Source organism: Pleurodeles waltl, chromosome 3_1 (genome assembly GCF_031143425.1).
Source record: "Pleurodeles waltl isolate 20211129_DDA chromosome 3_1, aPleWal1.hap1.20221129, whole genome shotgun sequence".
Taxonomy (NCBI): domain Eukaryota; kingdom Metazoa; phylum Chordata; class Amphibia; order Caudata; family Salamandridae; genus Pleurodeles; species Pleurodeles waltl.
The window spans coordinates 1,579,436,133-1,579,580,311 of record NC_090440.1 but is presented as its reverse complement, the minus strand read 5'-3'; positions in this window follow the sequence as shown (position 1 = coordinate 1,579,580,311).

Genomic DNA, 144,179 nt, shown 5'->3' with positions numbered 1-144,179 from the left:
CCAAGGACGTAATGGTTACGTCCTTGGCACCTGAGCGCCACAGCCAAGGGCCTAACTGTTATGTCTTTGGCTGCCAATGGCTTAAAATGTGTTTTTCTGGTTTACGCTAACTAGGCTTCAGTTAGACCTCAATGCTATCTTGCTAAAAATGGATGCTGAATCACAATGTTTTTCTGTGTTTATATTTCTTGTCTGACACTAGTGCAGCAAGTTGTTTATTCTTGTATGACACGGTTCTTGAAGCGCTCCTACAGGAGCCCTTTTATTGTAAATATTGAAGGTCCTTCATCCTGCACACTGTATTGCATTCATTCACAATGAATTTCCGTTATACAGGTAACTAGTTTGTTTTAACACCTCTGGATAAAATTAGGTCAGAAGGAGCAAATAAATATTCACATAGTGGGATAGAGCTAAGGTGATAGGCCTATGTGACGCTTTAGAATGTAATAATATGATTTGTTTTAATGCATTGATCATACCATGCTGCTTTTGCAGGTTTTGTAGTATTCCTATGCAACCATGGTTTTGAACTTTTTTGGAATCTTTTCCTGAGCCTCTAGTGATGCTACCCGATTTTTCACTAATTTTACTGCACTCTTGAGGCTTAGAATATTTTTCATGATTCTTTAGCTCTTTGCATTTTTGTAACAGTGGCTGTTATAACAATTGCCTTTCTGATTATTATTGCAACTGAATTTTCCTGATTTTGTAATCCATCTAAACGCTTAGTAGACCTAAATTTCTTATCTTGTGCTCCCTTTTAGAGTTAGGGCTTCATTGAGAGTTTGGCCGAGGGGTTTAATCCATCACAAACATGATGGATATCCTGGTTGACGCATTACAATCCGGTTATAACCTATGGGAATCATAATACAGCTTACAGAATATCCGTCACATTTGTGACAGAGAAACCCATCTGCCAAACACTAAATCAGGCCCTTAGGGCCATATTTATACTTTTTGACGCACAACTGCGCCAACGCAGTTGTGCGTCAAAAATTTTAATGCCGGCTAACGCCATTCCAAAGCACCATGCGGGCGCCTTATTTATGGAATGACGTTAGCCGGCGCAGCTGACTGGTGGGCGTCAAATAAAATGACCCACACCAGGCAGTGCCGGCGTAGGGGAAAATGGAGCGTGGGCGTCAAAAAATGGGGCAAGTCAGGGCTGAGGCAAAATATTGGCCTCAACCCGATTTGCGCCATTTTTTTTGACTCCCAACCCCCATTGAAAATGACTCCTGTCTTAGCACAGACAGGAGTCATGCCCCCTTCCCAATGGCCAAGCCCAGGGGACTTATGTCCCATGGGCATGGTCATTGGGCATAGTGGCATGTAGGGGGGCACAAATCAGGCCCCTCTATGCCACAAAAAAATAAAAAAAACATTACTTACCTGAACTTACCTTAAGTTCCCTGGGATGGGTCCCTCCATCCTTGGGCGTCCTCCTGGGGTGGGCAAGGGTGGCAGGGAGTGTCCCTGGGGGCATGGGAGGGCACCTCTTGGCTCCTTCAGAGCCCACAGGTCCCTTAACGCCTGCCCTGACCAGGCGTTAAAAAATGACGCAAAAGCGGCTGGACGTCATTTTTTTTGACCCGCCCACCCCCGTGCGCCTTTTTTGCGCGGGAGTTTAAATAAGGCGCACATGCCTTGGAGTCATTTTTTAGACGGGAACGCCTACCTTGCATATCATTAACGCAAGGTAGGTGTCCACGCTAAAAAATGACGCTAACTCCAAGATCTTTGGCGCTAGACGGGTCTAACGCCAAAGTATAAATATGAAGTTAGCTTTGCGTCGGATTTGCGTAAAAAAAAACGACGCAATTCCGGCGCAAACAGAGTATAAATATGCCCCTTAGTCTTTATTATTGAGTACATGTTGGAAATGCTTTTCTGACATATCTCTAGGGACGCATTGCCTTAACGTTGAGGGTAACACCATCCCTGATCGACCCAATTTTTAGGTGCGCCACTGACATATAGATTTCAAAAGGGCCCTGAATGCCCACACAGGCTTGCTGCAGTTTAAGGGACCACATTCATCCGTTATCATCCTGGAGCAGGCAGGTCACAGAGGGCTTGTCAGACCATACCTTGTCTAAACTTGTCTCAGAACTTGGGTCACAATGCGTTCTAATTTTTATCTTTTCTAGAGGAGTTGTTAGTCTGCTCTTCAATCTCCATGTCTCTGGGAGCTCGTCAACTAGTGAAGGGTCTTCCCGTAATATGTTGTATCTTGGTCATCTATTGCTCAGATCCTGATTTTTTCTTCTCTGCCATCTGGAATGTTTGGGCTCAGTGTAGACACGTGGCGCATCGTTCAATAAACACGCATGGACCTGCTCTGTTACTATCACACTCGGAACTGCGTCACCGCAGTTCCTTTCTTTATTTATAGACGGCTGCTCCGTGCCCCTCCCGGACACGTCGAGCACGTTACTGAAACACGGAGAGCCCGCATGGCTCTCCGTTCACACTTTACATCTCCCCCATGTTTTACTCCACATGGACAGGGATTAACCAAAGGAACTTAAACAAATGATCAAACGTTTTCATATGAAAAGCTTCAATATAATATTGAAATAATTCTCTCTTTGATAACAAATAACTGAAAACACCACAAATTTGTTTCTTAACACCCTGAACCCTAGTATCGCTCACAGAGTCCCTTTTAGACGGCTGGGGGTCGTTGCACACCTGGAAAGGTGCGACGGGTGCTACTGCACCCGTCGCGTATTTCACTGTCTGCTATGCAGACAGTGAAATACATTTTTGGGCCCTCTTACGGGGGCCCCTGAAGTGCCCATGCCGTTGGCATGGGCACTGCAGGGGCCCCCAGGGGCCCCGCGACTCCCCCTCCCGCCATCCGGTTCCCGGCGGGAGAACCGCCAGGAACTGGATGGCGGGAGGGGGAGTCGGAATCCCCAAGCCGGCGCAGCAAGCTGTGCCGGCTTGGAGGATTCCTTGGGGGCAGCGGGAAACCGGCGGGAGACCGCCGGTTTCCCTTCTCTGACCGCGGCTAAGCCGCCGCGGTCAGAATGCCCCGCGGGGCACCGCCGGCCTGTCGGCGGTGCCACCGCGTCCCGCGGCCCTGGCGGAAGTAATCCGCCAGGGTCGTAATGACCACCAAAGTCTTTTAGCCGACTGTTCTGCACAGGATTAGGGCGTAAGTCATATCTCGCACTTCTGGTACTACCTCTTCCCTGTTCAAAAACCAAACCAGGCCGGGTTTGTTCGACCCTCGTTGGCTCCATAACATCCTTACTTTCTTCAGCCAGTATTGGTGAATCATAGGAGATGTCCTCTATCTCTCCATCTTCACTGGCCAACTTTCTTAGACCAGCCCTCTTAAAATGTGATACGTTTCGTGTTACTCTTTGTCTCCCTCTTGCTGCCGTTATCATGGATCCTTTTATGCCAATCACTTCCCACACATCAGGCTCAAACGGCGTTTGGAACTTCCCTCCTCCTCGCCGACATCTCACAACCACTCGATCTCCTTCCTGGAATCCTCGATACTTCGCTCGTCGTTGGATACTCGCCCTCTGGTTAGTGGCTTCTCGCCTGCTTTGAGTGGCCTTTACATCCAATACAGGAGGTTTCCATTTAGGACTGGAGGGAATACAATCACGTGGAGACACTTTGAACATCAAAGAGGAGGGAGCACAACCAGTGGTGCTATGAGGTGTTTGACGATAAGCACTTAAAAATTGATACAGACATTGTTCACTATTCTCATTTTGCTCCACTCCGATCCTGAGAGCCCTGTTCAAAGTTCGCATGAACCTTTCCACGTCCCCATTTGCCTGAGGCCAGTAAGGCATTATCTTACAATGACGAATCGCCAGACCATTAAGGTATGACCTAAACTCTTGTCCATGGAAAGGAGGACCATTATCAGTTCGGATTTCATCAGGCAAACCAAACAAAGCAAATGTCTTTTGTAGAATTGGCCTTACATTTTCAAACGATGTTGACGCCACAACTTCCACCACAGGGAATTTGGTATAAGAATCAATTAAAACCACAGTCAATCTCCCATCTGAGAAACTCCCAAAGTCCATGCTCACTTTGGCCCAGGGTTTCAGAGTGGCCGGTTCAGTTACCACTGGGCAGCTCGGGGACTCTATTGACGTGATGATGCAAGAATGACATCTTCCTACCATTTCATCAACCTGAGTATCCATACCCGGGAACCAGACTTTAGCCCGTAGTCTTGCTTTGGTTTTAGCAGCCCCTTGATGCCCTTGATGAGCCAACTCGATCACCCTTGACCAGAGACATTGTGGAAGCACGATTCGCCTTCCTCTCAGAACCAAACCATCACAATCTGTAGATAGCTCATCACGCACCTTTCAGATACTCTGCATAGCTACTTTTTGATCAGGACAGGACATGTGGGTCTTCTCTAGAAAATATTTCCACTTTTTGTGACTCAACGCCTCTTTGACGTTATTCAACATCGCATCTTCCTGGGTAGCGTTCACAATGTCGGTTACGAGGAGAGCATTAGGACATGCCGACTGCACAACCATGCTAACAAAAACTTCAGTATCTTCTTCATCCTGTTCTTGATGAATATCAAACACCTTTGGAGACGGGTGTTGAGAAAGATAATCTGCAGGATTATTCGCACCAGCCCGATATACCACCGTGAATCTATAAGGTTGAAGTAGGACAGTCCATCGTTCAATTCTCGGAGGTGCAAGACGCGGACTACCTGTAAACAAAGGGACCAAAGGCTTGTGGTCAGTCACTACTTGAAACTCGTGTCCATACAAATACAGGTGGAAATGGCGGCACGCCCATCGAATGGCTAGAGCCTCACGCTCTATCTGCGCATACCGGGTTTCAACCGCCGACAACGCCCGACTGGCGTATGCAACCGGGATCCACTCTTGATGCCTCTGTTCCTGTAAGAGCACCGCTCCAAGCCCAACGGGGCTCGCATCCACCACCACTTCAGTTTTCCTACCTGGGTTAAAATAAGCCATAGTCGCTTTATCCAGCAATGCACTTTTAATATCTATAAATGCCTGTTGCGCATCTGGAATCCAGTCCCAACGGTGCTGCCCTTTCGTGAGTTGTCGAAGAGGTTCAGACATGGTGGCAAGCTGTGGTATAAACCTTCCACAATATGTGGCCATTCCTAGAAAACTACGAACTTCTGTTGGATTTTGCGGAACAGGGGCTTGACGGATTGCTTCAGCCTTACGTGGGTCTACTTGCAGACCATCTTTTGAAAACACATATCCGAAAAACTCTACCGAGTTTTGATAGAAGGCACACTTCTTCTTATGAAGTGTTAGCCCCGCTTCAGTCAATCTTTTCAATGTCGCCCTTAGGTGACGATGATGCTCTTCTCTAGTCTTAGAGTATATCAAAATGTCATCACTTAAGTTGATTACCCCAGGTAATCCGGACAGCGTTTCTCGAATTGCGTTCTGAAATACTTCGGCGGCTGACGACACTCCAAAACTTAGGGCCTGATTACAACTTTGGAGGACGGTGTTAAACCGTCCCAAAAGTGACGGATATACCACCTACCGTATTACGAGTTCCATAGGAAATAATGGACTCGTAATACGGTAGGTGGTATATCCGCCACTTTTGGGACGGTTTAACACCGTCCTCCAAAGTTGTAATCAGGCCCTTAGGGGGTTATTCTAACTTTGGAGGAGGTGTTAATCCGTCCCAAAAGTGACGGAAAAGTGACGGATTTACCACCAGCCGTATTACGAGTCCATTATATCCTATGGAACTCGTAATACGGCTGGTGGTATATCCGTCACTTTACCGTCACTTTTGGGACGGATTAACACTCCTCCAAAGTTAGAATAACCCCCTTAGTCTCTTGTACCTTCTTAGCCCTACATGTGTCGAGAAGGTAGTAATGTTCCTACTTTCCGGGTCCAGCTCCAGCTGATGATACCCCGCATTAAGATCCAACTTTGAGAACCACTGGGCCCCATTCAGGTCTGCAATGATGTCATCCATAGTAGGGGTTATGTGCCTCTCTCTCTTGATAGCCTTATTCGGCAGGCGCATGTCCACACACAGACGAATCGCTCCCGGCTGTTTAGGTTTTAGTTCAATCACCAACGGTGACACCCATGGCGTAGGCCCATCCACTTTATCAATGACTCCTTGCTCTTCCAACGACAGCAACTCCTTCTCAACAACCGGCCGTAGATGAAAAGGCACCCGACGATGCCGTAAGGCCACAGGAACCACATTATGGTCTATGTGTAACGATGCGTTTTCCTTTCAAACATCCTAGTCCCTCGAACAGCTGTGGGAACTCATGGAGAAGGCGTTCCACTTGAGTGTTATATATTTGACGCGCAAAGAATACTAACTCTAGCTCTTCAGCCGTGTGACATCCTAGCAAGGTGCCACGATCCCCGGCCACGACGTAGAACTTTGCCTCTGTTGATCTGTCTCCACTGCTTACAGCCACTTCTACAGTTCCTTTAAGGGGGAGGGGATCTCTTCCCCCATAATTATATATTTTGGTAGCTGTCAAGGTAAGTGGCGGGGCAGGTACTAACTTTTTGAAAAGGGTTTCGTCCATGACATTGACAGATGCCCCTGTGTCAATGAGTACAGAAACCAGCGTGCCATTGACGAGAACATCACTCATTGGCGGGGGTCTCTTTTTTCCTGGTTTTCCTCCCGTAAAGGATATTACAAAAATGTCTTCTTCTTCATCCTCCTCAAAAACTGGAACGCTTGCTGTCGCCTGGTCCCTTATTTCCTCCGCACTTTTGGATACAGCTCTGACATTCGTGTCTCTTCCTTTCTGTTCTCCTGGCTTATTTCTCCTGGACCTGCACATTTTAGCGAAATGGTTCGGTTTTCCACAGCGGTTGCACGACTGCCCTTTTGCCGGACACCCCGCATTCGGGCGATGTTCATAGCCACAGCTTCCACAGGCTCTATCACTGAGTTTAGTAGGGTTCATCTTGCGAGGCGTTGTCTGACGTGTCTGGACGGCATCCACCTGTTCCTCTTTGACTTGAACTCCACGAGTCGATGACGCAGCAGCCAAAGACTGACCTCTCACTGCCGCCATAGCATCTGCTCGTACCGCCGATAGTTCATGTGACCTCGCCAGAATCAGAATGTCATCCAGGGACATGCCCTGTTGTCGAAGTATCAGCTTTCTTAAAGTATTAGACCGACATCCTTGAATGATCTGTGCTCGGATCTCTTCTTGTTGGTTGAGACCTATGCACGAGCTCACCAGTTTTCTCAATCTGGCATAAAACATATCCATTGACTCGACGTCAGTCTGTTGCGCCTGTCTCAGTTTAAAACGTTCATAATCCGAGTTAAGTTGAGGATCAAAATGCCTGTTCAAAGCAGTCACCGCTGCGTCAAAATCAGACTTGTCCCCTCTATCAGGGAGAGAATCAAAAAGCTCCTGTAGTTCATCTCCACCCATCAACAGCATCACAGATCTACGCACTGCTCCATCCGTCTCACGGGTAGCGCAAAAATAGTTTTCTAGGCGATTCATCCACAGACGCCACCTTGGTGCAGCTGTGGCCGGGCCAATCTGTTGGCTAAACGGTGGTAAAGAGGTAATCGAGGAGTGAATACTATTATTTAGTTGTGCTGGGAGTTGAGGATTCCCTGGTGGTTGAGGAGGATTGGCATTGTTAGCATTGTCTTGTGGTGGGGCACTCATTTTCACACTCCCTCAGTTCAGTGTACTGCAAGGGTTAATACTGTCCTTTTTTTTTTTTTTTTTTATTTATAATTTTTTTTCCTTTTCTTTCACCCCTTCTCTTCTTTATTATTATTTTTTATTTTTATTTTAATTTTCCTGGGGGTCCACCTGCCAGGTTCACCCCCTCCTTCTCTCTGGCGTTGTCAGTTTCTTCTGAGACACGCCTTCCTCTTATTTTATTTAATCGATCCCTCGCCCAGGGAAAACATGTGTCAATTTCCGCTGTCTCAGTCCCGAGACGCTCGTAAACGAAGCGCTCGGCTGAGAAAGCTTGGGTCGTCAGTTTCAGCTGCTTATTAGCAGCGCGTACACGCCCGAAGGCAAAGCTTCTGACGGAGCGATCTCCGCTCCATGTGACGGTCCTCTTCTGGGGCGGGGCCGGGCTCACCTTCTTGGGTTTCCCTGACCGGGAAACCACACGGCACCACCCTCCTTCAACGCAGTGCCGGGAAACCACACGGCACCACCCTCGTCCGAGCCACGCAGCGATCGGCTCCCGCAGTGACTATTATCTCCTCACTGCGGCCGGCACCGCACCACGTGGATTTTTTTCTTCCGACGATCGGCTTAACAGCTTTTCAGATATGTTCTTTCCTCGCTCATACCTTTTTTTTTTATTTATTTAATTATAGCGCGATGTCTCGCATCCCGCTCGTCGCCATTGTAGACACGTGGCGCATCGTTCAATAAACACGCATGGACCTGCTGTGTTACTATCACACTCGGAACTGCGTCACCGCAGTTCCTTTCTTTATTTATAGACGGCTGTTCCGTGCCTCTCCCGGACACGTCGAGCACGTTACTGAAACACGGAGAGCCCGCATGGCTCTCCGTTCACACTTTACACTCAGTACGGCTTGTGACGTTTTTCCTTGTCTAGACAAGGAGTTGAAGCGGGTGGGATCCAATGGGAATGATGTTCCCAATCTCTCTTAATTTTACCGAGACAGTTCTCGTACTTTTTGCTAAAAAAACAAGCATCTTTGGATTGATAATGTTGACCTCTGGGTGCATGCAGCTCAACTGTGAAGGCAAGAGAGAGTCAGACAACAAAAGAAGAAACAAGGCTTTTATCCAGAGTGCCTGTTACCTAAATATATATGAATGTGTGCAATTGGTTAATCAGCTAATCTAAAGGTTGCAGGGGATCCAGTTCGATGTTTTAATTAGTGAGAGTTATTTAAAACTTTGTGGTTACAAAGATGTATTGTTTTTAATGGTCTATTGGTGTTCGCATCTGAATTCTAAAGTGTGTATTTCCAATAGAACGTGAAAACAAATTTTGCTCTAGGTGCAGTCTCATTGCATAATATTGAAAATATATGTTTTTGAAGGCACTTATTTTACCTTAAAAAGTAAGGCCCAGTTTCTCAAACTTTCATGCAACGCAATGTAATAAGACACCCTGCTGCACTGTGCTGTGTGAAGGTGCGGGGTAGAAATTTGCCATATTTAATATTATATTTGTTTTAAATTTAAATTATTGGCACATTCCTGTCCTCTCCTATGGTTTGTGCAAACATAGGCACCATTGCACCATTGAGCAAGGGTGCCTGCATTGTAGGTAGGATTGGTTTTTTTGCAGGAAGGGACACAGTACAGTAAAAAACAATCCACTGAGATGTTTTCCTCTTTCTAAGTGTCCTTTAGAATGCAGTGCACATAGAAAGAGGAAAACATGAGGAGAAATAAATAGGCAAGTGCATTTTCCATCTTATATGCATTACCCTGAACTTGAAAGTCTAACAAATATTTGTAATTTATTGTGTTCTTTTTAGTCACTTCTCTGACATCGCCCCCCCATATTCACTGCCCCTGTCCCCATTACACTCAGGATTGTAGTATTTCTATGCTTTTCAATCACTCATCGAGACATGTTTCCGGGCACGCCTGGTTGGATGGAATCTATCTTGGTATTTTCTGAATTGGAGTTCATTTTCTTTATGGATTTTTATTGCTTATTGCCGCATGTTATTAGTGCGAGAATGTCTCAAGTTGTGGGGCTTTCGTGCTTCTTTTGAGGTGCACTGCTACCCTTTTATCTCAATTCAACCTTATCTACAAACAGCCTGATACTACTTGGGCCACTTGGATGAATGGTCTAGATAGTATTCTAAGTATCCTACTTATTTTGCTATTTGTCTGTCACATATTGTTAAAATTCTCAATTGGAATCTCCTGGACCCATTCATTATGCTATGTGGCTGCACTGGGGCACTGTTTCTCAGTATTCAGTGATCATTTTTACTGGGTGGCTTCTTCAGCTTCTTTCCCTCCTTAAGTCTAATGCTATAGGGCAGTGGTGGCTGGGAAGGACTTTGATGTGTTGACAGTGGTTTCTAATCTTTTGAGATACAGTCTAATCTACTGTGAATTAACTGTCCACCTCATTGTTGGCTCTGGGTGTTTTTCTAGATATTTGTAATAAGTTGCATGGGCTGGCGCTCGAGTCTTGGAGGACTCGGTGCTCGAGCGCACAATGGTTGCTGGGGCAACGGGGAAACACCGGTAAAGGGTGCCGGAGCGTCGGAGAAAACGGATGCGTTTCCTCTGGGGGTCTGAAGTGGATTTTTAACTATTAATAAATACATTGAAACAGATATCCTTTGTGAAGGTTATTACATACCTTCTTTTTGGCGACGAGGATGGGATTTCACAAGAATCCTCACACTCTGAGTTTCCAAGGAACTCTCCTTACACGTAGACTCTTACGCGTTGACGGTACCTGCAATACCGGTTGGTGGAGAGTATTAGAATCCTGTGACCCTGAATTAGTCCTTAACCCATGGTCAATACGGCACTCTTCCAACCCATTCTGAAGTTTAACAACCTTTGACATGTTCCACCATTTGTTTCCTTCAACTTTAACTGCATTCCCTTTCACCAACTTCACTCTTACCGGGTCAGAGAATTTCGGACCCCCTTTTTTGACAAAAGTAGGCAGCTTTATAGACACCCAATCTCCTGTTGAAAAACCAATTCTCTTAACACCTTTCCGTTTGTCAAAATGCATTTTTTGTACAACCTGTTTTTCTTTAACATTCTGTTGGACAATTTTCGCACACTCTTCCAATCGCATACTTTTGAAAAATCTGGACATCGAAACAGGAGCTCTATCTGGAGGTAACAAAGTACGATCTTTCCAATTCTGACTAAACAACTCTTGTGTTATCATTGTAATTCTTGCACCCGAATCCACTAACAGCCGTAAATGTTTATTTCCTACTCTAACGAGGACATACGGATCAATGCAGCACGCAGCATCGTCACTCTTCATCATCTTGTCATCAATCACTAACACCATGGGGGTCATTCTGACCCCGGCGGTCTCAGACCGCCGGGGCCAGGGTCGGCGGGAGCACCGCCGACAGACCGGCGGTGCCCCGCAGGGCATTCTGACCGCGGCGCTTTGGCCGCGGTCAGTGCAGGAAAACCGGCGGTCTCCCGCCGGTTTTCCGCTGCCCGTCAGAATCCTCCAAGGCGGCGCAGCATGCTGCGCCGTCTTGGGGATTCTGACACCCCCTACCGCCATCCTGTTCCTGGCGGTTCGCCCGCCAGGAACAGGATGGCGGTAGGGGGTGTCGCGGGGCCCCTGCCAATGGGCACTGCAGGGGCCCCCGTAAGAGGGCCCTGCTTGTATTTCACTGTCTGCATAGCAGACAGTGAAATACGCGACGGGTGCAGTAGCACCCGTCGCACCTTCCCACTCCGCCGGCTCGATTACGAGCCGGCTTCATGGTGGGAAGGTCGTTTTCCCCCTGGGCTGGCGGGCGGCCTTTTGGAGGCCGCCCGCCAGCCCAGGGGAAAACTCAAAATACCCGCCGCGGTCTTCCGACCGCGGTACGGTATTTTGGCGGCTCCCGCCGGGCGCACGGTGACCGCGCCCGGCGGGAGTCAGAATGACCCCCCATATCTTGAACTTCTCCAATCAAATTTTCAACCAACCCTTCTTCATTCTCAACCACTGACGTTACTGCGTTGTTTCTTGAACGTTCACTCTGACACACTTTCGCAAACTGGCCAATTTTTCCACAATTCCTACATTGAACATTTAAAGCCGGACACGCTCTGGTCCCTTTCACATGTAGAGCATATCCACATCTAAAACAAATATTTTTTTGCCTAAAAAAAAACTCGAATTATTGTCTCTACTATTCTTGTATCCTTGGTTAGAAGGTTGGAAATTCATTGTTTTGTCCAACTTTCCTTTCTCCATTTTAGTTCGGACCACACCAATTCTGTCCCGACTATCCACAGATTTCTCTATTTCCTTAGTCGATTTTATTGATGATTCAATGCTCTTGGCAATTTTGATAGATTCAGCTAGTGTTGGATTGTCCAAAGATAGCAATTTCTGCTTTATGGATCTGTCCAAGCCTTGACAAATGAACTGATCCCTGATCAATTGATCACTCAGTACACCAAACTGGCAGTCAGCTGCCAACAACCTCAGCGCAGAAATGTACGTATCCACATCTTCACCATTTTGCTGAACCCTCTTGAAAAACTTGTGTCTAGACACTACTAAACTTGGCGGAGAATCGAACCTGCTACTCATTTTCTTCACTGTAGATTCATAATCATCCAACTCCTCTTTGTCATTTGGTATATCCGGTAAATGTTTGAAGATAGCTCGACCTTCAAACCCAATAGAATGTAACAGTATGCATTTTTTCCGTTCCGGTCTAAATCTCGCCGCTCCTATTGCCCCCAAATAAGTTTCAAAAGCATCAAACCAATGCCTCCAGGCAATTTGTGGTTCACCTGGACTTTCCAAAAACGGGGGTGGAGGATTAACATCCTGCATAGCGCATAAAGTGGCGAATCCAATACAACGCAATAAACCAAACTATTTTTCTTGTATGTTAACTACAGGTAGTAACTTCCAATGATGTTTATGTACTTCATTGTCCTCTAACACTTAGTAAATCTTTAAAATGCAACATAGTCTTAAAATACTCATCCAAAATGGCTGCCGTATATGCCCATTTGTAATAGTAAGATAGCTTGTCTAGCACAACACTCCAACAGTGCTACTTCCTGTTATGCCTCATTAATCACACCTCCTGCTGAAGAAAACGCCTCACACAAGTAACTCCAAGTCTGCTCTACACTTCGTTGGTTAATTGACTCCAACTCGAACTTCACCAGACTGCAGCAGTGTCTGTAATGGGTTCGTCTCTGAGGGTCTCCTCGTCGCCAAAAAGAAGGTATGTAATAACCTTCACAAAGGATATCTGTTTCAATGTATTTATTAATAGGTAAAATTCCACTTCAGACCCCCAGAGGAAACGCGTCCGTTTTCTCCGACGCTCCGGCACCGTTTACCGGTGTTTCCCCGTTGCCCCAGCAACCATCGTGCGCTCAAGCACCGAGTCCTCCAAGACTCGAGCGCCAGCCCACGCAGCTTATTACAATATTGTTTCCAAAATATGGAGCGGATCATTGGTATTCCTCATAAGAAATGTGTGGGACAAGAATGAGGTTATTAAAGGTAATGACTCTGATTACTTTCTAATAATGCTTATTAATCTCAGTACTATCGCCCTAGTCATTATGACCCATCCATGTTCTTTCGACTGCTCTGGCCTTCTGTTTTGGATCAGTTAAGCCATGAGGAATGCTGGCAAAGCCAGCCCTTTTCTGGTGCTTAACTGGGTTGGCAGGTCTTACATTTCAGCATATTTCTGAAGTTCCTATCGGAACAAGGATGAATTGGACGAAGAGTAAAGAGGATTACCAGTAAGTAATCAGGGCATTACATTAGCCCTACTTCAAAGTCAGGTGCTAGGCCCCCTGTGGAGCAACTACTTCACACAAGCCTGTTCTAGGAAAAGCAATGAGGGGAAAATGATAGCAAGCTTGAGTCATTGAGGGGCATATGTATACTCTGTTTGCACCGGATTGCATAATTTTTTTTATGCAAATCCAGTGCAAACTTAACTCCATATTTATATTTTGACACTAGACCCGTCTAGCATAAAAAATATGGAGTTAACGTCATTTTAAGGATGCGTGAAACTGTCTTGTGTCGATGAGATGCAAGGTAGGCGTTCCTGTCCAAAAAATGACTCAAACACCCTAGCGCCATATTTATCCAATGGGCAAAAATGACGCACGGGTGGGAGGCGGACTCGAAAAATTACGCTAAACCCTATTTGCGTCAAAATGTAATGCCTGGGTCAAACACACCACTACTTAAGGAATACACACACAAGCAACATCACAGACTAACAGGACAACATGGAGGTGCTACTGATGCAGCTTGCAAGACAATGCCAAGCACAGGACCAACGGCAGCATCCACCACCACCCCCACACGGCCCACAAAGGCAACACAGAAGTCAGGAAAGGGTCTTCAGGAACAGGACAACCATCCATGTCCTCAGGGAATAGGACATCATCCGGAGGTATCAACTGAACTGGCAAGCCATACAGCAGCTGTTGCGCCATACTGAGCCACAACTAACAGCTAACTTTCAGACACCAAACAACATAGCACCAGTGACCAAGCTGTTAGCTGTCCTGCATAGGTTGGCAAGAGACACCTTCCAGACAATGGATGCCGTGGTCGTTGGGGTATCACAGCCCTCATTCTCGTCCTTCCTGCCCAAGGTGTTAGATGCCATAATCTCCCTCACACCCCACCACATCAGCCTCCCCAACACCCAGCAGAAGCAGCAGGAGATAAAACAGGGCTTCTACCAAATCCATGGCTTCCCACATGTGCTTGGTGCAATTGACTGTACCCATGGCCGGATCGTCCCACCTGCAGCAACAGAGCACCTATTCCGGAACAGAAAGCACACGTATTTCATCAATTTGCAGGCCATAGATGACCACCAGGAATTGTTCACTAACATCTTGGCCAAGTATCCTGTGAGTGTCCATGATTCATTCATATTTTGCCACAGCAGGATCAATCAGCACTTCCAGGACGGACAACATGGCAATGGTCTTCTTGTCGGTAAGTCAAAAAACCTAGCAATATACACACAGCACAACAACTCTGTAGGACACACAAAACATACACCACTACACTGACAAGTGGGCAGGATGACACTGAGGTGTGACACTGGTAGTTATATTGTACACCCTGACACAATGAGATATACACCTCTGGACAAATGACAGCTGCCACAAACATTAGCTGCCACTTTAGAGCAAATAGGGACCAATGTCAAAGCCAACAGTGACAATGACATGGCCTGCCCTGGAAGTACAACTTGGAAGATGAACAATTTACAATTACATTAGGCCACATAGACAATCTGACACCCTGCCAAGCAGTATGTAGCATGGAAGACATGTGCAATGTGTGTTGCAGCAGGTCTAACACCATGAGACACATAGCATGATGATGCTGACTCACATGTAGATGACACGGAAATACTGAGGCAGTCACAACATCATACATCACTCCTGGGGTGCCGTTGCCAGGTAGCAATAAGGAAGTGGTCTCTGCTATGAACACATATTGAAGTGGCACGAATGAAACTGCACACTGCTGCACATACTGAAAGAGCCAATTGTCCATCAAAATAGCATATTTACAGGGAGATGGCCCTTCCTGCACAGATATATTCACCTCCACAGGCCAGTTAGCCAGGTTCTCTGGAGTAAGTTCAGTAGTGTAGGTGCATGGTTGCACATGAGCTACTGGCAGAGGGACCAACAAAGGTTTGCCTAGAACCAAGAAACACATGGGACAATTGTGCATTGTCAATACTAAACACCTTAGTGCTGCCAGCTTATGGAGATGTGTTGTGCATTGTCACCTAGCCAAATCAAAGGGCCTCACTGTTGCATTTCATCTGCAATAACATATGTCTAAATGGATGGGAGGTCCAGGCCATGTAGCGCAACCATGTTACCACCACATCGGAATCTATTGTGTGTGTGGAAGTATCATGTCCCCTCCAGTGAAAGCACACTAAAACATGTTGGACACTACACAATGCATGGTACATACATACTGACCAACAGTTTGGAAAAAATAAAATCATAGATGCCAGGTCAATGAGCCAAACACAAGTTCTCAAGTCAAACAACCCACAGCAGAAAAAACCTTGCAGAAGCCCAGGATCTCACACAATACCACAAACACATGTGAGTCACAGACGACACAAGATATCAACTGCCATGCTACATGACATTCCTATTGCAAGCACTAACAAAATACTCACTCCTATTATCTTTTGCAGTGGATCAGGGTTACGGGATCCAGCCATGGATCATGGCCCATTCCCCAACCCAAGCACAGCAGCAGAGCGTGCCTATAAAGCGGCACATCAGGGAACACGCACCATTGTGGAAAGGACCTTTGGCATCCGGAAGTCCAGATTCAGGTGCCTGGACATCACAGGAGGCAGCCTCCTGTATGCCCCATACATTGTATGTAAAATTATACTTACCTGTGCTATCCAGCACAACATTTGTGTGAGGAGGAACATCCCTCTATATGAGCCAGAGCAAGAACTGCCTGAGAAGGAGGAGGATGGTGGCAGGGAAAATGAGGGGAAACAGCAGAAGACAGCTGCAGGAATGCACCGCAGACAACGAACTGAACAAAACTTTTTCACTCAATAGTCACTCTACACACCTTGCTAAGATATGTAAATAAACACCTTACTTGATCACACAATCCTGCTCTGGTTTCTTCATTCTCCATCACATGTTTCTCAGCAGTGTGAGTAATACCTCAGGGAGCATGTTACAAAGACAAATCTGACTAGTTCTGATGCAACATTGCATGTAAAGCGTATGATTGTACAGCAAACATCACACATATATAAAAAATACTCATCTCTTGAATTTAACATATGAAGAACAAAATCAATGGACCACAGCATATGGCTCACATTCACGTTGCCAACATGGTCTACTGTAGCACATGACACGCAACTATGACATCTCCAATCATAAGGTAAATAAGCGCCCCATACATGAGGCAGTGGATGTGAAATATCAGTGGAAACAGGAATGTATGAACAGACCCCTGACATTAGTAAGTGTGACATTTGCAATCTCTGCAAGGAGCTTGTGTGACAAGGGGGGCATCATTTGTGAAAATGGATGGCATGAGTGTCCCAGGTATGACAAGCAATGTTCACAACACATGGCCTGCGCAGTCCATCCCTGGAAATAAGTCCTGACACTGCCATGTGTTACGTCTCTGCCCTCCCATCTCTAGTGGGCACTGTAAATGGACTATCTGTACCCTGCGAATCATCATTAACATTCACCCAGAGTCCCTTTCTGACTCCTGTTTGCTTCCCTTTTCCATATGGCATGCTATAGAAGAACTACATTAGCTTGCATGGACTTCAGGTCTCATAATACACTGCCTGGTAGACGGTAAGACTTGTAATCTTCTGTCCATTGCTTCCTATGGGAAAAACTGGTTGTCCTTTTATACTGGATTCTCTCCTCCAGGCCTTGTGAGAGACTGAAGCTGCACACACCTGTGACCTCTTTTGTGCAGCCCAGCCATGTGACTCTGCCCTGGCCTTGCTGCTGCCTGGAACTGCTTATAAGCTGCCATTCCCTGAAGCTCCTCATCGTGCATTGGAGTACGATTCCTTTGTGTTCCAGACCCTGTGTTGGATTTTGTTACAGTCCGGATTTGGCCTGAACCTGCTCTCTTTTTACCCAGTCCTATTCCTGCTTGTTCCAGTTAGAGTCTGCTCCCTGTTTCTCAGCCTTGTTCATGTTTATTTCTGCCAGAGCCTGCTTTCTGTTACCCAGATCAGTTCCAGCCTTTGCGTCAGCCTGAGCCTGTTCCCTGTTCCTGGCTTTGCTTCCTAGTTGGTTCCTTCGCTTTCTGTTTCCTCTTGGGTTATTGAGTCTGGTAAGTGTCCTATCAGTCCTCACCTGTGTAGAAGTGTTTTCCTTTGTACTTGGGCTGGCACCTGGTTTCCAGGAGGCAAATCCAGCCCCCATCCTTTGTCTAGTGTTGCATGTAGTATTTAATGCCTAACAGTGACAGTGTGCTGTGGCTGTATTCCAGGAATTCCCACTGTGTCTCCAGCCGGACCCACAAGGGCTAGTCTTGTGTTTGTAAGTACAATCCTTGTTTGTGTCCTAAGGATCCAGACACAGAATCACTTCTGGTGCGTCCTTTCTATGGGGCTTGCGTAGTGACTATCTGTAAGATTGATCTGCACAGAGGCACTGACGTTCCCTGTTGCTATGGAAAGTTCTGAGCCCTACCCTGTGTACAACCTTAGTGATAACCCCAGTGTGTTTGTCCATTACTGACCCGTTCCATATTTGTTCACACTAAGGTTGCTCTGCCTTCACCTTTCTGTTTTCTCTGCCTTACCATAGCTGGCCTTTCCCCTTGTATGCCATTAGCTGCTCTTCTGCTTTGGTACACTACCTCATTGCGAGATACTCTGTGAACTCAAGGGGGGACCCTAACAGAGTCCTGACTAGACCCACCCGAAACGGTGACACCATGGAGCCCAATCCTGACACAGGGTACACATGCCCACACACTTGAACTGGACACTTCTGTGGAATGCACATCTGAAAATGTGAGAACACATTCAGCCAGGGCAACAGGTACACCACAGCAACACAAGTAACATAGGTAATTGTAATGAGTCAAACATATTATGGGTGGAATTAAGGCACAGTGTCTCAAACACAGTACGTATCAAACATGTACACATGTCAGGCATTTGTGTAGTCCACACACAAGTCACCATGAAGTCGTAACCAACAATTAATGGATTATGAGGGGGTAACATATCCTACATATCACTCATCAGCTACCCTCAATCATACCTGAGTTTTGTTTGTCGTGTGAAATGTAATGCCCCCAAAGTCAAAAAACTACACACATCACATGAGTCAACACATATTACAAACACATATCATGACTGTTGTAGATCACTGATTGCCATCAGATGTAGATACTCATTTGAAACACATTCATACATTTGCATGACTTCCAATGTATTACGTACCGTTCCTTCAGAAACACACATATTGTTGTTACAGATCATTCACACCCAAAACACACAGTTGCATGCTCTAACACATGGGGCCCACCACTATACCACACACTGCAGTCCATACCATCCTATCTTCATGTTGATACAGGGTGCATGCATGTTAAATATTAGAAAATCATGCAATCAAAGATTGAGTCAACAATTTTGACGCAAATGCGTCGAAAAATCATGCAAAAGCAAACTAATCATACATGGGTCCTTAGCATGAATTCCACCTGCGCACCACACGCATGCGGATATCCATTGAAATTGAAGTCTACAGGTAATGTGTGGTATTTTGCTGCACATATAGGTTATGCGTCAAAAATATTCACAAAAACATCTCATGCGTCAACAAAATACATGCATGAAGGAAAACGGGCTGCAAAGGGGACAGGAAGTGATGTAATAGGAAATCCTGTTTACAGGCATGGTACAGTGGGTGTACTTTCACTTTCACTTTACAGTCTGTGCTATTTCTTAACTGTGTGGCTATGTCTCGGTGTGACTGGTGTCTCTATTGCATTTATTGTGTCTTGTGGTGTCTCTCTTGTGTCTTTTGTGAATTCTGTTTGTTTATTGTACTTGTGTATGTGATTTTGTGTAGTTTAGTGTCTTTCAGATTGTATTTGTACTGTTGGGTGTCTGTCTGGGACTTAGATTAGTTGGGTTAGTTGGGGTTCTTAGGTTTGGGCTCTACGTTTCCTTTATTTTCCTTTATTTTCCTTTTTTTTTTTACACATCCTCAGTTTTGATTTGTTGTTCACGGACATGTTGGGAAGGGAGAGGCTGACCCGCATGCGGGAGGAGGAGCTTGGGGGCTTCCTTCCCTTGATGCTGGAGATGGGTGGGTGGGTGATACAGGAGTATCACACAGAGGCGAGGCGGCTGAGGTGGGACAAGGTGCTCTACCACCTTAAAAGAGTCTACCATACAAGCAGGAATGAGCACCAGCCGAAGCATCGCTGGGCTGACCTGGTGGCCAGAGAGCAGAATCTGCTGAACCACCTGGGTGTGGTGATGGGTGGCCCTGTTGGTGAGTATCACATTGACAAATGTGTACAGTAGAATGCTCCTGAGTGACAGAAGCAGATGTCTTGACGTGCTGCATGCAATGTTTGTGGCCATGTTGAATGCAAGCTGAACAAAGTGTCAGTGTCCCAGTACTGAGATGGAGTCTGTTAGACCTGACAGCCTTAGGGTGGTCACCCCTAACTTTTTGCCTGCCTCCCTCTACTTTTTAGATACTGTTTTTGTTGGTTTTAAGACTCTGCGCACTTCACCACTGCTAACCAGTGCTAAAGTGCATATGCTCTCCCCCTTTTAACATGGTAACATTGGATCTTACCCAATTGGACTATTTAATTTGCTTATAAGTCCCTAGTAGAGTGCACTATACGTGCCCAGGGCCTGTAAATTAAATGCTACTAGTGGACCTGCAGCACTGATTGTGCCACCCACTTAAGTAGCTCCTTAACCTTGTCTCAGGCATGTCATTGCAAGGCCTGTGTGTGCAGTTTCACTGTCAATTCAACTTGGCATTTAAAAGTACTTGCCAAACCTAAAACTCCCCTTTTTCTACATATAAGACACCCCTAAGGTATGTCCTAGGTAACCCATAGGGCAGGGTGCTGTGTGGGCGAAAGACAGGACATGTACCTATGTAGTTTATATGTCCTGGTAGTGGAAAACTCTTAAATTCCTTTTTACACTGCTGTGAGGCCTGCTCCCTTCATAGGCTAACATTGGGGCTGCCCTCATACATTGTTTGAGTGGTAGCTGCTGGTCTGAAAGGAGTAGGAAGGTCATATTTAGTATGGCCAGAATGGTGATACAAAATCCTGCTGACTGGTGAAATTGGATTTAATATTACTATTTTAGAAATGGCACTTTTAGAAAGTGAGCATTTCTCTGAACTTAAATCTTTCTGTGCCTTACAATCCAGGTCTGGCTGGGTTTAGTTGACAGCTTCTTGTGCATTCACTCAGACAAACCCCAAACACAGGATACTCAGCCTCACTTTGATACATCTGCATTTTAAATGGGTCTTCCTGGTTGGGAGGGTGGAGGGCCTGCCCTCACACAAAGGATTGCCACACCCCCTAATGGGACCCTGGCAGGCAGGATTGAACTGAAAGGAGACCTGGTGTACTTCTAAGCCACTCTTTGAAGTCTCCCCACTTTAAAGGCACATTTGGGTATATAAACAGGGCCTCTGTTCCTACCAACTCAGACACTTCCTGAAGAAGAGACTTGAACCAGAACCTGCATCCTGCCAAGAAGAACTGCCTGGCTGCCCAAAGGACACACCTGTCTGCTTTCTGTGAAGGACTGCTGCCTTGCTGTTGCCCTGCTGCCTTGCTGCTCTCTGGCTGTGGTGAAGAAGTGCTCTCCAATAGCTTGGATAGAGCTTGCCTCCTGTTCCCTGAAGTCTCAGGACCAAAAAGACTTCATCTCTTCAAGAAGGACTCCTTGTGCGGCGAAATTCGACACACAGCTTGCCAGAAATGATGGACAGCCTGCACCGCGGTGAAATTTCACCACACGTCGAACCAGAATGACACAGCACGACTTCGCAACAAGAAGATTGTTGCAGAGCCAGCGTAGCAACCGGAAATTCGATGCACGGCCAACCGAATCAACACACAGCCGAGCCGGAATGACGCAGCCCGACTTCCAGAGAGGAATCAATGCAGCGTCTGCCGTGCGGTAGAAAAGTTGACACAATGCCCACCGGATCGACGCAGCTCCTGTGACTTCATCATTGCCAGTGCAGGAAACCCACACATCGTCCCCGGGGCGTCTGAAAACCCCGCAACCCGAAGAGGATCCACGACTGAGCACTGGAAATCAACGCACAGCCATCCCTGCATGAAAACTAAACAACGCATCGACGTGTGCGGCCCGAGAAATTGATGCACAACCCTTTATTTCCACGCTTCTGCTCCTCTGCGGTTCTTTGTGGAGATTTTTCACGCAAACCAGGTACTCTGTGTTTGAATGAGACTTGTGTATGATTTATTGCACAAATACTTTACACATTGCCTTCTAAGTTAAGCCTGACTGCTCAGTGCCAAGCTACCAGAGAGTGTGCACAGGATAATTTGGATTGTGTGTGACTTACCCTGACTAGAGTGAGGGTCCTTGCTTTGACAGGGGGTAACCTGAGTGCCAACCAACGACCCCATTTCTAACAGAGTCCACATGTCTATACATGTTTACAATGCAGGCCTGAGGTTTGTTGAGTCATGTACGACTATCACTTAGGGCCACGTGTACAAAGCTATTTTTAACTGTCACAAACGGCCTAGTTTTCTGAATTTGTGTGTTTACGTCAAGAAAAAATGTTTATTCTAATGCACATACCCAATTTTGCCATTCTGCAATCACATTGCGAATCACAAAACAGGGTTTGCTAGTGGCATTTAGGAAGGGGCGTTCCGTCCTATTTGCGAGTCGAAGTCCGCTGATTGATTGTTTGGTGACCGCAAATGCCGCCACAAAACAATTGCAGTTACTACCAGTTTCAAGTTGGTGCTAACCCATTCGCAAAAGGGAGGGGGTCCCCATGGGATCCCTTCCCCTTTGTGAATGCATGCCAAAAATTGTTTCAGAGCAGGCAGTGGTCCCACTGACCACTGTCTGCTTAAAAAACAAAAAAGGTCATAATATTTTTTTTTACATGCTTTCTGTTTATCCTTAATATAATAAAGCTGCATTTAAAAAAAAGAAAATACATCTTTATTTCAAAGCAGTCACAGACATGGTGGTCTGCTGAGCCCAACAGGCCAGCATCTGTGTGAGTGCTGCCATTCCCAAGGGGTTTGCAAAATGAGACCTACCTCATTAATATTCATGAGGTAGGTCATTTGCAACCCCATTTGTGATTTTCAAACAGTGTCATTAACAGTGTTGTACATCAGATTATCCTACTCGCAAATTGCAAGTTGTTAAGTCTCACAATGTGCGACTCACAAAACCTGATCTTCGTAAATGTGGCCCTTACTTACACATTTCATGTGCAATGGCAACACCTGTGCCCATGCATTCTGTCTATGATGATCAGGTAAGACACTGTCAGTATACCACATGTCACTGTATCAGGACAGCAAAGTGGGCAATCCATGTTTAGCGCTACATTGTCATCATTACACACACATGATCCCTGACATTATGTTGGCAAAGGGGGCATACACGGCTTAGGGGACACTGCCAATGCGGCATTTGTTACCTACATACAACTGTGCCACATCTGTCATGGACCACTGAATGCATGATAATTGTAGACTGAAAATTGAGCCACATGTCCATCACACAGTAACTCAGTGTCCCTTGATGCTCAAGCCACAATACCTGAGTCACTTGTATTGCAGTGCACCAAGGAAGTGCCATTGAAATTGTCACCAAAATACAAATCATGCCATGTTGTACCATCTGAAATTGATTAGCCACAAATGGTTGTAGTAGGGTTTAGCACCACAAGATTGTTAGGCCCAGTGCATGTGTGCAGATGTGTGTCTATCACTCACTGGAGTGTCAGTGTCAATGTGAGTTTGCAGTGGTATGTCTGTTGTACTGTCTACATGCAGGATCACCAGCTCACTAATGTAAAATGTTATGCGCTGTGATATGTTGTGCACACGTTTGTACAGTGATGTGACATTGAGCATATATTTCCTTTCCATGTCTTACAGGTGGACCTGACCCCATACCATCAGGGAAGTGGCTCAATTTCAGGACCCAGACGCATCCAATAAGTGTGATAATGTTTGCCATCTGTACTGATTACAGCTGTTGTGTGAGTGTGTTGCACTCATTGCAAGAATGATGAGCTGGCACGTGATCTGATATCTTACTCGGTTAGATGTTGACATAGTGTTCCATGCAAGGGTTACACATTCACAGGCAGGGAGTCATATCTTGGGAGTCTTGTGCTGCGCAATAGGCAGCAGCGTGTGAACAAAGTGATTACTGCCACATGTAAGCCCACATGTGACTTTGAAGTGCTCCAGTGTCAGTATATAGGCACAGGGTCATACCCTCATTCTCACAACATAGTGATGCATCAGTTTTCCACACAAAAGTGTGCATCCCTGTATTGTAATGTACATGTAGGACTGTATGGGTAACTGCTCCCCATCATCTAGCCCCATAAGTTGTACTCAATTTACGTGACACTTATGTGGTATGTAATAGGTGTGCATGCAGGTCAAGGCCAGACGTGTGCTGGCATCAATGTGGGTGTTTTGGGAATTGTGTTGGCAGATCATGTGTTGATAGTTGTCCACAACTGGACACATAAATGTAGATGTGAATGACCTATGGATACCTTATTTCTAGGTGGCATCCCTCCTCACGTGTTCCACTCACTAAATCCATTAAAAAGTGGACATGTCTTCATGGTTGTGCTTGACAGTTTTGATGATGTATTCCATGCCCATCACCCCTGAGGCACAGGGGTCGGGGAACAACATATATGTAGGTAGATGTGATGGTCACAGTGTAGATGACAGTCATTTCATTCAAGCATGCATGTGTCCCAAACAACACTGACCCCTTATGATAACCAACTGCATACCAACCTGCCAATTACATCTACAAGTCACTGGTCTTGTGTGCTTTGAAGTTGACTCAGATGATAAAGGTTAGTTGGCCTGGCACATGTCAAGTAGTTGCTGCCTTTGCATTGTGACACATTGCACTACATCAATGCACAGATCACTTTATTTAGTCCAACTATGGTTGTGCTTTGCTGTGGTGTAAAAGACATGATGGGTAGGCAGCGTTGACATTACATTCACCAGGGACATTGTATTATCTGGACTGTGATTTGGACTGCATTATCATCTGTACATGCATCAGAAAATGATGACACTGATGGTTGCCTGTCTCATTTTTACAGCTGCCAAAACGGATGTTGCCGAAATCAGGGCTTTCCAGAAGCGGGCAGTGCGATACTGATACACCTTGGATGTCGGGTCTGGGTACCGAAAGATGGCATGACACTATCAAAGAGAGTGAGCCACAGGGGAATGGCGGGCTTTCAGCCAAGGGGGACAGGCATTGACCACAAAGGTTGTAGCCATCACCACAACTACACACAGTACCACAGCGGCCACCGTCACATCTGCCCCACCTGCTGCAGCCTTAACCTCTGCACAACAGACCACCACACCTGCTGCACCATCAAAATCTGCACCACAGACCACCACATCTTCAGCAATGGACATGTCCGCAATAGGGGAGCTCGAGAGGGACATGAAGAAGGTGCTAAAAAGCTGGATAGCATTCAGAAGGATGTGGACAAAAACACAAGGAGACTGAAGGCAATCAAAAAGACACTGAGGAGGGCCAACCTGTGAACTCTTGCCTCCCCTCACCTCTACTTCAGTCCCTTCCCTCCTCATTCCTCACTGTGTTTTGTAGTGGGTTTAAGGGGTTTAGTGATAGGTTAGAGTAGGGTAGTTTTTTAGATAGGATAATAGGTTTGGGGGTGTTTTATATTATTACATGTTAGTTTGTGGGTGGCTGGGAGTCACTGTTGGGGCTTTTGTGAATTTAAAGAAAAATAATAATATTATTAAAAAAATATATATATTTGTTGAGTATTGGGTAGTATATTTTTAGGTTACTATGGGGGTCATTACGACCCTGGCGGAAGTCGGAGAACCGGCGGTAAGACCGCCAACAGGCTGGCGGTCTTACCTTGTGGGATTATGACCATGGCGGTTACCACCATGGTCATCCGCTGGTTCTCCGTTCCGCCAGCCAGGGCGGAGACGACCGCCGGGCTGGAGACCTGGGTCTCCAGCCCGGCAGTCATCACAATACCGCTGGCGGTATTTGGACCCGGCTTACCGCCGTGGATTTCCAGCGGTTTGAACCGCCATGAAATCCATGGCGGTAAGCACTATCAGTGCCAGGGAATTCCTTCCTTGGCACTGATAGGGGTCTCCCCCACCCCCCACCCCGACTCCCTCCCCTACACCCCCCACCACCCCTGCCACCCCCGAAAGGTGGCAGGGCCCCCCTCCCCACTCCGAACCCCAACATCACATAACTCACACACACCCGACACGCATGCAGGCACCACCAACAGACACACGCACACACCCCGACATACATGCCAACATCCACTGACACACTCAGACACGCACACCCACATTCAAACATACACGCACACATCCATACAGACATACCCACAGACATACACGCATCACCCCCACAAGCATACACGCACTCACACCCCCCCCTCTACACACTCAGACGCACACCCCCATGCACGCACACAACACACAACACCCCCCACCCCCTCCCCTAACGGACGATTGACTTACCTGTTCCGTCGATCCTCCGGGAGGGGACGGGAGCCATGGGGGCAGCTCCGCCGACACCACACCGCCAACAGAACACCGCCACGGCAAATCACAGGACGTGATTCGCTGGGCGGTGTTCTGTTGGCGTGGCGGTGGAGCTACCTCCACTTCCCCGCCTCCCGCCAGTATGGCTGTTGGCGGCTCTCCGTCCGAAAAAGGACGGAGAGCTGCCAACGGTCATAATAGGCCGAGCGGCAAACCGCCTGCACTGGCGGTCTTCCGCACGGCAGTCCCTCGGTGGTCTTTAAAAAAGACCGCAGAGGTCAAAATGACCCCGTATATGTTGTCCTGCATGTGTCTCGTCATAAAAGGGGGGTGGGTGGAAAAGGTTTTGAGTGTGTTGTTAAATGTGGTAAGTAAGCTTGGCATAGGGCAGTTAGGGCCAGTTGTGGGTAATGTATAGTTAGTATAGATTGGGTTAGTATAGGTGTGTTACATAGTTCTAAGTTCTGTTCCGTACATAGTTAATAACAATTTAGGTACTCCCTTACTGCATGTGTCATATGCTTGGGGCTAAGGGTCTCTGCATGAGTGTACAGTGCCAATTGTCTTTTGGCTTATGAATTCTGTCCTGCATCCACATCCCTCTCTTGACATGTTAGTTACCACTTCCAACTGAGCTGTCACATTGGCAGCTACAACAAATCTAAATCTCAGTGCATCTGCCATTCTTTGTACCCACCACTCAACGTGACTGTGGCTCACATGGACTGGACAGGTAGGTGTGCTTTTTAAGCTGTAATTATTTTGATCCTTTGTCATGATGTTGGGCACTGTGTGGTGTCTGCCTGCAGCCTGAAGTTCATGTCAACACTGCTAAACTGAGTGGTGACAATTTCAGATGATGTCAAGTGTACAAATTTCACACCAATGTGTTTTACTTGTACTCCCAGCTGACGTTATTGGACGAGCACTCTTACACAGTCATTCCTGCTGTATGTTGTGGGTGAGGCATGTATGTTTTAAAGCAAATGTCACATACACAGTGACTTGCTTTAAGGGGATGTGGCCAGCATTGACGTTCATCTTGTAGATACCTTGTGTGTAGATATCTGCCCACATTATTTCTGCACCCTGGTATTAACACTCTGTGACCATAGACATGTTACACGCATCACAAATCTCCAAGAAAGTAGACGTGTCACATTACACAGAGACAAAGTAGGTGTGTAGGTGCTGTTTATTTTAAAGTGCTGTAGTGCAATATTTACATAGTCTAGGTATGTGACCCCATTAGTGTAAAGCGTTCTATTGTGACACAACACAATTGCAAGGTTGAGGGACATGTCATTGGACCTGCTGAGGTGAAGTGGCGTTCAGTACAGGGGAACATGAATTGCCAATTGAGTAGTGAGAGACTATTGCAGTCAATAGTGGAAAGGTTAACAGTGTGTCGGTGAAGAGTACATGTCACCAACTGCAGCAACACTGGAATGTTGTCAAGCACAGGACAAAGGGAAATCACTGCCCATGTGGCATGAGCTGGTGCTACCGGGTACTCCTATGGGTGAGGATGATTTGTTCCACATCTTCATCCTCTGATGTGTGTGTTGTCTCCTCTGCCCTTGATGGTGGTGGGTTTGAGGGGGACCACACACACACTTCAGTGGTTGGAGAAGTGGACACCAAATTCCCGGCAGCTGCCATCTGTGGAACTACATATGGTATCACTGCAGCAAGGAGGAGCTGCTGATTATTGAGTATGGTAGCAACATCCCTGTGGTAGGCAGCCATGCCTGCCCTGAGGGAAGCCAGTTCCCGTTGCATGGAGTCCTGCTTGTCATGCATGCAGCAGCAAGATTGGGAGGGCAAGTGTTGTGGCAACTCCCTCACAGTAGTGGTTAGGTCCCTCACACACTGTTGGACTCCATGCAGTAGGGATTGTGTGACTTGTTTGACTGCTGTCTGTTCTGCGGATGTCATCATGCACATGCGCATCCCCTCAAGGCTGGCAGCCATAGTTTGCATCCCCACCCGCACCTCCTTGGCCAGCTCCATCTGTACTCCCACTACTGTCCTCTCAAAGGTGGACCCTGTGTCATCAGAGTCCTCAACTGTGTTTGAGCTGGCAGGTCATACTATTGGGGTAGTAGGTGGGTCCTCTAGGATGGCTGCTACATGAATGCTCCTTCTTGTGACTGGAGGTGGTGTCTGGAGGGTTCCCAGGACATCTTGGAGGGTTTCCTGGCTGATGGTTGTCCGCTGGTCATCCAGGCTATCGGGGTGGTCCAGGACAGGCAGATCCATAGGTGAACCATCGTCCTCTGCAATGAGATATTGTACAATTAGTGTGTTTGTGTTGTGACAGTTGTAATGTGATGTCACTGACTTTCTATTGGTGGTACGTTGTCATGTTGGTTCCCATACATTGTTCCTGTCATTAATGTTTGCAGTCTCTCAGCCCTATGCCCCACCTGCATGTCACATGTAGTGTGGGCAGTTTGGGCAATTGTCTGCGTCACATCTTGTAGGTGTGGATTCTGTCCAAATTGTGGCTTGCCACCTTCTTGTCCTCCCTCTGCTTCCATTTGCATGGTGAGGCCTTGCAATGAATGTTGGTGTGCTGATGCCACAGCACCACTCAGAACAACATGGCCCTGTCCCAGTCTATCATTTGTCACATACATGCCTGATGGTTTTGAGTCTCTGGACATAACCAGTTGACAGGAGTTCCACTTGGACAGGAATTAATGGGGATTGATCACGTAGCTATACTGAACCCTCATTTAGAGTGTGTTTGTTCCATGGGCACCTAACTGGCATTTCCTAATTGACCAGCGCACACAGCACAGGTAGTTGGGGTAAATGTTGTCAATGGGGAATGACTCTTGAGCCAATGGCCTGAGACTGGGCATTGTCCTCTAGCTTACATTCTGACAATACCAGCTGTCCTGTGACACCAGACCAGTTTTACGTTCTACCCTACCCTCCTGGTCTGCTTCAGCATTCCCAGCAGCCTTGGCATGGCAGTGTATCCCCATGCAAAGGTTGTTGGTGTTGTGTTGTGCTGTGCCCCTGGATGCCCCTGCACAGCCTATGCACCTGGCATGGGCAGTGCAGGGAGCCCTGTGCCGTGCCTCTTTGCCCTTTCCACTGTCTGATTTGCTGGGCTGACATGCATTGTGTAGTAGGTGTGTGCCTCCCCTTCTTGCACTTGACATTTTGCCATTTTGGTCCCCCATGCAACTTACCCTGCATATGTGTTGCTTCCTGGTAGTCTGCGCTGTCCTGCAATACCAGTGAGAATTTCCTCCGGGATGACGGCTGCAACCATCTCCTCCATCTCGTCCAAGTCCTCTTGTGGTGCTGGACTCCCACCTCCAGTCTGCAGTGCTGCCTTCCTGTTCCTAGCCATTTTTTCCTTTGTCCTCCACTTACAGTCATGCCAGCATTTCTTGCACTCAGTGACAGTTCTCCTGACCTCTGCCACACTGTTAATTTTGTCCACAATCTGTTGCCAAATTGCCTCTCTCCTTCCAATTGGCAATTTGGAGGTGATGAACAGTTGATGCTGGTGCTCCGTTACCTCTCTCACCAGTATGTCATGCTCCTCTGCATTGAAGCAACACTTCCTCTTCTTCTTGTTTCTCCCCTGGGTCTTGTCTGTGTCCTCCTGGCTGGTTCCTGGTTGTCTGGGGTCTCCCTGGGGTCTCTCCTGGCTTCTGGGATCCATTGTGGGGCTCCTTTGCACTGTTTGCTCCGTTTGCATCACTTTTTGATGCTATTGTGGTGAAAAATGGCGCATATCTGTTTTGCGATGTGTTTACATGTTGGAAACCGGATTAGAGTCATTTTTCCTTCGTTAAAGTCATTTTGCCTTACGACAAGGTGCAATGGTTAGCGTCAGAAAAATGACTCTAACCTCTTCTTAGCGCCACCCAGCGTCAAAGTATAAATATGATGCATGGGTGGCGTTAAGAAATGGCGCTGGCCAGCGCTAAACTTATTGATGCAAAACTGCATTAGTGCAGTTTTGCATCAAAAAGTATCAATCTGGCCCTTAGTTTTGTGGCATTTTGCCTTCCCTGCCCTTGCTCCAGACTAACTACAAGGGTATACAGTCCTTTGTGTGAAGGCAGAACACAACCAACATAAGTGTAAGTGAGGCTGTGCCTAGTACCTCCGTCCCATCCTGCTAGTGCTGGCCTATTCAGGCACACCTAAGCTCTCTTTGTGTGTGGCTGTCTAGGAGGAATACACAAAGCTGAGCAGTCAAATACACCGAAAGATGTGACCCAAAGACAGCCTGCATGCACTAAGGGGCATATTTATACTCCGTTTGCACCGAATGTGCGCCCAAACATTTTACGCACTTTCAGCGCAAACGTTGCCCCATATTTAAACCCTGACGCCCGAGCCGGCGCACAAGGAAACTGGCGCTATGTGCGCCAGTTTTTGGAAGCGGCACCCCGCCCTGCGTTAATGACATGCAGGGTAGGCGTTCCCGTCCAAAAACAGACGCACACAGCGTTGCGTCGTATTTATGCTTCAGGGCAAAAATCACTCCCGCACAGCAGGCGGCGCAAAAAAATGGCGCAAAGCACGAATATCGTGAAATTTTAACGCCTGGGTCAGGGCAGGCGTTAAAATGGGGCAAACACACCTGTACTTAATCAGAACACACAGAACAAACAACAGAGCAGCAGAGCAGCAGAGCAGCAACAGGGAGACATGGAGGTGCTTTTTCTTCAGCGTGCACGTAGACGCAGAGCCCTGCAGCAACAACAGCAGCTACAACAACAACAGCAGGGACCCCAAAGACAGCGCAGAAGGCAGGAGAGGATATTCCGCCCAAGAACAACCCTGCATGGCCTCAGGGAACGAGACATCATCCAGAGGTACCGGTTGAACTGGCAGGCCATTCAGCAGCTGCTGACAACTATTGAACAGCAATTGGCCCCCACTTTAGTGACTCCACGCACTATCCCAACCGAAACAAAGCTGCTTGCCGTACTTCACCTGCTGGCAAGTGGCTTCTTTCAGACAACTGGTGCCCTGGTTGGTGGAATATCACAACCCTCATTCTCTGCCTTTTTACCCAAAGTACTGGATGCCATCATTCGCCTGACACCCCGCCACATCTGCTTCCCTAACACAGTGCAGAAGCAGCAGGAAACTAAACAGGGGTTCTACGCCATCAGTGGCTTTCCGCACGTCCTTGGTGCAATCGACTGCACACACGTACGCCTTGTGCCACCTGCTGCGAGTGAACACCTCTACCGCAACAGCAAGCACACACATTCAATCAACGTGCAGGCCATAGTCGATCACCAAGGACTGATCACCAACATTGTGGCTAAATATCCTGGGAGTGTACATGACGCATTCATCTTCCGTCACTCCACCATCAACCAACACTTCCAGGATGGACGGTATGGCAATGGACTACTTGTTGGTAAGGACAAAAATCAAACTCATATACACACTGCCCAGAAACCCTCTAGGATAAACAACACATACACCACAATAGCAACACCTAGACAGGAACACACTGAGGTACTCACATCACTAGCCATGTTTCACAAGTCACCATTGAACCTCTCACACATTGGAATTTACTCTACAGCTTAGTGTGAAGACATTAATGACTGTGGTTGCCTAAATGTCACCTTGCAAATTTGAAGGCTCACAATAACCTGTACACTAATACAATGCATAAGTTTAAAGGGATGGGATGGCCTGGGTATGTTCATATGAATGTTTCTAATACACTTTCATGTTTCAACTCTGCATGGAACTATCATCACACCCCCAGTGAGGACACACGGACACCTGTATCACAAGTCACAATGCAAGGGAGGGCACACTGTACTGGAGAAACCAATACATCCTGCTGACAAACAGTTAGCCAACAAACACTTGCTCAGCCAAGGGAAAAAAACAATTCCAAAGTTTTCACCAACAACCATAGGTTGTCACATTAGTACACAAAATAGTCACAGACAACACAACACAACTACTGCCATCAAAGATACGTACAACAGTGCCTCCTACATCTAATTGATACCATTCTGTGTTTCTCTTTCAGCTGATCAGGGGTATGGCATCCAGCCTTGGATAATGACACCATATGGGAACCCAAATACTGCTGCTGAGCGGGCATACAATGACGCCCACAAGAGGACACGCAGCATTGTGGAGCGGACCTTTGGGATCCTAAAGTCAAGGTTCCGCTGCCTTGACATCACTGGCGGTGCTCTACTCTATTCCCCAGAGATGGTCTGTAAGATCATACTCACTTGTGCCATATTACACAATATTTGTGTAAAAAGGAACATTCCCCTCCTTGAACCGGACCCAGACATGCCTGAGGATGACGAAGAGGAGGATGCTGGCCTGCAACAGGAGGGGGAACAACCTAACACGGCAGCAGGAGTGCGTAGGCGCCAACAGATTGTCAATAATTTTTTTTCATTATTTATTATAATCACTTGTATCCCACACTTGTAAATAAACACAGATAAGGGACACCACATCATGCTTTGGCCTATTCATTTCTGACCACCTTTATTTTGAAATTGCTGAAGATGAATGTCGTCTCATTGAGCAAGAATGCTATAACATTCATCACACCAAAAAAAAACATCACAAATGTATGCACAGAGGGTAGGATGTGACATGATACATTACCATACACAGAGCACAACAGGAGTACAAATGTGGCAATTACACATGCCGGATCCAAACAACTGAAACAGTCTCTCATCCAGCCCAAAATTGGAGATCATTTGAAAGTCACATCACACATGTTCAGAGACAGGGTGGGACCATCCATGTGTACGTGACCATGTCATCAATGGCTTCTCTCAAGTGTGTGATATGAGCAATACCCAATTGGTACAACATCAGCTGCCACTAACTCAGGAGGAGACCTTGAAGTCACAGTGACAACATACACCCAGACAGGTGATAGTGGATCCACATTCCCACACACATGTACACATATGTCATACAATCAACCTAATAATTGAAAGTAGACCATCACAGTTGTGTCCCAGTTTGAACCTAGCAGGAAGATTGTAACATGCCACTAAACCAGTTTATGCAGAAAGGGACACAGACAACAACAAAATTATTCTCATTATCACATCTGGAACGCTGAGAGTCTTGCAAACATAGTCATTTGAAAATGGTATGCAAGTTTGCTCCAATTCATCATTACTGCAAACGTCAAATGGGCTAATGAGATGAATGAATGGTCAACAGTCATTCATACCATATGGCCTTACATTAGCCTGCTGCTGCAGGTTTGCCATGATATAATAAATATACTCCATGGATACAGTAGCTATTCTGGATGGTCAAATCCTAGGGTGCTGGGGGCCTAAGTCCACCTCTACCGCCCCCAAACCATACAAGAATCATGTACTTGTGAACTAAACACATGCATAAGGCACATGTGTGGCCTACATGTCATAAGTCCAACACAAATCTGAAACACAAAATCATAATGGGACATGGTTAGCCCCATAAAAACTGTAAGTGACTCTTCCACTCCCTGTTAGGACTACAGATAAAAGCATCACCATCCTAATTATGGACACATTTTGGAGAAGGAATACATCATGGTATCCCATCCATCATTTCAAAATAGCCATCAGCAATTAACCCAAATATGTTGACAAATATGGTCAATACATTAGTTAACGTCTCAAAAACATTACAGTGTGAATGCCTTCTATGCATAAAACAACGGACATGTGTCATATCCAAACACAAATGTGTATCACATCGCACCGTTTGACCATGACAAATCACCTTTCCAAAGGTAAAAACGTGAAGACATAAGGAAAAAATTGCTCCATATTATACGCATACAGCATGGGCGTCATAATTTGTTCACGTACATGAGTGCACACAATGCAGAGTCAAATACGAATGTATCCAAAAGTGTCTTAATATTTCGCCTTCAAAGTATAATTTACATCATCAATTTTTTGGACTCTGCATCATGTGCACTACTGTACGTGGAAAAAAAATGACGCCCATGATGTATACGTGGTAAAATTGACGCTACATGGACAATATGTTGGTCATCTCATGTACATTAAAGAATATTCATATTCATATCATATTTTTTGACTCCGCATCATGTGCACTACTGTACGTGGAAAAAAATGACGCCCATGATGTATGCGTGGTAAAATTGACGCTACATGGACAATATGTTGGTCATCTCATGTACATTAAAGAATATTCATATTCATATCATATTTTTTGACTCCGCATCATGTGCACTACTGTACGTGGAAAAAATATGACGCCCATGATGTATGCGTGGTAAAATTTACGCTACATGGACAATATGTTGGTCATCTCATGTACATTAAAAAATATTCATATTCATATCATATTTTTTGACTCCGCATCATGTGCACTACTGTACGTGGAAAAAGAAATGACGCCCATGATGTATGCGTGGTAAAATTGACGCTACATGGACAATATGTTGGTCATCTCATGTACAATAAAAAATATTCATAATCATATCATATTTTTTGACTCCGCATCATGTGCAATGTAATGCGTCCAAAAAAAATGACGCACAATTGTGTATGCGTGAAAATATGACGCATAACGGGAAAATAAAAACGGCAGCCATTTTATGCAGGAAGTGATGTAATAGGATATCCTGTTTACCAAATCTGTACTGGGAGTTAACTTTCACTTTCACTTTGCAGTCTCAGATTTATCTAGACTGTGTGGTTGTGTGAAAGGTGTTGTCCTGTGTTTTACTGCTTTTGTGTCCTGTGTCCCTTGTATTTTGTCTTTTTGTCTATCTATTCTTGTTGTATAACATTGTCTCTGTCTGTTTAGTCTTGTTTTGTCTATTCCTGTGATATTTTGTATTGTCTGTGGGAGTCTGTTGTGGGTAGCATAGTTTGGGGGGTTAGTTGGGCTATTTTTCTACTTTCTCTTTTTCTTTCACACCTCTACCTTTCCCCATTTCCCACTTTTACTTTCATATTTCATTTGTCCATTTTTCGAGCTCTCAATATGTCAGGTAGGCCTCGCCTGTCCAGGATGGGTGAAGATGAATTGGGGGGATTCATATGGCTAGTTAGCCATTTCCTCCCACTGATGCTGGAGGCTGGGGGCCGTGTGATACAGGGGTATCACACGGAGGCTAGGAAAATCCGGTGGGAGAAGGTGCGCCATCACCTGGTCCGGGTCTACGGGAGCATGCAAAATGTCCATCAACTCAAGCACCGCTGGGCAGATCTGATCACCAGGGAACAGGACCTGCTGGACCACCTGGGACTCCGGATTGGTGGCCATGTTGGTGAGTACTAATCAATTACATGAGAAAATTAGAAATCTGTGTGGGAACATGTGATGATTGCTACCCAATCTGCTAAATAAGTAGCAGACTGTGTGTAATGCTAGGTAAACCTAGGCCCATGGTTATACACATATATCCCCATTTTTGAAAAACATTTTCACGCAAGAACAGCAGAAAATTGCAACTTCTAACTGTATTTTGCTAAGTAGCCCCCTCTCTGCGTAACTAAATGATGCAAATGATGCGCTACAAAGGTATACATATGTGCCCTAATGTGTATTTGTTGCAGAATGTGTATGAAGACCAATGCTACCAGTCCGATGGCTCATTTTTGCAACACATACCAGATGCCTGTAGCTGTATGTAATGTAGTGTTGCATTTGTGTCAGAAAAGCAACACGTGAACAGCTCTATTTGTACTCTACTGGTCATAATGGCCAGTGAGTAAGTCATGTTGAAACAACATACCTACATATGTAGACGCCATAGCTAGACAGAAAATTAGATACCCATGATGATGCTATACATGTGTGTTGGCTTCACATCACATGAAGTTAGTTATGTTGTCCACACATATGTCACATGTGTGTGTGGTTGCTGTGTGTTGAACATGTCCACCTAGCCTGTTTGATTGTGAGGGGTCATGCAGTCCTCATGGAACCAGTTTTGGAATGTCTCTCTGGGATGCACATGCTGAGATGTATGGATAACATTATTGGTGGGGCATACTAATGGAGGATTAACTTGGCCAACACATGACTGTCCTGGCCACTGCATGTGTGTAGTAGGGTGTGTCACTGTAGCAGGAGACTCATCCAATGATAATGTTGAATACAAAGTCATCCATGCAGTATGAGCATGTCTGAAAGTCTATCATTACCATGTCATATTCACACAGTGTCATTGTAACTTAAATTAATTGTCAGTTCACCCAGTCTGAGTATATTCTTCCTTTCATGCTTTACAGGTGGACCAGCCCCGTACACCGTGGGAGAGGTGGCACATTTTGACGAACCCGATACCTTCAGTGAGTGTCGCCTGAGTGCCATTTTCATTGTTTGGTAAAGAAGCATGATGGATTACTGTGTGTTCAAGAGAATTCATGATTTGATGCGCTCGCTGTGCATTGGCATTGTTGTTGTAGTGTGATATCAAATAGGACTTCTGTTTCTGTAAAGCAATACCTAGCCATCTCTCAGTTTGAGGGGCTGTAGGTCATTCCAGTTGTGCTGCAATGGGGAATGGTATGACTCATTTGGAATACACTGGTCAATGTTAGACTTGGTCAGGGACTTGCCATGAACTGAGTCTGCATATCAGACTGACAGTCTCCCAGATAGCTTAGGCACATGGCTTTGATGACAAGTGCTTCTTCCTAGTTGAGGATCGACTGTGTACACTGTAGGTCGGATCTTCCGGGGGCATGTACTTCCACAAGGTGAACTAGAAGTGTGTGTGACTTGAGTGCAATGGCCTAGGTGTTCTGTGGAATCATCAGAATGGGTGTTCTACCTCCTATGTGTGTGTTGTAAAAAATGCCTCACTGATAGTATGTCATGTTGGCCTAAGTCATATCATTTTGACATGTGTGGACCTGGGATGTGACAATGTTTGGCTGACTACAACGTGTTGCTAGCCCTTCATAGGTGTTGTGTGTGAAGGCACATACTTGGGGAACTTTCAAAACACTCCTGGGTGTGCATTGAACATGGGATTGTTGGTTGTTCTTCCCACACCACCCACAAAGACTGGGATGTTACTGTGAAACAGGGTACCTAGGACTGTAGCAACCAGTATGTTACACGTACTTGACACCTTTTGTGACTTGAGTGAGTACCTAGGGCCACATGTAGCAAAATGTTGCAAATGGCATACATTTCTGTTTGTGAGTTGCAAACGTCTGTTTCCGATTCCAAATTGTTATTGGTGGTCATGAACATATTAGCAAAATGTTTCTCAAATTGCTAAATATTAAGGGGTTTACCAGACCTACTTGCAACTCACAGTGGTAGGCAATCCCATTTGCAAGCGAGTACGTGGTTGCAAAGTGAGTCGCTGTTATCATCCACTTGAAGTGGATGGTAACCCACTTGCTAACTGGAAGGGGTCCCCATTGTAACCCTTCACCTTTGTGAGTGGACCAAAATAATCTTGCACAAAACAGCCAGTGGTCTAAGGGACCACTAATTACCGTGAAATGATCCAAGATTGAATTTGTTGTGATTTTTAACTAATTGCAGCTCATTTTCCTTTCAGGTAAACGGCCTACACTTGGGGAAAAATAACCTGCTTTATTTAAAAGCAGTCACGTCCATGGAGGTCTGCTGTTCCCAGCAGGCCTCCATCCCCGTGAGTGCCCATAGTCGCTAAGGTGGCGCAACTTGGAACGCACATCATTGATGTTCATGAGGTGGGTCTTAGGGACCCCATAGCGACTCGCAGACGGTGTCAGAGACACCGTTCTGCATTGCAAATTGCTATTTGCATTTTCCTAATTCCTACATCTGGCCCCTAGTGTGGACATATGATTCTGGGCCAGGGGTTCAATCTTAGCACACAACTAATTCCAAATGCCATTGAGTGAGGAGTGTGATTGTTATCACATAGAATGACATATGTAGTGAAGTCAGTATGCGGAAGAGGTGGTGCCATAATGTCAAATGCCTTAGGTATGATTTGGATGAGTATTTTAGGGTGATGTCATACATCATTAAGAGACATGGATATGCTAGGTGTGATATGCCCTTATGTATGCATGCTTCACATGTACTTTCTCTGAGCCTTTCCGTGAACTATGTTGTAACAATTGCTGCAACCAATACATTTCTAGTAATGGACAAATGACCCATTGTGGTATTCCACCCACTGGAAATCCAAAGCTAAATATTTGCCTTTTCTCTTCACAGCTGCAAACCTGAGTGCCGCTGATCGCAACCATTTTGAGCGCCGTGCGATGAGATACAGGCACATCCTGCAGGTGCAGTGTGGGTATCGGAGGATGGCCCGCAAGTACCATTCAGATCGGGCCTCCGCTGCGTGGTGGGCCACACCACAGGCTCCCCCAACGGTGCCACCAACAACCACCGACACCACATCCACCAGGTCTGCCCAAGTGGACCCAGCAACGGACCAAGCATCTTCCTCCAGACCTGGACCCAGCCGTGTGGTGGGAGCAGGACTGTCCTGTGGCCACACAACTCCTGCCACAACATCCACCTCCACAGGCACGCAAACCAGCACTGACCCTCCTATCGACCCAGCGGCCTTCCAGGCATTGTCCCGGAAATTGGACAAGTTGATTAGAAAGGTGCACAACCTGACGGAGGACATGAATGAGGTCAAAAAGAAGGTGCGCTCCATCAGGCGCACACTACAGAGGGCAAAGCTGTAGTACGTTTGCCCTCCTGAACTTTTACCCCTCCCCTCTCACCTCTTTCCTATTTTATACTGTTAGTTGGGTTTGGGGGGTTAGTTATAGGATAAGTGTAGGTAATTAGCTTAGTTAGTGTTAGGTAAGAGGGTGGGGGGTCCTTATTCTTTCTATCTTCTATTTTTGTGTGGGTAGGTGGGTGGGGGGCAATGTTGGGACTCCTGTTTAAATAAAATTAAAATAAAATAAACCCCCCCCCCAAAAAAAATACATTAAAAAATCCCAAAAAAATATATGTTTGTATAGGATAGTATAGTATGTGTGTAGGTTAGTAAGTGTTGTCCTGCATGTGTCTTGTCTCATAATGGTGGGTGGGGGGTTGATGTTTAGATCGGTTCGTTACATGTGTAGAGTAAGTTTAGCTTAGGTTAGTTAGGGACAGTTGTGGGTTCGTAGAAGTCAGGTTAGATTAGTGTAGGTTTACCTTTCCCTTAGTTGCTTCTTTTATTACTTCTTTGAAATAAAAATTTAGTTAACCCTTTACATGATGCGTTAGGTGCTACATTATCCTGGCCTTGACATCAGTGTAGCAGAATGTTTTAGTATGACATTTGTGTCCTATGGTCGCTATCCCCAGGCTATTGAGGTTTAACATGCCAGCTACCCGTGTGCTAACCTGGTAAGTATCCACCATGTGGGAGACCCACCATTGGTAGTGTGCATTGATCATCAAGGTTTTGGGTTGGCATGTATCCTACTTCACAAAGAGTGCTTCCAGACTTGTTATTGTAGGTAACTAGATAGGTCGGACAGCAGTGTGAAGTTCAGGGAGATCTTTGTAGATGAGGATTTGTTCACACTCTTGTCTTGTTGCTGTCATTGCTGACCTACATCATGTGTGTACTGATTCAGCATGAATTTCCTTCATGGAAGTATACGCTGTAAGGGTGATTGATGCAGTGTAATTTGTTTATGATTCCTTACATTTTACAGCATTAATTCTAATTTTAGTATTGCATGGTGCCTACATTTCTCAGCCACCATTAGTTGTCTAGAATAGCTATGGATGGTGCATCATTCTGTCCAACACAGCATGATTGTGTGTGCTTAGTCCCTTCATCAGTTATTTTCCTCAGTATAGTAAGGCTATGATGCAATCCTGGCCGATGCACAGATGTTTCAGTATACATGAAATCAGGACAGTAGTATAGAGAATCTACATGGTTGCCACACAGCCACTTTGGAGTTATGTACTGCACATTTGAAGTGTGAAATAACACAGAGACACAATAGGTGTGCAAGTGATATTTATTTATAGGTGGTGTAGTGCAAAATGTCCATTCACAATGTTAGCTCAGTCCGTTCTGGTGCATTCTTACATGGTGATCCTACAGACGGGGTGTGGATGATGCTCCTGACATGCTGGGGTGATGTCACAGACAGTGCAGAGGAACAGGAATTGCCAAATAGTAGGAGAGAGACATTCACTGGCAATTGGGACAAGTCATACAGTGGATTGCCGAACAGTCATTGAGTGTAGTTGTAGTGAGACTGGCATGTGTCAAAACGTAGGACCTTGGTCAGAGTAGGCCCTGGTGCAGGGACTAGGGCTTCCGGGTACTCTTGCGTGTGAATGTAATCTGTTCCATGTCTTCTTCTTCTGATGTGTGTGTTGCCTGGTGTGTCCTGTGGTTGTTGGTTGTGAAGGGGCAACACACACCTCAGTGTTAGAAGACATGGAGGTAGACATCCCGGGGGCTGCTCCCTGTCGAGTAATGAAGGGCAGTACTGCAGCAAGGAGGGCCTGCTGGTTTTTCAGAATGGCAGCCACATCACGATGGTAGGCAGCCAGGTCGGCCCTGAGGGGTTCTAAGTTGCATTCGTGCACACGTTGACTGGCTTGCAGTTGGAGTTGTTGTGTCAACTGGATGACAGCTGTGCAGATTTCCTTCTCTGTTTTGAAAAGTTCCTCCAAGAGCGATGTTCGTGCTTGCATTGCAGCTGCCTGATCTGCAGTTGACAACATGCACGAACGCACCCCCTCAAGGCTGGCTGCCATAGTTTGCATCCCCACCCGCACCTCCTTGGCCAGCTCCCGCTGGACCCCAACGACTGTTCTTTCAAAGCTGGTGCCAGTGTCGTCAGAGTCCTCAGCTGTGTTGGAGCTGGCAGGTCTTACAATTGGGGTGGCGGGTGGTTCTCCTGTGGTGGCTGCTTCTTCTGTGCTCCTCCTTGTGACTGAAGGTGGGGTTTGGAGGCTTTCAAGGACCATTTGAATGGTCTCTGGTGGGAGGTTGATGGTCTCGTCATCCATGTCATCAGGGAACTCATGGACAGGCAGATCGGCAGGAGATCCGTGTTCCTCTGCAATGAAACAGGGTACAATTAGTGTGTCTGTGTTGTGACAATTTTGCACTAAGATACAAGCCTTTGGATGGCTTAACTTTGTACTCTGTGTTTGTCTTGGTATCTGCTGTCCGTCATAGGGCATTGTTGTAGGCCTATGGCCCACCTGTGTGTCACATGTAGGATATGGAGCTATCAGACATGTCTGCCAAGTCGCCTCTAGGTGTTGCTTTGTAATAATTTAGGAATATGCTTTTTTTTGTCCTACTCCTCCCTCGGTGTTTAACTATTGTTATGGAGGGACATTTTGTTGGGTGTGCTCTCATTATCCTACATGTGATTCTTGGCTTTCTAAGCAGCAGGATTGCTAATGGTGTGGGAGAGTAAGTCTGACCCACTTGTAAATAACTCTGTCACCCAGATATTTCATTTTGCTCAGACTAACTAGCAGTGCCTCTGGTCTCCCACATCAAAGGAATGTTTAGACACCTGAGCGCATGACATCTTTGGAACTTCTCAGGGAAGTCGTGGTCACTCAGATCCTACACAATTATGTCTTTTCCGGTATGTTCCCATACACAAAGGACAAAGACAGTATTTGTTTAATATGAAGTTTCATTGTACAACTGACTTGTAGAAATTTAGGTGTGAGCCCCAATAACCCAAACAATACACACTGTTAGAATTGAAATAGTCCGCAGGAGAGTACACAGCTATCATGGTGCCTAACAGTTTCTACTCTCCCTCTGCTTGTTCTATGTATAGCACAGCATGTTAAGTTTGGAGCTTGCCTGTCTGAATCACAGGGGAGACATCATCCCTCATATCAGATGAATGGGCTGTGATCTGGTTGTGCATCAGCAGCAAGGCAGGCAGCATCTAGTTGTGATTTTCTGTTTGGAAACTCCCTCTTGCGTGTCTTGGGACAAGGAAGTGATTTTAAAAGTCATATGTCATGGTGATGACAAAGTTTCCCTTCGCAGGAATGCCAAACCTTAACCCCTACCACATCTATCAGCAACATACCAGACTGTATCCTTGACTGGGGCACAGAGTGAATATGTTCTGGCAAACTCCAGTGCAGAAGTAGGCAAAACAGTGTGATTTGACTTATTGACCACACCTTAAGACTGGCTATTTGCTACGTTAACTGATAGGAAGGGCAATGAGAATCATTTAGTGCAAAGTGCTCTGAGGCTCTTAGATGTGAGCAAATGAGTATAAGTACATTCAGGGTAAGATGCACAAAGGCCTAAAGCCTGAAGCTAAGGCGCAATGTATACGTTTCACTTGCCACAATACACTTTGACTGACTGTGGGTGTTGTGACTGCCCTGCCAGCACACTTGCCTCTCAGGCCCTGCCCCATACACTTTTTATTCACATTGCATGAACTGTACATGTTACGTGGCATTACCTATGCATGTCAATGTTAGGATGTGGTATGGATGTAAACATTGCTGATGTTTGAAGATGATGTTGGGTCATGTGTGTCTTACTGGATTTGCCTGTTTATCGTATGAATGTCCTATTTGTTTGTCAGACTGTGCAGGTGTGTTTCAGTGACCAGTTGCCTGTGTCCCCTCCTCAATGTTGTTGTCTGAGCAGTATGACATTAGTGATGTAGCCTTGTTAGCCAGGCACGTGAGGGACCCTGACGTATGCAGCATGTGTGTGTCGTTAGTGCTGTGTGGCTCCTATTGCTGGTTACTTAGGCTTATGTATGTGTCAGGTATGGACATTCGGCATTTGAGTGTACTGGTACCTTTGTCTTATTTCTAGGAGTAGTTGCGGATGTCATCCTCCCCCCCTAATTTAGGTATGTATGTTCCAGGGGGGGGTTCCTGCCATTTGGTACTATAGCTGCACAGAGATGAGAGGTGTTATTGTCAACTGTTGTGGCAGTTACATTGCAGTTGTTGTTTTTGCTACTGCATTACAGATAGTGACCTAGTTGATGTAGATTAGATTTTGCACTACAAGTGCCTGGATGTGGATTTGAGGTAGTGGCCTTCCCACCTGTCACTGCTTTCCCTTGGCTCTCTTGTTGTAATTACAGGATGTCCCCATGGGACTGTTGTTGTTGCTGTATTTTGTCGTGCCCCAGCTTCGGACAGTACTGGGCATGCCCCCCTGCCGTGCCCCTTTACCCATGCCTCTTCATATATGTGCTAAGTTACATGCATTGGGTAGTAGGTTCCCCCCCCCACCTTACAGTCCCCATTATTGCATTTGAATTCCCCATGTGACTTACCCTGCATGTGCGTTGTGTCGTGGTAGTCTGCGCTGTCAGATGACGGCTGCGACCATCTCCTCCATGTGGTCCAGGGCCTCCTGTTGTGCTGGACTCCCCCCTCCAGTCTGCATTGCTGCCTTCCTGTTCCTGGCCATTTTCTCTTTTGTCCTACGTTTGCAGTCATGCCAGCGTTTCTTACACTCAGTGACTGTGCGGCGTTCTTCAGCCACACTGTTAATCTTGTCCACTATTTGTTTCCAGATGGCCTCTCTCCTACTGAGTGGCAATTTTGAGGAGATGAAAAGTTGGTGCTGGTGTTCCGTCACCTCTTTCACCAGGATTTCCTGCTCCTCTTCACTGAAGCGACACTTTTTTTTTTTTTTTAAATGTCCTGGTTCCTGTATGGATCCTCCTGGCTGGTTCCTGGTCTGCTCTCATCCTCCTGGGGTCTGTTGGGGCATCTGGGATCCATTTTGGCTCTCCTCTGCTGAAAGGGCAGTTTTCGCGCAAAAATGTAACGCAATAGCGTGAAAAAAAACAGCGTTTTCACAATTGCGCTGTCGTAAATCGACCCACAGTGATGTGCGTCGCATTTACGTTGGTTTCCTTTACGACAGACGGACGCTGTGTGCGTCACGAAATAATGACTCCCACCTGTAGGTTGCGCCGCCGTACGTCAAAGTATAATTTTGACGCCCGCATGGCGCTTCAAAATGCCGTTAGACGCCGCAATTTTTTTTTACGCAAAACTGCGTTATCGCAGTTTTGCGTCAAAAAGTATAAATATGGCCCTAAATGTTTAAGGCAGGAAAATGCTAATTATCTAAAAGTGGCATTTTCAAAATTGTAATTTAAAACCTGCGTGCTGCACAGTTTTTATCAAATCTAGGGGAATGTGCATCTCTCTCAGCTCTGCCCACCTGTAAGTGGCTTTTTCTCCCAGCTGTTCACATTTCTGGGACACCCACTTAGCCATCCCCACTAAGGCAGAATTCTGGGTGTACACTTCTCTCTCTGAATTTTTCTCATTAACATCTGCAAGGTAATTGAACCAGTTAGGTGCAAGCCATGTGGAAAAACAAACAGCTAAAAAATTAGCAATGAACCAAAAATCAGTATAAAAATGACACATCTCACGTAGCTCTTGCTTTAAAATCTGACACACATGTACAACGCTGTTCCTTCTCCTGTGCCATAAAACAACATTTCAGTCAATGAATCATTAGTAAAACAAACATGCATTTTATCTTCAGTGGACACGAATTCAAATGGTGCACACAATTTCACTGGTAACTCTTTTACCTGTGGTACTCTAGCCCTGTCTGGCAAGTACCAGATCCAGTGTATGATCCTAGCTAGGGGCACTCTTTTCTTTCCCTGTTCATGAATTACATGTACATAAGTATTTGCCTCTTGCACTGCGCAGAAACCTAAAGTCTGCATTATTTCATTTGCCAAATCACAAGTGCGCAGCTGCATATTATTTTTCACAGTGACCATATACCAAAGTGTTAGGATTTCACTCAGATGAGGGCTATTCTGTTTCCAAAAATCAAACAAGCTAATGAAACTCGGTGTCTCTTGCTTAGTGCAAACAGTAAGAAGCTCTAAAATCTTTCCTTTTACTTGTGCATTTTGCAACGGTAACTCGTAAATCACATTCTGAGCTCTCTTGTTCTCGTCCGTGTTATCAGTTAAGGAATGCACTTTGACTGCCAAAAACCCTGGCTCACACGAAGGCTCAGAGCAGCTGGAAGCTGCCTTAACCCCCTCATTACTGGAATGGGAAAAGAAAGATTCTTCTAAAACAGCATTTTTATAACTTTCAGCATTATCTTGAATTAATGTATTCTGGCTAATTTGCTCACGTAAATTCTCATTTTCATGTTCCAACTGCCTACATTTCTCCTGCATTTCCCTGTAAGCAGATAAAGGTATCCAAACCTTTCTGTCATAATTGCTTCCAAAAGGCACATTTTCTAAATATGCTTCATCACAACAAATATTTCTCAAAGCACCATCAGGCAGTTTAGCTACACATGCATTTTCAAACATGGTCTGCCGTGCTTCTGTAATTCTCCAAACAACAGAAATCAATTCACAGTTTTTCATAGCACCATCGGGCAGTTTAACAACACATGCATTCTCAAACATGGTCTGCCGTGCTTCTGTGATTCTCCAAACAACAGAGAACAATTTCTGTAATTCTCCAAACAACAAAAACAATTACACTTTTAAAGTGTGCACGTAGAAATCTATTAATTCGTCAACACTCCTTAACCACCTCTTAACCGCCTCTTAACCGCCTCTTAACCACCCCACTTCTGGTACCAAATGTAGTGCTTCTGTCCTTATCTCGTTTTCAGCAGTTACATAACATATCAAGAATGCACTTCTGAGTTCAAAGAAGACTTTTATTGTTGTTAATTCTTCCCCAACCGCAATTTCGTAAGAGGCGAATTATTAGATTTCAAGCACACGTTCAATGAAAACACAGTTTGCAATATACACAGCAGGTTATATTTATGAGATATTGAATGCAAAGCAAAACAAATACTTCACCGTGTGAGAAACTATTTACAGCTTCATCTTTCTAGGGTCTGCAAGCTGATGACTCCTGTCAGCTGCGAGAAAGAGATTTATCTACCCACACGGGATGCTGGCAACTGGCGCCAAGTTCCAGCACGAAGTCAGGCAGATTCGAATCTAATTCTCTGAAGCCTGTGACATCCGTTACAAAGGTGTGCCCCCTCCTCTCAGACTCGGGAAAACTACGCAAGCCTTTGGCGATTGGCCAGATCTCCTAGACTGCTCCTCTTCCCAGGCTCAAGCAGAGAGAAAAACACTCAATGTACCCTCTCTTATCAGGTCTAGTCTACTGTGAGAAGAAAACAGCTTGGTTCATCTTGTGCAAAAACACAGCTTGGAAAAATACAGCTTGGATTCTCAACTGCAATGTCTAACTCCACGTTAAAGGCAATAGGCAGCTAACCTAAATATCAAATGCAATGTCTAATGTCATATCAAAGCCAATAGGCAGCTGAGCTGAATACAAAATGCAATGTATAATATCATGTCAAAGCCAATAGGAAGCTGAGCTGAATACAAAATGCAATGTCTAATATCATGTCAAAGCCCATAGGCAGCTAAGCTAAATACAAAATGCAATGTATAATATCATATCAAAGCCAATAGGCAGCTGAACTGAATACAGCATGTAATATCTAATAGCATGTCAAAGCCAATAGGCAGCTAGACTGAATACATCATGTCAAAGCCAATAGGCAGAATACAGAATGTAATGGCTAATGCAATGTCAAAGCCAATAGGCGGCTAAACTGAATACAGAAAGACATGGCTAATGCCATGTCAAAGCCAATAGGCGGCTCAACTGAACAAAACATACAATGTGCTACTGGTGAACATTGAGCAACTAATATGCGCAGTGGTGAAACACAAAGTCATTGGTCAAACAAAATTAATCAATGGCAGGACAATAAGGTAATCCCAGAACATGTAAAACTTAAAAGTACTTGTTCTATTTTTTAATACATTGCACCCTGCCCTTTGGGCTCTCCAAGGCCTACCCCAGGGGTGGCTTATATATAATAAAATGAAGGTTTGGGCCAGGCAAAAGGTTTATTTTGCCAGGTCAAAATGACAGTCTAAAACAGCAGACACGGGCTGCAATGGCAGACCTGAGACATGTTTAAAGGACTACATAAGTGGGTGGCACAATTCATACAACCCTTAGTTGTACTTAATCCACAGGCCCTGGGCACAGGTAGTGCCACTTTACTAGTGACTAAAAAGTAAATTAAATATGCCAATTGGTATAAGCAAATGTTACAGTTTTTCAAGGAAGTGAGCACAAGCACTTTAGCACTGGTTAGCAGTGGTAAAGTACACAGAGTCCTGAGGCCAACAGAAAACAAAGATTCAGCACAAAAGTGGGGCTAAAGATAAAACATTTAGGTGTGACCCTGCAGAGAGTGTCAGGTTCAACACAAACCCCTCCATCCTTAAGCCAGGGGAGACTCAGCAATACCTTGATGGCCTTCTCTGCGTAGGAGATAGAACTCGGGCAAAGGACCTCTACTGCAGAGGCACTTGTCAGTTCTTGGCCTTCCTGAATTCAGTTGGATTCCCTGTGTTGGATCCTGAGACACTCGACTGACCTATGGTGAACATATCTCTTCACTTGTGGACACCATCTGTGAAGCACCTAGCATTCATTTGTTCGCAGATTCATCCCAGTAGGCAGACAGTACCCCCATGGCCAACAAAGTGATGATGCCCATTCCACCCCTTGGATCAGACTTCTGTCAACCAACCAAAGGAGAATTCTGTCCTTAAGGACAGCAACCAACAAAGGCTACTGACAGATGTCAGTGTCAAGAGCTAGGCCCCCAGGGTGTCCAGGGTTCTCTGAGCACTGCTGTTTCTCTGAGCAGGAGGTAATAGTCCAATGTGTTAGGTACCCTACTCCCACTTTCCCTCCAACCACTTCAGGGGTGGTATCCTCAGACTGGCTACTCAGCCCAGGGTTGGTACCCTGAGGCTGAACAGCAGACAGGGGAGTCTCCCCTCACCTTGCCCCTCCATTTGGGCTTCTAAACCCGTAGCTTGGGAATGGCAGCCACATAATCCTGAACTGTCGTGGGCATCCTGGATAGCCACCTCTTTCATTTCTCATGTCACTGGGTGCAGTGCATTCTCCAGAATGCAGACTACGAGCATCAGGGGACTAACTATGACCCTCCTCTGGGTCACCGCCCCGCCCCACTACAAGGATACCAGAGCTATGGGGTAGAAAAAGCCTTGCCCCTGGGCCTGAGTTGCCTTGGACAATCAGCCAGTGTACTGCTCCGGAGAAACTTTCCACTATCATGGTCTGGCTAGACCAGTGTCCCTCAGAGCAGTGACCGGGATCCCATTGACTTTGACCTGGTAGAAGTGATGGCTCTCACCCTCAGGGATTACAATATCATCATCTGAGCCTATCCCCAGCTAGCGGTGACCATGGTATGGTCTATGACCTAACCCCGGGGACTCCTTATCCCAAATGCCATATTGGCCACTGATGTGGTGGTCCCACCAGTGGGTGATTTCTTAGGACAGACAGAGCCCCCTTGCTTGTGTCCTACCTGGGAGCACCGAAAGCTGTGGGATTGGAAATGGGGTGCCCTGGACTACTGCTCACCAAAATCACACCCCTCTTTCTTTGAAGGGGCTTTGGAACGCTTTCCCATGCTTTACTCTGGGACTTGCCTGGGTCATCTTTAACCCATCCCTTGGCTCTGCTGGGAGGAACCTGAACCACCCTTCTTGGGGTCACTCCCAGGTACCTTCTTGGATATTCTGGGACTGATTAACAAAGGTAAACTTAGACCTGAAAGCTAAGTTTAGACCTCGAGTCTAGGTTTAGACCTAAAGTTCAAGTTAGGCCTGAAGTCTAACTTTAGACCCGAAGTCTAACTTTAGACCTGAAGTTTAAGTTAGACCTGAAGTCTAACTTTAGACTTAAAGTCTAAGTTAAACCTGGAGTCCAATTTTAGTCTAAACTGGACTGGTGGTGCTAGAATCATTTTCAGAGTAGAGGTGCTGTCATCAATGTTGCATGACTGACTGAAGTCATAGGGATTGTAGAAACCTTCTTGGTTTCTCAAATTGGCTTTAAAATGCACCACCTACTGACTCTTTTTAAAAAACATTCTTGGAGGAGAACCCCCATGAACCATTATGCTGGTTGGGCTCTCTTGTCATGCTCACTTGCGACAGGGCCCTCATCACAAACCTTTACGCCACAGCACTTTCAAATGCCACCAGTCACCACTGCTAGGACATGTGGTAAAGGGGCTCAGAGGAGCAAGGAGCATGCAGGACCATCTTTAAATTAGATTTGGGCTCTCAGTACAAGTTAAGGTTACTCATCCGGATAACTCTGGCTAAAATACCACAAGTCTCACTTATGAGTCTCTTGGCTTGGAAGGATTGCGTCCAATAACTCCGAACTCGATAATGCTTGATAATGCTGAGCTTGAAGGCACTGGACCTTCTACGTTTGCTACTAAGGCAAGAGCTGTGGCACCATCTTCAGCATTCCATGTGGAGCAGTGTTGGAAATGGTCCTATCTACAGGGTCACCCTTAAACATTTTGTCTTTCTCCTCCTACTTTTTGCTGTATTTTTGCTCTGTTGATCTTAGGTGTCTATGGCTTCATAATTGTCAATGTCTCTATTTCTCCTAAAAGCAACTGGTGCTAACTGTCAAGCAATGATTGGAAACACCAGGAATTAGTAAACGTTATTTCAAAGAAGTGGATTCCATTATTGTTTTTTGGAGAAATAGAGACATTGACAATTAGGAAGCCATAGATGCCAAAGTAAGATAATATTTGAAAACACTAGGAACAACCAAACATTATGATAAAGATGTGGATTCTATCATAGTTATAGATTTTACATTATGTTATTGTTTTAGGAAATAGAGATACAAACTGAAATTTGATTATTCACAGTCAGAACTAAAACACTGATGCAGTATGATGTTGGGTTTGTTCTGTCGTAGGCCAAATGGCCTTGTAAATAATGTATTTTTTAATGGGATGAGTTGATCCTTCACAAATGTGCTTGAGGTGTGTTTGCAGTATGTCTGGGATACGTAGGAAGAAGTACAAATGGTAAAGAATGGGATTGTAGTTTCTATGGTTTCAATAGAGTTTCTGCATAGAGCTTTTTGATATCATAATATGAATATTAGATGTTATGCGAAGAAAAATGAAGATGAGTTGAGTATAGTACTTATTTTATCTGAGCCACTAATATTGTGATAATAAATGAGTAGAGCATTTAAAAAAAAACTTTGGTTGCCTGTGGGGTGCTTTCTGTGTTACATATTGTTTTTCCCTTGCCCCAGGTACTATTTAGTATTTCTGGGGTCCCTATATGTATTATAAATATTTAATATACATCAGTCTCTAGTAGAGTGGATTCCATATATCCAGGGCCTGTAAATTAAATTGTACCAGTGGACCTGCAGCACTTATTGTGCTGCCTACTTAAGTAGAACTTTAAAACATGTTCCAGGCCTGCTATTGCAGCTTTAGTAGGCAGTGTCCTACTGCCATGTCGATTTGACATTTAAAATTTCTTGCCAAGTGTTAATCTCCCCTTTTTTACAGATAAGTCACCCCTAAGATAGATCCTAGGTATCCGATAGGGCAGGGTGATGTGTAAGTAAAAGGTAGGACATGCATTATTAAGTTGTACATGTCTTAGTAGTGAAAAACTCCAAATTTCGTTTACATTATTGTGTGGCCTAGCCCTCCCATAGGATAACATTGTGGATTCCTTATTGCATTTAATAAGCTGTAATTCCTAAATAAGAGGCGGCAGATATATCATGTTTGATATCTATGAACTTGCAATGATAAACCCTCCTTACTGGTAAAGTTGAATTTATTATTACAATTCTGAAAATGCCACTTCTAGAATGTTGGCATTTTCTTGTCCTTAGCTTTCTTTCCCTGCTCCATTCCTTAGGTCACATGCTAGGTTGCAGCTGACAGTAGAGACTTTGTGAATTCACCCTAGATGGTCACACAATAGTGGGATTAGCAAAGCCTGAATGGCCTTTCCACTGGTAGGATGCGAGGGGGGCACAGCTGAGCACAGCCCCACTTGCACCTAAATAGGATTAGCTCTGCACCCACACAATATGATTAATGACCCTTTATTGTCAATGCAGCCAGCTAGGAGCGAGGGCAGGAGAGTTTAAAAAACTCCCATGACATCAAAGAACCTTTCTAGAAACTTATCCCACCTTCAAGGAGCAGGACATCAGGGTATAAAAATAAGGCTCTCAGACCCATTCTTCAGTTTACTACTGGACCTGTGGAGGGACTCTCAAAGGTCTGCATGCTGCTGTGACCTGCTGTTCACTCTGCTACACTGCTACTATAACTGGAAGGATTGCTTTGCTGCCTTGAACCCTCATAGGTCAGGCCTGCTGTTGAGCCCTGCATCTTCACCTGCACCAAAGACTCCCAAAAGTGACGCCAAGGGCAGGTTTACTGGCCTCTTGTTTCTGGTCCTCAGGGACATAACAGGCGCCTGCCATCTTCAACTCGCATCTAGACCCAATTTGAGTGAGTCCTGAACCACCACAATGTCTCCATCCACCCCTGGACCCTTGGTTGTAGTGCTAGAGGTGCCCAGATGGGCAATTTTGAAAACTGAGGACTGAGACAAAGTTTGGCTGAAAAGCGCTTTGAGAACCAGGAGGAGACCAGGACCAACCTTCTCCCTAATCCACCCGAGGTGCATTGCCTGTTGGATTGTCTTTTATCAATTTCAGCGGTCCTCCATGAAAGGGGTATCTGACCTCATGGAAGTGTCTTCAGCTACAGACTTCTGCTTCATCCTGCTGGAGATTTTCAACTTCTGTCTCGACAATTAAATCTGAAGGTAAAAATCTTCACTATGGCTTTGCTCTGCAGCTATCTGGCAACAACTTTCCCTCCTCTAACACTCCTGCAGCCTTGTCCCGCTGAACTTCTACCTTCTCAGAGACCTTTTCTTCAAAAATGTTCTAAATCAGAAGGTAAGAGCTGACCAGGCCCAATCCATGTTGTGTATCCGAACCATGCTCCATTGCGGGCGGCCTTAACTTTTGACTTTGTCCCGCGTGACCAGATGTTCGCAGTTAGCACTTTCTGTTTTTAAGCGCTATTTCAGACCTTAAACTTCTAAAATTCATTACCCCAGTTCTACTAATCGGATTTTGATGGTTTGGTGTCAAATAATGTATTAAACTTTGCAGATTTTTCTAAATTGGTTTGGGATATTTATTGTGTTGTGTTTTCACTGTATTACTGATAGTGTACTGTATAAATACCTTCACACATTCCCTCTAAGTTAAGCCTGACTGCTTTTTGTGGCAGCTACCTAAGGTTAAGCTCAGGGTAATTTAGTGACTCTTTGTGGTTCACTCTGTAAGGTACTGTGGCTGTTGCTTGACCAGGGCTTACACACCAGTCAACCAAAAACCCAATTTTTCACAAGCAAAAAATGCTACTCCACGATGAACAAGTGTGCCCTACAAAGCTGAACCAATGCACCACTGTCTCACTCCCACCAACACCCATGCTGATACTTTCTGTCTGCTTTATGTCATCCTAAGGATTTTAGTGGCCCCAGGCAAGAAATATTTTGTGGGCCCCTGTTGGGAACAACTTTGAATTTTACTACCAATTTTTGCTAAGTCAAACACTATGTTGCTGAACAATACTGAACTGTGCTCTAAATGTTAAGATGCAAAAATACACAGAAGTGAGCTAGAGAGACACTTCACTTTGCCCAGAGGATCCAGAGCCCCTTGGAAGATGGGGACCCTGGGAAATCGCCCACTTTGCCCATGCCTCAAATTTTCTCTGTGCCTGCTCAGAGAAAACAGGTAAACTACCTGTTACAGAACCCGGTAATTTTAGGTTTGGGCAGTTGTTCCCCATTTTAGGAAACAACTTGTAATGGCTGGATTTGGTGTGAGGATACAAACCATAATGTAGAATATGGCTACTCTGTGTTGCTACACTAAAGTCCTTCTAACTAACAGTGGCATTCCTTTGCGCATATTCATGAACTATTTACAAAGCAAAAATGCCTGGTACATGCTTTCCCTGCACCAATAGTAAGAATGAGTGTATAGCTAAACACTAGCATGGCAGTGAGCCTCTTAGTGGGCTTTTACCTCCTACAAAGACTTTGGGCCTGATTTAGATGTTGGTGGTAATGGTCCCACTGTCAGTTTTCCGACTGACAACCCATCTGCCGACCTGTCTGTCCGTCCACCATATTTGGATGTTGGCGGCCCCATATACTTTAACCCACTCGAGTCCCACCAATTCTGCCAAGGAATCCCATCCACCACCATGGCACCATAGGAAAGAGATGGCTGATGGTGGGACTCCAGCCACATTTACCACCGATCAGATTTGGAAGTGCCATACCGCCAAGCAAAAAGTGGTGGTCCGACCTCAACTTCTAACTTGGCGTATTAGAGGGTGAAAACTCACCTTTTCTTCCGATTCAACTTGTGTTTCCAGCTGGACATGACTGGACAGAACACTCTGTTGCTGCTGCCACTGGACCCCGGAAAAAACATAACCCCCCTGTTGCTGGACACGAAGGTAGGCAACCCGCATTGGCTGTGTACATTGTGGGGGTCACTACACATGGGCAGGGGACAACTGCAGACATATACATATTACAGTATTTTTTTTAAAGACATGCATATGTTGGGCCATGGGTGGGCCAGACATGGGTGGGGTCACACTGGTGCACCTCGCATATCGAACACATACACAACTGTCATTATGGTGTCAGTATTCATTACCAAATGAATGGTGGCACCAGAATGATGGTACATTCACACTTGTCAACTGTGCCAATGTGTGCACATTGCAAGGTGTCCTGTACCTGCCATGTTGTGCTTGAGTTGTGTGTGTGAGTCAGTACGTGGGTATATATATGTGTGATGCAATTGGCTGGGTGAGGTGGAGGGAGGTGTAGTGGGTGATGTGGTTGTGTCAGAATGTGTGCCACGTCCTTATGGTGTGGATGGTGTTGTGTATGTTGTGTTGTGTGTTATATTGCTGCGTGCAGAACTCAGGTGCATGATGTTGTGTGACTGTCACTTTCATGATGTGTGTGTAATTATGCTTGTATGTGCATGTGTGTGCAGATGAGTGTGTTGGTTGTTGTGCTTGTGTCGTGTTTGGTTGCAGTGTCACTAGTGTGTGTATGTTCTGTGATGGACATACATGTATGTGTGTTTGCGATATTTAGGTGTTGTGTTGTGGTGTGATGGCAATGGATAATAGTGTGTATTTGGTGTGTTGTGCCATGTGGGATGCAGGGGGATGCATATGTGAAGAGTCAAGTGTGTGTGTGTGTGATTTACCTCTATTCCATGGTCACTGGCATTGTCCAATGTCCATTGGATCTAGCGATGTCCTCCTTCAGTCAGCAAACCCCCACCAGTACACCGCCTGTCCAACTGTAATATCTAAATATGGCCGGCGGGAACCCGTCTGCCTGACGGCTAGGAAAAGGACTAAGTTGTGGTGGTCTTCACTCAACCGCAATACTTCTAAGTACGGCGGGCTTAAGACCTTCGACTTGGTGGTTCTCTCGGGACTGCTGCCAACAAAGCTTGGCTGTGAAACCGCCAAGATTTAAATCAGGCCCTTTGTGATTAGGCTCTAGGCCTGCATCACAGCCTGTGGAATTGAGCACATTGAGAAAACCAATATTCACAACTAGTACTCACATACACCGGGCCACCACCAGATTTGCTTTAGTTACTGTGCCCAGGGGAACAGTGGCAATTCTGTGAGCAGGCAGTAAAATGCTTAAGCCTTTCCACAGTAATTGGCAATATTTCCAGAACTGAATTAGTGTTTGTACACAAAAATATTGTTGGACCTGGCCTTCTTTGTAAGGTCACGCCCAAGCTTTTTGTCTTTATCCTTACCTTTTTTTGCTGAATTTGTTTTTGTTGGCCTTAGGACTCTGTGCTCTTTATCAGTGCCAACCATTGCTAAAGTGCTTGTACTCACTCACTTGAAACATGGTAACACTGGCTTATACACAACTGGCAAACTTGATTTACTTGTAAGCCCGTAGTAAAGTAGTACTACCCGTGCCCAGGGCCTGTAAATTAAATAGTACTAGTGAGCTTGCAGCAATGATTATGCCACCGACCCAAGAGGCACTTTTAATATGACTAAGGCCTTCCATTTCATCCAGTGTGTGCAGTATTAAACTGCTATTTTGTCCTGGCAAAGTAAATCTTTTGCCAAATCCAAGCCTTGCTTTTTAATACATTTAGGTCACACCTTGGATTGACCCTGAGCAGCTCAGAGTGAAGGGTGAAATGTATTTAAAAAGCAGGAAAAGTACTTTTAAGGTCTACATGTCCTGGTAGGGAAAATTCCTAAATTTGTTTTTCATTACTGCAAGGCCTACCTCTTCCATAGGGTAACATTGGTGTGCCTTATTACATTTAATAAGCTGTAATTTCCAAATGGGAACAGGTACTCAGTTCATGGTTGGTTGGTGTCTTCGGAATTGTAATGAAGAATCCTCAAAGATGGTGAAGTTGGATTTTAAAATATAATTTTGAAAATACCCCTTTTAGAACGTTGTCATTTTCTTCCCTTAGCCATTTAAATTCCTGCAGCCTGTCTCTGGGTCAGGTGACTGGGTGTAGTTGAAAATTGGGCTTAAAGTATTCCTCCTAGACTGCCACACACAATAGAGAGCTTAGGTGTGCCTGATTTGGCCATGACTGACAGAATGGGAGAGGGGAGCTGGGCACAGCCCTACTTACACTTTAATAGGCTGTGTCCTGACTCCACACAAAGGGCTGCATTATCTCTGTAGTTAGTCTGGAACCTGTTTGGGGAAGCAAGGATGCCTGTGAAGTTCAAAGGAAATTTCTAGAAGCTTCTTCCCCCTCTCAGAGGAAGGGCACCAGGTATAAATATGGGACCTCAGATACCACCTCTCAGTACACTTCTAGACTTGTGGATACTCTGCCAGGAAGAAGGACTTCTGTGCTGCTGAAAGGGATGCAACTCTGCTGGACTGCTGCTCTAAAGGACTGCTGCCCTGCTGCCCTGCTACACTGAACTGCTGTTCTTGATATCATTAGAGGTAATAGACAACAGAAAACCTATGGTTGCCGCACATTCCTATAATAACAAGTATTGTTTAGGTGCTCATACATTCAAAACATGCCTGTTGTCAAGCATGTGTGTCGGGACAGGGACCCCCAGCTATGTAAACAAATTTGTGACATATCAAAATTTATGATTTATGTATTAAAAGTTCTTCTTGAGTTCTTAACTTTTTAAATAGTTCACTCGGTATTGATACCACTTCAGTGAAAACTTATCTCATGTTTGAATATGTATGACTATTGGAATTTCCTACATTAGAGGGATACGTTTTTGAGTGTGCGCCATTCTTATTTTTTCACAGAGGTTACACTGAACTGCTGGCTGGTTTCCTCCTGCCTGGGTGAGAAGAACTGAACCTGCATCAGTTGAACCCAGGACCCAAAGTGACTCCAGGGCTAGTTGGCTGGCCGTCTGACCAGAGCCTCACGCACAGAAGGCTCCAACAACTTTGAACTCAGCACCTGGACTCTGCTATCTGGGAGCCCTCCCCATCTAAGTGGTGCCTCCCCAGTCCTGGACCCTTGGAAGAGGGGCTGAAGGTACTCTGCCAGCCCATCCGTGGATCTAGCAGAACTTGAGCATCTCCTCTGCTGCATAGCCCAACTCCAGCAGAACCAGTGCATTACCTTTGCTGTTTAATGCATCACCTTTCGAACCTATGCATCACCTCTGCTGCAAGGGTTCTTCTGACACTAAGGACTCCGCATCAACCCTGTAGCTGCATTAGAACTGCCACCAGTGCAAAGCTTTCCCTAGGCAGGCCCTCATATCTCTCATGAAAAGCATCCTTGATGCAGACGAAGGTTCTTGAACCACAGCTTCACAGATCTTTTGAAACCGACACAGCACCTCAACTGTGCAACAAATCCTCTATACCAGACTTGGCATTGCAAGCCCTCATCAATAGGATCCTCAATGACATACTGAGACTTGCATCGCACCTCTGCATCACCTCAGAGCCAGCTCACCATTTCAGCTGCACAAAGCATCCTTAGCCTGGAACCTGGCAACACTCTGCAAACCAGAATTTGAGGTACGCTTGTTCAGCAGGCCTAACTAGGTCCCTGTAGCTGGCCTGTGCTCCCTCACAGTCAGCCTGAACCTGTGACTGAGTCCCGGTCTGGTGCAACCAGAAATCTACAGTTGATGTTTTATGCTTTTGTGCGCTGTTTTTACTAAAATCACTAAATCTGCATATCTCCAGTTCAACTTAATAGATTTTTTTGTCATTTCGGCCTTACTCTATTTTTATGATCTGCTGTGGGATCCTTTTGTGGTATGTTTTCATTGTGTTGCTGTTTGAAATGTTGCACAACTACTTTACACATTGTCACTCAGTTAAGATTGACTGCTCTGTGCCAAGCTACCAGAGGTTTGAGCTCAGGCTAATTTAGGGTTGGCTTGTGCCTCTCATTGACAAGGATTATGGTTTCTGCTAGGGCTCATACCCTAGTCAACCAACAACCCAATTTCTTACACAGGTGATTAGCTGTGAGGATTTACGCTAGTGTTTGTTGCAGTGCCATACAGAATTTTTGGGTTGATACAGTCACATAAGTAATTCAAAATCAATTTGAGCCTTTTAAATGTTTCCTGAGTTTTCTGTTTGACTGTTTTCTTTTTTTTCTAAATGTATTACATCCTGGAAGTGGAGAGACTCAATGTGGATAACATCAACAGGGCTGAGCTGGAGAAACTCTGCAAGGGGAGGTGGCTGCATGCTGGAAAAAAGGCCACACAGCTGGACCCTCAGATAGCTCTACGGGCCTGTGGGGCAGTCACTAGGTTGCAATGCCAGCCTGATGATTGTAAGGATGAGGATCCTACTGTGGAGTATCTGGATGAAGGGAACTTGATTTGGTAATGGACGATGACATGGATGTGTGTCATGAACAAGTTCTCCCAGAGAAGGGGCTCCTCTACCCACTGAGACAGAACCAAGTGTGAGGGCAAGCAGCAGCATGTCTCCTAGGAACTTGTCCCCAGAGCAAGTGGAGGGCAGAAAAACAGAAAGGGGGTTCAGGCTCAAAATGGCCAAACAGAGGATAAGAAGGCTGAGACAGCCTAGGCACAAAAGAAGATTCTGCTGGAGCACAAGAGTAGGGGTGGGTGGAACTTGCCCACCCCTAATTACATGTAATGACAGTACAAATATGCATGAGACGGCTAGACTTGGTTTTCAGTAATAATATTTAAACTGCTTTGATACTATGGAAAATACTTAGTTGAGTTGGGGACGCGCTAAAGACTCGAGAGGGACTACATATCCCAAGCTGCTTTGAGGCCCCAGGAGGCGGCCATTTTCACTTGCACCTGCACCCACTTGACACCAACGAGCGCTAAAAAGCACGTGGGGGTACCTCACTGCACTGGACGCGCTAAAGACTCGAGAGGGACTACATATCCAAAGCTGCTTTGAGGCCCCAGGAGGCGGCCATTTTCACTTGCACCTGCACCCACTTGACACCAACGAGCGCTATAAAGCGCGTGAGGCCACCTCGCTGCGCGGGACGCGCTAAAGACTCGAGAGGGACTACATATCCCATGCTGCTTTGAGGCCCCAGGAGGCGGCCATTTTCACTTGCACCTGCACCCACTTGACACCAACAAGTGCTATAAAGCGCGTGGGGGCACCTCGCTGCGAGGGACGCGCTAAAGACTCGAGAGGGACTACATATCCCAAGCTGCTTAGAGGCCCCAGGAGGCGGCCATTTTCACTTGCACCTGCACCCACTTGACACCAACGAGCGCTTAAAGTGCGTGGGGCACCTTGCTGCGAGGGACGCGCTAAAGACTCAAGAGGGACTACATATCCAAAGCTGCTTTGAGGCCCCAGGAGGCGGCCATTTTCACTTGCACCTGCACCCACTTGACACCAACGAGTACTATAAAGCGCGTTGTGCCACCTTGCTGCGCGGGACGTGCTATAGACTCGAGAGGGACTACTTATCCCAAGCTGCTTTGAGGCCCCAGGAGGTGGCCATTTTCACTTGCACCTGCACCCACTTGACACCCACAAGCACTATAAAGCGCATTGGTGCACCTCGCTGCGCGGGACGCGCTAAAGACTCGAGAGGGACTACATATCCCAAGCTGCTTTGAGGCCCCAGGAGGCGGCCATTTTCACTTGCACCTGCACCCACTTGACACCAACGAGCGCTATAGAGCGCGTGGGGGCACCTCGCTGCGGGGGACACGCTAAAGACTCGAGAGGGACTACATATCCCAAGCTGCTTTGAGGCCCCAGGAGGCGGCCATTTTCACCTGCACCCACTTGACACCAACGAGCGCTATAAAGCAAGTGGGGGCACCTCGCGCACGGGCCGCGCCCGGGCAAAGCCTGGGCCAAGGGTGGGCCCGTCCACGCCCGTCGGAGCCCAGAAGAGGCTGGGCTGGGCCACCCCCCTAACATTGACCATTCAAGTAGGCATCATTGATTTTATCTCTATGCGCTATTGCCAATACTGTGCCATCCCGTAGGTTGCACCATTATACTGATAGTCTGTAGAACATTTTATCACCAATAACCGTCCCAGATGGGTAAAAGGAAAGCAATAGAGGCTGAGGCAGGGGCCGTGCTAAAAGCTAAGCGAAAAAGACACAAGCATGCAGCTAGGAACTGCGTTATGGACAGAATTGACTCTCTTTTGGGTGAATGCAAGGTAATTTTAACTACTCCTCAGGGAAATAATTCTAACGGTACTGGGGGGGAGCACTCCCAACCAATAGGAGGGCTGGCCCAAAGAAAATTGCTGAGATTTTCGTGAAACGCGGGCAACAAGACACAGCCACTACAGGACAGGGAGAGGGCAGGAATGCTATCACCCACACTGTTCCATCTCTAGTGAAGGAGCTACCACTGAGCTCTAACGATTTCATCCAGTGCAGCAACCGCTTTAATCCGTTAATTAACGCCCCAGAATCACATGACGACATCGACCCAGGTATCAGGGTGGATGGGCTAGCAGCCGCAAGCACACACTCAACTCACATTAACCCACAGCACATTCAATGCATACAAGATTTAAAAAAGTAAGTACTAGAACTTAAGCTCATGGTTAACTCCTTAATTGCAGTAGTAAAACAATTAACTCTTGCAGATGACACGGCCACCATGAACCTTACCCTGAGCCCAACCCTACCAGGCACCATGACGAATCTGCCCATTCTTTCAGCACCCAGCTGTGATGGCCTCGTCCCACTTGGTGCTAAGACTAAGAACTTACTCCAGCCTCCTTTGCACAACAGTTTAGGCGCAAGAAACACACTAGACGACCATCACAAAATCCCCAAACTCATAAGCAATACTGCCCCAAAATACTCTGCACAGCCTGCCATTAATTGGTCTCAATCAGGCAATGCAGTTCTAATGGTCAATGTTCCCAAGTTAAACACATCGACACATAAGGAAGGGGCAGACTCTATTAAAAACAAGGCAATCCATTGGATTCGCCATGTAAGAGGCTGTCGCTCTGTAATACGCAAGGACATAATCAATGTAGCAAGATGGCCAGACCCGGGAACACATTTTGACATTTTAAAACTGACACTCAAGGACGGGACCATAGTGGACAATTTGGTGGCCCTAGATGCAAGAACAAGTCCACCTGCACATTTGTGCATCCAGTTCAAATACCCTAGGCCACCTCCGCACTACAGGGATTGTCTGAGCTACTGCCCAGCAAAAAATGTATCTACTCTTGGCGAGAATGATTGACTTAAAGCTTCATCTAAAATCTATGCTGAAAAACCACGCAACCAACTAATATCAATCACCCCCAGGTCTGCTGCAATCCCTAACACTGCCAGTGCAAGTATTCTCTCTCCCATTCATGACATATTCCCCAAAACCTTTGACAGTTTACTGTGCAAATATGACAATACTGTATCTTTCATCTTGCAGGAATACTGCCCACCAAATCATGAACCGATAGCTAAGCCTGCAAGCACTTCCCTCAACAAGGCCAGGTCAGCTCCACTAGAGGAACATCACCACTCACCCCAGGTCTCACTGACCGACATTGGTATTGATCCACTTCTTCCCACTCAACCACACCTGCCTAATCAACCTCTGGCAGTTAATCATGCAAATACCAGGCACCTAGACAGGATAGCTCAACCACTCACTGGGGTATGACTTGTCTCATGGAACGTGGCAGGTTTGAAATCTATTCTCCCTCTTCCATCCTTCACCTCTTTTATTGATGAACATGACATATGTCTTTTTCAAGAGACATGGTCAACCGATCTACTTTTTCGAACAGGCTATTCACACTTCCACATTCCTGCCGTGCCCAGTACTAGAGGCAGGCCTTCCGGGGGCTTGACCATTTGGATCAGAACATCACTTAACTGTCATATATTACAGCTACCAACCGATTCTCCCGACCTGTTAGGTCTTCGTCTATCATTCGGGCCTGACACTGTTGTGAACATTTTCAATATCTACACCCGAGGGGTCAGGGAGGGTCAAGTCTCCAAAACCCTTTGTGTCCTGGCAGCCCTTTTGCAAAACTGCCCCGCCATCATAAAACCATCGTGGCAGGTGACCTCAATGTCACATTCGAACTTCTAGACTGCGATGATCTCAGGTCCACAGACGAGGAGGATCGAGCGTGGTCTATCCCCGCCCTGTCCATCCCACCCATCAAGAGATGGACGCAGGTCGCTGTCCAAGTTAAATCACTGACCATGGAATTTGGGCTCAGGGCGTTAAATGGCAGAACCAAATCAGACGCCAGAGGCCATCACACATTCAACAAAACCAACCACACCAGCAGAATCGACTACTGCCTATTCGACATAAGATTATGGCCCCTAGTCATCGATATGACGATCGTTGAAGGAACTGAAAGTGATCATAATCCTCTCTCTGTTCACACGTTAGCTTTGGGCAACCTCTCGCCCACGATTAACTCCTCAGTAGCAGCACCAGAGGGTATTAGCCTGGTTAACGACAAACAACACCTAAAGTGGGACAAGATTGCTGCTCGGCCCGCACTCATCAACGCAGCCAATAACACCCTAAAGACTACATTAATGAACCTAGAGGTCCCGCAATCCCCTATAAGGAAATAAGCTTAATCCACACCTCATGCTTCAGGGATATCGCAGCCCACTTCTTAGTATCCCCAGCCCATGATGGCAAGAGACCCATAGGTAGGCACCGCTGGTTTAATAAAATGTGTTGGTCCCTAAATAAGCGCTTAATCCAAGCTATTAAATCCAAGGATGCCACAGCCATCAACCCAGCTAGAAAGTCCTACAAGTCAGCCATATGCAAAGCCAAGCGTGACCAAGATGATAAGTGGTGGACAGCACTTAGTGACGCTGTGCGCGAGAGGAACTGCAGTCTGTTCTGGTCCCTGGCAGCACGAGACCCAGAAAGCAGTGGATTGGACATCACAACCAACATCGCCCCGAAGGACTGGGTAGATCATTTTAGCAGGCTGTACTCCCATGACCATGATACCCCCACTCCTGTTCGCATGGACCCCTGCCTAAATACTTCTTTAGCACCCACCACTGAAGTACCCCAGTTGTTCTCTCAAAGTGACATAACTCACTCCCTAGGCACCATAAAACGGGGCAGGGCCCCTGGCTCGGATGGTGTCCCAGCAGACCTGTTCTCAACCGATATAGCATCCTGGTCAAGATACCTCACCATCACAGCGAACGAAATAGCATCTGGGGCGCCTATCCCTGAGTCCTGGAAAGGGGCTATTGTTATCCCAATCTTTAAAAAGGGCGACAGATCACTCCCCTGCAACTGTAGACCAATTAGTCTAATTGACTGTGTGCAAAAAGTCTTCTGCCACTGCCTCTTAGGAAAGATCGAAGACTGGATGACCGAACATGATATCCTTAGTCCCCTCCAAGCCGGTTTCCGGAAGAAAATATCTACCACTGATCAAGCCCTCCGGTTCCTATTTCTATACTGGAAAACAGTGCTCATTGGCAAAGGGAGCCTTTATGTAGCTTTTGTGGATCTAAAGTCTGCTTTTGACCTAGTACCTCACAACAAGCTATGGGACACTCTCTCCCTAATGGGAATCCCGGAGCATATCCTAGCAATATTGATACGGCTCCATGAGGACAACTACGCATGAGTTAGGTGGGACAACAAGGGACAACTAACTGATAGAATCCATGTATCAAGGGGTGTGCGGCAAGGGTGTGTCCTTGCCCCGACCCTCTTCTCTCTGTATATCAATTAAATCGTCCCTTCCCTGCTTAGAGTGGAGGCTGACGCACCATCACTTGGCACACAAAAATCCCTGTCTTGCTCTTTGCAGATGATACTCTCTTGATATCCAAGACCGCTAGTGGACTAAGGAAACTCCTTACGTGCTTTGAGAAATTCTGCTCAACGCGGGGACTTGAAATCAATGCCTCTAAAACAAAACTAATGACCCTTAATCCCCATAGATCTTTTAGAGGGAAGTTTACACTAGAGGGCACCACACTTGAGAAGATGGGCATTTTCAGCTACCTGGGTATAACATTGACTGACAACATGTCTTGGAAATCACACGTAGGAAAGCAAGCCTTAAAACTAAAGCAAACAACAGGGTTACTATCAAAAAACTCTCTCACACTAAACCAATTCGCCCAGCAATACAGATATACGAAGCCCAGGCTGTGACCTCAGCATTTTATGGGGCCGAACTATGGGGTTATGCTAAAATCCAAGACATAACCATCGCTGAGAACAACTTCCTGAGAAACCTTGTGTCCCTTCTGCCAAGCACTCCACTGTTCCCCATTTTTTAAGGATCTTGGCATAAAACGCATCGGTCATAAAGCCCGCCTACGCCCTCTGCTGTATTGGCGGCGTCTCTGGACTACTCCAGAGCTTGAAATCTTTACTGAAGCCCTGCAGGTTATTTTAAAAGCTGATCATCTTCACAGAATCCCCTGGCTACGATACATCAAGGGGTCATTTTACTCACTCGGGCTCAGTGAACTCTGGAATTCACCAACCACCTCCGTCTTTCCCTCAAAAAGCGAACTAAAGAAACTATATTGGCAAATGGCAGATAACGAAGATATAGGGGCCGCTCTTCACACTACATTATCCTGTGACTTTGTTAACTTCAAAGAGACATCCAAGTATGAGGCTTTTTGGGACATAATCACGGTCCCAAGGGAAAGGAAACTGTACTTTCAGCTCTGCATTGGAACACTACCATTGAGACTTTTCACCAGCCGCTGGTCACACAAAGAATCAACCGCCTGTCCAGCCTGCAAAGCCCCCGTTGAGAATCTCCCTCACGTCTTTTTTGTCTGCCCCGCGTACACCGCCTCACGTAGGAAATGGCTGGCCCCGGCATGCAGACTGCTGGGAGTCCGCAGCTCTGAAATAGCCCTGCGAATCCTCAGATCAGATACTAGGCCAACGCCAGTGATCGCCGTTGCCAAGTTCCTCAGAGCTATCTGGTTTGTCAGGGGGAAATTCTTATCTGTTTAATGATTCCAACAAGACTGTCCCATCGCACTGTGTGAGTGTATTTTATCTTTATTCCATTTTTATCATTATATGTATTGTTATATTTATTACCTTGTGTATTTATTTGTATTTATTGTATTTATATGCGCTTTTATGGCTCTTGTATCCGAAATAAAGTTTCTTTGACTTGACTTAGTTGAGTTAACAGGTGTCAGTTGCCACAAAAATAGAAATAACCTAGCTTTGCTAATTCCCACTTGCTACCCCTGTTCTACCTCCAAGAAGCACCATAAATGCATATGCTTTTATTACCTTACACATTGGGGCATCAATGGTGCTGTTGGTACATGGCATCGCCCACCCTAAAACCCATCAATTCCTCAATTGCTAACATTTAGCTCACTCACTGAAATGATGAAGCACAAAAAACCTATGATAAATCAATAGCACTTACATTCTTGAGCTTGTCCTTGAGGCTCAGCTAGATGCTGGCACGGTAGTCCTTGTGCTTGACGCTGCTGTAAAAGTTAGCATGACCCGGGAATGCTGTGTACTGATGCTGACTCCTTGTGGTGGCTTTTCAGCTTTATGTGCCGGAAGACCTCCTAGGGCACCCAGTCCACCTTGAGGTCCATGGTGGTTTACTACGGCAAGATAGTCCTGGGTGGGGGCGAGAGCTGCTGGGGGTCAGGTGGGGAGATTACAGTGGCGGCTGGTGACATTCACCTGGTCTATGGCTTTACACAAGGCCGGATTTAAGGTGGTGCGATCAGTGAGGCCTGGATGGGGAGACGCTGACCTCAGGGGGGCGCTGTGTTTAGCAATAATTCACAAAACCTGCAAATGAAAGCACCTGCTGCAGAGCTCCTTGGGCTTCAAGCCTTCAGCAAGCAATAAAAATGCCAAGATCACTCTTGTGATTAATTATACATTTAGAGAACATGAACTGTGGCTGTGTAAAACAGTGGTGCGCACTTCCAAAGTATTTGCTCAATGTTGGGTACAGAATGGACTGATGTCCGGAACTATCAACTACTTTGAACTATCTTTTGACTTATCATGGAAGAATAAAGGACACTAATATGGAAATCTGGATGTGCAGTGTTTTTCTTTTTACTGTCTAAACAACTGTGGACCTTTCAGGCGCACAGTTTGCACTCCCTGTGGCTGGGTGTGTAACCACTTGGGCACTCCTGAGAACAGTACTTGGATTTCTAGACATCATTCCATTCTGTACCCAACATTGAGCATATACTTTGGAAGTGCGCACCACTGTTTTACACAGCCACAGTTCGTGTTCTATAAATGTATAATTTGTGTATGGAAACGCACTCCTAGCTGGGTATTGTCAGACATATGTGTTATTTGCTGTCAAATTGCTGTGTATCTTTTTGTGTTCCAACATGTCTAACTTTGATGATAATGGAGAGAGATTATTAGAGGAACTCTTCAATGCCAATATATGTACAGGAATACCCACTAGCAACAGTAGCAACAGTAATACGATTAAGGAAGGACTCAGGATGAAATTTGTAAAATTAGAAAGATTGAAAAAACAGGAGCTATCCAGATGGTGGGATTCCACCATTTTGTAAAAATATCTACAGATTAAACAAGTTCCCAGGGGCCTACGAGTGGTGCTCTTCCCGTCTTTTGGAGATCTCAACCCCTCACTTCTACAAGAACGGGAACAATTTCTAGTTACGTCTTCTTATGGCATTATGGATATCCTGATTAGAGATGCCACTCAGAAAAGGGAAAAATTACTTGCAGAAATTAGTTCTTTAGAAAAAGAGATCCAGGATACCAACCTATCTGAAGCAATAGATAAAAACTATGGCATTTTAAGAGAAGTACTCCGCAAACACCAAGAGTATGTTAGGGAAAAGAAATTGCGTAAACTTAAACGAGACACCAATGACTACGCCACGGGGAGGGTCTTAACTTACTCCCATAAGTTTGATAACATCAATCTAGACAGACACGGTGATAGAACATCTGGACAACAGTCCCTTGCACCCCCCAACACTGCAATCAGTGACACAGATCTTTCCGGCTGCTCTAGCCTGAATAGTGAAGATACTAATAGTTCCATACAAGACAATAGAAAAATTACTAACGTTAAGTCTACTTTTTTGTTGGAACTGGAAAGGTTCCGCAAGGTCCAAAAACAAAACAGAACAGAGAAGACCACCTACCAAAGAGAATCAGAAGAGGGAAAAGAAAAAACACTAGAACCAGACAAGGGCAGGACAGGCGTAACCACGAGATCAGCCACAAGAAACATGAAGAGGTAGGCCACAAGGAACATGAACACATATCTGATGAAAGTAATGTTTGTGTGATAAACCTATCAAATAAAGTTCTTGATTCCAACCAATTGAGTATTCTTAATAAAGGACTAGGATTCGTGCCCACATCATCACCAGACTTTACAGAAACACACATCAATCTATTTAAATTTGTACGCAAGTGCAAACTATTTAAATATTTTAAGGACAAACAAGATATGACCACCCTTGTGTCTAACAACATAGCATTTTGTGAACTATCCATCAGAGACATAAAAGATATACAGACCTTACTATCCCTAGAGGATGCCACTGATACCACATCCACACCTTCTTGTGAGGAGATACTTTTAAACCTTGGATTATGGGCTTCCGAGACCTGCAACTGTGGTCTAAAACCTGCATCCAGGTTTACGCCGACCCTACCAACAAACAATGCAATTGATCTATTTTATAAACTAGTCACCAAAGATCTGTATCAGCTAGAGGAACGATACAAAAACAAACGTGAAACATTCCCACACAACATTTCTGCCAACGAGCTTAGTGCATTACGGACCCTGGCCGGTGCAAAAGACATAGGGGGTAATTACAACATTGGCGGTAAAAGCCGCTTACCGCTGTGCAGAAGACCGCCAAAACACCGCCGCGGCTACGGAATTCCGCCACAGCTATTATGACCCACATCTCGGAACCTGCCAAAATTCAGACACCCACACAAGTCCGCCACACCAAAGGTTAGTGATAAACTGGCGAAAACAAAACCTGCACCGTCACGCCAACAGAAATACGCCCACACTATCACGACACACGAATCCATGTGGCGGTCTTTCAACCGCGGTATTCCATTGGCGGTACACACCGCCGGGCTCAAAATACACACACATTTACAAAACACAACCACATTGGACAATTCGAAATACACACACCTGAGACACATGCACACACCACTCCCAATACAATATAAAACACACACCCACAAACCCCTACGACAAAAATTGAGAACGAAGCACAGAGAGAGACACCACCAGCAAGTACAACAGCATCCACAGGCACATAACACCATCACCCACACAACTTCCACGCACCTCACACAACACACCACTACATATCACCACACTTATCACCACACACACCACCCCACACATCACCTATACCACCCCATGGCACGGCAAAGACACCCCAGGTTCTCGGAGGAGGAGCTCAGGGTCATGGTGGAGGAAATCGTCCGGATAGAGCCACAGCTATTTGGATCACAGGTGCAGCACACCTCAATTGCAAGGAAGATGGAGCTATGGCTAAGAATAGTGGACAGGGTCAACGCAGTGGGACTGCACCCAAGAAATAGGGAGGACATCAGGAAAAGGTGGAATGACCTACGGGGGAAGGTGCGTTCTGTGGTCTCAAAACACCACCTGGCGGTTCAGCGGACTGGCGGTGGACCCCCACCTCCTCACCTACAACTAACAACATGGGAGGAGCAGGTCTTGGCGATTCTGCATCCTGAGGGCCTCACAGGAGTAGGTGGAGGAATGGACTCTGGTAAGTCAAATCTTAACTATTACATCCCCCACCCTACCTGCATGCTATCACATACCCCCACCCTCACCCTCACCCCTATCACTCCAACTCCTCACAAATGTACCAATATCACAAACCAGCCATCGCAACACCAAGCCCTGCATGCAACAACAAAGCATGGACACCCATCACCAAAGCACGCACACTGCACATAGCCATACACCCCCCTAAGCCATCATCACACAAGGTCCCACACAGGAATGCCAGCACTGGGGTACATGGTCACCCACCCATTGCACACCATGCCACACACTGATGCAATAATCATGCCTTTCCACCCCTGCAGGACCCCTACCCAACGTCACCCGACAGGAGGGTCCAGACATGTCCACTCCACCCACAGAAGAGGCCCACAGTGATGACAGCACCTCTGTCCAACTGGATCTAGATGACCAGCCCGGCCCATCGGGGGCCTCGAGACAGTCGGTTCCCCTCACCCAGGCACAGGCCACCACAGACCTTCCTCCCTCTGGAAACACCAGCACAGCACCCACCCAGCGGGCCCATACCTCCGTCCCGAGGACACGTCAATCAGCTGTGTGTCCACCACTACAGGGAACCCAGGCTAACCCACCACCCCAACAACAACAAGGACCTGGGGGCAGTGGCAGTGGGCACACGGTCCAGGGGACGGAGGCCCAGGAACACAGGGGAACTGGGAGGGCTGCCGTGCGACAGGGGGCGGACAGGCCAAGGGAACCCACTCTCCACGAGGCCCTCTCCTCCATCATGGGAGCATACCACCACTCCCAGGAGACGATGGCAATGGTACTGGCCAAGTTTCTGGAGACTCAGCGCATGCAGGAGGAACAGTATATGGGCCTCAGGGAGGAACTCAGAACCATCAGCTCCACCCTGGGCACCATCGTAGGGGTGCTGAAGGAAGTACTCAACACCAGGAGGGACACTGTGGCACTCCAAGGGGCCCCTGACACTAGCATGGACGATGAACTGCCCACCACCTCTGCCGGCGCTAGTGGACAGGACGCCCCGCCACAGGACCACCACACCAGCACCCCACCCCCTGCAGAGGGAGAACCACCCCGCAAACGGTCCCTGAGATCCATGAACAAGACAGAGCATGATGCCAAGACCCCCGCCAAGAAATGAGACCACCCTGATTGTCATCCCACTGTCCCACTTTGTCACCCTGTCCATAATTAAACTGCCCCAGCTCCACTTCCTATGCTCATATGGGCAATGCACCTGTGAGACTAATAGACTGGACTCTGCCATGGACACTCCTCCACCATCACCACTCACCATTTAACTTCCCCCTCCAATAATTTGCATTTAAATAAACACACCTAAACCACAAAATTATCTGGAGTCTGTCTGTGATTTCAAAATAGTGTATTTGCAATTACAGTGACAAAATGTTCTTGAAATAGTAATGTCAACATACCTATGTCACACAGCTCTAGTCCATGAGGAATGTAAGCAGATGACACACGTTGGGACCCACATCTGTGAAACCGTAAGGGAAAGTGACAACTCAGTGACCATACACTGGGTGAAAATGATCGACAGGATAGAGGTAGTAGTGTAAAAGTACATGTAGTAGGCAGGAATGTATTCTCACCTGTGTTTCACTGGAAATATTGCTGGATCACTGAGTCCCTGTTCTGCATGTCTTCTTCCTCTGCTTCATCCTCATCACTGTCCACAGGCTCCACAGCTGCCACAACACCGCCATCTGGACCATCCTCCTGCAGAAAAGGCACCTGTCATCGCAAAGCCAAGTTGTGAAGCATACAGCAGGCCACAATGATCTGGCACACCTTCTTTGGTGAGTAGAATAGGGATCCACCTGTCATATGCAGGCACCTGAACCTGGCCTTCAGGAGGCCGAAGGTCCGCTCGATCACCCTCCTAGTTCGCCCATGGGCCTCATTGTAGCGTTCCTCTGCCCTGGTCCTGGGGTTCCTCACTGGGGTCAGTAGCCATGACAGGTTGGGGTACCCAGAGTTACCTGCAAATGGTGAGGGACAACTGTTAGACACATACTAACCTGTAGGGATAACCCCAGACAACCATTCCCACTGTCTTGCTTCCAGGGGCTCACCTAATAGCCACACACAGTGCCTCTGGAGTTGACCCATCACATAAGGGATGCTGTTATTCCGCAGGATGTAGGTGTCATGCACTGAGCAAGGGAACATGGCATTCACATGGGAGATGTACTGGTCTGCCAAACATACCATCTGTACATTCATAGAATGATAACTCTTCCGGTTTCTGTACACCTGTTCACTCCTGTGGGGGGGGACCAAAGCCACATGTGTCCCATCAATGGCACCTATGATGTTGGGAATATGTCCCAGGGCATAGAAATCACCTTTCACTGTAGGCAAATCCTCCACCTGAGGGAAAACGATGTAGCTCCGCATTTGTTTCAGAAGGGCAGACAACACTCTGGACAATACATTGGAAAACATAGGCTGGGACATCAATGATGCCATGGCCACAGTTGTTTGAAAAGACCCACTTGCAAGGAAATGGAGCACTGACAACACCTGCACTTGAGGGGGGATTCCTGTGGGATGGCGGATTGCTGACATCAGGTCTGGCTCCAACTGGGTACACAGTTCCTGGATTGTGGCACGGTCAAACCTGTAGGTGATTATCAAATGTCGCTCCTCCATTGTCGTCAGGTCCACCAACGGTCGGTACACCGGAGGATGCCGCCATCTCCTCACATGTCCCAGCGGACGGTGCCTATGAAGGACAACAGCGACCACAGAGTCAAAAAAAACTCAGAGGTACGTACCCACAGTTTACACAGAACACCAATCATACACAAAAGGTGGCCTGTATGTGTGTTGAGACTAGGCCTAGGTATGTGTGACGCAGTATAAAATGAGGCCATGTGGGCCCCTGAAATGGCGGCTGCCTGACCTCTAAAGTGGGACAATGGGATGTGAGGTAACTGCGCTGGCGTTGTACACCGTCGCGGTAGGCGGTCAAAGACCGCAGCACAATCCTGCATTGGTTAACATTGGCCCCACTGGGTCCCAGGAGCCAATGACGCTGTACGCCGGCGGTGACGGTACACACTGCCACGGATGTGACCGCTATTTTCTCTCTGTTCACTCACTTGATACCTGACCTTCAACAGGAGAGGACCTATACTGCAAGTGCTGCTGTGACCTCAGTCTGGAAGCGACAATGGCTACAGTGTCTGGGGAAAGGGCCCCTGCCTTCACTTCGGAGGAGTTGGACAAACTAGTGGATTGGGTCCTCCCCAGTACACGCTACTCTACGGTCCTCCAGACAAACAGGTGAGTACACTGTGAGCATGCTGTATGGGCAATTCCTGTTTGGAGTGGTGTGGATGGGAGAATGGGGGGGGGGAATGAGGCGTTCATGAAACAACGGGGAGTGTATGTGCGTCAGGGCAAGGGTGGGAATGTGGGCCAATGACTGTGACGGTCCGGACAGTTACATATTCTCCTTTTCCCCTGTACTATTCCTCTAGGTCAGCACCCACCAGAAGAATGATATTTGGCGTGCTATCGCCAAGGAAGTCGGGACCCTGGGGGTCCACCACAGACAGAGCACCCACTGTCGTAAAAGATGGGAGGACCTTCACCGCTGGAGCAAGAAGACGGCGGAGGCCCAGCTGGGGATGGCCTCCCAACATGGGAGGGGTGCCCGTCTCACCATGACCCCCCTGATGTTCCGAATCCTGGCGGTGGCGTATCCGGAGTTGGATGGGCACTTGAGGGCATCACAGCAGCCACAAGGGGGTCAGTACACTCTCATTCAGCTGATTCAGCGCGCATGGGAGGTGTCTGGGTGGGGGAGGTGGGCAGTGTGTTACCCTAGGCCAGGGCGAGTTATGCAGGCAAGGACCCTTTGTGAAGCAGGCTCAGTGGCACCCCATCCCCACCAGTGGTAAGAGTCATCTACCCCTAGTCAGACTCCTGTAACTTCCATGTGTGCAGCAATCGGGCATAGGCCTTGTACCTCATGGCCCTGTGATTAATTATGGAACTCTTAGTGCATGGCGTAGTGCAGAGGGCTGCTGTGTCTGTAGTGTACACCAACGGTAGCGGTATTGCATGCACTGAACATGTATTTCTACTTTCTCCCCCCCCCGTTTTGTGGTCTCCATGTTCTTGTGTGCATTAGCATCATCAGGCGGAGGAGCAGTGCCACCGGAGTAGCAGGGAGCTGCATCCCAGATGGCCCTGGAGGGCGAGACTACGGACTCTGAATTCACCAGTGGGACGGAGGGCGAGGGGAGCTCTACGGCGGGGACAGGAGCTGAGACCAGCGACACCGACTCCTCCTCTGATGGGAGCTCTCTTGCAGTGGTGGACCTCTCTGTGCCCACCGCATCTACAGGTAGAGCCGCCACCCCCCCTACCAGCACCGCCCTCCCAGCAGCCCCTTAGCGTGTATCCCGTGGCCGCTCACCCAGGAAGGTAGTCATCTCCTTCGTCCCAGGCACTTCAGCCCCTGCCCCTGTCAGCCCTGCTGCCCTCAGTGAGGAGGCCATTGACCTCCTCAGATCCCTCACTGTTGGTCAGTCTACCATTCTGAATGCCGTCCAGGGTGTAGAGAGGCAGTTGCAACAGACAAATGCATACCTGGAGGGCATTCGTTCTGGTCAGGCAGCCCAACAGCGAGCTTTTCAGACTCTGGCTTCAGCACTGATGGCAGCCATTGTCCCTGTGTCCAGCCTCCCCCCTCCAACTTCCTCCACCCAGACCCAATCCCCAGTACCTCAGCCTATCCCAAGCACACCATCAGACCAGCATGCACACACCTCAACACACAAGGGTAGCTCTGGCAAACATAAGCACCACACATCCCACAGGCACTCACACAAGCATCATACCCATGCAGACATGCCAACATCCACTGCCTCCACTGTGTCCCCCTCCTCCACACCTCCCTCCTCCCTCCCTGTCACGTCTCCACTCACACCTGCATGCACTACATCTTCAGCCACTACGTCCATCACCAGCACGCCCATAACCACACACTGCTCACGTGGACTCACCACCCCCACTACCATTCACACATCCCCTGTGTCCTCTCCCAGTGTGTCTGTGAGCCCTCCTCCCAAACTACACAAACGCAGTCACACACCCACCCAACAGCCATCCACCTCACGACAGCCTCCAGCCCATGCACCTTCACCCAAAGTCAGCAAACGTACACCTCCTACAACCACTACCTCTTCCTCCACTCCCAAACCCCCTCCATCTACCCGTCCCAGTGTGTCTAAAAAACTTTTCCTGTCAAACCTTGACCTCTTCCCTACACCTCCCCCACCCCTTCCATCCCCTAGGGCCCGCCTGTCCAGGTCCCAACCCAGCACCTCAGCCACCACATCACCGGGATCATTGGTGCCAGCAGTAACCGGCTTCTGGAGTGCGCCAAGCAGCAGGGCAGCCAGTGTGCCAAGAAGCCAGCACAAGGACATTCCACCACCTCAAAAAGTTAAGAAGTTGGCCACAGCCCAGAGGGAGAAGGCCAAAACACCTGCCACCAAGGGCTCTCCCACGACTACAGTTGTGAGTGGCAAGACAGTTGCGCCACCATCCAAGGTGGGGAAAGGCCAAAGGAAGAAAGGGAAGTCGCTGCCACCGGCACCGCCACATGCACCGCCGCCACGGGCAGCGCCGCTCAGGACACCGCTGCCAGCAGCACGCTCACAGAACCAGCCACCAGCACCGCCGCCCATGACACCGCTGCCAGCAGCACGCTCACTGAGTCAGCCACCAGCACCGCCGCCCAGGACACTGCCACCAACAGCACGCTCACTGAGCCAGCCACCAGCACCACCGCCCAATGAGCGCTGCAAGCACCGCCGCCACTGAGGCCGCCGCCAGCACCACCAGCGGCCACGCCACATCCTGTGCCAGTGGCACCACCGCAGACATGGCTACCATCCCCAGTGGTCAGTCGTACGTGGCTGGTGGTCAGTTCCAGGGGCCTGGACAGCTTCCATGTTGGCCCACCGTCAGTGGAGAATGACATCCACTACCTCTGCAGGATGAAGCACTCTGAGCACAAAGCCCCCTCCAGAACCAGTGGAGAGATACATCCACTACCTCTGTCCTTGGCAGGATGAAGAACTCTGGGCACAAAGCCCCCTCCAGAACCAGTGGAGAGATACATCCACTACCTCAGTCCTCGGCAGGATGAAGCAGTCTGGGCACAAAGTCCCCTCCAGAACCAGTGGAGAGATACATCCACTACCTTAGTCCTTGGCAGGATGAAGCAGTCTGGGCACAAAGCCCCCTCCAGAACCAGTGGAGAATGACATCCTACCTCAGTCCTTGGCAGGATGAAGCACTCTGGGCACAAAGCCCCCTCCAGAACCAGTGGAGAATGACATCCACTTGAGAGACTGTGGCTTTGCACTCTCCAGGATAAAGCAATGGGCAAACCACCCACTGGAGAGACTTGTGAGACTGTGGCTTTGCACTCCCCAGGATACAGCAGTGGGCAAACCACCCACTGGAGAGACTTGAGAGACTGTGGCTTTGCACTCCTCAGGATAATGCAGTGGGCAAACCACCAACTTGAGACACTTGAGAGACTGTGGTTTTGCACTCCCCAGGATGAAGCAGTGGGCAAACCACCCACTGGAGAGACTTGTGAGACTGTAGCTTTGCACTCCCCAGGATACCTCAATGGGCATGGAGCCCCCTCGTAGAGCTGGCGTCGTGCACTCATCCGGCTGAGGTGCCCCCCTTTCCGTTCCCCCCGAGGGGCCTGTTTTATTTCGATCTGATGCCCCAGCAGTGTTCTCTCCATTTGGATCGGGTATCTTGTGTTGGCCTCGCCCATGCATTTTGGGCCCAGTGGTCCACGGCCTATGTAGGTGCCATACATGCACTTAAAATCTTGGTGTACATATTTGTTAATAGTGTATATATATATATTTTTGACTAATGGATTTTTCCTGAATATAATCGTTCAACTCATTTCCTTTTGTCCTTGCTTTCTTCCAGGGGGCATTGGGGGGTGTAAATGTAATGTTTCAACATGTATTTGTGTGTATGTTGTTGTGTGTGAGGGTGGGGGTGGGGGTGTTGCGTGTGTGTGTCACTCTCTTTTCCCTCCCCCCTCCCCTGTGTCGTAGGTGCAGTACTCACCGTGGTGGTCGCCACCGTCGGTCGTGCTCCTGGTAGAGGAGCAGGAAGAGAATGGCAGGTAGAATTTGGAGTTCCGGCTCCATGGCGTCCTGGTTCCTCGTGGGGTGTGTAGAGGTGAGCGTCTTCCCTTCCAAGTCCTGTTTCCGCTGTGTTTTTGTTCGCGTTGAATCCACCCCGGAAAAGGTGGCGGATTGGCCTCTCATAATGGTGTGGGCGGTACATTGTCTTCCGCCTGTCTGTTGGCGGTGACCGCCATGCTGTTTGTTTCTACCGCCGTGGCGGTCGGAGTGTTAAAGTGGCTGTCTATGTTGGCAGTTTCTGCCAAGGTCAGAATTCCATTTTTTTTACCGCTGACCTGTTGGCGGTCTTACCACCGCTTTAACACCGACCGCCAGGGTTGTAATGACCACCTGAGTTGTTTCCCTGCCATTTTTATTTAGTTATACCACACATGTGCTCTGTTTTTTCGTTTTTAGTCTAATGTCGGGGCCCGGATTTATTTCAGGTTATGTACACACATGTCAATCACTATGGTCCGGGCTTATTGCCAGCTAACATGGACTATAGATGTATGGCATCTCAATTTCAGTATCACGATAAAACGTATAAGAGTTTTCCTCCCTTTTCTTTTAGTTTTAGTGAAAATTATTGCATCCTTCAGTTTCCTTCCACTCACCAATGTTATTTTTATAGTTATTTTTATAGCTGATCCTCCCGAAGAATGCAGCCTATATATATATATGATGACCTTATTAACAATTTTTATTCTCTCCGCCACCACTCCTACCTTGGTATTAGATTACATCTTTGTGTCCACTTTTTGAGGCATTTTCAGACCAGCATACCATGCTCTAATTTACTGATTACTGCCCCTCTCTTTATTTATTCACCAGACTTATCATGGTCTAAGTGGGATCTCTGAAATATTACCAGAGTTTACTCCTTGACTTTTTGGAGTTGGCCACCACGAAACACTGTACATCTACAAGAATACTGCTCATCATGCCAGTAGACCGCTTTATGCTTACATACAAACCATTCACATCCTAACTTCATATTCTAGGTATGATTGAAACATATGATTTCTTCAATTTTAAAACATTTTCATTCTCCTTTCTCACTTATTGTTCCTGACCTGCACTTTCGGTCTCTAGTAGCACCTGTAGACACCCACCCTCTTTTCACGTTAAGTACTTGCATAAGTGCACCGTGTCCCTAGAGGCATGTAACCAGTATGAAACACACTTGCTTTACACAGTGGTTATTGGTATACAGTTTTAGCACTTTATCTGGCCTTTACACGAATGTGGCGGAGTGCCCATATGTGTCATCATCTTACTTGCCACTCTTTGGCATCACGTGTCATAGCTATGTGACGGTTTTCTCTGTCAGATCACACCCAATTTACCGGACTGTTGGAACCAAGTAGCTGATGTACTCCTGACTTACAATATTGTGTTTACAGCCTTGAAAAAGTCATTACTGACGAAACACGTGTCAGTGGGATCTCTGAAATATTACCAGAGTTTACTCCTCGACTTTTTGGAGTTGCCCACCACAAAACACTGTACATCTATAAGAATGCTGCTCATCGTGCCAGTAGACCGCTCTATGCTTACATACAAACAATTTGCATCCTAACTTCATATTCTAGCCTTGAGAAAGTCGTTACTGACGAAACACGTGTCGGCTGTCTATGTTTTGATCCTACAAACTCTTTTGGTTTGGCGACACATTTATCGGCTACAAATTTACTGGCTTCACATCTACTTTGAACTATCTTTTGACTTATCATGGAAGAATGAAGGACACTAATATGGAAATCTTGATGTGCTGTGGTTTTCTTTTTACTTTTGTGATTAATGTTCCTGCTAGAGAGAGATGGAGTTTTGTCTAGCGGCAGCTTTGACTCGCCATAAACAGCGCAGAGGGTTAAAGTGCCTGCTGCAAAGAACAGATGTGTATGTAGAAATTTCTGTTGATTAGTAAAAGCATCCCTTCTCTAGCATTTTAAAACAAATTAAATGTATGAGGAAGGGGGCTATGGAGAGATGACTGGCACTTTTGCTCGGTGGTAGGGAGGGAATCCAGAGGAAATGGTCATGGGCTGGGTGGGTGGGGGGGGCACCAAGAAAGATTGTCGCACAGGGCGCCACTAGGGCTAAAGCCGACCCTGCCTTTACAAACACATGTTTGATATCACCCACTCCTGCTTTGCTGCTCCTCCCTGCCCAGAGTCATGGGTCTCGTCAGTCACGTCCGATTCATCATTCCTCACCTCGCTACAGCCTCGCTCCTCTTTACCCTGAAAAGGCGACTCTGTCTAGCTAAATTATTTGCAGCACTTCATCAGTCTACCAAGCCTGGTCACACCACCGACTACTTTTGCCAATAGCTGATAGTTCTAGAAGCGTTTACTGCTACTACCACAAGAAGTGCACGCAGTTGCACTCAGTCACGTTTTCATAAATCTTTTAACATTTGTGTTAGAAAGGTTTTCTAACACTAATGTGAAAAGAATTGTAAAACGTGCACTTCTTTTGGTAGCAGCAGTAAACACTTCTAGAACTTGAACTGAGATGTCACACAATATCCTGCCACTAGGAAGGAAGGCTACGGTAGTGCAAAACAGTCAGAAATTAATTCAAACCAGTTGGCCATCATTGGTGCTTTAAACAGAGCGTTTAACTTAGCCTGCATCAGCCAGACCTGCTGGAGAGGAATCACTCCTGTAGGCAGATAAAAGTTATTGTTGCTGCTATGGCGATAAAATACTGGCAATATAAGTCCGTCCATGGGAGACAATGGTGTAAAAGGAAATTAGATCCAATCCATCATTAAAAACCAAAATTTTAAAATCACTGTGCCCAACCTCACCTCAATTTGTAATCATTTGAACAAAGGGCCGAAATCTGCTTCTTCCCCCTCGAAACTCTCGCCTAAGCTGCCCCTTCCTTTCTCCCTTTCCAATGACCAGTATATTGTGGCACACACACTGACCCCTACTTTTGCTTCTCAGAATTAGAATTGGCTGTAGTGATGACAGAAGTCTGTGTGTCCATCGCATGACTCAACTCCACTCCACAAGGAAATGATTCTATTTGTGTCATGATGATCTGATGATCACACAAGGCTCATACCAGAGTCACTCAGGAAATGTGACTGGAGCCCGGCCACAGCACGAGGTGAGGTGTGCTCTCCATCTCTCCCCAGTGAACTTGTGTAATCAAACAAGCAACGTGCAGTGCACGAAGAGGGAGCGAGACAGGCTGGCTGAGCAGCCCGGAAAAAACAGAAATGGGCAAGCAGTGCATGGCTTCACAATAAGCCATTACAGTAAATGGTCATGGTTGGCCAGAGCCTTCTTCCCCCGCGGTGCCTCACACACTGCAATAGAGGCCTATACTAGGCCTAGCAATCCCCATAGTGCCTGGATTGGCTTGAGCAGGCAAACTCACTGCTCATTAGGAGACTGGCGGTTGCGGCTTTAATCAACCCGCCTCTCCTAATGTGCAGATGGAGAGAGTCCTTAGTACACATGTTTGGCTGGCTGCAGAAAGGCAGCTGTCCAACCCGACATGCACACTTTGCGGTCTTAGGCTAGGTGTATGCGCTACTGCACTCGCTGTATACTAGTCACTGGTGTCAGACCCACACCCTTCAGAGCCACCATTATATACCACCTGTTGGACCTGATAACCTTAGGGTGATCACCCCTAACTCTTTGCCTGCCTCTCTCCACTTTTTGGACACTGTTTTTGCTGGTTTTAGGTCTCTGCGAATTGTACCACTGCTAACCAGTGCTAAAGTGCATATGCTTTCTCCCTTAAAGCATGGTGACATTGGTTCATACCCAATTGGCTCATTAAAATTACTTATAAGTCCCTAGTAAAGTGCACTACATGTGCCTAGGGCCTGTAGATTGAATGCTACTAGTGGGCCTGCAGCACTGGTTGTGCCAGCCACATAAGTAGCCTCCTAACCATGTCTCAGGCCTGTCGCTGCAAGGCCTGTGTGTGCAGTTTCACTGTCAGTTCAACTTGACATTTAAAAGTACTTGCCTAGCCTTAAACTCATTTTTTTCTACATATAAGTCACCCCTAGACTCAGGGCCTTAGGTAACCCATCGGACAGGGTGCTATGTAGGGAAAAGGCAGGACATGTACCTCTGTAGTTGATAGGTCCTGGCAGTGTAAAACTCCTAAATTTGTTTTACACTGCTGTGAGGCCTGCTCCTTTCATAGGCTAACATTAGGGCTTCCCTCATATACTGTTTGAGTGGTAGATTCTGATCTGAAAGGAGTAACAAGGTCAAAATTTGTATGGCCAGAATGGTAATACAAAATCCTTCTGACTGGTGAAGTTGGATTTAATATTAATAGTTTAGAAATGCCACTTTTAGAAAGTGAGCATTTCTCTGCACTTAAATCCTTCTGTGCCTTACAATCCACATCTGGCTGGGTTAGTTGACAGCTCCCTTGTGCATTTCACTCAGACAACCCCAAACACAGGATGCTCAGTCACACCTGCTCACATCTGCATACTGAATGGGTCTTCCTGGGCTGGGAGGGTGGATGGTCTGACACTTAAATGTCAAAGGACAATGACCTGCCCTCAAACAATGGACTGCCAAACCCCCTACTGGGACCCTGGCAGACAGGGGACTGCCAAACCCCCAACTGGAACCTTGGCAGACAGGGGACCTTGTGCACTTCTTAGCCACTCTTTGAAGTCTCCCCCACTTCAAAAGCAGATTTGGATATTTAAACAGGGCCTCTGACCGTACCAACTTAGACACTTCTGCAATGAACCTTCATCCTGTCAAGAGGAACTGCCTGGCAGCCCAAAGGACTCACTTGACTGCTTTCCTGCAAAGGACTGCTACCCTGCTGTTGCCCTGCTGCCTTGCTGCCCTCTGGCTCTGCTGAGAAGGGCTTGGATTGAGCTTGCCGCCTGTTTTCTGTAGTATCAGGGCCAAAGATTCTTCATCTCTGCAAAGAACTGCTTGTGCAGCAAAATATCAATGCACAGCCTGCCAAAAACGACACACAGCCTGCATCGTGGTGAGAAAATCACTGCATGCTGAACCGGAACGACGCAGCTTGGCTCCCCAAGTGGAGATCGACGCAGCACCAGCATTGCAACTGGAACTTCGACGCACGACCCACTGGATCGATGCATAGCTAAGCCGGAATGATGCAGCGCAACTTTTTGTGAGAAGAATCGATGCTGCGAATGCCGTGCAACAGAAATTTCCCTGCATCACCCATCGAATTGACGCAGCTCCTGTGACTTCATCCTGCATGCCCAGGATTTCTCTGCATCATCCCCGGGTGTCCAAATACCCCGCAACCCTAAGAGGATCCAAGTCCGAACGCTGAAATCAACGCAAGGACCTGGCTGCATAAAAAATATCGAAGCATCGTCTGTGTGCACCCGGAGAGATTCCGACGCACACCTCCCCGTGTTCCACGCATCTCCTCCCTTGTGGTCCCTTGCAGATAATTAAGACACAAACCAGGTACTTTGTGCTTGCAAGAGACACTTCTTGTTTTTACGAACTTAAGACTCTCTTTATAATTTTCTAAAGTGATATTTCAACATGTACTTATCAAATCTTGATCGTTTTGACCTTATTTTATCCAGATAAATATCCTATATTTTTCTAAACCTGTGTGGTGTATTCTTGTGGTGTTTATAGTGTGTTATTGCATGATTTATTGCACAAATACTTTACATATTGCCTTCTAAGTTAAGCCTGACTGCTGAGTGCCAAGCTACCAGAGGGTGAGCACAGGATAATTTGGATTATGTGTGACTTACCCTTACTAGAGAGAGGCTCCTTGCTTGGACAGGGGGTAACCTGACTGCCAACCAAAGACCCCATTTCTAACACCACCTGCTGCTGAAGGCTGGCTGCTGTGGGTGCTGGCACAAAAATGATAATGAAGTTGGAAGTTTGTTAGTTCATGTTTCTTCATTTGCATGCAATGTTGGCGGGGGGGTGTAAAATATGAGTGGAACAATACCCCAATGCCCTAAAGCAGGAACCTCCCCGTAAGCCATAGGGAAAAACAGCTATTGTCCCCATGCTGACTGCTCAAAAATTGAACAGCCGATAGAGAGGGCTTCTTGAGAGTAACCCATTGTCAATTTCAAGGAGCCTTGCCTGCCGGAGTACTATCACTTCACATGTAGGAAGGACCATAAGCTCATGCCACTAGATGCCACCCTGCTCCTGCCCTCTAAAACACAAAGCCCATCTGCGGTTTGCGCCTTGAATGGGAAAGTACATCGTTAGAGAAACATACTGAGAATATCTGTGGGGCATGTGCGATAGAAGCAGGCTTGGGCAGGTTGCGGAGGCTTTGTTGAAACGCTCTTCTTTAAGGACACATTAACATAATTCTGTAGCTCGGGCAACACTTCTACCTTTTATGAAAAATGGTTTGGAATCTAGATCTGATTACGAACTTAAATTGAATAAAATGAAATAGTAAAGTACAGTTCAAATTATCAAAGGCAGCATCAGCATGGTCTGGTGGGGGATTTTAAAAATATTTGCTTGCTGTACAACATCTTCTGCATGATCATTAGAGCTCAGACAGAGCTGTCACCAGTTTGCCCTTTTCAGCACACTTCAAAAATTCACCGACATCTTCATGCATCTTTCAGGCATCCTGTCAAAAAGAAATTATGTGAAGTAACAAGACGGGAAAGATCTGCATTTGTGCGCATTTATGAGGAATGTTGATGACTCAAGTGTTTTCAAGATAAAGTCATAGTTATCCAATGTTTCCGTAGGAATAAACAGAATTTTACTATGCAAGCATAGCTTTAATTTCCTAAACACCTACAGCAGCAAGCTACTTCAGTTTGTGTGCAAATATTATACATAGTAAAAGTGTGTACTTTGAAATGCATGCAGATATTTTCAATAACAAATCACCATTTCTGTTTGTTCTGTCCATTCTGGCACATCCTTCAGCCTTTTGCATTTCCATAGGCCATGCATGGGCCCGGAGCATTCCCCCGCTCCGTACCCATTATAGTGCCTCTTTGTGGATGGTCTGTTTTAATAATCATAGCCTAATCTGTTCATTTATGTCGGCAATGGCTTTTCAGAACAGACAGTTTCTCAGCTATGGAGTTTCTGTAGTACATCAAGTTAGGAAGACTGCAGTGGCTGCATCAGAATGTTCAAGTCAAGAGATCACCTTTCCCTGCACTTTGCTCTCCTTTTCGGGTCTAAGGGTCAATTTATACATTACATATTTATGTATAGGCCTAATTTAGAAATGACCGCAAGCTGGCTCTCATTTCTAAAGCATTGGCAGAAACCACCATCGTGCCCATGCTGTTTACAGTTTGGTGCAGGGCTCTGTCAACATGACGAAGACGTGCCCTAAATTGTTTTCTATTTTATTTGCAAAAGTCCCAAAGCAAGATTTTCTTTTAAAAAATTAAAAAATAAAAGGCTCCCATGGGAGTCCTCTCCCATGGCGAGGCGAGCATTCATGAGTTTTTACTGCCCAACACCACCAGAGTTTTCTGGGCTGTAAAAAGCAGTGAAAACTGACCTCTAAATTCACCCATCTAAAGACGGTGGGTGGAATTAGAGGTCTTCCTCCAACAGTCCTTACTCCACAGGGATGTAGGGTGGTTTTATTCACGGTGGCAACAGAAAAGTATCTGCTGTGATTAAACTAAGTTCCACCCGCGTTTAAACTTGGCGTGCAGACCTTTATCTTGGTGCTATGTATACTGTGACGGAGTATGCATATCACTGAGATATGTCAGGCCCTAAGTCTCCTCCCCTGCTAGCACCTGATTAATATACATGTTTACCTTTTAGCATCTCATTTTAAAACTACCTCTATTTAAAAGGGTAGTTCTACCAAACACGTTTTTGGGCATTGACTGGCCCAAAACTGACCCACCATAATAAGTCCCAGAGGACTTCGGTTTCAAGCCAATAGGTTTCAGGAAGGCAGCTTTAAAAAAAAAAAAACATTGTTATTGGTATTTAATCAAAATGACATCAAAACAGATCGAAATAATTGCAGCCGCTACAAGTCAGATTTGGATAAAATTACAAGTCCTAAACAATTACTTCAGATAGCTAGTCAATTACGGTATCCAAACATTCCTAAACATGTTAGACCCCGAGCTTTCTAGTACTGCCAACAGTGGACCTAAACCCTTTAATGTTTTTGTGGGCAACACCTGAATTTGTACATGGCTCCTTCAAGTAAAGGACATCTGTCAATTTCCCTCAGTCATTACATTATTGGTGGGGGTCTGGATAAGTGTCAGTATTTAGCCACATCATGTTTGGTGAGAAGAAACTCAAAACGCACCAGAGGCTGTGTCCCGCATACAAAAGCATCAACTTCCATAATGCCTAGAAGGATCTAATTCGGGGAGGGATATACCCTCCAATCGAGTATAGCAGGCATTTTGTAGGTTATTTTCTGCCAGCATCCTGTTTGACTGAAAAGTCCCATACCACAGAAATAAGTACTCATTTTGTGACAAGCACAGAAGATACGTATTTGCATCTACTCCAAAGGTGCACTGAGGACAATTATACCAGATGGAGTTATTAAATTGGGTTGGGCCTAATTTCTCAGATACAGCAGGTTCCTGGCATGGTATACACAGCTTTAGCTATCTCTTGACAAGACCTACTGTTTGCAACATACTTCCAGTGGGCTTTGGGTCAGCCACTTGGTCATGCTTGAATAGCCGTCGTGCCTATCTCACTTACCTGCTATGGATTCAATGGATTTGCCAATAAAATGCATTTTTTGTGCTTCCTCTGACCAGGGACATTTCGGTCTCTCACTGTTCTTACTGGATGAGTTGCATCCTTCCACATCTCAGCGGAAGAGATTTTTTTATTTAGCTTTAAGCACACCATGGGAGTACATGTGTTCTCTTGCTCCTTCTCCTATGTGGTGCTTCTGTATCACATCCCCCCCTCCAAACTCATATGTTGTTTTCCCCAACCCTCCCTCCTTATCCCTCTGTATTTTATTTATTTCTTAAAATACCAACCCCTTCTTGCTCTCATCAATCAGCAGCATTAAGGGGGTCATTCTGACCCTGGCGGTCCATGACCGCCATGGCGGAGGGCGGCGGAAGCACCGCCAACAGGCTGGCGGTGCTTCCTGGGCTATTCTGACCACGGCGGTAAAGCCGCGGTCAGAAAAGGGGAACCAGCAGTTTCCCGCCGGTTTTCCCCTGGCCCAGGGAATCCGCCATGGCGGCGCTGCTTGCAGCACAGCCATGGGGATTCGGACCCCCTTCCCGCCAGCCTGTTTCTGGCGGTGTCCACCGCCAGAACCAGGATGGCGGGAACGGGTGCCGTGGGGCCCCTGGGGGCCCCTGCACTGCCCATGCCACTGGCATGGGCAGTGCAGGGGCCCCCTAACAGGGCCCCACAAAGATTTTCACTGTCTGCTTTGCAGACAGTGAAAATCGCGACGGGTGCCACTGCACCCGTTGCACCCCTGCAACTCCGCCGGCTCCATTCGGAGCCAGCTTCCTCGTTGCAGGGGCTTTCCCGCTGGGCCGGCGGACGGCCTTTTGGCGGTCGCCCGCCGGCCCAGCGGGAAAGTTGGAATGGCCGCCTCGGTCTTTTGACCGCGGTGCGGTCATTCGGCGGTAACTGCATGGCGGGCGGCGACCGCCGCCCACCGCTGTCAGAATGACCGCCTAAATCTTTTACCCACCCCGCCCACTCTAAGATTGCTCCCCACTCCTCCCAATTACACATTGTTTTCTGAGTACATTTCTTTTTTTATTGAAGGCTCAGCAGCTCAATTTACTGCCGAGCCAATCCTTTCTTAAATGCTCTTTTGTGCAAATTTTGTTCTGGGTGCTCCCCTTCTTGTAATGGTGAACTAAAAGAAAACAAAATGTCATGTCCTAATGTATGCACCATGAGGCATGTGTGTAACATAGTACACGGCATCTTCTTTCAAGGCATACCACAATATGTTGGGTGTTTTTATGGTCATCCAGCTTTAGTTATTTTTCCACTATGTCAATAAGTTCTCATTTATTTTCTGGCTTTTTCAGCATCTTCTCACTGTACCCTAGGAAGCAGGTCTATGCACTTGTTGTTTCATGTTAATCGCGACAAACAACACTGCATTAAGTGGCACTCCGGATGTGTATCGGTCCTGACTTGTAACCTTTGGGAACTTAAAAAAGCAATTAATGCGGTATTCTGTATTTTGACAGTGCAAAAGGATAAAATAAACTCTAACAAAGAAACATTTCTGTCTTCAATAATATTTGGGCCCAGGTCACTGTTATGCCACCACACGGCATTCCCTGTTACAAGAGGTAATCGCCCTTGAGTACAATAGCAGACAGATCAAGGAAGAAAAGTGCTCCAGTATTGGCAGACAACAGCATGTAAGTACAAGCAACTCAATGCTAATGTGCAGGATGTGTTCTGGAAGCAAATTACAATAATGCATTTTAAATATGTGTTCAAATGCACAAATGCAAAAAGCATTTATGATTTTTGGGAGGAATGGGGTTGCTGGTTGAGTGGGCTTCTGAAACACAATCCACAAACCCTGTCAGCGTGAACCACACAATTCACTAAATTTAACTGTGCTTTACCATTGCATAGCTTGACACAAAAGCAGTCAGGCTTAACTTAGAGACAATGTATAAAGTGTTTATGCAGCACTTAAACTGTAATAAAAGGAAAATACAACACAAAAAAAGCTCACACTAATTTAGAAAAAATGAAGTGGAGGAAACTTCTGGAATGTACCCCCACAGAAGTGTCTGGAATTTCCTGCCTCCTTGCCATGTTACAAATCTGTCTGCAGTCTGAAGTTATTTGTGTGTGAGCTGAGGCAGTGCCTTTGAAGTGCAAGAAGGGCTAGGGGGTGATCCCCGTGGCAGCGCGGGAGAATCCCCCCACATTATATTTATTTATAGCTACGGGGAGTTGTTGTTCCCCGAGCAACGTGGAAGCTTGCACTCCCACCTCATATTAGCCCCAGGGAGGTGGCGGTCCCCAGGGCAGCAGAAGGGGGTCAGGAGTCCCACCACACAATATTCAGCAAATGACCCTGGGACTTGGCCGTAAAAAAAAAAAAAATGCGTTTTAGCCCAGGGGAGAAGGGTCCCTTTGGGACCCCACCACTAGGGCTAAGTGGTCAGGGTGTTTGTTTATACACACATATCTTCGACTCCGGTACTTCAAATACAAAGTCCAGGCACAAACCCATGTTGTTCAGACATCCAACAATTTTATTTGCGCTTAATCCGCCCTAACGCGTTTCGGCCCCAAAACCAGGCCTTGATCACATGATGCGTAGCACCATTAACAACCCATTCAAATCACCCTATGTGATATGTGAAAAATAAACAACATATATATATCAAATTAAAAAAAAATCCATTGGGTTTATGCTAGTTCATTAATACTTGTTGCAAATACTATCAGTTCATAAATTCTTTTTCACTAAGTACATCACCACACTGACAATGCAATTTTGCATTCTTGTTGTTCCGTGTGATCTCTAAAAAAGGAAGAGCTCTTCATGCTGTCTGCAGTTTTCATCATCTGCACAGTCCCAATGTTATATATATATATATATATATATATATATATATATATATGTATATACTGTGATGTCTTATTAAGAACATGGGTTCTTTTAATTTCAGTACTCCGATGCCTCCTCGAACATTACTCGGCACTGTTGAAAGAATCACGAGAGTACTATTACTTCTCTTTCCATTTTTGTGTTTTCCTAAATAAACATAAAATCCAAAAATTTTGAAATCTGTACTATTTAGCATCATGTTCCGCATTGTACCATATCCAAACATGTCTAAGTGGTCTATTATTACGTTTATTCCAATACTAAAAAAACTATCTCACCCACAGTGGCCAATTTAATAAACAGATTGTAAAATTGTAAAATAAAATTATTAGAACATATCACCCTCAAAAAGTGGCTCTATGCACTTCTTCGTGCCACAATTTGCTAAAGGCAGCCACCTCATTTCTTGATTAAAACAAATTAATTATCACAATTTGTTAGCGCCCTGACTGTGTCCTAATCCATTAATTAAGAGCCACCCAATGGACCACCACCAATTATCATTTCATCTGTGCAGACATGTCACATTCAAATGCTCTACATCCTCATATCCACAATAATTAAGTATAACCCCCTTCTCAGCGATGCAGTCGCCCTAAAAGGGAAAAACACATATTGAGTCCACCATTAGTTTGTTACTAAAACTTCATATTCTATGTGTTTGCATTACATAGATCCATATACCATCATAAATCACTATAATCATGGAGAAAGTGTACAGCTCCATTTCTATGTCCAAACCATTAGGTACCTTACTATATAACTTTATTTTTTACCTAGTCTCCAATTGTCTCAGTTTAATATCCCTGTTTCCTACCCCTTTGGTTGTACTGGAACTGCATCAAATACAAAATACTGTACTCCGTCCATGTTACCTGCCTGAATTTCTGAGATATGTCTGGCCACAGGGTACGTCCAATACTTATTGATAATGGCCCTTAGATGTTGTATCACCCTTATGGACCTGCAGTTTAGTGCTACCGACATACTGTAGGCCACACTGACACCTACGTACATATACTCCAAAGTCTGTTCTGCAGGGATAAGGTGCATGTATAGGTATTGGTTTTCTTCAGAAAAGTGCCATTATTTCCTCCATGTCTACTCCATATTTACAGGCTTTATATTTGTGGCATCTACGATAGTTAGGTTCTGAATTTACTCATGCAAAACCATAGAAATTCAGCATTTATAGAGTTCTTTCAATTAACTAAAACTTGCACCCTAAGGTAACTATAACTCGCACCCTCGCCATGCACAGTTGTCTCATCAATAAATTTATTGCAAATGTTGCAGTGACAATTTGAAAGATGGCATAGAATATGTAACCAATTGCATATTATGTGGAATAATTAGCTGTGCATGATGAAGGAGTGAGTTATAGTTACCTAAGACCAAAAATGCTTTCCCTATGGAAACATGGTCCTAACTATATATCTCTCTCTCTCTCTCTCTGTATATATATATATATATATATATATATATATATATATATATATATATATCCTTCTATGAAAGTTTACTGCTCACCTTATAAGCACCAACTATCTCCTTCACCTTCACTTACCCCAGGGGCAGAACACAGTATCTGAATCTTTTCTTGGAAAGCTAGGTTTTCTAAGGGGGCCTCAAAGTCATTCACCTCAAGGTTGGTACACCCTCAGCGCTCCAGGCGAGAGTCTGTAAAGGGAGTCTTATCCTCACTTTCTCCTTCAGATCTCCAGGATTCTGCCCAGGGTCCATTACCTCTGAAGCAATAAACATGTGGCTTCCTGGATGTGTAAGTGCAGGCTCCACCACTCACATATGCCTGCTCTTCTCATTGGTTTCTTCCCCTTGACCTTAGATCTGACCTCCTAGGTCCTACCTCAGTGGCCAACTGTCTGGACACTGCCTCAATTGCAAACTCATTGTCTAACAATACCACACTAAGGATGACATCCTTCACTGTTGTCATGTAGTCACCTACCCCACTCTAAGCCTCACAATCCCCCGAGAACCCATTCTTGGAATCTAGGGAGTCTACTAACCCTTCTATCATCTTCGCAGGATCAATCACCGAAAGAACCTCTGGACTTCTTGGTAACCTTCTGCCCACTGAGCCAACTGGTTTTGCAGTATTAGACTGAGCCATGGTGCAAGACTCTCTTCATAACAATTATCTTCGTAAGATCCTTCACCTGAAATTTGCACTGGCTTTAACATGTGCAAACATTTCTCATTTTTACCCATTAGACACTACCAATCCAAAACCCAGGGTGCACCACTTCTACCAAATCCCTGTGATGCAAATTCTAGTCAGTGTCCCTAAAAGTATGTAGAAGTGCCTTTGGCCGTGCATATCTGGGGTATACAAAATGGCTGAGACTTTGGTCAGGTACAGTGCCTCTCCCACCGGGATAGGCCATTTGCCAATGTGCATGTCCTTTTACAGTGGGGATTGGCCCAAGGGCTGTGGCCAGGCCATGGACCCAACCCACCAAAAGCAGCCAACCCCTGCTTTAGCTTTGCACACCTGTGTCAACCGCATGACCCAATGGAAATCCAATCTCATCACTCTCGAACTTTGGATCTTCAAGGGAAACTATATTTTTTTCCCTTTTTTGTGTTTGTGTATCTCAGTTTAGATTTGCGATCCCGTACAAATTGGTCAGCCCTTCTTGGCAGAGCACTCCCTATTATTGGTCCCTGTCTATTGACACTATGATGTGTTCAGGGTACATGATGCTCCCATGTTATTGACAACCAGGTATAGAATTGTTCTATACCTGCACCATATGAATCTCATATACAAACACATCATGCCATGTGTATGCAAAGTTCTTCCCATCACTTACTCCTGCCTATTTACACAGTCACTGCGAATCTGTGCATCTGGAGAGACATGACTGAATTTGACTGACCACAATGAACTAGGCTTTCATCCTGTGGAACTTCATACACAAATAGGATTCCTATGCATCATGCATACAGGGTTCTTGCCATTACTACTCTGATTCTGTTTGTACCTTGTTTATACCACAGTAGACAGTCATACTGAGCAGCATGAAGGGATGCGCCTTGAATTGGATGGTACCTCATCCTTTTACATATCTTTCTTTGTTCTGTTTCAGGGCTATTTCAATTAGTTTAACCCATGTTTTAGGCATATTAGTTTTCTTTCATGGAATCCTGGTTCTCTCAATCACCACCTAATGTCTTACCTGAGGTCCACTCATACAGCACTAAAACTCTGGCAGGAGAATACTGCTGCACTGGAGCAGGGTCCCTGTTTGGCACCCATCACCACTTTGACAATACTGCAGGCAGCTAAACCCTGCCTAAAATAAGTCCAGCCAATCCACAAGTTCAACAGATGTGCTCAGTGGTGTAGCTTGCTCAGTAGGATTGAGGGGGGAGTGAGTTTGAGATTTCCCAACAGCCACACTGCACATAATGTAGAAATACATTTTGTGACAAGCAGTGCACACAAGAAGGGCCTAAGGGGCAGTGAAAAGGGAGAGGAATGGGGACTGATAGGGGTACTAAGTGAGAGAAAGAACACTGCTTAGTGAAATAGCTAACATTTTTTAAGTCTTTCCAAACAGCGAGATTGAGAGAGTGTGTATTTTTGTCTGTGTGTGTAAAATATTCTAGTGAAATCCAACAGATACCTCATGATACCCAACTGAAAGCACCTGTACACACCTATTAATCACAAAATATATTTATCAGGGAGGTGTAGCAGCCCCAAACACCTGGATGTGCCAGCTTATGTAGGGTGGCGCAGGTGGCTCGCTCAGTTGATATCAAAAGAGCAAAAGAAAATGTCTCAAGGATGAGTGCACAGACTGCAGGCAGAGTCCAGCAGGGTGAACAGAAAGAAACCATACCTTGAAACCCCATTCCTTGCACTAACACCAACCCTTCACCACCAAATAGGAAGCTGAATATTAGCTAAGGGTGAGACAATTGCGGTTTGTTGGTCAAAATGGGGGTTTAGGGGGCAGTTGACCTCTGGGAGGTCCAGTACCCTGGGGTAGCATGTTTAATGAAGCAGTCCAACGACTGCTCCAGTTGCTTTTGTGCTCTTTCGGCTATTTTTGGACAGCCTGCTATTTAAGAGTGACATTTTCTGTGCCTGCCCCCATTTTGTTAAAGTTAGCAAAGTGGCTGGCCATTAGTAGCAGATAGTTTTTCAGGAGCAGTTAGTTTTGAGTAATTAGTGTTGCTTACCATTAAGCGTTTTGAAGATGGAGCAGGAAAAATTGGCCAGGGCCCAGCAGCTCCTACAGGAGGTATGGCACCTGGACTTGCTTGTGGATGGCTGCGAAGCAGTGATGGGCTGCCTGACAAGGAGGGCATCAGCAGGGGTTGCGGTAGCGGTCTTCACTTGCTCACCACTGTGCAGGGCTTTAGCAGTGTTGAAAAGCGAGGTAGGAAAGCGGGTCGCTCTAGAAACAGGAGAGTGGCCCAAGAGCATGTGCAGCGAGGTTGGGGGTGGAGTTACTGGCTGGAGGCCTGGCTATTCATACGTTGGTCACAGAAGGGCGGGGGAGAGACTTGAGTGGTGGCATAGCGGGAGCAGCTGTCAGCACTTGGCTCTCGCTGGTCATGCATAGCCCGAATGAGCCCTTATCTGAATGTCAATTCAGGATGAAATGGGAAGGCGGCATTCAGGGGCCAAATGTGCCCTGGGAGGGGTGCCATACAGAGGGCAAAGGCAGGTGCAAGGGGATGGGGGAACAGTGGAAAGGAGCAGTAGCTGCTCAAGTTTGACAGGGACAGGCTGAGGGGCACATGAGAGGGGGAGGGGCCCAGCATAACACTAAAGATAATGAAGGGAAGGAAAGGGTTGGGAGGAGGAGCCAGTCACAGCAGGAGACAGGCAAGGGGGCAGGAATAAGGCAGTGAGCTGATCTGTGGAGGGAGGGGGTTTTCTAGGGGAGGGGGTAATTTGGAAAGAAAAGAGTAAGGACGAGAGGGACCAATTTAGGGCGGCCATAGAAAAGGGGCTGTATCTACTCCAGAGGCCATGCAAGGGTCAGGTATCGCTATTGGGCCTCACAACTACAGGGAGCAAAGTGGCACCGGGAGGCAGCCTCTCTGGACAGGGAGTGTTTCCTGGAGAAGGTGATAGTGGGGTCAAAGGGCAGTTGGCCAGCAGGGGGATAGAAGCACTGGCAACATTAAGGGCCAAGGCCAAGGCATCCATTATAGCTGCAGGGCTTGAATGGAGTGATGGCAAAACAGATGTGGAAGGAGGCGATGTAGAGTTTCATTCCCAGGCCAGGGAGACATGGATACGTGGCCAAGGCTAAGTAAGGACAGGCCAAAGAGAGTGTAGGCTAAGGGTGGGAGTGGGGGAAAGGAGACAGGTCAGGGAAGACAGATGCCGCCTAGGGGATGAGCAGATTCACGAGGCACAGGCAATGGTCGGTGGAGAGATGGAGGATAGATGGGAGAAGGTAGGGGCAGGGGGTCACCCAGCAAGGCCTGAGTTAGGGGCCTGCCCACCAGACCGTTCTTTCCCTTTGCAGAGTGCGGCGGAGGACAGCGAGGACTCAGGGGAGCTCAGTATAGCTACTGAACCCCAGAAGGAAGGGAAGGCATGTCCCGGTATGGCCAGCCGGACAGCAGTGGTGGACCTCAAGATCACTGCCCTACGAAGGCCCAGCACTTCTCCTTGGGCACAGCTGCAAGGAAGGAGACGTTACATGTTTGAGGAAAGGTTGGGAGGGTAGGGTACAACCTCCCACGGTAGCAACTTTCAGAGTGTTGGACATGGTGCTATGGCAATGCCGCAGTGGCAGGTGGCAAACACTGCCACGGAGGTTACATGTGTGTGCGGGGGTGATTTGACAGTGCTGGATTATGAGGAGGAAAGCTTAGAGGAGGAGAAACTGGTGGACAATGAAGGTTAGGGTGGAAAAGAAGATTGCTGGTGGCAAGGGGATGAGGCTGGCAAAGGGGAGTGGGTACACACTCATCAATCTGTGCCTAGTATTTTGCAGCAGCCAAGCTTGAGAGAGAGAGCAGTGGCAGGCTCGACGGGATGAGCCGAACAGGAAGGAACGGTATGCGACGCGGTGGGCTCCGGCACGGACACCGACCCTGGCACTAGGTGAGAGTTGCTCAGGTGGGCACAAGGCTGCAGAAATTGTGTCAGTTGGGGTGAATGCGATACCATAGCAGGATATCTTATTACAGCTCAAAAAAGGAGCTTATGTGGCTGACAGGGTAGTGGGAATAGAGGAAGAGGCTTTGCAAGGAGCAGACGGGGGCTACAACAAGCTATATGAAACCAGGGGTAGACGCATCTAAAGGGAGAGACCAGAGTGTTGATGGTGGAACAGGGATAGAGCAGGTTCAGGTGGCAGGAAACAGCAGGTAGGGGGAGTCGGAGGTAGGTAAAGGGAAGGACAAACCTGAACCTCTGGAGAGTAAGGAGCTGAAGATCAAAAAGATGCCCTATATGGATGTATCAAAGCCTCTGGGGCTCACCAGATGCAGGCAACTAAGGAAAAAATCTGGAATGGGGAATACGTGGAATTATTGAAGCTCTTGCATAGAGAATTAAAGGCAAATTGGACAGCAGCCTTCCTAATTTATGCCAGCATTTACTGTGAGCGGCGCCTGGAGAGGTGTGTGGCACTTTTTAAGTGCATGGACACCATTAGGAAAGCACAGTTCAATTATGGGGGATATGCATGGACCCCGTATGAGTTTTGGGTGCATATGGCAGCAGATCCTGACGTACAATGGGGGAATTGGACTCTGACAAGTGGCATCATACTATGGGTCCCTCCAAAATTAGCAGGCATGATATCGTCACTAGCTATGGGGTGAGGGGACAATCTGGGGCTCTAGGAGGATACTGTGCACAGGGAAAACATGGTAGTCAGCAGTCTGCCAGTCAGGGGAGGATGAGGGAGTCATGGGGACATGGGCAAGAGCATCTACTCCCATTAAGTTGGATTAGTTCACGATTTTGGCTGGCATAGTATGATAAGATAGTAGAGGCACAAATATTGGATGAAGGTTTCATGAAGGGGGTTTGTTTAGGCTACCAGGGGCCTAGAATGCATAGATGGGCCACCAAACTAAAATCAGTGGTTCCTTTAAAACATGCGGGAAAAGACAAATTGCTGAAGGAGATAAGGTAAGGGAGGACGGCTGGGTCATTTGATAACTGGCCAATGGTGGATGTGATGATTTCCCCTATTGGAGTGGTGCCTAGCAAGGAAAAAGGGCTGTTCAGGCTCATCCAACACTTGTCATAGCTAGAGGGATCCTCCATTAATTACTTAATTCCTTAGGATCAGGCGCCTGTAAAATATTCATCGGTGGATGCAGCTCTGGCCATTGTAGAAGGGGTAGGAAGGGGCATGCTCATGGCAAAGTGCAACATCAAATCAGCTTTCTGTTTGCTTCTGATTCTTCCGGATCATTTTCAGCTATTGGGAATACAACTTGAGGGTCAATGGTAGGTGGATAAGGCACTGCCAATGGGGTCTTCCATTTCATGCGCAATGTTTGAACGCTTTAGCACATTCCTCCAGTGGACTTTTTCACAGCAAATGGGGTATTCTTACCTGACACCTTAATTGGATGATTTGTTTTTTGTGGGGTGACCAAAGACAGGAGACTGTCACAGCATGCTGAATAGTTTCCAAGCCATAATGAAAGACTTAGGGGCCCCCTTGGCACCAGAGAAGACAGTGGGACCCAGCATGATACTGTTGTTCTTGGGCATTGAAATTGATTTGCAGGCAATGGAAGCTCAGTTACCAGTAGACAAGAAATTGACACTGCAGGTCGTGCTGGATACATTGCTAGTGAAAGACAAAGTAGTGGTCAGAGAGGTGAAAGTGCTGTTTGGATATCTTAATTTCTCTTGCAGGGTGGTTTGATTGGGGGACATTCTGCAGAAGACTGGGGCTGTTGCTATGGGGTTCCTCACTGCCACACCACCACATCAGGTTGTCATCAGGAACAAGGGAGGAAATACGCACATGCAGGTTCTTTTTAGAATCTATTAACAGCGTGCCATTGGTGGTGCTGTCTGATTCTGAGTGGGAGATACAAATTAACTTGGATGCAGCAGGGGGCATGGGTTTTGGACTATACTGGCAAGGCCTGTGGTGTGCGGAGGAGTTGGTGCTAGCATGGAAGCATGGAGGGAGGAGTAAAGACTTCTTGGAGTTGTTTCCTTTAGTTGTGGCTGTAGCTCTATGGGGAGAGCAATTAGCTCACAAGAAAATCTTATTCTGCATTGATAACATGGCTGTGATAAACGTAGTGAAGGAAATCAGCAAGGGATTTTGAAGGTGTTGAAACTGCTGCATGTTTTTATGCTGCAGTGCTTGAAGTATGACATAATGTTCAGAGCACAACAATGACATTGTGAATGCTTTGTCTCGTTCACAGTGGAAGACATTCTATGGGATGATCAAGGAGGCAGACACCTCGAGATCTATGGACAGTAGGCGAGTGAGGATGCTGCAGCTAGGGATAGAGTCCCTCTCTAGAGATAGAGGTGGAAGGGGGAGGTGAAGGGCGGATTGAGGATGTAGTGCTGTTTGCTTTTTCCCTCATTGAGAAAGAGCAGTCCAGGGTAACAATCATCGATAAGCTGGCAGGAATAGCATTTTTGAGAAAGCTGCTTTGGGGTCATACCTCCTCAGCTGGGGAATTAGGGAATCGTATATTGGAGGGATGGAACAGGGAGGCAGGGTGAGTGGGCCAAATAGACAACGATTGACATGGGAATAATCTGTGAGGAAATTCAGAACCTCAGAGACATGTGTGTTGATGAGGATGAACAGCTTTTGTTGACAATGCTGATGACCTGGATGTTTTTCATAGCGTTTCGAGAATCTGAACTATTGGGGGACGGGGTACAAGGGGGGTTATATGGAAGGCAGTATGTCCCATTGTTGTCGCAGATATGCTAATTAGAAATTATTAATAAATGCTTATATGCTATGGATTATAAAAATTCATGGAGAATTTAATAGTAGAGAAAAATTAATGTGCACATTTGAATGGCAGTCACTTATACAAACTTGTACTAAAAGGACAAAAAATGTGTGAAATAATAATAATGTATAATAATAATGTAGTAGTATGTCATATTAAGATGTATGACATATGTTTTGCATTATATTATAGAGTTAATTTAGCCGAAGTTGTGGCCTAGTCTTTCCAGGCCTCATACAGAAGCTGAATTTCTAGCGCACTGCAGAGAAGCTAGTGCGTTGAAATGTCCCTGAACTGCATACGTTAATAAAATCTGCTTAGCTAGAATTTTTTGCAATGTACCAACAAACAGGAGATGAGGGACTAAGATATGTAACAAGTCTGGTGTAAGACAGACTCGATGTACTTTCATAGGGCTCGAACAATAGAAGCACTGACTGGAGAAAAAGATGCAATATTTTCGATACCTGATGAGCCGGATGATGAGGACATCGTACAGTGAACCAATCAACGAATTGGGGATGGGGAAATATTAGAATTCATAGATATGTAAAATTAATATTATAGGTTAGTGTCATATCTGCCCATTGACTGACCAATTAGGAATTAGGGGGATGGATGAAAAACTCTAACAAAAAGTCATGACAAGGGGCTAAAACTTTGGATGCGAGGGGAGATGCGAGGAGAGAATTGATGATGCCAGAAGAAGCGATTCACGATTCTGTCATTGGGCTCATGCTCTTGTGAGCCTGATGCGTTGCTGATCGATTGATGACCTGAAGACGAAGACTGACTTTGTTGCTGATCCATTTTGTGGATAGGTAGTGGATAGGTAACAATGTGACTGATTAACTTTTGTGCCTTTTCTTTCTAGGTACCAACTGCGCTGTTTTAACAGGTTATCTACTAGCTACATGTTTTCCAAATTCATGTTCTAAATTGTTTTCGCATGAAGTCCCACATGCAAAATGCTAATCTGGATTAGGTAAGGATTCTTTGGGTGACTCTGACAGTGACAAATGATTGACGGACTGATTGCTGAACTCAGCTACTAATGCTGTTATATTCATCTTTATTGGCCTATGCTGAAGCATTCGAGCATATGTTTTCTCAAGTTCTGATTAGATTATGTTATTTGTGGACATTAATGAACTAATTTTGAGATGATTGAATAAAGTTGAATTAACCTCATGACTTAGTATTGTAATTAGTTGGAAAATAAAATTGATAAAACGTATAATTGAGTTGTGGTTATTCATGTAATGTTGATATATTGTCTCATGCTTAATGATTCTCTTAGTGGTTGTTGATTGATTACACTGATAATTGATGTTCATCAATTACTACATAGCTAGGATACTCCTTGCGATCTAAAAGGTTCATCAGCCTATACGTGTCCCTTTGTAAGTTTACTTACTAAGGACCAGGCTCTAGCACCATCAAAGCAGGACTGCAAGTCTGGGGCTCAAGTGATTGGTCAGAATAGGCAGGGCATTTTTGGGGTGCACGAAAGGGGGCCTTTTGCCCCTTGCCATCATTGGTTTTGCATTTTCTAAAGAGCCCATTGACTCAAATGCAATGGAATTTCTCGATAGCGATTTCCTAATAGCAATTACTACTTTGTAGGAATCACTATTAAGAAATCAGTATCTTAGTACATTGCATTTTGCATTTCTTAAATAGTAATTTCTATGAAGTCGCTGTTCAAGAAATGCAAAATTGCATTTTTGTACATCTGGCCCTTTGTAACATGTGTCCCATACATAATAGAGAATTAACAGAAAGAAATAAAGGTCAGAAGAGTAAGATGAGAAAGAGAGAAAGAGGGAAGAAAAGGAAAACACAACTTTCCAAACTAGTCGCACCACTAGCATACCCATCTCACAAAAGTTGAAAAACAGTGGAAACGTAGAAAAAACACACAAGAACAGATAACATCTGTACCACAAGAGCACATTTTCAAACATTACAGCAAGTATAGCAACTCTTTCTTTTAAATTAAATAAATAGCAGTTCAAACACTGCAAAACTGGTAAAAGTATGTCAAAAATACAGATCTACAGTTATAGACGTTTTCCAGTGAATAAATTGTGGAACTAGAACAGTAGTCCCATATTCTAATTTGTGTAACTTCCGACTCCAATGATAAATCCCAGAAGGGATTAAAGAGATCTGATTACAGTCAGCAGACCATATGGCAAAGTGGTTGAGCATAATTTGTTGCTCATTCTAATTGTCAGGGTAAGGAAAGACAGTGGAGATGGAGGAGGATCTCAATTTAAATATCCGTTAATAGGAAAGATATTACTTTTGAGCTGGAGAGAAATCCCCACTGTTTCACTGGGCCAATGGGTCTTTGATGTTGGTTGAGATTAACCAGGAGCTGTTCATCAATGAATTTATAATCACAATTTCAATAGAATCCTCAGTCAATAATGAGAGTTAGTGTGAGATTTAAATGTTTTATTAATCAAATTCTTTTAGTATTTCATTTTTATTGTCAGTATTTATATTCATCATTATCAATCATTAGTTTTGTTGATGTTCAAAATAAGCAATCAATAATTAACAATCAATGAATAAAGCATGTTGAATAAATGAAAGAATCTTTATTCTAAAAATAAGTACCGTTAGAAACAATTTCAGTTAAAACCCATAAATAGTAAGTGGTAAATGAATGAGTTAACCTACTCTGGGAACACACATAATTATAGACAGTACAATCTAAGCTTTTGCAACATATTGATGATTCTTTCTTCAGTCAGTAAATCAGCTTTCAATTCCCTTCTAGGAACAGGATCACTCCTTCATATTCACACCAAGAATACAATAGTCCACAGCCAGCAATGTCAAATGAAACATGTTATCAAATACAAAGTTTATGCGTATAAGGTCTCTCACTATCCATTTGTCTTTAGAAAGCTTCATCTCAAGGGTTAAGCTTCTGCATTACCTCATTAAAAGACAAGTTGCTTATTCATTATTCTACAGTGTTCTTTGTGTAAGTAGAAACATTTGTGGAGTTAAAAGAAAACATTTTAAGCAACTTATTATACAGTGTCATATATTTGTCAGAAAACATACAATTTTACATTCTTAAACCAGGTCAGCTTCTCAGTAAATGCTGCTTCAGCCATTCAGGCCTAGTAATTTTTTTTTGCATTTAAAATCAGTTATTTTCTTTTAAGCCTTTATGTCAATTCCAGACAATATTGCATTACTTTCCCCACATAAAAAAGCACATTCACAGTTGTTTTGGTTAGATAGACTCATCAACATTAATTGACATAGACATACTCACTTGAATAGAAACCTGAAGATATAAAACAGATCTGGTGAATCACAGTTGTCTTACAAAGCAACCTAACTCATCAATATTGATTTGATACAATTGATTAAGTGAAATATGGGTTACTTTTCCATCATTACCAACAACACCTAACATAAAGGAATCATCTGCAATGTCAGCAACAGATGAAAAATATTGGTGTTGGTTCTTTCTTTAGACTAATTAGGCTGGTTAGACTGATTAGACTCAGATATCCCAGACTATCAAATAAATTAGATTTACTTTTGTGTGTTATTCTCACATGGGATAGTCCCACAAATCTCTATCTGATTTTCATAGTTTTTATTATGAGCCTCCTACAGAGAAAGGCTTTTGTTTATGTTCAGTCTCTTTTGTAAAGTCTTGAACAAAGAAAATGTAATGGCCTTCCAATTTGCCTTTGCCCCACTTGAGAATTGTAATGGTGTGTACACAATGAAGGGGCCCCATGATCACTGCTCTTATAGATTTATTATTTGTCACAGGATGATTGACACCTTGGGGCCCTCTAAATCGCTAAATTCCTCCAGATCTTCATCTTCCCTATGTTTGGGATCCACACTTTTCAAATTTCCTAATGGGCCAAAAAATCTAATATTCCCTCTCCTGTTCGAGCCTCAAATATTAGAACAAATTAGTCTAGTTTCTTCACTTGAGAGATGGTCTCCTTATTATTGAACATATCTTTATAAAGTCTGCTGTCTTCCGAGATGCTAACATGTGCCTCAGCTTCAGTGATTCGAAGGTCAAGTGTGTACATATCCTTTTTGGCATCCATGATTTTGGTGTGTATCACATTGGTGTTAGTCTTCGTGTTATGGGTGAGACATTTCATAGATTTTTGCTTTTTCAGTGTAGGGACTGTGGTCAGAGAACACTCACATCTTTCTTCTACTGGTGATGAGGTAAAGGATGGGAGGTTGGTTTTGACAATTTTGAAGCTTTAGTCCTTTAAATCTTTGACCTTCCATTCAGCCATCATAGAGGTCCCTCCCCATGCACGTTTCAGGTGTCAACTCAAGGTTTATAATCAGCATTAAGTAGTATATTCCCTCATAGATGCAAATGATAGATGTAACAAAAAAGCACAAATGTCTCATATATGCTTTAAAAAGAACAGTAAGCTTTGATCATTTTTAAATAACAAATCCTACAATGTTAATTGCTATCCCCTAGAAAATGTTACACATGATTTCAAAATGGTAGCCATTTATAACAGACCAGTTACAATCTCAACCATCACAATCATCCCAAATCTCAACAGAAAGTATTTGCTCTTGATTGCACCAGTTTGTCACCTAGCGCTGGCCACAGTTATGAAGGAATGAGTTGAGAGCCAGGATGGGTTTAATAATAACTGTGATGTGACATTAGGCCCGAACCCCTGCAGTACGAAGCCCTGCAGTATGGGAAGAGGCGCGCTCCAGAAGGCCCCCTGGGCACAGTACATTGTGCATGGGTGCGGGGCCCTGCCCAGAGTGCTCCTAACTGGGAGGGGGGACCTCCAAGTACTTTTTGGAGATGGGGGCCCTCAAGTTTTGTTATGCCACTGCTCATTACTGTCTCCCATCTGTGTAGGGGGGCTTCCACACAACTGGGAGCCCATAAAAATAATCAAAGAATGCGGTCATAGACAGTGTCAGCCATTTTTTGGATAGCACCCTGGACAGAAAGACATTTGGTGCCCTCGCTACAGCCGGTGAATAAAATGAGGCAGTAGAGTGTCCATTTTATGTCCACAGTTCAGCCACATATCAAATCAGTGACTTTTCTCTGAGCACAAACCTCTCGGAACCTCCACCCCTCCCCCAAATATTCTGATTCACTCACAGGGTACCTCGATCATGTTAGTATCAAGTTTCGATTGGTGCGATTGGTGGTGTTGATGTGTATCGACATGGGGTAAGATGGAGATGAGAGGCAAAGGAAGGGAGTTAATGGGGTGTAAAGCAGAACCTACAGTAAGTAAAAAAATGATTACAGTCAGTTTAGTCTGCATCTTTGGTGTCAAGTAAGAGGGACATTGCTGTCTCCAGTACTTTAAAGCAGACTGCTCTGTGCACCCCTCTGAAGACTGGCACCCTGGGCCTGGGTCCATCTCGTCCTTGTTTAAAGCCCACCATGGTCATAGAAACATGGGGCATTATTAACAAGAAACTGATGCATCCGCTTAAAAGCGTCAGATTTCTTGCGCTGCCTAAGGATTCCCTAACAAAGCCCTGGAGGCACTGTATTTACAATTCAAAGCTCCATGGCACATGTTTACACCGATGCATCAAAAACATTACGCTATTCTAGAAATGCGAGGAGGCCCCCATAGGAAAATGTCCTGTGTCAGTTTAGAGCCTGCTCTAAGCAGGCATTCATTTTTTGATGCAGTGAAGTCGCAGAACAACGCAGTGAAATGCTGTAAATTTCACTGCTTCAGTTCTGCATAGCGTTTTACCCAGGAATGCCTATCTTGCTTATCATTGCTGGTAGCTGGTGCACAGGGGTGAAAAGTGATGCTAGAAGCCTCTAGCGCCAGTTTGTAGATTTTAGGTTGTTTTTGCACCACCACAACAACAAAAAATGATGCTGCAGTGGCACAAGGGCCTTTTAAAGAATAGCTATAATTTCCTAACCTTAACTGTACACCTGGGCAATTTTTGCAGTCATTTATTGCTAAGGCGAGAGAAGAAAGATACTCATGCAGGTCCTCTCTGTAGCCTGTTATTCAGCTCCAGCTCCAAATCTGAGTGAAATATTGTAAAGAGAGTTGTAAATGTTTGAAAGCATCACAGTTCAGAAAATAACACCTCAGAAAGCCACCTTCTCCTTTAGTGCCAAGCCACACCCCTAATCTGGGCATTGGACTAATCTCAGACCACTGTAATCCAGTCTCCATTCAATAGTTGGCATGGATGAAGAATTGCTAAAGCATTCCATTCGAGGTTAAGACAACACATGTTGGCAAACAGAATAAATACAAACGATCAGTCAGACCTTTGAAGTCAAGTGACAGAGGAACTTTGAGCCAGATTTACAATGCTCTATCGCCACCGGAGCGTCACTTTTATTGATGCCCCGGTGGCACTGTGTACTGCACCGTATTTGCAAGGTGATGTTAAGCCACTTTTTGTGGCTTAACAACACCTTGTAAATATGGCCCTTTCACAGGCAGCACTTTCCGTGGAAGGGACATGCAATGGGCGTTGCTGTGGCATTTTGACACTGCCCCAGATATACCATTATTTGTAAACCTGAGGCAGCGCCAAAATCTAACGCCACCCTAGGGGCGGGGTGAGCATGATGCAATGAGGAGAAATGCTTTGATTTCTCCTTGTTTTTTTTGCTTTTTCTATGTGTTCTGGATTCTGCAGAACACATAGAAAGAGCAAAAGGCCATTGAAGATTATTTTTGTGCAGGAAGGTGTTCCTTCCTGCACAAAAACAATCCCCCCCGCTGTGCAGCCATCCTTGCACCATGATGCAAATGTGGCTGCATTGGCGCTGGACAGCAAATTTAGTGCCGGTGCAGGGGGAAACACAGGGGTGTGCTTTATTGTTGTTAATATGGCACGTTCCAGCGTTTAGAAAATGATGGAGCACGGCGCTGCCAAATTTGGCACAGGACCGTGCTCTCTCATTTTCTTGTAAATCTGGGTCTTCATGTGTTATCTGGCTCTCATAGTAGTCCTTCTCTATTAATTGTAATTCTTCCTGTTTGTAATTTTACTGTAGTATACAAAGAATTTACTTGGTTACAATACTACAATTTAAGGCATTGTACTTTTCAGATGGATTATTTTCCAGAATTTAATTTCTCATCTCATTAAAGTATATAACATAGGGGCAGATGTAGGAAAGCATTTGCGAGTCGCAAACGGCAAAAATTGCCGTTTGCGACTCGCAAATCGCATTTTCCTGTTCAGAAATGCATATTGCGAGTCGGGACCGACTCGCAAAATGCATTTCAGAATCGCAAATAGGAAGGGGTGTTCCCTTCCTATTTACGATTCGGAGTGGTATGCAATACCAATGGTGTGGCAGTTACCATCCACTTGAGGTGGATGGTAACCCACTCGCAAATTGGAAGGGGTCCCCTCTTTGTGAATGGACCCAAAACTATTTTTTCAGGGCAGGTAGTGGTCCAAGGGACCACTACCTGCCCTGAAAAAATACCGAAACTAAAGGTTTCTTTTTTTTTTTTTAAGTGCAGCTCGTTTTCCTTTAAGGAAAATGGGCTACACTTAAAAAAAAAAAACTGCTTTATTTAAAAGCAGTCACGAACATGGAGGTCTGCTGACTACAGCAGGCCTCCATTTTTTGCGAGTGCCTATAGTCGGTATGGGGCCGCAATTTACGACCCACCTCATTAATATTAATGAGGTGGGTCTCTGCGACCCCATACCGACTCGCAGACGGTGTCTGAGACACCGTTCTGCATTGCAAATTGCGACTTGCAATTTGCGAGTTGGAAGGACTCGCAAATTGCAAGTCGCAATTTGCAATTTTCCTACATCTGGCCCATAATTCTTAAGAAAGGAGCAGATAATCGCAAAATGCTGCTTCTCTGCATTGGGCACTTGATTCAATTAAATCTTTGAGGTTTGTCTGAGTATGGCATTGAGGTTTCAACAACAGTGCAGTTGCTGACATTGGAAATTGAAGAATTAGCTCAGAGCCAAATAAATGCAGAGTAGTCAGCCCCCCTGAAGTATGAAAATATGACAAATCAGACAATACTCCGTCCCTTCATTCATATTGCAACAGTTCCATCATCACTGTTCATTCTTTTCTTCTGCTATTGCAGTCTGATTAATGGCATTATTCATAACATATTGAAAGTGAATTTACTTTGCGGTCTTCTCATCAGACACCTGGTGCCACCAGATTATATTTTTATGAAAACAGTGAGCATGGGTCGCTGACCTCATATCCTGCTAATCAGTATTTGCATGTTTGACCTTCTTTGTCTGTTTATTTATTAATGCTTCTGTTTTGGTGTGTTGTGGAAGGGCATTTCTGCTCCACATCCCTTGCAGCCCTATAGCTACAAATATGTGTGAGATAAAATGCCAGTTGCACTGACAATTTAACTATCACATCTCATAGTTTTAGGCAAGAAAAAAGCATTTACTTCTTTTTTTTTTTTTGCGCTTTTATATAGCACAAACTCGACCCGGAGCACTTTACCTGAGCACCAGCTACGTTACACAAGGACACATTCATTTTTGGTGGGGGTGGGGAGATTAAGTGATTTGCCCAGAATCGCAGGATGTTGTGCCGATGCGGAGACTCAAACCTAGTTCCCCTGCTCCATGATCGGTAGCTCTGGCCACATCCTCTCCCAATATTATAAGAGCCTTATTTAAGAAAAGTGGTGCTACCTGATGGAGCTACTTTACATGTAGCGCCACTTTTCTTGCAGCCTCTTGCTCCCCCCTATGGCCACCATGTGTGTGCCAAATTTAATATGCATCGCACCATGGCACAGGGCAAGGGCAATAGCGTCAACATTTTTGAGGCTATTGATGTACTCTGCAGGATTCCTGCAGAGTACATAGGGGCCCATTATAAATAGTGGTATGCCCCCTTTTAAAGACTGCCCTGTGCAGGTGTTGAAAATGCTGAAAGAAATGGCATATCTTTTAGATTTCTTTGCACCATTTTATCAGCGCCCCCTAACGGGGGAATGCCCCCTTGCATACATTATGCCTGGTACCGGCATAATGTGGCACTAGGGGTTACAAAGTGGTGAAATGCATGCATTGCACTACTTTGTAAATCTGACATGGTGATTTTGGCCTTTTTGGTTCACATTAGCGTCAAAAGAAATGATGCTAATGTGGCGCAAGGAAGTTCTAGGGCCTCTGAAATCTGGGCCTTAGTTTATTAGTTGAGATATAGAAATTATTCTTAAGGCTAATCTTTTTAGATAGTTATTGATAATAGCAAACAAGAACTTCTAGAGTTTAATAAAAGCAAAGGGGTTATATCACCCTTAATACCCAAAGGAAAAGCAAACTAACAAATCTAAGAAGTGCTTAATTTGTGAATAAAAATGTTGCTGCAGCAATTAAATGTGTGAACACGGAATACTGAGCAGTGTAATCCTGAAGCCATCTTGGGCCTCCTCAATCCATTTAAAGCCACTCCCTCCCCCTTCACCTCACTCTTGTAGCTTTCTGTTTTCTCCCATGGTAACGCTTTTTCGTTTTGCTCTTCCTCCGTCTTTCCCAAATGTGTATTTTGCTTGCAGTTAATGCTTGAGGCAGAAAAATAAGTGCCAGCCCTCAAAAATAAGTGCTGGTGCTCCACACCGGAAACAACAAGCACAAATTGAGCACTGAATCTATGAGACCATTTCACCCCATCTCTCCAAAGCCCATTCTGTCACTGCTTCTTTGTTGATATACAAATATAAAACACCCACACTGAGTTAACATTCCTCTGACCTCCATCCTGTGGGAGAATTTAGGGTCAGGTACATACACAGAATGGTCTTGGTAGGAAAATATTCCTTCTTTCCTTGATCACTCCCATTTTTTGACTGATACTGGTGTTTACTGACTCTGAAAGTTCCCTGGGCGCTGCTAACCGGGCCCAGGACCAGTGCTCTGTCCTTAAAGGTATCTGATGTTTGGTAAAATTGTAGTTGGCCAAGACACCATACCAGTGCTTACTTTGTAAATAAAGAGGTGCCGGTGCTCAAAGCCCTTCTCTTAAACACGATACTGCTGTAATTAAATCTTCCAGCACTTAATACTGAGGCAGCGTAATCCTGAAGCCATCTCGGGCCTCTTTAATCCATTTACGGCCACCCCTGTCCCTTCAGCTCATCCTGCAACTTTCTCCCTTTATGACGCTTTTTCCTTCTTCCGTCTTTCTCATATGTGTCTTTTGCTCGCAGCAATTGCTTGAGGCATAAGAATAAGCCCCGGCCCTCACAACTAAGTGCCGGTGCTCAGCACCGGAAACAACAAGCACAAATTAAGCACTGCACCATACTTTAAGTCCCTACTGTATGGTAGGTTTAGATACCAACGTGGACTTAATGCACTTAAGTGCTGTTAGACCTGACAGCCTTAGGGTGGTCACCCCTAACTTTTTGCCTGCCTCCCTCCACTTTTTGGACACTATTGTAGCTGGTTTTTAGACTCTGCGCACTTTACCACTGCTAACCAGTGCTAAAGTGCATATGCTCTCTCCCTTTAAACATGGTAACCTTGGATCACAGCAAATTGGACTATTTGATTTACTTATAAGTCCCTAGTAGAGTGCACTATATGTGCTAGGGCCTGTAGATTAAATGCTACTAGTGGGCCTGCAGCACTGGTTGTGCCACCCACTTTAGCAGCCCCTTTACCTTGTCTCAGGCCTGCCATTGCAAGGCCTGTGTGTGCAGTTTCACTGTCCCCTCGACTTGGCATTTAAAAGTACTTGCCAAGCCTAAAACTCCCCTTTTTCTACATATAAGTCACCTATAACGTGTGTCCTAGGTAACCCCTAGAGCAGGGTGCTGTGTGGGTAAAAGGCAGGACATGTAACTGTGTAGTTTACATGTCCTGGTAGTGTAAAACTAAATTTGTTTTTACACTACTGTGAGGCCTGCTCCCTTCATAGGCTAACATTGGGGCTGCCCTCATACATTGCTGAAGTGGTAGCTGCTGATCTGAAAGGAGTAGGAAGGTCATAGTTGGATTTAATATTACTATTTTAGAAATGCCACTTTTAGAAAGTGAGAATTTTCTGCACTTAAATCTTTCTGTGCCTTACAATCCACGTCTGGCTGGGTTTAGTTGACAGCTCCTTGTGCATTCACTCAGACACACCCCAAACACAGGGTACTCAGCCTCACTTGCATACATCTGCATTTTGTATGGGTCTTCCTGGGCTGGGAGGGTGGAGGGCCTGCCCTCACACAAAGGACTGCCACACCCCCTACTGGGACCCTGGCAGACAGGGTTGAACTGAAAGGGGACCTGGTGCACTTCTAATCCACTCTTTGAAGTCTCCCCCACTTCAAAGGCACATTTGGGTATAAAACAGGGCCTCTGCCCTACCACCTCAGACACTTCCTGGAGAAGAAACCTGAACCAGAACCTGCACCTTGACAAGAAGAACTACCTAGCTGCCTAAATGACTCACCTGACAGCTTTCTACAGAAGACTGCTGCCTTGCTGTTGCCCTGCTGTCTTACTGATCTCTTGTTTTGCTGCAGAAGTGCTCTCCAAGGGCTTGGATAGAGCTTGCCTCCTGTTCCCTGAAGTCTCAGGACCAAAAGGACTTCTCTCTTGCAACTGGACTCCTTGTGCGGCAAAAAATTTGACGCACAGCTTGTGCCGCGGTGAAATATTCACCGTTCGCCGAACCGGAACGCCGCCGCTCGACTTCGCGAGGAAAAGATCGACGTGGCGCCTATGGTGCGACCGGAACTTCGACGCACGGCCCACCTGGACAACGCCACCCGACTTCCAGAGGGGAAATCGACACAGCACCTCCTGTGAGGGAGAAATTTCCCCGCATTGCCACCGGAACAACGCAGAGCTGGTCAACAAGCCCAGGGTTCCACGCACAGACCCCGGGGCGTCTGAAAACCCCGCGACCCGAAGAGGAGACCCGTCCGCGTGCCGGAAATCGACGCAACGTCTTCCCCACGTGGAAAATAACGACGCAAGTCCGTATGTGAAGGGGCGAAACCGACGCACACACCATTTTCCACGCATCTCCTCATCTGCAGCCCTTTGCAGAGATTTTTCACTCAAACCAGGTACTTTGTGCTTGAAAGAGACTTTGTTTGCTTCTAAAAGACTTAAGACACTTTATATCACTTTCCAGTGATATCTTTACAATTTCTTATTGCATCTTTTATCGTTTTTGACCTGCAAATATCCAGATAACTATTACATATTTTTCTAAACACGGTGTGGTGTATTTTTGTGGTACTATATTGTGTTATTGTATGATTTATTGTACAAATACTTTACACATTGCCTCCTAAGTTAAGCCTGACTGCTCAGTGCCAAGCTACCAGAGGGTGGGCACAGGATAATTTGGATTGTGTGTGATTTACCCTGACTAGAGTGAGGGTCCTTGCTTGGACAGAGGGTAACCTGACTGTCAACCAAAGACCCCATTTCTAACAAGTGCATACTGCTGTGGTGTCTAGTGTCATTTTAAAGCCAGACCTCCCTTGAAGACTTGTTTTTGAAATAAAAACGATGTCCAAATTAGAATCTGGAATTAAAAGTACTTCCAAAGTCCAAAACTAAAGTTTTATTACATATGCGTCACCCCTAAGGTCTGGCCCAGGTGCCTCAAGTTTAAGACGCATTGTTATATAAAGCAAGGACTTTATGAAATATGTTGTATATTCCTTGGTGGGGAAAAACAGGCAAAGTTGTTTTTGCCGATTGTAGGGTTGTTAGCCCCATAGGCTAACATGAGAAGGGTTTATTACAATTTAATGAAGTCTACTTTTTGATTGGAGTTAGCTTGCAACCTGATTCAAAGTATCAAAATAATATTTACAATAAATAAAAAAAATTACCAAGGTCGGATTTATTATAGCTATTACAGGAAATTCATTTTAGAACTTACTATCCTTAAGTTACGTAAAGCAGACCTGTAGCAGCCTCTTCTGATTGGTCAAACTTTACAGCCTGAACCAAGCTGTCCCCTGAGTTGGTGTGGAGAGGCCTGGCGCTGAAACAATACAGCTATGGAGTGGGAGGAGATCTGTGTTCGGGAGAAGCCAGGACAGGAAGGGGCCTGTGGAGTTAAAGCCAGACCTGCACTCCAATGAGAGAATTTCTGCCTTTTTGATTTTTGGAGAACTGTACATTCTGGGACAAACATATATGTCACACTTTCCAGGAAGTGGTCATCGCAGAGGCTGACAACCTAATACCTGTTGGTTGGGGTATCCCCTCCTCTTGCCAGCCAAGGATGGGGAATAAGGATGGGATCTCTGCAGGAGCTCCTCCGATCGCTACCTGAAACATCTGGAGAAGAAGCCCTGCTGGACCCTTGGACTGCAGCACAGAAGGCTTGCACTCAGAAGGACTGCAACTGCTGCACCCACAAGGCTCCACACAAGAAAAGCCTGTGTTTGTCTTAAAGGATAAGGAGTAGATGCCCTGAGCAGAAACAGGTAGACAAGTGCTGGAAGAAGCCACCTGCAACAACCACTGAAAGGACTACTCCAGCTGACCAGCTTCACCTGGATTTTCCTTGATTGACCAGGTTCATTGTGGGAGATTGGGTCCCACACCCCAAGAGGCAAACCAGAACTCCTGAACCCTTGGCTGGTGCTGCTGGACACTATCTGATGAAGACCTGAAAGTTTTGGGAACTTTTTGCAATGTTTTAGTGAAATGCTCCAGAAGAAGACCTGCATCGATGATGAGAGCCATGAGTTGGCCTGACTGCACTGGTTTGTTCCACTGAAAGGTTGGAGAGCCCCTTGCTGTGGCAGGCCACAGTTGTTGATGCAAACTCTGGATTCAAGGACCTGATTGCTCGACATCGAGAAGGAAACTCCAAAAAAGTGACTAAATGCAAAGGTGAAATCTTGGTCGGGACCTCCTGCTTTCCCTATCTGACCCACACTCCATCATGGTCAGCATAAAACATTGAATATGTCCCAGTTCAGTGCAACAAGATAGCCATGGTTTACAATTTATGCTTTTTGGTACTAGAATGCAAATTTTTGATTTATTCATTAATAATGCATGCTGCTGGTTCCCTTTATTGGATTTTTGCCATTTTGGTGTCCTTTTAAAGATACAAATATTCTCCAGTTTTGTAGTTGTTATTGGTTTTTTTTATTGCATTGAGTCTTTTACTTATTTTCTGGTTTGGTGATATCAAGGGCCAGATGTACGGCACGATTCTGAGGTCACACAATGCAAAAATCGCCTTTTCTGACAGCAAAATAGTCTTGTAGGATGTACCATCCCTATTTTTGTGAGTCGGTATCCAGTTACAGACTCACAAAATAGAGACTGCAACTCACAATTAGGAAGGGATGTTCCAAGGGCTTTCTTTCCTAATTGCGACTCGCAGGCCCATGTATGATTGTTTTGTGACCGTTGATGTGATCGCAAAACAATCACAGTTACCACCAATTTCAAATTGGTGGTAACCTATTTGTAAAGAGCAAGGTGTCCCAAGGGACCCCTTCCTATTTGTGAAGGGGGGGGCGCCAACATTTTTCAGAGCAATCAGTGGTCTGTGGTACTCTGAGAAAATTAAACTGAAATGTAATTTTTTTATTTTTTAAATGCATTCGGTTTTCCTTTAGGAAAAACGGGCTCCATTATAAAAAATAGATTTATGTAAAAAGCAGTCACAGACATGGTGGTGTACTGACCCCAGCAGACCACCATTCCTGTGAGTGCAGCATCACAAATTGTGTCCTGCCTCATGAATATTAATGAAGCAGGTCCCTTACTACCCATTCATGAATCGCAAACAGTGTGGTTGACACTGTTGGACATTTTGTTTTGCAACTCACAATTTGCGATTCCCCAAAAATAACAAATTGGGAGTTACAAAACAAAATGGTCGTACATCTGGCCCTACATGCTTTATACTTATCTGTCTCCTATGTTAGGCCTGTCTGCTTGAGCCAAGCTACCAAGGGTTGAGCAAGGGTTCATTTATTGAGACTTGACTGGACCTTATTAGTGATTGTAGTATTATTATTATTATTATTATTATTAGCTCAAGGTGATGCCTCCACCTACTAATAAACTGCTTTCCTACATTTGGTGCACAGTGGTGGGAACCAGAACTTGTGTTTAATAATATCATTCAGTATTTAAGTTGTACAATTAAAAATCTTCTAAATTGACCTATTGCAAACATACGTTTTGATGTTTAATTTAGAATAGTTGTGATGAATTAATTTTTTTCTGACTTACTGTACCTCAATTTTTGCAGCTGTTGTTTTTAGATGACACAAAACAAGGAATACCATGAAGCTTGATCTGGCTACCATACCCACTCTCGCAGTAACAAAGCTTAGGGACCTGTGTAAGGTTAGGGAGTTACCAGCACTCTCCGATTCCAGGAAGACAGGGTTGAAAAAGTCCCTTACAGCCAGGTCAGAGGCCCAGCTAGTGGATCAGACCTCTGACATAGAGGAGGCTCCAGAAATTAAAGGACAGGGGGAGGGAGACTCTTTAGACCTCAGTGATGAAGAAACTGAATGCACATCCATATATTCAGTGACCAGAGCCCTGCCTAGATTTAGTGGGGGAGAGGATCCACCACAGGAGAAGCAGAACTGTCCCTAAGAGAGAGGGAAGTTGAGGCCCTGCTAGATTACACAGCACTACAGGCAGAGAAGTTGCTCCTGGCCAAGAAGAAGGAGCCAAGCGAGGAGAGCCACAAGTGGTAGAGAGGAAGATGGTGGCAGTGAAGAAGAGACAGAGGTGTCTAGGTGTGATGGTTTGGCCCAAGACTGCCCCAGGGGATTGTCCCTAAGTGTCAGGAGGTTGATGACATCAATAAGTGGCTGACAGCTTTTGAGAGGGCCCCAAAGATGAGGATGGTGAGCACTCAGTGTTGAGGTTCACTCCTGTGGGAGTTGATTCCAGTGGTATGGAGAGAGAGATTATCGACCCTAGAGGGAGAGGAAGCTGAGTTGTGCACCCAGATGAAACAAAGTTTGATCAGAAATTTTAGTCTCACCCCTGAGCACTACAGGATGGAGTTTAAGGTTAGCCAGAAAGTCAGTACCAAATCCTGGGTTGACTTTGTAGACCTAACTGTGAAAGTATTAGATGGCTTGATACAGAGAAACAAGATAAGTACCCATGAGGGGCTATACAATTTGTTCATGATGGAATACATATTGGCTAATTTTCCCTCAGTGAAGTAGCATTAGTATCTAGTTGACTCTAAACTGTCTAGTCTAGGTAACTGGGTAAGTGGGTTCACACTAGGGTGACCAAGAAGAACCAGGGAGGGGATCAGAAAATGAGAGGACATGTCCCCTTCCCTGGAAAAGCCCTGGGTAATTCGAGAAAAAAGAGTCCTCAAAAGTCCCTCTAACACCTGCACAAGGAGAGGGTTCCCAGAGAAATTTCATTTTCAAGGGAATGGCTTTCCAGGGACATTCTTTGACCCTACAAAGGCAGGGAAGTGTTTTGCCTGCTTGCAGGGTGGACACAACATGGGAGATGTAGTCTGCATACAGAAGAGATTTTTGGGGATGTTCTTTGACCCTGCAAAGGTAGGGAAGTGTTTTGACTTCTTGCACTCAGGGCACAAAAGGGGACATGCAGTCTGCACAAAGAAGCCCCTCACTTGTGGGCAGGCCCAAGGAGTTGCTTGTGTAGGTGTGAGGGTGGAAGTATGTCCAGAGATAGGGAAAGGATATGCAAAGGTGACTTTGGTTTATGTGGATGGGGTGGATATTGCAATCCTGGCAGCCTTACCCCCAAGTATGGAGAAGTACAGGCAAAGACCTAAGATCAATGGGACTGGGGTTGAAACTCTGAGGGATACAGGAGCTAGTGTTACCCTGGTGGTAATAAAACTGGTTTCCCTGGAGCTACCTGGTGTATTCCACCAAGTTACCTATGAAGACAGCCGACCCAAGTTTCATCCCATGGCACTGGTGAGCTTGAAACTGAGAGGTGTGACTGGCCTTAAGAAGGTAATTGTGTCTCCTGCCCCCCGTAGAGTGTTTACTGTGAAATGATCTTGAAGCTTCTGAATGGTCATGCGTTGAAAGGCAGACCCATGTGCAGATGCTGGACCTTCCTGAGTGGGTTTGTCCTGTGACTAGGTGACATACTGCACAACAGGGGAATGCTGGGCACCTAGACCCTAGATCAATGGCCTCCAGAAACAAAAACAGGGCAAAGGGACTGGTGAGCTGGCTCAATCAGACCAGGGGATCTAATAGGGATCCAATCCTGAGGGGGAGGATCTGGTCTCAGACGTAGGGACTTCCTGTAAGATATGTCTGACTTAGCAGGATGGCAAGGAGCTGGTGAACACTTCATAGAGGAGCTGTGCAAAGGACAACAAGATGGTTCCACTCTTGCAGGCCTGAGGCAGACTGACTCCACCAAGGGAAGGGTGATGCCAGTGGATTCCACACAGTCTAGTGGGAGGATGGAGTCCTCTATACAGAGACTACAAACTAGGGTCAACCAGAAGAAAGACTGTCCCCCAAAAGTATGAAGAGTGTGTCCTCATATTGGCTCATGACATCCTGTGGCAGGACTTTTGGGTCAGACCAAGACCTGGAACAGACTGGTCAACCATTTCTATTAGCCCAGTATGGCTGCCAAAGTGAAAGGTTTTTGCAGCTCCTGTGTCACATGCCAGTGGCAAATCAAGGAGCAAATCAAATGCATCCTTGATACCATTCTAGTGGTTGGGACTCCCTTTGAGAGGGTGGGGATTAACATTGTGAGTCCCCTAGACTAACCAACAGCTTCAGGGAATAACTATATTTTGGTGGTAGAGGACCATGCCACCGGATATTTAGAGGAAATACCTCTCAGAACGGTCACTGCTAACATAGTGGTCAGAGCCCTACTTGGCATCCTCACCATTGTGAGCTTTCCAAAGGAGGTGTTCTCAGATGGGGGACAAACTTCAAGTCCGCCTATCTGAAGGCGGTGTAGTGATGAATGTGGGGTCACTTATAAGTTCACTCCATTTCATCCCCAGACCAATGGGCTGGTGAAAAGATTCAATAAGACCCTTGAGGGCATGTTCTTGGGTTTGTCTGACAAGCTCAGGAGGAGATGGGATGTTCTTCTTCCATGCCTGCTGTTTGCTTAAAAAGAGGTGCCACTGAAAGGAAAGGGATTACTCTAGCCCCTTTGAGTTACTGTTTGGCCACAAATGTAAGAGGGTTATTGTGCCTGGTGACACAGGAGAAGCCTCTCCAGGAACACAAACCAAATGAGCTTGACTATATGATAGGTCTATGGCCCCACATGGCAGAGTACATGAGTAGAGCAAGCATCACCATGGGGGCCAGCCTATAGCTTACAAAGCTTTAGTATGAATATGATGCTACTATGCCTGAGTACCATCCAGGACAGTTGGTTTGGAGCCTCTGACTCTCAGGTCCATCCAGAACAAGTGGACTGGCTCCTACCCCATTCTTGAGAAAAAGGGGTCACCACCTAGTTGGTGGACCTTGGCACCCCGAGGAATCTCCACAAGGTACTCCATGTCAACAGACTGAAACCCCACCAAGACAGAGCAAGCATGATGGTGCTGATGGTCACAGATGAAGGAGGAGAGGAGGAACGCAAGCCTCTGTCGACCTCCTGGTGCATGGTGACTGGAGCGGAGACACGGCTGAGCCTTACGCTCCACAGATCCCCTTGAGACCTGTGTGCTGCAGGTGCCGGCTGCATGCCCAGGTGCTGTCAGGGTGTACCTGGCTGACGGCAGCTGTAAGCTTAGGTAGCTGTGTTGCCCTTGCATTGCCAGGAATCCCCAAGGTGCCTCCTGCGTTATCTGTCAGCATCCCCAGGGATTAGGGTTAAATCATATCTCTGTTCTTGGTTAAACCTTCATGTTTCTAAGTAAACATTATGTGTTGTGTTACACAATTCGTATTATCAATGCTTGTTTTACCAATGCTTGTTTGCTAATGTGAGCAGATGTAGACATGTGCTTCTAATTGGGTGTGGTGACTCATCCACATGTGGAAACTCAACTGCTTTCCTGATTGGCTATAAATAGCAAAGTGAAGGATGCCTCCCTGCTTGGCTTTGTTTTGCTTCCTGATCTCAGCATCTGATTTGGCGGCCCAGCCCCTCCTATCATCCTCATATTCATGACTTTTGAGGCAATTCTTTTCTTTGTTCCTTTACTAGCTGACACCACGCATTCCTCCAGCACTCCGGAAAAGACTGCAGCTAGTATTCTCCAGGGAGTTTGTTCTTTGAGCGCCACACTTTCCTAAAACAGCGGGTGTATTTCAGACCTCGTATTTTGGCAGAGTGCTTATCTTGAAGAGAAAATGCATTTCTGAACATTCTACAATATTATTGTAGTTACTTGCCTAAATGTGCTTCAGGAAATCTGCTTGAGCTCAAGTACTACAAAAATTGACAGTACAATATAAAAAGAGCATTTATGTGACTTTTATTTCCCTAATAGCAGAACTCTTGGATTTAAATTGTGTCATTCATGTCTGTGTTTCAGGTTTGAGGAATTTGCTTTTGAAGGGTTTTTCACACACACAGTGAAACAAAACAAAACTGTGCCACCCTAACTGTTTAAACCCAGAGTAGACATTTGTATTTCTTGGATTGTTTTTGTTCCTTTTAGTTTAACCCTCTGCATCCAGGAAAGTTATACGTGAGATAATGAATGCCCTTGTTTGTCTTTCATGTGAATGATAAGTGCAACCACAGTTCTAATTGTAGTGTGCAACAGTGAACCTGTGTGAAGCCAGCCCTATTGTCACAGTACTTATTGTTATGGTACTCTGTTTGGGTTTTTGGTAATGCAGTGTTAGTAATTGTGACAAGTTATTATTATCCAAGAAAAGTGCTGGAGCATCCCGGTGTTCTTCTACCGCTCCTGTGCCCATATCAGAAAGAGAGATTTAGTTTCAAGGAAGTTGAGTGCACTAACTCTACTATCACTCTGTCATGCAGATACAGGGTGCCTGGCTGGACCGGCAAGACATGGCAGTGTTTTGTCTCTTTCTCTTCCCCTCCTCCTTTCCTTTTGGGACACCTGCCAGAGTTTCTGTGTCCACCAGGAAGTGCAGAGAGGTGTTTCAGGAGGTCGGGGGAATGCCATAGCCCCTGCAGACATCCTGCTTTTCAGGTGAGTGGTCCGGTCTTGACATGCATGGCCTCTCACGGAGACGACGGGTGCTGCCTGCTGGGGGGGCCTCTGCAGAGACTACCCCAGGACCTGACAAACCCCAAAGAGGCCTATGGGCTAAATGCATTGGAAGCCTGGGCTGTGCGGCATCTCTTCCGCGGGCTGTGCTGTGCCACCTCTGGGCCCTTGGGCTGTGTCGTGATGGGCGACTGTACCCGTGCGCCTCAGTGGGCCAGCCAAGAAAATCATCTAGCGGCCCACATTATAGACTGAGCTGGCGCCAGTGTTCCCTTCTGGGCAGGAGTCCCTCTAAGCTGGAGTGACATGCTTTGCCCGCAACTACTGCGGATAATCCACCAGAATTTGAGTGAGTTCATCTTTGCTATAAACTGACTAGTGTGGCCGGCCTCTTCCACCACTTGCATATATACCTATTAGACTTTCCAACTGACGCAGTATTGTGGATAAAAGGCTACCATCCTCATTACAGCATGTATACTGGCACCCTTTGGCTATGCTTTTGAACAGATTGTCAATGTCACCTGGGTCATGACCGCCTTATGTTTGAACATAAAAACCTGATCACTCTCTGTATACGATTGCATTAATTTTCAAGTGGCTGGGTGACTAGTGTGAGTGCCGGGAGAGGCCCCGCATCTATAGACATGCTTTGGGGCACAACCTAGGAGCATGCATTATCAAACTGTGCCAACCACTCACAACAATTTCAGATATTGCTCTTCCTGGGTCAGCTCATACCCCCTAGGTGACCATGTCTCCAGGGTTTGGCGGGGCCCTGGTGAATGAAGTACACTCCACAGTGGATGCCCCTGAGTGATACTCACTGAATTAGACAGTACATTGACATGACTCTTCACACGTCTATGGTTCTCCTTGATTACCCCTCTAGACTTGCGTATGCTGCTGACTCCCACAGACTGATAAGCATTTGCGCTGGCCAAAATGAGCAAACATGACGCCAAGCAACAAAAAGTGTAATTTGATCAAAAACGTACCGCCCGCTAGATTGAACAGGACTCTGACCAGGGCACTACACACAGCCCTCCTGAAGAGGATGCCCAGCAAGAGGCTGGTGGCAAAAAAACACTAATTGATGTTAAATCCAGCATTAAAGCCATAGATGTCAAACTGGATCTACTCACTTGTAAGGTAGAACATGTACAAAAGAGAGTTGACAAACAGGAAAACTGCCTGGATGTGCTTGGAAACCAAGTCTCTGATGCAGACGACATGCAAGTGTATGCCAAGGAACACCTACTGAAAATGGATAGAGTATGGGAATTGATCAAAGCCTAGAACAAGGACTTGGTGGCACGCACCAGACGCAATCATCTCCACCTCATTGGTATACCAGAATCAACAGCCATTTCCATGATGGAGGACTTTGTTGAAACATTTCTCAGAGGCCTATTTGCTGATGATTGCTTTACTGTTTTCATTGTGGAGCACACCCACCATAGTTTGGTGCTGTTTCCTATAACAGCTTGTCAACTGAATTATAAAGACTGCAACACAGTGTTATGGTGGGCCCGGGAGCGTGGTCCTCTACAATACCAAGGCAGCAATATCTCTCTTTTCCTGGACTTCACCCTGATGGTGCAGGCAGCACTGCATGAATTCCTGCCAGTTAAACGCCTTCTACAGAAAAGTCACATACCCTATTCTGTATTATACCCAGACAAACTATGGATCATGATAAACAAACACCATTACTTCACTAATGCCAAAGCAGCAATGAAATTCACCAAACTGCCACAAAGAGGAGGGCCCTCTGTGACCCGAGCTGTGGCACAGACAAACCTAGCCTTTGTGATAATGACTGAATTAATTTATCATCACAGGCTTGCGATCTGACACTTTCCCATAAGGGGCCGCCCAAGCATGTATAATGTCATCCAGACTATAAAAGACACATAGTAAAATACCTGCACATCAGCGCCATGGATGCTGCGGCCTATTGGGACGTGTTCACTTGTAAGAGACGCTGTGCCCTGGCGACCCACACATCCTAAGTCTGGCTGCCTGACCAGTATAAGAGGGGACGTTCCTGGTCAAACCACATCCCCAGGTATGGTTCACAACTTTCTCTTGGTTACCGTTTTGTTCTATTAGGGTGTAAGGGGAGAAGGTCTACTCAACCAAGTTTGGGGGTTGGACTGGGAGGTGGGAGGTCAGGGTTGTGTTTGACGTTGTTTGTTATTTTTTTCTGAGCATCATCAATATAAACTGAGTCACAACAAATGTGTGAATCAAAAATGTTTCTACCTACTCCATCCTCTACATGCGGTTTGGCCCCACGCACATAGGGTTGCACATAGGTAACATGGGCACAATCTCCTGCGTCACATGACATATCCAAGGCCTTAATGATTGCAGGAAGACGTGGCGGGTACACTCATATCTTATGCGACAGAAAATCAACACATGCTTCTTACAGAAGACACACCTCACGCTTTGGACCTTGGTCTGCACGCCCAGTGGTATGGAGAGACATAGGAATCAGCAGATTCTAATTACATCAGGGGGGGTCGCTATCCTTTTAAGAAGTAGACTACAGTGGCGGCTAACTAGCTCAACAATCGACAGAGAGGGCCACTTTATCAAACTCCCTGGCACACTCCAAAGACACCCAGTGGCACCCGCCACCATATATAGGCCAAATACAGATGACTGGGACTTTTTTCCAAAGGTTTTGAGACTAATTTCAGGGCTCGGTCCCTGCTCGATTAAATGGGGGATTGACTTTAATGTAGTATTACAAGATGGATTAGATTGTTGTGGCAGTGCAGGCTGCTAAACCTTTAAGCACTATTATATTGGGCAACCATCTCCTGGACATATGTCGGCCCATGCACCCCCCATCCCATGAAGGCACACTGGAATGCCTGATCTTGCATAGACTTCTGGCTTCTCTTTCTGGATGTCTTCACCTGGGTCATGGAAATTTCACAGGTCCCGCACCCGCTGCTGGACATGCACTGGTCAAGTTAGCACTGTAGGTTCCACAGGCTCTACCGAGAGCATTCACATGGTGGCTACCACCAGGGGTGCTGCCAGATGCAGTGTTTAACAAAGGGATCCAAACCGCAAGATTATTTTGAACACAACAAAGGCTTGGTCCAATCTCTCTCCAAATTATGGGAAGCTTTCAAAGTAGTGATTTGAGGGGCTTGCATGTCCCTCCAATCTGGAGTTCTAAAGGCGATTCACTCCCCTTGACAACGTGGGAGCTTGATATTCGCATGCTGGAAGTGGAGTACTTCTAAACGGGGAAACCTCAACACTAGCCAATAGCTGCAGTAAAATTTCAGAGTATGGCAATGAAGCAAACAGGGAAACACACTATTTATTCAAAGAAATTCATGCACAATGATATGGTGAGGGTAAGTGATTGAGTAAGACATTAGCGTGACTTCTTTGCAAGCCACAAGCATCAATATATGTCACCCAGCTACTGCACTCTACTTCACAGCTTGTTTCTTCCCCTACAGAGCTCCCGGAGATTACATCAACCTTTTACTTTCATTTGTACCGGCCAACAGTTACAATAGACTCATCTGAGTTAAACACATTCTTCAACACCATACAATTGCTTTGGCTAGACCCAGTGCATCATGATTATCTAGATGTACCCATAACAGTCAACGAGATCAAACAGGTGATTAAGACCCAGGAGACAAGTTACCAGGTTTTGATGGCTTGACCACTACTTTTTATAAAGAATATGCCCCTCTCCTTGCCCCGCACCTACTGGCAATGTACCAAGACTCCCTGACCACTGGTACACTACCACCTACTCTGAGGAAAGCAGTCATCATTACTCTACTTCAACCAGACAAGCCAGCCGAGTATTGTGACTCCTACAAGCCCCTCTCGCTCATCAACATTGATAATAAGATATCTGCCAAAGTATTGGCAATCCGTATGTCCACCCTGCTGCCATTGATTGTCTGCCCAGACAATCAGGTTTTATTCTGGAACGGTCCACCTCCCACAATCTTTGCACGATATTTGCTGTCATACATCCGACCTCGTGCCGGTGATCCCCGCGCTGGCAGATTTGTTAGATGCCACTAAGGCATTTGATGCCCTTGTGTGGGACTACCTCTTTTCCCTCCTCACACGTATTGGGATGAGTCTGCAGTTGCTCTTGTGCGGCTGAATGGACTCCTATCAGATCCATTCCCCATCTCCTGTGGTACACTGCAGGAATGTTCATTATCCCCCTTCTGTTCGCTATTGTGATGGAGTCCTTAGCTGCAGGACTTCATCAACACTATGCGAATAGGGGTATAGGTTTTAGTTATGAAAATAGAAGTAGTACACTGTTCTAGTCCTAACCTAGGTACACCACCTTGTCCTCCTTTCCATGGAGTAGAGTGGGACATACTTCCCCGTATTAACTCCTCTTGGTTCTTTTTTAATCTTGTCCTGATCCTGTTTCTGAGTTATTAAATCATGATGCCTAAGGCTCAGAGTCAATTTTAAATTCACCTGTCTCTCCCAATTTGTATTGTCAGTAATTTTCGCAGACTCATCATTTCTGCTAGATTATCTTCGGTTGTGTGCCACCACCGTGGGGTGGGTGGTCCGCCAGACATTGCAGTGCCGGTCTGACGAGGAGTTAGCCCAATGATGATGCTCAGCATTCTAGTGGATGCTTGAGGGCTCTCCTGACTATACTGACACTCCCTTTTCCTGCATGTGTGTATGTATATATATTGGAACAGTGTACTACTTCTATTTTCATATCTATATTTTGTGAGACTGTACACTGGACCACAATTCTCCCAGTCCCTCTCATTTTTTCCTATAGGTTTTAGCACCAGGGGTCTTGTGGTCTCTATGTACATAGATGATGTCACTTTATGTGTCTTTAACCCATGGGAAAACCTTTATCTACTGACCCATGAGGTGGTGAGATTTGGTGGATATTCAGAATTCTCTGTCAATTGGTCCATTCTTTTTCCACTTACAAACTCTGCATTACCCTTTCCATCTGAATATCCACTAAAATGGGTGATGGAACCCATTAGATGTCTGGGCATTTGGCTCAGTAGAGATGTGAAGGACAAATGGAGGGCAAACTATGGCCACACCTTAGACTGACTTGAGGACAGAATACCCTTCTGGTCTCGTCTGCCACTGACCATACGTATTGCAACAGCCAAGATGATTATACTAGCCAAACTGCTGCATTTCTTCACTAACATACCGCTTCCCCTCTCAACTAAGTTTTTCAAAAGGTTGTGTTCCCACCTGATTTCGTTGTACTGGGCTGGCATATAAGAACGAGTTTCCTATGAAACTCTCACTATTCCGCAAACGCAAGGTGGACTGGGGCCCCCAGATTTGGTCCTATATGCACTATGCATGCAGGCAGTTATGGATCCATCCAACACCATATCAACCATATGTGCCCATCAAAACTGACTATGCATCTTCTTTGCTCATGTCAACTGCCCTCTTCTCCCATAGATGGCACCCAGGTGCAAATATGACACAGCTGAGTGTGTGAGACAGGCATGGGAGGAGTTGTGTAAATGCGCTGGTCTGGCAATGCTCTACGCCCCATCTGCCCCACTAGCAAATAATCCCGCATTCCCTCCATTGCAAGAAAAGTGAGCCAGTACAAGTTCCCACCTGTGAAACATTATAACTTTTTCAGATCTATACCTGTGTTATCAATTCTTGCTGCCCTTTCAGAGGCTGATGGGATCACCGGCCACCATTTCAGATACCCTCATTTATTTTCAGTTATGGGCCACATGTAGAGCAAAGCACAACACATTTCTGAGCCCCCGGCCGCCAATCCCACCACATGTTCACATCCACCTCCCCCTGCAAATTGATGACCAGACTTTACAACCACACACTAACTCATGCCCCAATTGTGACACCGAGATCACGGGACGCATGGAGCTTAGACATTCATTCTCCTTTGACGGAGGAAGTGCGAAATTACTGCTGTAATCAATCAACAATGCTATCACCAAATTACAGGCTGGGCCTTATACACTTCAAATTCTTGCATTGTTTACACTGCATCCCTATACAACTTTTTAAGATGGGACTCTCCCCTGATAATAGATACCTGTGATGTAACATACTGCAGTCCAGTTTCCCTAATCTTGTTTGGCAGTGTCCCCAAGGAGCACACTACTGGACAGAGGTATGGGAAATTATACATGTAATTATGGCTACAACGCTTCACTATGCTCCGTTGATCAGCCTACTTGGCTATGCTGCAGAGGCAGCCCCTCAGGACCGCAGACTCATTGCCATGCTGTTACTACTAGCTAAACGCAGAGTGGCCATGCATTGGGGTAGGGAACCAGCTCCCACCATAAAGGTATGGTTGGAGGATGGGACTTACTGTCAAGAACAGTTAGCTAATTACTGGACACTTATGCCGCCCAATTCCGACCCATAGATATTTGGGAACCATTCCTGTCAACCCTACACCAAAAAATTACACCAAGGCTACTGCGGAGGATATAGCTGGGGTGGAGGGGGGGATGCTGTACAGCCGTGTGCTCAGGGCTAATGTCTAGTACCTCTCAGACTACTGAGAGGATGTGCTATCACGGGATGGTTCTTGGGTGGTGTTTCCCTGTATCCTTGCAGGTAAGATGTAGTAAACAAGGTCCATTGAGGTCAACTATCGGGCCAGTACCAAGCTTTAACAAGTTATTAACGTATAACTTGACAAATCATTATGCAATTATGAGGTATGCTGTGACACTGTAAACATTTACTGTGATATGTGCTCATGTTTTGTCTGTTCTAATCTTGAAAATTCAATTAAAAACAATAAAAGAATGAAAAACTGCCTGAGTATATTTGATCTGATCTCAGGTTACTTGTATATTTCCCTAAGTCCAAGAGCAAAGGAGAGGTCATATTTTCCACCCATAGGGTCACTTTCAATTCAAAGTGATGCCCTTTAGCTGGAAGAATGCCCTGCCACCTTCCAAACGTTGGCGAGCAGAGTCCTGTCTGGGTTGAAATCTTTTGGTGCAGCTTATCTGGATTATATATCTGTATTTAGTTCCACCTAAGAGGAGCATCTGGTACACCTGAAGGAACTACATCAGGTCCTGCTGCAGGTGGGCCTGACTGTCAGGTAAAACAAATGCCAGATAGGGCAGAGTTCAGTGGTGTACTTGGGCCAGCTTGTTGGTGGAGACCATGTACAATCTCTCCTGCCCAAGATTCAGACCATACTGGATTCTGAAGCTCCTAAAACCCAAATTCAGGGTAGGGCATTTCTTGGCCTGCCTGGGTACTACAGGAGGGTTATAAAGAACTATGGGACCATTGTGGCGTCCCTGACAGAACTCAAAAGTAATTTGGACCCCAGAGTGTCAGAAGGCTTTTAACATTCCGAAGGAGGTTATGAGTTCAGCACCAGCCCTGCTGGTTCCTGACTATGATAAGGAGTATATTATCCATTGGAATGCTTCTGAGCAAAAGCTTGTTGCAGTGTTGGGTAGGTACATGAAGGGGGCCATGACTAGCCATTTGCCTTTGTTAGCAGGGGACTACTCCCCAGAGAGCAAAGATGGAGTGCCATTGTGATGGTAGTCTTTGCTGTGGTTAGGTCTCTAAAGAAGCTGAGACCATGGGCCTCATTATGACATTGGCGGTCAGCTGACTACCACACCGGCGTTGGCGGCAGTACCGTTGCCAGGCCGCGGTGAAGACTGCCAAACTATGACCATGGCGGTGATCCCTCCTAGAGACAGCCAATGTACCAACCGAACCGCCAGTGCGGTCTTTCATCGCACTACATCATAGAAAAGGAGACACTTGCCTCCAGGGAGACAGAGGAGTCCGCGGCCGCCATGGAACCCGAATTGGAAGTCATGCCGATGCTGTACTACACGATGGCAGTCAGGAGCACCAACGCCGAGAAGATGACGACAGTGAGTACAGACACCTAGCACACAAGGGATCGAGGGGAGAGTGACACACCCTCACGCATAGCACACAACAAACACACATACCACACATCCAGAACAATCTGCAGAGTAAATCGACAGCAACAGAACCCAGGAGCAAAGAAAGCTAGGACACATACCTCTGGTCCAACCACTGTGATCATGTTGGAAAACGAGCTCAAATTCAAATAATTATATAGTTACATATGTACATATGTACAGCAAGGGCCAAAGTTATCAAATGTCCACAGGGCAATGTGCAAGGCCCAACTTGACTCCTGACAGCCCAGTCTCTCCACTGGGCAGGGGCATCATGGGGATGGTAGGCAGGCACCTCAGAGGTGGGTGTGGGTTTCTTCTTGGGAACGATGTCCTTGGGCTTGGGTTTAGGAGGGGGTGGGTCTTTTCCCTTCTGTTTAGGGGCCAGACTGCCACTCTTTTTCCCCTTAGTGGTAGGTGTAGTCTTAGGGGGAGGAACAGGAGTCGACTGGAAACTGGAGGTACTGGGCTGGGGGGTGGTACCTTTCTCTTTTTTATTTTTATTTTTATTTTTTAAATATATTTTTATTGCTTATCAGCCAAGTGGCAACATTTAACTGAGATACATGATGTTACAATATGTTCCAACATACATTATATTTGTGAGTTTACGGGTACACATTTTGCGAGTCCAGTGCAAGTGCACTGTTGCCCGATTCGGGCCTAGAGGCCATGCTTCCAAACATGAAGTACATTCTACGTGTGCAAAGGTTATTCAGAAAACTAAAGATATAGAGAAAAAGAGTTAGATAGGAGCTAAGGCGGCAGCGAAGGACCCAGTCCGAGGGGGGGGGGACCGGCGAGAGGAGCGGTCGACCCCGGAGAGAGGGCGAGAGCCAATCACGAGCGAGGCCACATCTGCCATCCATGAGCCGCGCACAACAGTTGCGCGTACATCCCTTCAATTACGTCGCCTCAGCGCTCAATCTTGTTGTCCCCGGCCCACAGGGGGCCAGCCAGCCATTCGCCATATGTTGCCGGGCATGGGCAGCTGGCCGCAATAAGAGGAATCAGCAAGTTTCAAGTTCACCCAGCCCCCATGTCCTCTAGCGCACCACGGGGCTCCCACGTAGCACCCAGGGGCATACACCAAGAGCACCTTAGTTTATATTAGTACAATTTTTTTTTTTTCCCTTTTTTTCTTCCTTTTTTTTTTTTTTACCTTTTCCTCTTCCCTCCCATGTGCCCCTCTATCAAGCGATATGATTCTGTTTTATTATGGTCCTTAATGTGTCAATTATCTCATTCTCGTCTGTTTAGGGAGGGCGTTCATCGTTTTTGTTTTCTATGGCTAACAAAAATGATTGCCATACCTCTAGGCCTTTAACTAGTATTCCCTTCTCCAGTGAATTCTGTAATGTCTGTATTTCTGCTTTGGTCCATCGTGTTACCTCTTCACGCCACTGGGTAACACCTGGGGCGCCAGGGGCCTTCCATTTCATGGCAATGAGGCGTCTGTACAGCACCAACGCCAAGGCAATGCATTTATATGTGCGTTTGCGTTTCTTGGGGCGGGGAGTTATACCCAACAGGCATACCTCAGGAGTGGGAGTTAGTGAGGTATTTGTCCACTCAGCTAGTAACGTTATTATCTCTATCCATGTATTCCGAATCGGGAGGCATTCCCATGTCATGTGATAGAAAGTGGCCTCTACTGTGTCGCATCTGGGGCATGTTTGCGGTGAACGGGGGAACATGCGTGTTAAGCGGTGCGGAGACAGGTAAGTCTGATGCACGTAATTAAGCTGTGTGTACCGAAAGCGGGGATTACGTGAAACCTCTCGTGTCATTTCCAGCGCCTGCTCCCATGCAGTTATGGACAGTGGTTCCGGTAGCACATGGTCCCACTTATTTTTTGCTTGCTCCTGTTTGTGTTCCGTCTGGGTTGTCAGAATGTTGTATATATTCGATATTCTTGATGGGGCGTTTGTACACTCCAGCAACTCATGTAGGAGAGGAGAGACATCTGGTTCGGAGTTGCCATTTCTCCAATATTCACGCATTACCTGCCGAACTGCTCCGTAGGCTATGAATCCTCCCCTACCCAACGCGTGCTTGTCGGCTAGTGCCTCATAGGTTAGGATTTGTCCGTCCTGGAAAATATCTCCTAGTGTGTGTATGCCCCTGTTGCCCCACGCATTCAGGCCCACTTTGGCTGCTATTTTTGCTCATTTCGAGAGAGCCAACAGTGGTATCCTTGGTGAGTACTGCTGACCTTTTGCGCTTTGCATCGCATATCGGCCCCAGGCCCAGTGTGCCGTGTGCAGCAGCACATTACCAGTGTGTGCTGGGTCGGTTCGGTCCATGAGGTATTGTATTATTTCTGTACCGCCAAGCTCCAACAGCACCTTCTGAGCTTCAGCCCCAGGTGGGTTACCGCCCCATGTGGATATCCAATGTATCTGAGCTGCCGCGTAGTACTCTTCAAAATTGGGGGCCCCCATCCCCCCCGCCCGGAGCGGTTGGAGCACTTTTGTCAATGCAACACGTCTTCGGCCATTTCCCCATATTAAATCCGTTAATAAACTATTCAATAGTCTAAAGAATGAGCTCGGGAGTACCAAAGGCAATGACATGAAATAATAAAGTAGGCGAGGCAGCACTATCATCTTTGCTATAGCCACTCTACCCATAGGGGAGAGTGGGAGTGAGCACCAAAAGGGTAGGGAGCCCCTCGTTGATCTGATCACGTGGCCAAGGTTGCCGTCTCTGAGATCCTGACTGTCGTGGTATATATTTACACCAAGATATTTAAATGTTGTGTGGCACCATTTCAAGCCGCCTAGACCCGCTGGTGTTCTAGTCGCCTCGGGGACTGGGCGCATCGGAAAAATGCAGGATTTCGTCCAGTTTACTGTTAACCCGGCCACTGAGCTAAATTCCTCTAGGAGATCTAACAATCCCGGTAGGGCTACAGTATGATCCCGTAGGAAGATCAGCGCATCATCCGCATATAAGGATACTATCTGATGTGTCTGGCCATCCACGACACCCCATGCGGGGGCCATCATGCGAAGGCGGGCGGCCAAAGGTTCAATCGCTAATGCGAATAACAATGGAGACAGCGGACATCCCTGTCTAGTGCCTCTACCAATGCTAAATTTCTCGGATATCGTATCGCCTGTCTTAACCCTAGCCTTGGGGTCAGTATATAATGTTCTCACCCATCTAATATATGTTTGCCCGAAGCCCATCCGTTTGAGTGTCTCCATTAAAAAAGGCCAGCCCAGCGTGTCAAACGCCTTTTCTATGTCCAGTGAGACTACAACCTGCAACTCATCTTCCACCGGGGGATTTCTCATTAGGCGTATTAAATTCCTGATGTTGCTATATGTGTTGCGACCGGGTATGAAACCTGCTTGGTCTTGATGTACTAACTCTGCCATGCATGGGAGCAAGCGATTGGCCAGTATTTTGCCGAGTAATTTGCAGTCTGTGTTCAGTAATGATAGTGGTCTGTATGACCGGACATCCAAAGGGTCGCGGCCTGCCTTCGGTAACACTGCTATCAATGCTTCACGACATGTATCAGGAAGTAGGCCTAGTTGAAGAGCTTCCTTTAGCATTGCCAGATATGGTGCTAAGATCTGCGGTTGAAACGTGCTATAGTATTCTATGGGTATACCATCACTGCCCGGTGCTTTGCCGTTAGCCAATTGTAGCAGTGCTCGTTGGATTTCAGCTATCTGTATTGGGCTGTCTAGTTCTGTAATTTGAGTATCTGTCAGATGGGTCAGGGTGACACCATTGAAGAAGCTGCTTAATTGAGCATTGGTGGGCGGCGGCCGGGCCCGATACAGTGAGCTATAATATTCTTTGAAAGCATTATTTATCTCAGCCTGTGTATTAACTACCCGACCTGATTCCAGTCGGATAGCACCTATGGGGGTGTTCTGGCGTTTGTTTTTTATAAGCCAAGCTAATAATTTACCGGATCTATCACCCTCCGCGTGTGTACGGGCCATGTAATGTCGATAATCAAAATGTCCGAGGCGGTTATCCGCCTCTGTCCATTTAGATCGCATGTTAGTGAGGGTGTTTGTAGTTACGGAGCCTGTAGCGTGTTCGCCTTCAGCTAACTGTATTTCTTGTTCTAATGCTCGGAGTTCGCGCGTAAGTGTTTGCCGCACTCCCACTGTGGTTGATATGCATACCCCTCTTATCACTGTCTTATGTGCATCCCATTCTATGGCCCTTGATCTGGCCGTCCCTACGTTCGCTGCGAAATAGGTTGAGATGTGTGTGGCAATGTCCTTCCTGAAAGGGGGATCCTGCAGTAGAAGTGTTTGCAATCGCCAGGTAGGAATACATGAGCGAGGTCTGCCCCATCTCATTTGTACTATGAGTGGGCAGTGATCTGATATTACCTTGGCGGAGTATTCCGCTCTCGTAATTTTATGTGTTAGACTCTGTGAAGTTAGGATGAGGTCTATTCGGGTATGTAATAGGTGTACTGGGGAGTAGTAGGAATACACCTTTTCATGTGGGTGTAAGTGCCGCCATATATCAATCAGACGCCGCTCTTCCATCCATGCGCCCAGTATTTGGGCATTTTTCATTGTTGGGGCGGCCACTAGCGGGGGGTGTGATCTGTCTTCTACTATGTTTGGAACGCAGTTCATGTCCCCTCCCCATATGCATGGTGAAGTTAAGTCGTGGGTTAATTGTGAGGCCTTAGTTTGTAAAAATTCACCTTGTTTAATGTTCGGGACATACAGCCCACTTATCACGAGTTCCTCTCCATCCAACAGTCCCCTTAATTGTATAAATCTGCCCTCCTTGTCTTTTGTACTATGTTGTACTGTGTAAGGGACACCTGGCGCTGTCCAGATCAGTACCCCTCTGGCAAAGGAAGAATCGCAGCACTGTATATTGAGCCCATCCAGCACTTTTCTAACCGAGCAGCCTCTGTAGACGTAATGTGCGTTTCCTGTAGTATAGCTATATGTACGTGATGTCGTTTTAGAAACGCGTGTATTCTGTGACGTTTGTTTGTCCCTGCCATGCCCCTCACATTCCAGGTTATGATATTATAAACGGGTTCCTTAGTCATTTGTTATATTGAGACGTGGGGGATTGCCCAAACCGCCCCGAGTACGCTCGCCCCCCGCACCCCCATCTGCCCCCCCCAACCCCGGCCGCCAGCCCCCCATCCCAACCCAAAGGCTCCGAGGAGTAGAGAGTGGGCCATAGTGGCCTAAAGATAGAAAAAAGAGAGATAGGTATAACAACAAAAAAGGATATTGCAGACTGTATGCGTCCGCTAAATAACGTGGCACAACCGGTGCCTAAAGTGAATTCCGTAAAGGTCAGTTCCATTCGGATACCGTTTAGGTATGTGGGGCGTGGATTCCCTGGCGTCGATCCCTTGGATGGCCCACCTACAGGATGCTTCCTGTTACTTCAGTATCAATCGTCTTGTGCAGTGATCGGTGACTCAGTCCTCTACACTCATGCCACGGCAGTTGTGCATTGTGAAGCTCAGGGGCAGCGGCCCGGCGCCGGTAGCACGTCGCACCCCAACCGCCGCCGCTGTCGAGGGGGGTCCGCTGATGCCAGTTCTTCGTTTTTAAAGTTCATCCGCCGATCGCGGTGTGAGATCTGGGCCCACTAACAATGGAGAGGGGGATGGACTTGTGTCTCCCCCATGTGATGCGGAGTCATTAGTATCCGTTTCGCTCCTGGCGTCTAGCATCCCACGGGCAAATGAGTTCATGTCTTTTATTATTTGCGCACGATCCAGCGCCATTTGCGCTTTTGTGGGACGGGAGGATGTTTTGGGGTTTTTCCCTTTTTTCTTCCTGGAGTTAGCGACAGACCATTCTTCAGATACAGCGGCTTCCTTGGCCGGGTCGACCAATCCTTTAGCATGGATCCATGTCCATGCATCCTCTGGAGTGGGGAACATTAGGATTTTCTCGTCCGTGACGATTCGTAGTTGTGCTGGGAACATGAGGGAATAAGTAATGCCTTTTTCGCGCAACAGCTGCTTAATCTTGCTATACGCGATTCTTCTGCTTTGTACCTCCATTGTGTAATCGGGGTAGGCAGTTACTCTGCTGTTCTCGAACATAATCTGGTCAGACGTTCTGAAATGCTGAAGGACTAAGGGGGTTATTCTAACTTTGGAGGATGTGTTAATTCGTCCCAAAAGTGACGGAAAAGTGACGGATTTACCACCAGCCGTATTACGAGTCCATTATATCCTATGGAACTCGTAATACGGCTGGTGGTATATCCGTCACTTTACCGTCACTTTTGGGACGGATTAACACTCCTCCAAAGTTAGAATAACCCCCTAAGTCTCTGTCCCTATAGTTTAGGAAGCGACCTATTAGAGGACGGGGTGGAGCTCCGGGCTTTGGTGGTCTGCCCGGTATTCTGTGTGCCCTTTCGATCACTGGTACTGTGTTGGGGTATTGCTCTTTAAGTGTGTTCCTCAGCCAGGACTCTAAGAACTCTTCTGCCTTAGGTTGCTCGCTTCTCTCTGGGATTCCGAGGAATCTGATGTTGTTTCTTCTGGAGCGTCCTTCAGCTTCCTCTGCTCTGCGTTGAAGTAGAGTTATGTCTAGTTCCATTTTTTGCATTTTGATTTTCATTTCTGCTACCTCTGGTTGGATGATTTTCAGTGACGCTTCAGTGTCTTGAACCCTTCCGGTTAATTTGCGGTGGTCGACCCGCAGCAATGGGACTTCCTGTACTGCGGCATCAATTTTCCCTTCGAGCGAGGATTTGGTGTCCATTATAGCTTGCATAATTTTATCAAATTGGAGGGAGTGTGTGCGTAATGTTTCATGCAGCTGTAGCTGTGTGAACGATTGCGTATCTGCTTGGCCGGTCGGTTGGAGAGGGTCTCCCTCTCCGGTAGCCCCCGTTTTGGGGTGTTTTGGTTTGACCATTGTTTCTTTGTTGGCCTGCGCCAGTACGTTGCTCCAGGATTTGTTATTTGCAGAGAGTTTCCGCCCCCGTCCACAGACTTCCCTAAGCACGTCTCCAGGTGCTCTTTGTCAGTAGTTCAGAAGGGATTAGTGTATAACCGTTTTAGTGTCAGTGTCTATTTGATTTCTCTGAGTTCTTGTTACGACTTTTTGACTTGTAGACCCAGTCTGGTACCTCTCCAATTCTCCCTGCGCAGCCGCCGCCGCTCCTGGTCACAGCAGGACTCAGTTGGGCCCCTTGTCGTGCGTGTTGTCCCTCTTCAGAAGGAACGATCCAAAATTCAGTACTACGCTAGATTCCCAAAGTGCGAACGTTGATAGTGCCCTTGGTGATTGCAGCGGTCTGGTGAGGCGCGATGTAGTCCAGCGCCGCACAGCCCAGTAATAGCTCCGGTACTGTCGGGGAGCCGCTATTTCACTTCCCTTCCTGCACTCATATCCTCGGAGCCCGTTGCTTGAAATGGAGGAGCGTCTAGAATGCGAGGAGTTCCTTCTCCGATCAGGACTGTTGGCGCACAAGTTTAGTTTCCCGGAGTGCTATAACTGCCGTGGGTCAATGGAGGGCAAACCGTGACTGCCCAATGCAATGAGGGTCAGGGACAACGCTGTGTGCCTGCTCAACTGGATAATCCGGGGGTGGTGCCCTCCTCGTGCCAGTTCCACTGTAGTTCCCTTTATTTACACTGGCCTCAATGGGGAGAGATCCCTCACTCTCACATTGCGACTCGATTTGTGTCGCCGAGAGAAATGTGGGTCCACCACGCCGCGACAGTCAAAAATACCCTGGGCCCAACCGGCGAACCCCCTGGCAGGCTCCCAAGTAAACTCTGGCCCGTCGGCTGTACCTCACCCGCCGGAAGCCCTCCCGGTTTCATTCGTTATACTGCTGTTGCCTCATCGCGATCGGTCCGCCGCCATGCGAGTGTAGTGTTCCAGCGCCATGGGGGGTCGCAGTGTTTTACTTCCGGTGCCCTCTGATGGGGGCGCCCAACCCGTTAGCTGATCGGGGAGGGCGCACCGCGTAACGAGGAGTCCGGGCGCGGCCGCAGATCTCCGAGCCGGGCGTCCAATGCCGCAACGGCAGCTCCAGTGCAAATGGGGGGCGCGCTCTATCCCTTCGTAACGGCGCTGGATCGCCGCTCCTCACAGCCTCCCGTGCCCCCCAACGCCCAGCGGGCCCCCCCGGCACAGCCCCGGGTCTCCGATGCCCGGGGGGGAGGCCGGGCCCTGGCCCCGATAGGAAGACTCACCCACCGCGGCCGCGGGCACCAACAACGTAGGCCGCCGCTCCCTCACGGTCTCCAAGGCGATCCTGGCGTCGCAAAAAGAGTCACCGACTCAGGCAGTGGTCCCAGCAAGTGGAGCCGACAGCACCGAGAGAGAAAAAAAAAAAAAAAAGTGGAGAGATGGCTGTCGCGGCCCGCTAGGCCGCACAGCAGTGCTGTGTGCGCGGCGCGGCCTCCAGGCCGGCCGCAACGCTGAAAGTAGCCCCCTGCAAGCGGAAGGAAGGTCGGGCGTCGGTCCCATCCGTGGCCGTCTCTCCCGGCGGACGGACGGAGCCCAGGGAACCTCGCCCCGGTAGGACGCGAGGGAAGAGGGGCGGCACCACCACAGGGAGAGAGCGGCCGGCGCCGCCTTTGTAGGGCCGCACCTCTTGTGCCTCCGATGAGGCTCAGGCACCGGCAGTCCACCACCGTTGTCCTGCCCGATCCCGACCAGCAGCTACGGGATGCGGAGGATCCAGTAAGGAGCACGTAGCGGGTGCGGCGGCCACAAGGCGGACGAGGGACGCGGTCGGCCAGGCACGCTCCGATGGCAGCAGTTCCGTGTTTCCCACGCGATTCCGTTTTACAGCCTCTGTGGCACCGGACAGCAACGCTGCCCCTCGGCGGCATCCTAGGTGATCCTCGCTCCCCACAAAGGGAGGGCCAGGACACTTCTATCAGGATACTTGTGTGGGCCAGGGATCGGAGCTGCAGTTTATGCTGCTGCTCCGGTTGCCATCTTGGCCACGCCCCCTGGTACCTTTCTCTTACGGACAGGGGTGGAGTGGGTGAGGGAAGAGGTCAAGGCAGGAAAGGAAAAGCTTCTTAGGACCAATGGGGCAGGGTGTGGGAGGAAGACTGGGAGTGAAGGTAGAGGGAGTGGTTGTAGGAGGAGGAGGTGTGCTGGATTTGGGTGCAGGTGCATGGACAGTGTGCGTGTGTGAGGTGGATGGCTGTTGGGTGTCTGAGTGGAAGCGTTTATGTGTCTTTGGAGGGGGGCAGACAGTGTGGGAGAGGACAAACAGGATGTGTGTATGTATGTTGTGGTTGCAAGTGAGGTGGATGTGCTGCATGAGGTGGTGATAGTGGTGGTGGGGACAGCGCATGTGGTGTGTGGGGTGCATGTCTGCGTGTCTGCTGTTGTGGTGACTGTGGGCAAGGCTGTACAAGTGGCAGGATCTCGGACTGATGATGCAGTGCATGCAGGTGTGAGTGCTGATGTGACTGTAAGGGATGAGGAGGAGGTGGAGACAGTGGAAGCAGTGGCTGTTGTAGTATGTGCATCTGGGTGTTGGCTGTGTGTGTGCTTGTGGAATGAAGTGTGGTGCCTGCGTTTGTCTGTGCGAGTCCTGTCTGTTGTTTTGTGTGTGTGCTTGTCAGATTGTGTGCATGGGATGGGTTGGGAGAGAGGGCTATGGGACTGGGAACAGGTAGTTGGAGGGGGGATGGAAGAACCAGGGACACTGGCTACCGCCAGAGAGTAGGCCAGAGCCTGAAACAATCTCTGTAGGGCAGCCAAGCCACTGTGAATGCCCTCCAAGAAGGTATTGCATTGCTGCATCTGGGATGCCAGCCCCTGGATGGCATTCACTGTGGTTGACTGCCCTACAGAGATGGATCTCAGGAGGTCAATAGCCTCCTCACAGAGGCAGCAGGGCTGACTGGGGCAGGGCCTGAGGTGCCTGGGGCAAAGGAGATGCCCACCTCCTGGGTAAGCAGGCACGGGCAACTGGGTGGGGGGCTACTGGGAGGGCAGTGCTGGTACAGGGCAGGAGGACGATGACGTAGCTGGGGTGGTCCCACAGTGGTCCTCCACCACCAGGGAGTTCCCATCGGAGGAGAAATCTGAGTCTGTAGTAGTCGCTCCTGTACCCCCCTGTGGTGCTGCCCTCACCTTTCAACTCACTGGTCCCCTCGGCATCTTTGCTCTCCACCTCCTGGGTTCCTTTGCCCCTGCTCCTTCGTCAGATGATGCTAATGCACACATGGAAATGTGAGGAGAGGGGGGGAGAGAGAAAGGTGGCACAGGTTCAATCACAGCACCAACAGCACATATGGCATACACGTCACAATCACTCACTGGGACTTACATTGCACAGTATAGACCACAGTGACAAACCATCACCTTTGTACAACAGCAGTAAGGAACCCAAACACTACCAACTGCACACCTACTATTTAAGCCCTGTCTGCCATGGTATGCTAGCTACTTAGCAATACCAAATATGCATACCACCCTAGCTAAGCAGGACCACAGAGGAATAGCTAAACCAGTATGTTGGGGCACCCACTGACTAGAACCTTGCACCCAAACCCCATGGCAGGCAACAAATACAAAACACCACACCATCTGTACTCACCCCCATGTGGCTGATGTGCTGCCCTTAAGCGCCCATCCAACTCCAGATTGGCCACCGCCAGTATGTAGGCCATTAGGTGGGTCAGGGTCCGATGGGCACCCCTCCCTTGTTGGGAGGCCGTCCCCAGCTGGGCCTCTGCAGTCTTCTGGGTCCAACGTCTCAGGTCCTCCCACCGTTTCCTGCAGTGGATGCTTCGCTGGCTATGGATTCCCAGGGTCCGCACGTCCTTGGCGATGGCATGTCACAACCCTTTCTTTTGATGGGTGCTGACCTGCAGAGGAGACAAAGACAGAAGAACACCGTGAACTGTACAATCCAGTCTGTCACACAAATGGCTCACATACTACATTTACCCTCATCAAGCTCACACATGACCCGTACCGCTGCATACACATTGCATGCAGCCAAACCCCCCAAAATGACAAACTGGTAGCACACACATACATCTACGTGCAGCTATATCGCATCTAACATACCCATGATGTACTCACCTGTTGGTCTGGAGGCCCATACAACTACACATACAGGGGTTTGACCCCATCCACGAGCGTCTCCAACTCCTTGGATGTGAAGGCTGGGGCCCTTTCCCCGGTAGCACGGGCCATGGCACTCAGTGGAGATGTAGTACTGTGGAGAGTCAGGAGTCAAGTGAAGTGGTAGAAAGAATATGGCGGTCACATCCGCGGTGGTGAACACCGTCACCACTGGCGTTGATCATCATTGGTTGCTGTACTCCATAAAGCCCCATTTTAGCCAATAAGGATTAGCATGGCGGTGCACACCCAGGCAATTCCAGTCTTCTATATATACAAGCTCTGTGTACTATGATGCTGTGTGTCCATAGATTATGTTGTCACACCCATTTTACTTTTGGCTCACTGAGATACCATCCACTGCAGAGGATGAGGAGGCAAGCACCGGTGTACAGACCCCTTGTGGACTTGGCTACAATGGAGGACCGGCACATCATACTCACCTACTGTCTGGACAGGGCCACCATTGCTGAGCTGTTGCACAACTGGAGCCAGATCTAATGCCTACTGTCTGTAGCACTACAGCTATTCCCCCTATAGTACAGGTACTCTCAGTGCTCCACTTCCTGGCAAGTGGTTCATTCAAGGTGACAGTGGGCTTGGCTGCAGGAATGTCACAGCCAATGTTTTCAATAGTGCTTGGAAGGGTTTTGCCTGCCTTGCTCAAACACATGAGCAGCTATATCACATTCCCCCAGAGTCAAGATTTGCCCACTCTGAAGGCTGGATTCTATGCCATGGGACACATTCCACATGTGATTGGGCCATTGATGGGACCCATATTGCTATGGTCCTTCCCAGGGCAAATGAGCAGGTATACAGGAATAGAAAGAGTTTCCACTCAATTAATGTACAGATGGTGTGCCTTGCAGATCAGTACATCTCCTATGTCACAGTCAAGTATTCTGGATCTGTGCATGATGCCTATGTCTTGAGGAATAGCTGTGTCCCACAGGTGATGGCACAACTACAGAGGCACAGAGTGTGGCTCCTAGGTGAGCATGTGTCCTCACACAATATTTGTCAGTGTATGGCAACTGGAGATGTACTACATGCCACTGTAAATGGGTAATGTGTGCCCCTCACTACTTCCAGGTGACTCCAGCTACCCAAACCTGTACTGGCTGTTGACCCCTGTTAGGAATCCGAGAACAGGGGCTGAAAATCGGTACAATGAGAGACATTGTCCTACCAGAAGGTTTGTAGAACACACATTTGGCCTACTAAAAGCCAGGTTCAGGTGCCACCATTTGACAGGTCGGTCCCTATGCTACACCCCTAAGAGAGTCTGCCAGATTGTGGTGGCATGCTGCATGCTGCATGCTGTACAATCTGGCCCTCAGACACCATGGCCCTCATTCTGACCTTGGCGGTCTTTTCGCAAGACCGCCGAGTTACCGCCGCGGTGAAGACCGCCGACCGCGGCGGTATGCCGCTGTGCGCATTCTGACCGCTGGGAGCGTTCCGCCGGAAAACCGCCAGCAGCCACACTGGCGGTCGGCGGGAAAGTGGAGACTGGTCAACCTCCACCGCCACGCCAGCAGAACACCGCCCACAGAATTACGACCCACATTTCTGTGTGGCGGTCTTCTGTTAGCGGTCTTCTGTTGGCGGTCACCTCCCCATGGCTCCCGTCGCCTCCCGGAGGACCAACGCACAAGGTAAGTTGACCGTCCGTGAGGGGAGGGGGTGGGGGGGTGTTGTGTGATGTGGGCGTGCATGGGGGTGTGCGTGTGAGTGTGTAGAGGGGGTGTGTGAGTGCGTGTATGCGGGCGGGGGGTGCTGCTGTGTCTATGGGTAATGTGTGCTGTTCGGCAGGTGCGCATGTCTGCATGTATGTGTGCGGGTATGTGTCCCCGTTGTGTATGTGTGTGTAGGGGGTGTGTATATGTGCGTGTTGGGGGTGTGTGCATGTCGGGGTGCATGTATGTGCATGTCGGGGTGGGGGTGGGGAGGGGGTTCGTACCACCTCTGGGGGGTGGCAGGGGGGTGGAGGGTGTGGGGGGAGGACTCGGGTGGGTAGTGGGGGGTGGGGGAGACCCCTATCAGTGCCAGGGAAGGAATTCCCTGGCCCCGATAGTGCTTACCGCCATGGTTCGCACGGCGGTTCCCGCCCGCAAGAAACCGCGGCGGTAGGCAGGGTCATAATACCCTTGGCGGTCTTGGGACGACCGCCGGGCCGGAGTGCGCAAACTCCAGCCCCGCGGTCATGACTGCTGTGGCGGTCGGAGTGGAGAAGTGGCGGTCGGTCGCGGCGGGGACCGCCGCGGTCAGAATGCCATTTTTAATACCGCCGGTCTGTTCGCGGTCCGACCGCCGTCTCTCCGCCGACCGCCAGGGTCAGAATGAGGGCCCATGTGTCCTACCTGCTGGAGGAGGGGGGTGACAATGCACCTGTGGCAGCAGTGGACACTGGGGTCAGTGAGGAGGAGGAGGAGGATGTGGACAACAGGACACATATCATACAGCAGTACTTCCAGTGACACTCAGGTAAGATTGCAGATCTGTTCATGTCTTCATTCCTGTTGAGTGCTGTGTGCCAGCTGAGTTGAGCCAACCACTGCCTTAACATTTCAATTGACTGTCACCTATGCCTTCACTTTTTGCAGATGTTGGTGTGGTCACAAAAGTGTGCTTAACAGCATTTGTTTGATGGGATCACAATTTACAGGACATTTGCACAGGATAACAAAGTTCATTACTTTGCACATTTCTGTCTGATAAAGCACTAATACTCCAGTTGTGTTCAAGGTTTTTTATTAAAGTGACAATAATGAAGGGATGGTGCAATAGAGTGGGGTGATGGTTGAGGAAATCCACTGTGTAGTGGTCCAGTTGGCTTGGAGCACAGGTAAAATGTCCATGGGGCCATAGGACGAGGAGCAATGGCAGTTCAAAGTGAACAACGTGACTCAGTGGCACACAAGGGGGACATTTTGGAGGGTGTTCTTGTTCTTGGTAACAGTCTCTGGTGTCTGTCTTGGCTGCAGGGAACATTTGCAGGGTGGTTCTTCTGCTGCGGAGGGAGGGTGCTGGTGGCCTGTGGGTCCTGTGGCAGGTCCTCCTGTACACTAGCTAAGTCAGATGTTGATGGCTGCTGAGAGGAGTGGCTAGTGATAGTGGGGAGATGGTGTGCTCTGTTCTCCTGCATGGTGCTGGCCATGTCACCTAGCACCGCTACAATGGAGGCCATGTTGGCATTTAGGCCCTGCAATTGCTGCATGACCTCCTGGTGGTGTACCCCCTGCAGCCGCTGGTTCTACTGCATGATGGTGATGACCTGGCCCATCCTGTCCTGGGATTTATGGTATGACCCCAGGACATGTGTGAGTGCCTCCTGGGCAGTCGGTTCCCTGGGCCTGCCCCCCTGGTGCACAGCTGACCTCCCACTGTCCATGGCCCCTTGTGCCTGTGTACCCTGATCGGTGTGGCCACTCTCACTTACACTAGGACCTACTTCGTCTTGCCTGTGTGGTGTCGACTCTTGCCCCTGTACAGATGGGCACACTATTGATCGATGTGTTCTGGGGACAGGGGATTGGGGACGTTGGGTGGCTGCTGTGGTGTTTGAGTCAGGGGGCCCTATGGTGGACTGACTGTGGGATGTGGAAGCCGATTGACCTGTGGTCCCAAATGGGCCAGGGAGTTCATGCAGCTCGGGACATCCAGAGTTGATGTCATCACTGGGGGCATCTTCTGGTGGAGGACAGGGTTGCCGTGGCACCTGCTCGCCGCTGACATTGGTTGGGCACCTGTGGGGATGTAAGTGATTTGTTAGGGTCATTGTCTGTCACATTTTCCGCATTTCTACCTTCCCTATGGGTTTAGTGTTGTCCTCCCACCTTTGGTAGTGTATGGTGTTTGGATTGTGGCATTGGTAGTACTACATGCTGTCCATGCATTGCTGGTGGGTGTGCATGCAGTGCTAGGAGAGGTGTGCATGCAGTGGGTAGGGCATGCAGGGGTACAGATTTGAGTGTGGTCATTGGGGTGGTGCACTGTGTGGGATGGGGTGGGGTGTGGGGAGTCGGGGCGAGGGGGTGACATGCCATGCAGGAATTGCTGGACGTAGGATAGTAATGGTGACTTACCCATGTCCAGCCCTCCAGTGACTCCAGTGAGGCCCTCAGGATTGCCATGACTTGCTCCTCCCATGCTGTCAGCTGTGGGGGAGGAGGTGGGTGTTTACCGCCAGTCCTCATGATGGCGACCTGGTGCCTTGATGCAATGGAATGCACCTTCCCCCGTAGGTCGTTCCACCTCTTTCATATGTTGTCCCTTGTGTGTAGATATTGTCTCACGGAGTTCACCCTGTCCACGATCCTCCGCCATAGCTCCATCTTGCTGGCAATGGATATCTACTGGACCTGTGCACCAAACAGCTGTGGCTCTACCCTGACAATTTCCTCTACCATCACCTGCAACTCCTCATCTGTGAAACAGGGTTGCTTTTGTGGGGACATGCCGATTGTTCGTGTGTGTGTTGTGCAGAGGGTGTTCAGTGTTGTGATAGGGATAGGGTGTGTGGTGTTTGATGCGGGTCGGATGTATAGGTGAATTTGGTTTGTGTGTTCAGTTCTGTAAGGGATTGGCCTGGCAAGGTGTGGCAGTTTTTTTGTGTTTGCAAGGGATTGTGGGTTGTGTGGGGGGGGTGTTTTAGAGTGCTGTTGGTGTGTGTGTGTTTATGTGTCAGGTGTGGGGTTTTTGAACTGGCCAATGTTGGCTTGTAGTGATGATGGGTACCCAATTCCTTTGCAGCGTGTGCACCGCCAATGTTTGACCATCGTTAAATGTCCGCTGTGGTGATTCGTGGGTGATGATTTGGAGGGGGGTGTTTTTCTAGCATGTGGTTGTGGCAGCTTTAGGATGGTTTTGTGTTTGTGTGTTATAATCTGGTGGGCGGATTACCACCTCTGCGGCGGTCTGTTGGCGGCCATCACCACAGCGGACTTTGAAATGGACCGCCAATGTCATAATGACCACCCATATCCGTTTGTTACTTATTTCCATGTTCAAACTGGCTACCAACCTCTCAGACGGCTCTTGCGGATGAGGTGGGAGAACCATAAATTATTGAGGTGTCCATTTCCCTATAGGGGATGGACTTTACAGTGGAGCACAGACCTAGGACAGCGCATGGCAATGCAGATCGACTTTCCACCCTGGTAGCCCACTTACCTGATGAAGACTGCCAGGGTGTAATTTAGCTACCCATCTTCTTTCGTCTGGTTGGTGTGTAGGAAAGGTGCCCTGATCACCCCCATTTTCTGACTGATACTGGTGGTTACTGACTCTGAAAGTGCCCTGGGCTGTGATAACCAGGCTCAGGGCCAGTGCCCTGTCCTTCAAAGTATATGGTGTTTGGTATAATTATAATTGGCAAAATCTCTCTACTGTAAGTCCCTAGTATACGGTACAGCATGTAAGTGCAGATACCCCAGTGGACTTAATGTACTTAAGTGGGCACTACTGTGGTGTCTAGTATCATTTCAGACTGGTTTTAAAATAAAACTATGTCCCAATTCGAATCTGGAATTAAAAGTACTTCCAAAGTCTAAAACTACCTTTTCATTACATATGAGTCACTCCTACGTTCTGCCCTAGGTGCCCCAAGGGCAGAGGGCCTTGTTATAAAGCACAGGGCAAATAAAAATCTGTTTTATATGCCCTGGTGGGGAAAAATAGCCAAAGTTGTTTTTCCTCTTTGTAGTGCTGCTAGCTCCATAGACTAACATAGGAAGGCATTACTAAACTTTACTGATGTCTAACTTTTGATTCAAGTTAGTTAGCAACCTCATTCAAAGTATCAAAATAATAGTTACAATAAATTCAACAACTTGCTATGGTCAACTGTATTATAATTCTTGCAGGAAAGTAGTTTTAGAACATACTATCCTGAAGTTACCTAAAGCAGCCCTGTAGCAGCCTCTTCTGATTGGCCAACCTTTACAGCCTGAGCCAAGCTGCCCCTTCAGTTAGTTATAGGGGGCCTGGGGCTGTAACAATACATCCATGTGGCAAGAGGAGATCTGTGTTATCGAGTAGCCGGTTCAGCAAGGGGGCTAGGACAATAAACAGGAATTCAAAGGTAGCAGCAAAGATGCCACAGGACCCAGGGCTGCCCCCACTTCCCTAATCCCCAGCCAGATGGAGGCCCTTAATTACATTAGGAGAGGGGGCTGGAAGGGGAGTGTAGGGAAAAATTAGCCGTACCTGTGGGCTGGATTAGCCAGACCTGCAGTCCAAGGAGAGAATTTCTCCATTTTGATTTTTGGAGGACTGGGACAAAAACATATCACACTTCCCAGGAAGTGGTCATAACAGAGGGTGGCAACTTGAACCCCATTAATTGTGGTGTCCCACCCCTTTTTACCAGCCTAAAATTGGGAATAAATGTGGGACATCTGCAGGGGCCACTTAGATCGCTGCATGAAATATCTGGAGAAGAAGGACTGTCCTGCTGAGCCCGTGGACTGCACCACAAAAGGCTTGCATTTAGAAGGACTGCAACTGTTGCACTCACAAGGCTCCTCACACAAAAAGACTAGGTCTGTCTTAAAGGATAAGGAGTAGACTTAGGGAACCTTTAAGAAGAAGATTTTAAAGTCTGGAATCTTTTTGCAAAGTTTTGTTGAAAAGCTCCAGAAGAAGACCGGCGTCGACAATGAGAGTCAAGCCGCCTCCATTTAACCACAAGTCAGCCTGACCACACTGGTTTCTCCCGCTGAAAGCTCTGGAGCTCCTCGCCATCGATACTGAAGACAATGAACTCCAGGACAAATGAAGCATCTCACTGCAGCAGGTGGCCATCGTCGATGCGAACTCCGAATTCAATGACCCAGTTGCTCGGCGTCAAGAAGAAAAGCTCCAAACAAAGTGACTAAGTGCAAAGTTAAAATCTTGACCAGGACCTCCTGCTTCCCCTATCTGACATGTGCTCCATCACAATCAGCCTAAAACTTTTACTTTGTCCTGGTCCAGTGCGACCAAATGGTCGTGGTTCACCCTTTTTGTCTCTAGAATGCACTTTTTAAAAGTTTATTTTAGAAATGTGTATCTTCGTTTCCCTACATTGGATCTTTGTCATTTTAGTATCATTCTAAAAATATAAATATTCCCTGTTTTTATAAATTGGTGTTGTATTTGTTTGTACTGTGTCTTTTACTTATTTGCTGTTTTGGTGACATTACATGATTTACACTTACCTCTCTCCTAAGTTAAGCCTGTCTGCTCATTGCCAAACTACAAAGGGATGAGGAAGGAATCCTTTATTGAGACTTCACTGAACCTTATTAGTGACTGTGAAATTATTTCTAGATGAATGTGCATACCTCCACCTACTTTCCTACAGTCACAAAAATAGTCATAAGTTGTGCAACTACTTTTTGCAACCAGAGTTAAATTTTGCGATGTGACCTATGTACTAAAAGGTTGCATTACAAAATCAATAGAATAGAAAGAGCAGGATGAACAGATACATTTAAATAGGCAGATACATGCAGGCCTATGTTTAAAGACAACATTATTGCGTTATTTCCCCAGAATTTTAATTTCTTGAAAAATATATTTCTGAGGAAGTAACAAATCATCCCTCAGGGATGTAAACAATTCTACAGCCAGGGCATCACTACCTTTATTTTATTCTTCATTACTGCATCATTGTTGTAAACATTCTCCTTCAGAATACATTTTTTATATCAGCATACCTGAGTGAAGTAATAGTTATTCATTACAATTTAGAATACACTTTTCACTTTAAAATTCAATAATTCCCAATAAAACACACATTAAAAAAATATTGCAGTAGTTATACCCAGAAAATGATTAGAGTTTAAAGCAGAGATAGCACGTCAGATATTGGTCAATAATTGCAGGTGTAGATTCATCCTGTCGAAGATATACTCACCCTTGCTGATGTATATGAAAATAAAGGAAGCAGGCACCATAATATTTAATAGCTTCATTCCCATTTGCAAGGATTAATAAACAGCCAAGGAGTTTCAAATATATGCCAACAGGATTGTAGTTTGCCAAGCCTACTCTATCTAAGGCGCTTGTGAATGTGTCTGAAAAATCTTTATTTGATTATTAAAATAATCATAAAAGAGTAATACTGATAAAAAGGAAAGCAACAGTGCAAATATCATTTAAATACCACACAAGAGGATGACACAGTAGATATACACAACTGTATAAGAAGGAGTATTACAATATCATAGGTAAATAACACATAAAAAACCAAATTAATAAATAAAACCATTAGCTTAATGCACGGTATATATTAAAAATGCATTATTTTATTCCAATGCAAGGTACTTTAAAAAAAAAACACAACAGCAAAACAGACAGCTGTCTAGGACAACATTTGAAGGGATGAAAAGGCTGGTCTGTGTTGATGTTCTGAGAATTGGAAACAAGTACCTGAATGGAAAAGGATCATAATAACTACAATATAAGACAAAGTGCTCCAGTGTCCGATTGGAAATACTGTCACAATGGCAAATCTGTATGGAACTTGGATCAAATTGGTCAGGTGGAAAGGCAAGATGTGATTTAATTGAGCCTAACTGAAGCTTAGCTAAAAGGGGTCTTTCACACAGGTTTCTCAAAAGGGAAAGACAAGGCTAAGAACCATCTTTTTGTGACCTAATAGTCTCTCAAGGTAGGTTTACACAAGGCCATGATCTTTCTTGCGTCTGAGCAGCGCTGGATGAATAGCTGAGTAACTTTTTCATGCTCACTCTTAGTCACCATATGAGGAGAATAATATAAATCTGGTTTGCCCAGTGATACTCCAGTTTTCC